The 142,058-nt window shown below is 46.5% G+C and overlaps 4 protein-coding genes and 1 non-coding gene across 8 annotated transcripts; 3 read left to right on the plus strand and 2 right to left on the minus strand.

Annotated features, from left to right (window-relative positions):
* Window positions 1–23,998: 23,998 nt before the first annotated feature.
* Window positions 23,999–54,893, plus strand: DCTN4 (dynactin subunit 4). Of its 2 annotated transcripts, none has more exons than XM_047875620.1 (13): window positions 23,999–24,144; window positions 26,574–26,644; window positions 29,103–29,281; window positions 34,565–34,608; window positions 36,889–36,996; window positions 38,675–38,748; window positions 38,977–39,089; window positions 39,808–39,917; window positions 45,210–45,283; window positions 47,396–47,450; window positions 48,433–48,540; window positions 51,004–51,101; window positions 53,830–54,893. In XM_047875620.1, the coding sequence occupies exons 1-13, from the start codon at window positions 24,010–24,012 to the stop codon at window positions 54,041–54,043; spliced, it is 1,383 nt and encodes a 460-aa protein (XP_047731576.1). In that variant the 5' UTR covers window positions 23,999–24,009; the 3' UTR covers window positions 54,044–54,893. The 2 variants fall into 2 exon arrangements, with proteins under 2 accessions (XP_047731576.1, XP_047731586.1); XM_047875630.1 differs by lacking the exon at window positions 23,999–24,144 and adding an exon at window positions 25,181–25,229.
* LOC125147154 (U6 spliceosomal RNA) lies at window positions 37,857–37,960 on the plus strand. Its single transcript, XR_007145033.1, has one exon. It is a non-coding gene; the product is annotated as a U6 spliceosomal RNA (small nuclear RNA).
* An 8,625-nt stretch (window positions 54,894–63,518) lies between the features above and the next one.
* On the plus strand, window positions 63,519–74,012 carry RBM22 (RNA binding motif protein 22). Its single transcript, XM_047875641.1, has 11 exons — window positions 63,519–63,653; window positions 64,097–64,150; window positions 65,113–65,142; window positions 65,980–66,112; window positions 67,353–67,453; window positions 67,555–67,727; window positions 69,011–69,211; window positions 70,666–70,830; window positions 71,608–71,696; window positions 71,907–72,038; window positions 72,889–74,012. The coding sequence occupies exons 1-11, from the start codon at window positions 63,600–63,602 to the stop codon at window positions 73,017–73,019; spliced, it is 1,263 nt and encodes a 420-aa protein (XP_047731597.1). The 5' UTR covers window positions 63,519–63,599; the 3' UTR covers window positions 73,020–74,012.
* An 11,698-nt stretch (window positions 74,013–85,710) lies between these two features.
* Window positions 85,711–97,411, minus strand: MYOZ3 (myozenin 3). Its single transcript, XM_047860946.1, has 6 exons — window positions 97,351–97,411; window positions 90,755–90,909; window positions 89,719–89,787; window positions 89,469–89,604; window positions 88,888–89,050; window positions 85,711–85,879 (listed from the first exon to the last, which is right to left on the minus strand). The coding sequence occupies exons 1-6, from the start codon at window positions 97,409–97,411 to the stop codon at window positions 85,711–85,713; spliced, it is 753 nt and encodes a 250-aa protein (XP_047716902.1).
* A 3,919-nt stretch (window positions 97,412–101,330) lies between these two features.
* SYNPO (synaptopodin) lies at window positions 101,331–138,921 on the minus strand. Of its 3 annotated transcripts, none has more exons than XM_047860944.1 (3): window positions 138,271–138,921; window positions 109,395–111,757; window positions 101,331–104,129 (listed from the first exon to the last, which is right to left on the minus strand). In XM_047860944.1, the coding sequence occupies exons 1-3, from the start codon at window positions 138,674–138,676 to the stop codon at window positions 103,431–103,433; spliced, it is 3,468 nt and encodes a 1,155-aa protein (XP_047716900.1). In that variant the 5' UTR covers window positions 138,677–138,921; the 3' UTR covers window positions 101,331–103,430. The 3 variants fall into 3 exon arrangements, 2 of the variants coding, with proteins under 2 accessions (XP_047716900.1, XP_047716901.1); XM_047860945.1 differs by lacking the exon at window positions 138,271–138,921 and adding an exon at window positions 117,199–117,363; XR_007152660.1 differs by lacking the exons at window positions 101,331–104,129; window positions 138,271–138,921 and adding an exon at window positions 132,073–132,289 and having other exon boundaries at window positions 111,624–111,757.
* Between the last annotated feature and the right edge of the window lie 3,137 nt (window positions 138,922–142,058).

Raw genomic sequence — 142,058 nt, forward strand, 5'->3', positions numbered from 1 at the left:
ATATAATTGTGGTTGTTTGTTTTAGAATGGTATTGGATTGTTTTTAATGCTTTGTATTTGATGTGCTTATAAGGAAGTCCTTTTTCCCTTTTTTTTTTCTTTTCTACTTTCTTCTAGACCTATCTCCAAGGCTCAATTTAGCAAGCTATGCTTATGCAAACTAAAAGAAAATATTTTTTTAGTGATATCTTGTTCCCATTGACCCCTCAGAATTCAAGAGTGAGCACATTTACTGAGTCCCCAGAAATTAATTTATTTGTAAAGATCAAAAGAAACTGCCCTCCTCTTTACCAGGATGTAATTGGACAAATCTATTACACAAACAAATCCATCTAAAAGGTTTTATATTTGAGAAAAAAAAATTTCATCTAATTGGCTATAAGGAACAAGAGTTATACCTCCTGTATGTATAATGACCTTCCAGGAGACTGGTCTGGTGAGCCTATTCTGTGGTTCACAGTGTCCCAACATTATACTGGTAAGGAAGTTCATTTGCTGTCAGGTCACCAACCCTAGGAAATGTTAGAGACCTTGAGAAAAAGATGAAGTCTCTTATTTTTAGGGACTGCAAGTAGAGCCTGATAGAGATTGATTTTTTGGCTTTGGTTTTAGCTTTGGTTTTTTAGTTTTGGATGATATTGGAATAGATGAGCAAAGACATCCAACATTGAATAATTAAAATATTAACACTAGACAATATCCACTCGATATAAAAGATAGCAGCAAAGGAGGAACAAAGATAAAAAAAATGTATGATATAAAAAAATGAAATGGCAGGTGTAAATTCAACTATATTAATGATAATATTAAGTGTAAATGAATCAAACAGTCCAATCAAAAAGGAGAGATTTTTCAGACTAGATAAAACAAAAACAAGCTCCAACTACATGCTATCTACAAGAGGCACACTTTAGATGCCATCACATGAATAGATTGAAAGTAAAAGGATAGAAAAGATGTATGATGCAAAGCAAACAGCAACCATAAGAAGGCTGGAGTGGCTATACTGATACAGGAAAAAATAGACTCGTAAACAAAATGTCATTAGAAATAAGGAGGCACATTTTCTAATGATAAAAGCATAAAGCCATGAGGAAATTATAAACATATATGCACCTAGCAACACACACACATACACCATGAAGGTTGATAGAATTGAGGGGAGAAGTAGACAGTGTAATAATAATTTTCAGGGACTCTCATACCTCACTTTCAATGTTGGATAGAACAACTGGACAGAAAATTAGCAAGGAAATGGAAGAATTGAACAGTATTGTACACAAGCTAGATTTAAAAGACAGATCTACCCAATGACAGAAGAATACACATTCTCCTTACATAGAATATTAGACCAGATTTCAGGCTGCAACATAAGTCTCAATACATTTAAATTGGCTGAAATCTTTCCAACCACATTCTCTAATCAGGATGGTGTGAGGTTGGAAATTAATAGCAAAAAGAAATTGGGGATATTAACAAATATGTGGAAATTAAGCATCATACTACTAAATAACCAGTGTATCAAAGAAGAAATCACGGGGGTACCGGGGTGGCTCAGTGAGTTGAGCGCCTGATTCTTGGTTTCGGCTCAGGTCATGATCCCAGGGTGGTGGGATCCAGCCCCACATTGGACTGAGGGATGAGCCTGGAGCCTGCTTGGGATTCTCTCTCTCCCTTTCCCTCTGTCCTTCCCCTACTCATGCTCTCTCTCTCTCTCTCTCTCTCTCTCTCTCTAAAATTAAAAAAAAAAAAAGAAAAAGAAAAAAAAGAAAATAAGATGCATGAAAATGAGGACACAACATAAAAAGTCTATGGGATGCAACAAAACAGCACACAGAGGAAACTGTATAGGTATAAGTGCCTACTTTAAAAAAAAAAAAGGTCTCATATCAACAACCTCATCAACACCAGAAAAAGAAGACCAAACTAAAACAAAAGCAATACAAGGAAGGAAACGATAAGAATTAGAATGGATATTAATGACATAGAGGACACAAAAACAATTAAGAAAATCAAGGAAACCAAAAGTTGCTTCTTTGAAAAAAGCAAGATTGACAGACTTCTAATTGAACTAAAGAAAAACAAAACTTCAAATGACTCAAGTCAGGAATAAAAGAGGGGTCGTTAGTACTGACCTTTCAGAAATAAAAAGAATTACAAGCAACTCTTTGCCAATGAACTAGACAGCTTAGATGAAATGGACAAATGCCCAGAAAAACGTATGCTACTCAAACTGACTTGAGGAGAAACAGAAAATCTGAGAAAATCTGAATAGATCCATGACAAGTAAAGAGATTGAATTGGTAATCCAAAATATATACATATATATCAAAAAATAAAACAAAAACAAAAACAAAATCTTATAAAAAGAAAAGCCCAGGACCAGATGGTTTCACTGGTGAATTCTACCAAATATTTAAAAAAGAATAGGGGCGCCTGGGTGGCGCAGTCGGTTAAGCGTCCGACTTCAGCCAGGTCACGATCTCGCGGTCGTGAGCTCGAGCCCCGCGTCAGGCTCTGGGCTGATGGCTCAGAGCCTGGAGGCTGTTTCCGATTCTGTGTCTCCCTTTCTGCCCCTCCCCCTCTCTCTGCCCCTCCCCCGTTCATGCTCTGTCTCTCTCTGTCCCAAAAAATAAATAAACGTTGAAAAAAAAATTTTTTTTAATAAATAAATAAATAAATAAATAAATAAGAATAAATACCAGTTCTTCACAAACTTTTCCAAAGAATATAAGAGGAATGTATACTTCCCAACTCATTCTATGAGGCCAATATTACCTCGATACCAAAACAAGACAAAGATACCACAAGAAAACTATAGACCGATGTTTCTTATAGTCACAAAAATCCTCAACAAAATACCAACAAATGGAATTCAGAAATAAATAACAAAATGTGTATACCATGACCAGGTGGGATTTACCCCAGGAATGCAAGTTTGGTTTAATATGCAAAAATCAATTAATGTAATATACCATATCAAGAGAATAAAGGAAAAATGACATAATCATCTCAATAGACACAAATTCAATGCAATTTCTACCAAAATCCCAATTGCTTTTTCTTGCAGAAATGGACAAGCTTATAAATTAAATTCATATGATGAAAATGCAAAGGATCACAAGTAGCCCAAACACTCCTAAACAAGAAGAACTCCAACAAAAAGAAAGTGGAAGGATTCCTACTTTCCAATTTCAAAACTTACAGAGCTGTAATGATCAACAGTGTAGTACTGGAATAGTGATAGGTACATAGATTGATGGTGAAATAATTGAGAGTCCAGAAATAAACCCTCCCATTTATGGTCAACTGATTTTTGAGAAGAGTGGCAAAACAATTAAGTGGGGGGAAAGAACCGTCTCTCCAAGAATTGGTGCTGGGACAATTAGATATCCAAAGGCAACAGAATAAAGAAATACAGTATACCATATACAAAAATAAACTAAAAATGGATCAAAGGCATAAATGAAAGAGTTAAAGTTGTAAAACTCTTAGAAGAAAACTTCAGGACTAAAACTTCATGAGCAAACAGTGGAATATTTACTCAGCAATCTGGGGTAATAAAAATCTTCTATAACTGTGATGATAGTTGCACCACCCTGTGAACATACTAAAAGCCAACGTATTGTGTACTTTAAATGAGTGAATTGGATGCTATGTGATTTATATCTCAATCAAGATAAGAATAGCTTTGGAAGGATAGTGGGTATTGAAAATTCAATCCTAGTTCTTTGTGAAATGTCCAAATAGAAGTCAATGTTCTGGCTGTAGTAGTTGTTCAATACCATATGCTCCACATTTATTGACCACGCAAAACGATGAGGCTTCTATGCAAATAGGACAGGTCAAAGAGCCCCCAAATATAATGCAATCAGCCATTTTTATGATCATGAATAATTTTTTGAGGTTTGTGATCATAGAGGTGGAGTTATAAAAATTATCCAGAACTGGGAAATAAACCAAAAGGAGGACTAGAGGTCTTCATGTAGATGTCTTGTTAACATCATGCAAGGGCACGGCTTCGCAAGTCTGCCTATAGATCATCTGACTCTCCGGGGGTGTGTACCTTTGTTTGATTTACCATTTACTGTTAATTTAAGGGTCTACATTTTGCAACTCTGTAAAGTTAGATCCTAACTTGTAGAAAGTTTAATAAGGTATAAATCTGTTGGTTTGGTTTAGTTTGGTTTGTCCAGTAGAGATGCAAATGACTTCTAAAAGGTAGCCCCAAAGTTGTGTTTTATTGCCCTCTAGGGCATTAACGACTTTGCATTTAACCCATCAATCGTATTCCAGCATTCTTTGGCATCCTGCTGGTTCCTTTGTTAAACACCTAAGGAAAACTTGGATGCATGCTCATTACATGCATGCATAAAAATTATATTTTTAATATTTTTAAAATTACACTTTGCCAAACTATTTGGAGAGAACGCTGTGCTGGAAACAGATCCCAGACTTCTTAAACTCTTCCCAAATGGCCCAAATCCCTAAGCAAAAGGATGCGTGATTGTGTAGTTTAGAGATTTTAAAAATTGAGTTTGAGGGGTACCTGGCTGACTTAGTCAGTGGAGTATGCAATTCTTGATCTCGGGCTTGTGAGTTCAAGCCCCATGTTGGCTATTGAGATTATACAAAAGTAAAATCTTTAAAAAATGTTGGGGGGCTCCTGGGTGGCTGGGTTGGTTAGGTGCCTGACTTCGGATCAGGTCATGATCTCATGGTTCATGAGTTCAAGCCCCGCGTCAGGGTCTGTGCTGACAGCTCAGAGCCTGGAGCCTGCTTCGGATTCTGTGACACTCTCTCTCTCTCTCTTTGTCCCTCCCCTGCTTGTGCTTTGTCTCTCTCTCTCTCAAAAATAAATAAATATTAAAAAATATTGTTTTGAATTGAGTTTAAATCCTGGCTCTGGCACTTACTGTGTGACCTTGGGCAGAGTATCTAATGTCTACGAGCCTCAGGCTTCCCTTCTACAAAATGTGAATGGCAATGCCTTCCTCAAGAGATTTTAGTGAGGAGGAAGTGGGATCAAGCAAAATCACAAATGTGGAAGAGCCTATGACTGGTAAGCACCACTTATTTGTATCCATAATATGTATGGAGCATATATTCATGTATGGGTTTTTTCTGGGCCCTGAAGTAGATGTTCTATTGCCCTATAGAGTATTAACTAATTCTGCATCTTATTTATCAGTCTTGTTTCAGTATTCTTTGTCATTTTACTGGTTGACTGTTACTATTTACGATTCTTCTCTTCCTGAATTTTCGCTTATAGTTTAAAAAAATTTTTTTTTAACATTTATTTATTATTGAGAGACAGAGAGACACTGAGCATGAGTAGGGAAGGGGCAGAGAGAGGGGAAGACACAGAATCCGAAGCAGGCTCCAGGCTCTGAGCTGTCTGCACAGAGCCCAATGCAGCACTCGAACTCACAAACTACGAGGTCATGACCCGAGCCGAAGTTGGCCACTTACCCGACTGAGACACTCAGGAGCCCCATCTTCCTGAATTTTCAATAAAGACACTGCACTTCCAGAATTAAAGGGAAAATTAAAGATCACTTACAGCAAACTCTTCCTTTTACATATGGGGAAACTAAGCCGAGGCTCGGGAAGGCTGGGCAGTTTTCCAAGGTCATGAGCTGGTCGTTGTCAAAGGCAGAATACGAGCCCAGAGCTGTCTGACTACAGAGTCTAAATTCTGTGTCATTGCACTAGCGATCTGGGGTAGGGTCTGATCAGTTCAGAGGTTGCAATATTGGTTGCCACATTTTCTTTTCTATCACCAGCACCTCGTGCAGAATAATGCTCTTTTGTGGAGTGAATAAATGACAGGATATGGAGAGGAAGACGAGGGATCAACAAAGACTTCTCTTTCTGGTTCTGAGGTTGTGCCGAAAGGCTTGAAAACTGAGTGTATTTGTGACAGTTCTCCAAAGAAACAGAACCAATCTGATGGTGTGTGTGTGTGTGTGTGTGTGTGTGTGTGTGTGTGTAAAAAGAGAGCTTGATTTATTTTATTTTTAAAATATTTATTTAGTTTTGAGAGAAAGACAGAGAGTGAGCAAGGGAGGGGCAGAGAGAGACGGAGACACAGAATCTGAAGCAGACTCCAGGCTCTGAGCTCTCAGCACAGAGCCTGACTCGGGGATCAAACCCACAAACTGTGAGATCATGACTTGAGCTGAAGTTGGATGCTCAACTGACTGAGCCACCCAGGTGCCCCTGGTCAGTCTTTTTCTTAAGGCCTTCAACTGACTGGGTGAGGTCTGCCCCCATTATGCAGGGTAATCTGCTTTACTCAAATTCTACTTATGAAAATGTCAATCTCATCTAAAAAAAAACAAAAACAAAAACAAAAAAGTCTTCAAAGCAACACCAAGAAGTGTTTGACCAAGTATCTGGAAACCATGGCCCAGCCAACTTGAAACATAAACATCACATTTGTGTACCCTTCTGGCTATGGGTGTCCGAACAAAATCTTAACTACGTAATTGATCAATCTAGGATATAAAAACTCTCCTGGATTCTAAAATAGGCCAAAATGTTTGGTCTAGAGACGGGGAAATCATGGAGGTCATGGAGACTCTGAGAAAACCTCGGAGGTATGTTGGGGCTTTGGGAGCCAACCAGAGGGCTGACGTAGAACTAAAGAGGGTCAGTTGAAGATAGGCAGATCTTAGTTTGCTCTAAGAAGGAATGTTTTGAGAGCTGTCTGAAAATAGAACAGAATGGGCTTTCTTGGGATGTCATGAGCTCCCTAACACTGGAGGTATGCAAGCAGAGTGATGTTGCAGAGGACTCTATTGGTGGAGGGCTCATGAGACAGGGGTGAGTGCACCCACAGGCATGATGGAAATGGCACTAAAATGGCACTAAACAGTTCTAAACTGTGGCTCCTTGTTCTGGCTCTATCACTAGCTTGCCACGTGACCTTCAATGAGTCCCCATCCCTTTCGAGGTCTTTTGGCCCCCAAAGTAGAAAGAAGGGAGGTGAATTAGATATTCTTTGAAGTCACTTGCAATACCAATATCTTTTCAAAGCTAAGAACTCAGGATCTGAAGACCGCTATAGTTTTGAGTTACATGCATACCCATGCAGGACAACCCATCTTGTTCCACATACCAAAATGTCTGCTCAGACATCAATTCCTCCTTACAGACTGACTCCTCAACAGCTCAGTTCTTCCCAAAGAGTCAGGCACTGGGCAGCAGGACTCCTGAGATGCCTGTTCTCTCCCTTCCCTTATTTCCCTGGAACAATTTCCAAGAGCATTTCTACTCTGTAGATCCTTAGGCAACATGCCATCTAACTCTTAGGGGAAGCCCCACTGGCTTGCTAACTTTCAAAAGAAATTCTGAATTCATTTCTTTTGAATTCCTGATGCAAGAATTTTTATTTTAATTCCGCGATTTAATTACAACCTATTTTATTGTAGCCAAAAGACTTCATTGAATTAGCGATTAGGCAAGAAGGTAAAATGATGAGACTTTCTAAACATGTGGAATTTGAGATAAAAAAAACAAGCTGCTGTGCAGACAGGAAGAAAGAAATGGAGACAGAAGGGTTCCACATTATAGCTTTCAAGTGGATAGTCACGTGGTCTCATGAGTGTGGTTGTAATTATATGCATTAATTCTCATGGCTTCATTCCAAAGTGTTCAATTATCACAATCATGTAGCTGAGAGGGAAGAGAGTGCCTATTACTGGCAGATATCACAGTCCAGCCAGTGTAATTTTTGAAGGAAGCAGTGGCCTTAAGGAAAAAAAATATATATATAATATATATATCATATATAAAAATATAAATTATCATATATATGATATATAACATATATATTATAAATATATAAAAATAATAATATATAAATATACATTATATATTATATAATGCATATTTATAAATTATATATATTATATAATGTATATTTATAAATTATATAAATTTATAAAATTATATAAATTTATAAATTATATAAATATATGATATACATAAAATCGTGCCCTTATTTTTTTTTCCAAAAAAGATTACTTAAAGAAAACTTCTTTAGCATTTGCCCTGTAGCAAGAATCTTACATGCATCAAACCACTTAATCCTGGCAGCAATTCTGTGATGCAGATGTTATTAACCCTCATTTTACACATGGGAGAACAGAGCCCCAAAGAGGACAAGCTGACTTGCCTAAGATTACTCAGCCAGGAAGTGACAGGACCGTTTCTAAATGTCCTCCAGCTGACTCACTGAGTGTGGTCCTCCCTGCGCTGGGCCCCTGTTCTCTGCTCCATGAGAAGGAGTAATCCCTGCCCTGACTAATGTGCGATGCACAGCGTACAAGCACAGACTATTAGATGTATGATTATGATGGGGGCAAAGGACAAGAATTGGGACAGTTGAAGGAAAAAGTGTTTTGAAACTAAAACACAGTGCTATTAAATTTTAGAGAGTATTGGTAAGTATTACTCATTTACTTTATTTTTTGTCTTTTTTTGAGAGCCAGAGAGAAAGGGAGAGAGTGCAACCAGGGAAGGGGCAGAGAGAGAGGAAGAGAGAGAAAATCCCAAGCACGCTCCAAGCCATCTGGACAGAACCCAGTGTGGGGCTCGATCCCACAAACTGTGAGATCATGACCTGAGCCAAAATCAAGAGTCAGACACTTAACCAACTGAGCTACCCAGGAACCCCCATCTTTTTGTCTTTATCCCTAAATTATTTTTTGTTTTTTTTTTTTACTTTTTTTTTTAATATTTAATTATTTTCAAGAGACAGAGCATGAGCATGAGCAGGGGAGGGGCAGAGAGAGGGAGACAGAATCTGAAGCAGGCTTCAGGCTCCCAGCTGTCAGCACAGAGCCTGATGTGGGGCTCAAACTCATGAATCGCAAGATCATGACCTGAATCGAAGCCGGACACTTAACCGACTGAGCCACCCAGGAGCTTCTACTTCTTTTTTTTTTTTTTTTTAAGTTTATTTATTTATTTTGAGAGAGTCGGAGTGAGAGAGAGCGAGCAGGGGAGGGGTTGAGAGAGAGGGAGGAGAGAGGATCTCAAGCTGGCTCTGTAACATCAGCACAGAGCCTGATTTTTTTCAATGTTTATTTATTTATTTTGAGAGAGAGAGAGAGAGAGAGAGAGAGAGAGCACAAGAGGGGGAGGGGCAGAGAGAAGGAGAGACAGAATCTCAAGTAAGCTCCATGCCATCTGTGCAGAGCCTGATGAGGGACTCAAACTCACAAACCGTTGAGATCATGACCTCAGCCGAACTCAAGAGTCAGTGGCTTAACCGTCTGAGCCACCCCGGTGCCGCCCTCCCGCCCCCCAAATTACTTCTTTTAAAAAAATTGTTTATTTATTCATTTAAGTAATCTCTACACCCAACATGGGGCTTGAACTCACTCTGAGATCAACAGTCACATGCTCTTCCTACTGAGCTAGCCAGGCGCCTCTACACATTTTAAATATGCATGTAAGTTTTATTTGTCCATCTGGATTCACCCTCCACACACTCATCCAGCCTGCAATGTGCATGGGAGGTGCGTCTGTACAAGCTGTAACCCCCATCAGCGTAGCCCACGTCGGCGGGACACTGTCAGTGCCGTGGCCGAGTCCCTTGGACCTCCCCCCACTTCAGCCCTCCACAGGCTCTCCACTGCCAGCATCTGCTCCTTGGTGGCTGAGGGCTTTTCCCACACAAGCTCTGTCTGCCAGGCTGGCAATCCAAAAGTACTTAGGAATTCACACCCGTCCCCAGGAGCAGCCTTTGGTCAGAGACGCTAGAGTCATAAACACCCCGACTCCTTGACCCTTTGGTGGAGACGTTTTGAGGCATGTGTTTCCATTGTTCCCCAGAGTTTCTCTGTGGGACCGAGCTCCAGTCACCCACCCTCCTCTACAAGCATTGCCTGAGCTTCTCCATAAATGATTGCACTGAAACCCTCATGGCATAGTGTGCCTCAGAGGGAAGCCGAACGAAGAGAAATTTCCTGGATGTCTGGCTTCCTGTTGCATTCAGCTAAGGGGAAAGAGGCAGCAGGAGCGGAGGCTTTTTACATTCTACCTTCCACCCTGGGGATGCCAAAGCCTGGCTCTGTTCTGGGCCCAAAGGTGCCAGCTCCTGTGAGGAGGCCCTCTTCACATTGCTCCCTCCGACTCCAAGTTCCAGTAAGTACTCCGTCCCCTTGCCCCTTCAGGCCTCAGGCCATAAATGGCACCTCATGTTTACTAGCCCCGGGGGTGTTCCAGTATTCCTTGCGATTATGCTCTGCTCCACTCACCCTTTTTGTAAGCAAAAACACTAACTCAAAAAGATACACGCACCACCATGTTCATTATATACGATGTTCATTATATACAATAGCCAAGGTATGGAAACAACCGAAGTGTCCATCCATGGATAAGCAGATGAAGAAATTGTGCAATAAATGCGATGGATATTATTCGACCATAAAAACAAATGAAATCTTGCCACTTGTGACAACATGGATGGACCTCACGAGCATGTGTGAAGTGAAACAAGTCAGACAGAGGAAGGCAATTATCATATGATCTCTTCACTTACGGATACGTCCTGGAATGTCCTACAGATGGAATCTAAAACCAAACAAAAAAACTTTCCTGGGAGGGCAGGAAAATTCTTAGATGAAACACTGATGGCTCAAAACCTAAAAGGGTCCCCAAGAAATGAGTTGTTAAGAGGCATCCAAGAGGCACACACAGATAGATGGTGGTGTGGGCAAGACTAGAAATCCCGGTCATCCAAACATAATAAAAGAAATAACTTGGTGCTCATTCAGTAAGCTGGAGATCCAGTTTAACTTCAGACAAACCACTTCCTCTGTCTGGACCTGTTTTTCCACTTGTAAATGAGGGAATCAGACTAAACTCTGTGGTCTAATGGCAAATACTTACATAGCAACCTAACATGGTCTATGTTCTACGCGCTTAAACTTTTATTCATTTGTTTTACCTTCACGGCAAAGGGTAAAGCTTGTTTGGAAGAGCCCTTGACACCCTTCCAAATGGCCTGCCCTCTCCCACACCAGCATCCCCTTCTCAGTCCGAGCAGGAGCTCTGAAGATCTGATGAATATGTTTAGCAGCAGACTGGCTCTTTCTCCGGGCCTATTGTGAAATATGCTTTCCTGGTAATTTCCTGTGGTAATCATCATGCTTTGCGATTTGGAACAAAGTAGAGACTGGACGAGTTAGTTTCATCCCCTTGTTTTGAACATAAAAGCGTCCGATCCTTTCCGTGATGTTTTTATTTTGACTTCAGAAAGAAGAAACAGATAGTCTTGATAAGGAAATAAACTCTCAGTAGCTGAATTGAGCTAAACCATGAAATGGATTATCCCCTGGCCCAACAAGGGCCTCCGTGATGTGTGACTCCAACCCACCAGTCATTTGGTAGTCTGAGTGCATGATGTCCCTGGGTTGGGCATCAGGAAATCCTGTAGGCTCTACCTTCAAAATATAGTCAGAATTTCTTGTCCATGGCACTGTCCTGTCCTGCCTGGATGATTGCAGTAATCACCACACTTTGTCTTTCTGTAGTCCATTCTCAAAATAGCATCCAGGTGACCCTTGTAAAATGTGACTTGGATCATGTCACTGCTCTGCCTGAAATCCTGCGATGGCTCCCCCTTCCTTCAGAGGAAAAATCCAATGTCCTTAAAATGGCCTTCAAGATCCTACATGAGCTACAACCCCCCTTACCTCTGGGACTTCATCTCCGAAACTTCTCCCCTTGCTCACTCCTTAACAGCCCCTCTGCTTCCTTGCTTATCCTTAGTCAGGCCTTAGAGACTTTGCTAGCCTCTGCTTGGAAGAGTCAGATAGCCACCAGCCTACTCCCCACCTCCTTCAAATATCTGCTCAAATCCTACCTTCTCACGAGGCCTACCCTGACCACTCTATCTAAAATTGCAACTTGCCTCCCTTCCCCCATTTCCTTCTGAAAGAAGGAATTGCTTAAAGATCAAAAGGGAAGTTTTTTTTTTTTTTTTATTTGTGGACTTCCGTCTGCCAGCAAATTCCAGATAGTTTAAGGTAGTATTCATCCATTCAGCACATGCTTATTGAGCGCCTGCTCTGTGTCAGGCACCAGTTAGGCAGGAACTCAATATTCAATTTCATTTTATTCAAATCCACAATCAATACACTGGTGGTCTTCTAGAAGCCAGGCTTGCAGGGCGGTGGTGAATTGTGTAGAGATGCAGGTCCAGCCAAGTGTAGTGAAGGCAATAACCTTGAAATGAGGACATGTGTTCAAACCCTGGCTTCACATCTAACTTCCTCTGTGGTCTTAACGAATCCCTTCCCTTTTCTGGGCTGGCTGTAGTTCATCTTTACAATAAGGAGAGTGGTCTAGTTACTCTTTAAGGTCACTTCTGGCCTACCGTTCCATGATTTTACCCTTATTTCCCTGAGGGCTGCGTCTCTTGAGCTAATTGTGAGTCCCCAAGGGTGAGTGGGCAAACAAGCCAGAGAAGGAGGATATGAGCGGAAGGCACGGCCATGAGCTGTCCCTTGCGAGCCAGCACTTGAGAGGCCAGAGGTCTGCCTTAAGCAGCGGCAGCAGTTGGGTAACAGCTGCAGTGGTTAACCCGAGGTCGCCCTGTGGATCCTCTGGCTGAAAGAGGACACCCTGCTCCCGTCTCCGCATCCTTAGGAGAGCACAGAGGAAGTGTTCCCTGGTGCCGCAGAACTGACATCAGCTTTCTGTTGGTCTACTAAGCCCAGAGAAGGGAGAGTGAGGGGGACAGGCTTTGCTTTGGCTTGAGGTGTGCTTGGGAAATTCTCCGGGGTGGGGGGCAGGGGGGGGCGAGGGGAGAGCACTCTAGAGGTGGGAAATGTACTGCCTCCGATGGGAAGGGTGCAATCCCAGCAAATTTCCAGGGCAAACTTGAACAGGCTATCCATTAGCATTCCACTGACGCCTGCATTTGCTTGCTTTCTTCTTCTTTTTTAAGTGTTGTTAGAGTGACTGGTTTCTTACTCAGCTGTAGATACGAATTAACTGATGAGGTATGAAGCAGGGAAGGGCATTCGTGGAATGAGAAAACAGAATATGGCAAAAGGAGTCAGAAATTCTGTGGCATATTTCTTTGACTCTCTGGACTTCATTTTCACCGCCTGAAAAATGCAGGGATTGAAGTAGGGTCTTTCTAGTATGTGATGATTCTGAATCGTCACCAGGGGCCAGCAAACTCCAACCCATGGCTACTGCCCATTGCTGGGAATGCAATGGTGCAGACACCGCTGAAGCAGGTTGGCATGGCAAGCCTTGGAAACCAAACCAGGTGTCCTCCTGTGCTCCTCATTTTCTCACTGCTCCAAGGGCTGCCTCCCAGGCCGGTGCCTGGGCCTTGCTGCTGTCCAGGGCCCATGCTGCTAACTATCTGCACCCTGGGGATTCTGTTCCCAGTGATTGCCAGTCACTGAGCACAGAATTCTCAGTCTGTCCTAGCTGAGGTGGGCAGGCTCTCTTGGGAGGTGAAGGCACCCAAACAAAGGTCACTAGGGAAGAAAGTTAAACTGACCGTGGTGGTGGCCTCTCTCTCCTGTCCCCCTTTACCGCACCCCCTTGTCACTGGCCTTTCTCCCTCTTCGCTGGGAGAAGGTCTTCAACTTGGGGCAACGTGTGCCCACCATCCTGCAGGGGGCAATACAGAGAGATGGAATAGAGGTTTTCTCTCTTGTTATTTAGCTATATAATATCCTTGATTTTGCCTCTTGGCCTGCAAGGCCTGGAGATATTTGCTATCTGGCCCTTTACAGAACAAGTTTGCCAACCCATGGGCTGTAGTGTCAACTGTAAGACGGTAAAGTATGGAGTCAGATGACCTGAGTTCATCCACTTCCTATTAGCAAGACCTCGGGCAAGGTCCTTAACTTCTCTGAACCTGTTTCCTTACCTGTAAGACTGAGTTAATAGCTAGAGCGTCTGCCTGATAGGCTTGCGGTATATATGTTAGGTGACTTGTGAACAACACCAATCAGGTAATGTGAGCAGATTTAGCAATCTGTGCACATAACACATAGTCCCAGATGTATGTCATCAAACAAAATTTTCTGAGTCCCTACTCTCGGCCAGGCCCTCTTCCAGGCCACGGTCTGGAAAGGAAGATAGACTTGTTAAAAGACAAAGGCAATGCAGTGTGTCAGTTGCTCTAACAGGACACAGCTGTGGGACGAAGGCAAGTGTGTCCAAGTCCCTCTTTGTAGTTTCAGACAAGGTTCCACTGAGGAAATTAACCTCGAGGTGGCAGGCAGATAAAGGGTATTCCGGGCTGATGGAACTGCATGTACACAGACATGAAGGCAAACAAGGACACTGCACATTCTTGTTGGTGGCCTTGAGAGCAAGTGGGAGATGTTTGGAAGGTGGGGCTGAAGAGGTAGGCAAGCCCCGGAGCCTGGGGGACCTTATCACTATCCCAAGAGTCTGGGGGAGTCTCCTGTTGCTAAGTGTTGGAGAGTCACTGGAGAAAGCGGGACCACCACAAAAAAAGGATCAAGATCAAAATACGGCTTTCAGAAACATCACTCTGGCTCAACACGAAGAGCCAACCAAGGAGCAGTCAAGAAGCTACGGTACATCCAACTTCAGCCAGGTCACGATCTCGCGGTCCGCGAGTTCGAGCCCCGCGTCGGGCTCTGGGCTGATGGCTCAGAGCCTGGAGCCTGTTTCCGACTCTGTGTCTCCCTCTCTCTCTGCCCCTCCCCCATTCATGCTCTGTCTCTCTCTGTCCCGAAAATAAATAAACGTTGAAAAAAAAAAATTAAAAAAAAAAAAAAAAGAAGCTACGGTACATCCAAGAGAAAGATTGTAAAACTGAATGAAGGTGGTGGCTATGAGGACGAAGAGAGACAGGTGGATGAGTTATTTGGGAGGTAGAATCCAAAGGGAAGAGCCACCCAGGAAGCACCGAGGTTTTGGGCTGGGGCACTTACATGAGAGTAAGGGCATAGCTACAGTAACAGAGGTCGGGATATGTGGAAAGGTAAGGAGCTCTGTAAAAACGTTCAAAGTCCAGTCTGTGGACAGTTTCCCAGAATGAAGCCATAGCTGCAGTCCTCTGCTATGTTTACACTTGGGAAATATGCAGAGGCCAGCACTACCATCACATTTCCTGGGCAGGGCCCCTCGGAAGGGCCAGGAGGGGTCTGATGAAACAGCGGCTTTTTTTCTTCTTCCCCTTCTGTTTACTTACTATGACTTTTAGATGAGTGTGCAGATTCAATGCAGGGAAAGCTGTGATTAATGCACTTTTCCAGCAAGAAACCAAAACGAGAAAGTTGGCCCAGGCAGATGGCCAGCACGGGTCAGAGTAGCCTGCCGGGATTGTTTTGTTTTGTTTTTTAATAATTTTGATATTCTAGCATAATACTTGTCACATCTTGGCATCTTTTTAAAGGTTTGGCTTATTTTTTAGAGAGCATGTGAGCAGGGGAGTTGGGGGCGGGGGGCAAAGAGAGACGGGGACAGAGGCTCCAAAGCGGGCTCTGTACTGAATGCAGTGAGCCTGATGCAGGGCTCGAACCCACAAACTGTGAGATAATGAGCTGAGACAAAGTCAGACACCCAACTGACTGAGCCTCCCAGGTGCCCAGCCAGCCAGGATTCTTAAACTGTAGAGGAGCCTGAGCCTTTGATGTGGGAGCTCAATTTCAGCCCTCTCCGCAAGACCTCATTTGACCAAAGTGTGACTGACTTCAGTTTTTTTTAGTTGTTATTGTGGATTTACTCTGAAGGATTCTTTAGAGAAATGAAAACCCCTTTGGGTTTTTCATTCATGGGATAATTAGGGGCCATTTCTTACATGTGCCTAGTACTTCATGGCTCACAAAGTGCTTTTATAGCTGTGGGGTTTTTTTCTATTTTCACCAAGACAGGAATTATTTTTCCCCATTCTATGTGTTATGAAATGAGACTCAGAGGTGGAAATGGCTTTTTCAAGATCACATAGCTAGAAAGTGCAAAACTATTCACCCATATTTGATAATATTCCATGTTAGCAGAACAATGGGGAATTGGGAGCCTTGGATACTTACTGTGAGAATATACATTGGTCTGGTCTCTTCACAAGAGCTCATTGCCAATAATTTTTTTTAAATTTCTTTTTTAAGGTTTATTCATTTCTCAGAGACAGAGACAGAGCATGAGTGAGGGAGGAGCAGAGAGAGAGGGAGGCACAGAATCTGAAGCAGGCTCCAGGCTCCAAGCTGTCAGCGCAGAGCCCGACGTGGGGCTAGAACTCATGAACTGTGAGATCATGACCTGAGCTGAAGTCAGAGGTTTAACGGACTGAGCCACCCAGGCACCCCACCAATAATTATTAAATATGGTTACCAGTTAGACAGCAGCTCAACTTTTGGGTCCCTATCTTAGCCTCAGCTTCCCTTAGCAGAGAGACCAAAATGAGAGCTTGCAGGCAGGGAGCCAGGAAAAGTCAACCAGTTGGAAGAAAGGTCAATACAAGGGCACATCATCAAGCTGGGCATTACTGCATGCAACTAGGGCTCGATCTTGCTGGTACCCCCTAACGTCACACTGAGAATGTCTGGGAGAAGGGAGAGGGGGACATATATTGATAGGTTCCCACCTAGGTTGGTGAACAATTGTCCCATAAAATGTTAACTCCTTCACACTTCCAGGTTTGCCAAGTGGATTCCCAGAGGGATTTCAAGAAGGTGTTCATGTAGTAATCACAGTTAAAAGTAAAAAGGCTTGGGGAGGACCTGAGCCTGGTGACTGGAGTTGGCACTGGAAGACAGATCTTCACAGTGAGGTCTAATTTTCAAAGTCTGACAGGTAGGGCTCTGTGGAACTGGAATCATGGAGAATAGAATCCATCCCCCTGAAGGTGGGGAGAGAGTCCTACCAAGAGATAGATAGAAACTGAGGGTTGCTGGGGGCGGGGCAGGGGAGGGGGGAGGGGGAGACAGGGGAGAGGGGAAAAGGGCGATGAGCATTGAGGAAGGCACTTGTTGAGATGAGCACTGGGTACTGTATGTAAGCAATGAATCATGGGAATCTGCCCCAAAACCAAGAGCACACTGTATATATACACTGTATGTTAGCCAACTGGACAATAAATTATATTAAAAAAATACAATACAATAAATAAAACGTAAAAAATAATAATAAAAAAAAGAGGCAGAATGCTTTCTGTTTCTGTCATTGGAGACTTTCCATATTCCATAGCACAGTGGGCAGAGACTATCTGATACCCTGCTAGGCAATGGTCACAAGGCAGCAGAGACAAGGCCCACCATGCTCAGTCTTGGGGCCAAAGATAGAAAATTAAACAAGTGATTATCAAACCACAGTGGTTCTCCAAATTTGTGGGCATGAGATTCAGCTGGAAGCTTAATAAAGATTTAGATTTCTGGGCCCTGCCCCCCAAATTCTAATTTGGGTCTTGATAAGGGCCTGGAATCCTCATTTATAGTGGTAATTCTCAGGTAATTCTAGTGTAGGTGACCCAGGTCCACACTTGAGAAACACTGCCCTGGGGCCTAGACTCTGAGCCCTTTGGGGGCAGTAATTGTCTCCTTTATCTCTGCTTCCCTCCCTAATTCCTGTCACAAAGGGACAAAATAATTGCCCATTGAACTGAATTGTTTGAAACCACTGCTCCAAAAAGTGTTTCACATGGAGTCAGCTTAGGTCTGTAGCCTCCCTCTACCTGTAGTCTCTGGGACTTGATTTTACCAGAGGAGTTTAGTCCAGCAAAAGCGATTAACACTCAGCAGAGACTAGGTTATAAGCCATAAAGCCAAGGAATTCATTAACAGGAAGAAATACATGTTCTTCCTTCATGGGCAGAGTCCACCCATGAAACTATTGCTTGGTGAATAAGAGGTCAGAGTAAATGGAATTTACTGACTTTTAGGCTTAAATTGTTAAAATGGGACACAACCTCTGAGATAACATATAGGAGAACACTGTATAAATCAAAAAGCACTATATTCCCTGTAAGATACTACTAACATCATCATAGTAAAAAATACGGTAGACAGAACACCTAAATGTGTAAAGCAAATACTGACAGATCTGAAAACAGAAATTGATGGTACAACAAGGGACTTCAATGCTCTACTTACCATAATGAATAGAATATCCAGACAGAAAACAATAAAGGAACAGTTGACTTGAACAACACGATAGGCCAAATGGACCTAACAGATGTTAACTGAACATCCCACCTAACAGCCATAGAAAATGTCTAATTCTCAAGCACACGGGGGTTTTCCTCCAGGACAGATCACATGTTAGGCCACAAAATTAGCCTTCAAAATTAAGAAGATCAGGGGCTCCTGGGTGGTTCAGTCAGTTAAGCGTCCAACTTTGGCTCAGGTCATGAGCTCGCAATCCATGAGTTTGAGCCCCACATCGGGCTCTGTGCTGACGGCCTGGGGCCTGCTTCAGGTTCTGTGTTTCCGTCTCTCTCTGCCCCTCCCCCACTGGCGCTCTGTCTCTCTCTGTCTCTGTCTCTCTCTGTCTCTCTCTCTCTCTTTTACAAATAAATAAATGTTAAAAAATTTTTTTAAATTAAGAAGATCAAAATCATTCCAAATATCTTCTCTGAACACAATGGAATGAACCTAGAAATTAGTAACGGCAAGAGAATGGGAAAATCAGAAATACGTGGGAAGTAAACAACACACTTGAACAACCACTGGGTCACAGAGGAAATCAAGAGGGGATTTTAAAAGTATCTTGAGACAAAGGAAAATGAAAATATAGCATACTAAAAGTTATGAGATGCAGAAAAAGCAGTACCAAAAGTTAAGTACATAGCAATAAATGCTTATATTAAACAAGAAGAAAGATCTCAAATAAAAAACCTAACTTTACACTTTCAAGGAGCTAAAAGAAGAAGCACAAACTAAGCCCAAAGTTAGCAGAAGAAAAGAAATAATAAATATCAGAGTAGAACTAAATCAAATAGAGAATAAAATAATAGGAAAAAAGTCAACAAAAGTAAGAGCTATTTTTTTTTTTTTACTGTCCTAAATTATTTGGTAAGAATTTTACAAACATTACGTGTATTAGTGGTAACAGTGGAGCTGGAGAGTGTTGGGTCTTCTCTGAGTCACACAGCCAGAACCACCAATAGTATGGGGGAACTTGTGACCCTTTTCAAGGCCATGGCTCTTGTGGCCTGCAGATGTCAGCCCTCACATCTCCCTGTGCTTGTGGTCTGGGTGTCAGGATTTTTTCCGACGGCTTTATGGAACAGATCAATAAGGATAATCTCAAAGAATTTGTATGTGGAATCTTCGCCAATCCAGTAAGAATTCAAGACTCTCAGAGCCCCACAGTGGCGTCCAGCTTGCTCCTCTGCAACAGACTGAAGGCTTCGGGCAAACTTTAGCTGGTGGACATCATGATGGACAGGATTGCCATAGGTAGCAGCACCCTTAGGAACTGGGTGTTTGCAGCCACCATGTTGCACATGAATCCAATATATAACATAACCTTGCTTGGCCTTGTACCCCAGTCTGTACGCTTTGTCGGGCCAGGTTGGGTGGGGGGCCCTGTGGAGCACAGGGAGCTGGAGATACAGACAGCAGTGCACCCTGAGAAGAAAGCACATTACACCAGACTGCTTCTTCCTCCAGCCCCTGGATGTACTTGTAAGTGCCCATCTTGGCTTACCTTTGAGCTCATGGCTGCTGCCAGACAGAAAGGCAGAGCTTTCTTTCTTTCTTTCTTTCTTTTTTAAAGATAAATACCACTAACAAACCCTTAGTAGATTAAGACGATAATTGAAAAGACTCAAGTAAAGTCATAAATGAAAGCAAACACATTACAATGGGTGCCTGAGAAATAAAAGGTCATATAGGGTTATTATGAACAATTTTATGCCAAAAAACTAGGTAACCTAGGTAAATGGGTAAATTCCTAGAAATATACAACCTACTAAAATGGAATCAAGAAGAAATAGAAAGCCTGAACAGACCCATAACAAATAAGGAGACTGAATCAGTAATCAAAACTTTCCAATAAGAAAAGCCCAGGACCAGACGGTTTCACTGGTGAATTCTACCAAATGTTCAAAGAAAAATTAATACCAATCCTTTTTAAATTCTTTTTTTTTAATGTTTTTAAATTTATTTTTGAAGGAGAGAGAGAGACAGGGCATGAGCAGGGGAGGAGCAGAGAGAGAAGGAGACACAGAATTCGAAGCAGGCTCCAGGCTCTATGCTGTCAGCACAGAGCCTGATGCAGGGCCCAAACCCACGAACTGCGAGATCATGACCTAAGTCAAAGTCAGACACTCAACGACTGAACCACCCAGGCACCCCTCCTCTTTAAAATCTTTTAAGAACAGGAGAGGAACCACTCCCAAATTCTTTTCACGAGGCCAGCATCACCCTGATTACAAAAACAGACAAAGACACCACAGGAAAAGAAAACTACAGGCCAATATCCCTGATGAATATAGATATAAAAATCTTCAAACAAACTAAATTCAATAACACATTAAAAGGATCATACACCATGACCAATTGGGATCTATCCCTGGGATGCAAGGATGGTTCAATGTATACAAATCAATCAATGCGATACAACACAATGAAAAAAATGAAAGAAACCACACGATCATAAATAGACACAGAAAAGGTATTTGACAAAGTTCAGATCCATTCATTATTAAAACTCTCAGCAAAATGAGTATAGAAGGAACTTACCTCAACATAATAAAGGCCATATATGAAAAGTCCACAAATAAGGGAAAAACTTAAAAGCTTTCCTTCTTAGATCTGGTACAAGGCAAGGATGCTCACTTTCATAACTTCTATCCCACATAGTACTTGAAGTCCTAGCTGGAGTAATTAGACAAGAAAAATAAACAAAAGGCATCTAAATTAGAAGGGAAGAAGTAAAATTATCTATGTTTGTAGATAACATCATTATATGTAGAAAACTCTGAAGACTCAAAAAAAAGCTGTTGGAACTAATAAATTCAGCAAAGTTGATGGATACAAAGTCAACATATAAAAATCAATAGTGTTTCTATACACTAATAATGAGCTATCTGACAAGGAAATTAAAAAGACAATCTCACAATTGCAAAAAAATAAATAAAATACTTAAACTTAACCAAAGAGATGAAAGATTTGTACACTGAAAATTATACAACATTGATGAAAGAAATTAAAGAAAATACTCATAAATGGAAACACATCCTGTGTTCATGTACTAGAAGAATTAATATTGTTGCAATGTCCATACCATTCAAAGTGATCTACTGATTCAATGCCATTCCTATCAAAATCCCAAATTCATTCTTTACAGAAATAGAAAAAACAACCCTAAAATTCATATGGAATCACAAAAGACTCCTTTTTGAGCAAAGAGAACAAAGGAAGAGGCATCACAGATCTTGATTTAAAATATGTTACAAGCTACAGTAATCAAAACAGGCATAAACACAAACATATAAACCAATGGAACAGAATAGAGAGCCCAAAAATGAATTCACACATCAACAGTTAACCAATCTTCGACGAGGGTGCCAAGGACACAATAAATGATGTTGGGAAAATTGGATATCCACATGCAAAAGAATGAAATCATATAAAAAATCAACTCAAAATAGATAGGAGACCTAAACAGAAAACCTGAAGCCATAAAACTATCAGAAGTAAACATAGGGGAAAACCTTCTTGATATTGGTCTGGACGATGATTTCTTGGATATGACCCCAAAAGCACAGGCAACAAGAGCAAAAATAGACAAAAGGGATTCCATCAAACTAAAAACCTTCTACATAGCAAAGGAAACAATCAACAGAATGAAAAGGCAACCTACAGAATGGAAGAAAATACTTGCAAATCATATAGTTGATAAGGGGTTAATATGCAAACTACATAGCAAAATAAATAAATACTCCAATTTAAAAATCTGCAAAGGACCTGAATAGATATGTCTATATGTCTATAGATAAGTCAGATATATCTAGAAAACATACAAATGACAACCAGATATATGAAAAGGTGCTTAACATCACTCATAATCAGGGAAATGCAAATCAAACCACAATGACATATCACTTCACACTTGTTAGAATGGCTGTTATCAGATACAAGATAACCAGGGTTGTCAGGATGTGGAGAAAAGAGAACTGTCATACATTGTGTGGGAATGTAAACTGGTACAGCCACTATGCAAAGCAGTATGGAGGTTCTTCAAAAATTAACAATAGATCTATCTTATGATCCAGCAATCCCACTTCCGGGCATATAGTCAAAAGAAATGAAATCAGAATCTTAAAGAGATAGCTGCATTCCCATGATCATTTCAGCATTATTCACAATAGCCAAGATATGGAAACAACATAAATGCCAACAGATGAATAAAGAAAATGTGATATATAAATATATGCACAATACAATATAATAACTGTAATATAAATATAATATAAATATAGGTATCCTGCCATTTGTAGCAACACAGATGAACCTGGAGGACATTATACTATGTGAAATAAGCCAGACCCAGGAAGACAAATATTGCATGATCTCACTTATGTATGGATTCTCAAAGCCAGACTTATAGAAGCAGAGAGAATGGTTGTTGTCAATGGCTGGGGAAAGGAGGAAATGAAGAAATGTTGGCCAAGGGGGTACAAAGTTGCAGTTATGCAAGGCGAATTAACTTCTGGACACCTAATGTATAACAATGTGACCATAGCTAATACTGTATATTATATCCTTGAAATTTGCCAAAAGGGTCGATCTTAAGTGTTCTCATCAGAAAAAAAGAAAAGAAAGAAAATGGTAATTATATGAGGTGATGGATATGTTAATTAGACTGTTTGAGTTTATTATTTCACAATGTGTATCAAATCATCAAGGTGTACACCTTAACTATATACCATTTTAAATTGTCAATTATACATCAGTAAAGCTGGAAAAAAAGAAAGAAAATATGCTGGAGGCAGTATGCACAGGAGTGATGCATGCAAGCTCTGGAGTCAGACAGAACAGAGTTCCGCTGCTATTTTTGAAATCTTAGACAAGTGGTTTCAATTTTCTGAGCCTCAGTTTCCCATCATTCCCAATACAAATGATGGTACCTGGCTTTTGGAATTTGGGGGAAAATTAAACGAGACAATGTACGTAATCTTTTCATAGCGTCTTGTACTCAATAAGTGTTCAATAGACGTTAGCTAATATTAATATTCAGTTCCATTTCTTCTCAGTCACCAACTCTAATGTCAGACAAATAATACAACAGCGCAACGAGAAAAGCACGCAACTGGTGGCAGGTAACCTGGGTTCCAGTCTCTGCTAGGCCAGTTCTAAGTGGTCATTTTACATAAAATAAACCTTAGTTTACGTATTAGAAAAAAAATGTAGCCGACACCTAGCAATAATGTTCATTCATTGATTTAATTCCTTCACTAGTAATACTTGTAGAACGCCCCCAATGTAGAATTAGTCCTAATTCTAAGTATTCGAAACCTGGAAATGAATGAGAAATGGTTTCTGTGTGGAGGAGCTCACAGTCTAGGAAATTTCCAACGAGATAATGTCTATGAAGATTTCCTACAGGTCAGTGGCAGGTGTGGTGTGACTCTTAACCTTCCGGTTCCGAAAGCGCTCTGTCCCTGAGATCTTCCATCTACCTTCTGGAAGTAGGTCTGGAAGGTGAGGGCAGGAGAGGCGGTTGTAAATTAAACAAAAGAGCATCCTTTCCTTCTGGAGAAACAAGGAAAAGGAGAGCACCGGGCCAGTGTGGATTTGACCTGTGATTGTGTACCTAATGACCGAAAGGTCAGACTTCGTCCGGGCAGCAAACGCCCACTGAAACGCTGGGGGAGAAACGGGGATTCCCAGCTGCGCACGCGCACTTTCGCCGAGCGCCAGGCCCCCTCTAGTTCGGAAACCTTACGCAGTCTCCTACGAAAGACGTAGGAAAAGCGGCGTGGAAAACGCAGGCTCTTGGGTCACGTGACGCGGCGAGAGCGTCGTTGGCTCCTCCCCCTCCAAGATGGCGTCCCTGCTGCAATCGGAGCGGGTTCTGTACCTAGTCCAGGGAGAAAAGAAGGTTCGGGCCCCGCTCTCGCAGCTTTATTTCTGCCGCTATTGTAGCGAGCTGAGGTCGCTGGAATGTGTGTCTCACGAGGTAACGCAGTCGTCCCATGAAGTGTGTGTGTGTGTTGGGGGAGGGGAGAAGGGTTCGTCCTAGTCACCGCGACTGGCGGGTAGTTATTTCCTAGCTTGGTGATTGGCTGTGTCTTCTGTCGCTCAAATTTGCTTGCGATTTAATTTGCTTGTAATTTGTCGTTTGGAAAGAAGGAGCGGCCTTGGGTGGGGCTGAGCTGATCTTTTGGTTCTAGAGCACCCTTTGATTGGATAGACTTGACTTTGGGGACCCTGGCCGTCTCCTGGGAGTGGGTTGGTAATTGGGTGGGTTGGGGAGGAAGGTGTAAAGGTGCTTATTCAGGCTACTTGAGGGGCAAGATACAGTCTTTCCTGATTGATACCGGGTGGAGCCCGCAGGCATTCTCATTCATGCTCCTCCCATCCTGGAAGTTCTGCTCCTACTCTGGCCAGAAACTGGGCCTTCCTCTGTCTGTCCGGGCTGTGTTCTGGCTCATGCCTAGGTCTGCAGCAAGGAAGAGGTTGGGTTGGGGCAAATTGAGTGAAAAGCGCTTAGAATAAGGTCTGTCGTGTAAGAAGCTCAAAGGGTTCTATTCATGGCGCTTCTCCAGAGGGAATGGTGCTGGCCTTCGCAGGCGCAAGTGGGGTTGGAAGTGGGATTCCTCAGAACGTAAAAGACCTACCCCATTTTTTAAAATTATCAAATAAAATTCCCAAACTTCTGCACCATTTGGCACATCTTGTTATTCGTTTAGTAACCTTCGGAAATTAAAAGACGAGTAAGACATAAATCCTGCTGTTGAGTGATTCATGGTCTGGTTAAGGAAAAGCTACTGGTAACAGTTACTGTTTATTCAGTGCTTTCTGTATGCTGTGTGGTTTACCTAAGGCCAATAGAATGAATACCTTTTTAAAAAACTATTTTGTAGTTAGAGCAAGAGGCACAATGTTTGCCCTACATCACACAGCCAAAAATTTGGGGGTGGCAGGGAAGATCAGGATTTGAAAGTCTGCAGGCTTTCAAATCAGGATTTGAAACCCGATTCAGAGAACTTCATTGAAGATCCCTGGACTGTTAAAAGTGCATTTGAAAACGTGTCCTATACTGTAAGCCATTTTACACATTATTATTAATAATAATTATCTTGTTGGGTGTATTTTTCATAGTATTAAGAATTGTCAGAGAAAGCAGTTAAATAATACGAGAGAAAAATCCATGCCATATTATATACGCAATAGTTCTTGTATTTTTTTTCTCCATTAGTATTTTATCTGTGTATATCTCTTCAGCGGGTCCTTTGTCTTTTAGATGTTTCCTATTCCAGCTTCACCTCCAGAATTTATTGGATTAGAGTCTTGTTTGGTGGTCATTAGAGAGATCAGTCTCCATGATTTCTAAGGATCTGTTAGAGAGTCTGTGACCACAACTTTTACAGACAGACTGGTGTGTACCTGGGCGTTTGGGGTTTGGAGAAGGATGAGGCTAGTGAGGGGTGGAGGAACCCAGAAAATTCTTGGCGAGAACCTGAGATTGGATCTGCATGTGAAGGGACGGGCGTAATTTGAAAAGAGCCACAGGAAGGAACAAATTATAGTTTGCCTTTTATGATGAATAAGTGTAAATATTAGTTAGCAATACTGTATGTTCTTGGAGATTATTTAAGCAGCACCTTTATTTTTTCAAAGGTAGTCCTGTGTATAGCAGATGATGAAAGAAGAAGCCAATTTCTATCATCATATTGATATTCAAATAAATCTGTGTTTACATCTGAAGGTGATTAGGGTTACTAGAATTGTCAAACAGGATCTACCTACATTAAAGAAAATTATTATTCAGACCTTAAAAAATACAATGAATTTAATTTTCTACTGTGTTTTTGAGTTAAACACAATAAGACTATCTTGCTAGCTTAGTAGTTTAATTTGCCATTTAAATATTTCCATAGTTGGCTCTAGCTGATTTTGTAAATGTTAATCTATACTTCTGCAAATGTGTAATACTTCAGTAAGGAGAAAACTTTTAAGTCTTCCTTAACAATTTAAGTGTGGTCAAGTTATTACAGTCCATTAAAGCTAAGAAAGATGGAAGGATATTTGATCACAGCTTCACAAATTGGGTTATTTTATTTCATTAATCTGTTCCTTAGATCATCATAGAGTTCTTCTTTTACAAAGACAACTTTTAACACATCTCATACATGATACCCTGATGAAAGGGAGCAGGAAAGAGCAGAAAGGAAAAATGGAAGGGTTTTAGGAAATCCAGAGGCTAAGAAAAAACTTGGTTGAAGAATAAACCCTAAGCTGAAAACAGTCTAGATTCTTTGGCAGATCAGTGGTTTCTCACTCGCCACTGCAGTATATTTTAGAATTCACTATTTGGCGTAGACATATATACAAGCTAGACCGAGTGCCTTTTTCTCTGATTTTTTATTTCTTGTTTCTTTCTAGGTGGACTCCCATTATTGTCCCAGTTGCTTAGAAAATATGCCATCGGCTGAAGCCAAACTAAAAAAGAATAGGTGAGACTGGGATCCTTTTTTTTTTTTCCTCAACTATTTTTTGAATAAAACACATGGAATTAACTCTCATTTTTAACTAGCTGATTTTCATTTTTTAGCATCACCTTTGCTAAAGATGAAATGTCCTTTGATTTTTTAAATTAATTTTCTATTTTAGGACAGTTTTAGACTTAAGAAGTATTGTGAAGATGGTACAGAGAATTCTATTACTTCATACACAGACTCCCCTATTGTTAATGTCTTGCATTATATGGTGTATTTCCTTCAAATTAATGAACAGCATTGGTACTTTATTATTAAATAAATGCTATATTTTATTCAGGTTGCCTCAGTTTTTCCCTAATCTCCTTTTTATGTTCCAGGATTCTATTTAGGATACCCACATTATATTTAATAGTGATGTCTCCTTAGGCTCCTCTTGCTGTGACACTTTCTTAAACTTTTCTTGGTTTTGATGACCTTAAAGGTTTTGAGGAGTACAGGTAAGATATTTTGTAGAATGTGCTTCAAACGGAATTTGAATTTGATGTTTTTCTCGTCAGCGGGGGAAATGTGTTATAGAGAGGAAGACAACAGAGGTAAAGTGCATTTTTTGTTACATCACATCAGGGGTACATACCATCAATAGGACTTATTACTGTTGATGTTAACCTTGATCACCTGGCTTGAGCTAGTATTTTTCAGGTTTCTCTGATGTAGAGTTACTCTTTCTCTCCTTTTTTATACTGCACTCTTTGGAAGAAAAGCCACTATTACAGTCAACACTCAAATCGTGGGGAGTTATGCTTCCCCTCTGTGAGGGTTATCTACACCAATTATTTGGAATTCTTTTGCATGGAAGATTTTTCTCTCCTCCCCTATTTATTTATCTAATCATTTACTTAAAGCATGAATATTGATTTCATATACCTTAGGATATAATGCAATACTCACTCCTTCCTTCCTTCCTTCCTTCCTTCCTTCCTTCCCTCCCTCCCTCCCTCCCTCCCTCCCTCCCTCCAGCTTTGGCCATTGGAGCTCCTTCTGTAGACTCCTATAACGCTTTTACCACCCCCACCATTGCATGGGCGGGGAGTTTGGGAGGTTGTTCATTTGTTTGAGCATTTTCTGACTTTCTGGTATTGCAAGATAATCCAGGCTCATCCCAGGACTCTGCCTCAGTCCTGAATTAGCCATTTCTCTAATTAGTCTAAAGAGTTTAAAGTCTCTTTCTCTAAAGAGTCCTGGTTCCTTTTATTGGAAAACTGGTGTTAAAAACCAAGATCTGGGTAGTAGGTATGTTTGTTGCTACTGGGTGCCATTTGGTTTTTAGCTTAGCATGTATACCTCCATGGATGCAAACCGCTATTACTTATCCTTCCTGAACCCAAGAAATAGCTCCTGATGATCCAGACACTGTTTTTTGTATGCTGTCCACACATTAATTTTTATTTAATCCTCAAAATATCAGTGAGCTGTAAACAGTGGGCAGGTACTATTATTATCCTTATATGAGGATGTTATCCACATGGCAAAATACCGCATAATTAGAGTTATGGAGCAGAGCTTCAGAACAAGTCCAGGAGTGGAAGTGAAATCTTAATAATCTCAGATGGTGAAAATTAAAAGCAGCAAGGCCCAGGGGCCCCTGGAGGGGAAACATTGGCTGAGCACTAGGAAGAGTAGTGCCTAAGGAGAGAACAGAAAGCCCTGAAAATGCACTGTTTCTGAACTAGTGCAGTTTGATGGCACTGTTTGGTTGCTGGGTCGGTTCTGGCACAGCACACAAGCAGTTATTTTCCAAACCCAGTTTCACAGCTTATTGTATTGTTGCCTCCCAGGTTTCCATTGTGCAACTGCTCTTCCTCTCTCAAGGCATGAGCTGTGACATTTGTCTTCGTCAGAAATCTTCGTGATCTGTACAAGCCTAAAAAGAGTCTGAAACAGTTAACCCCAGACTGTTTAACAGTGATACCCTCTGTGGAGTAGGATTGGGTTAGGCTCTAATTCTTCAGGAACTTTGGTGCTGATTGCATTTTTTACAAAAAATAATGAACATTATTATTATAAAAATATATTAAATTTTTTTTTAATTTTTAATGTTTTTTATTTGTTTATGAGAAAGAGAGAGAGCATGAGCCAGGGGAGGGGCAGAGAGTGAGGGAGACACAGAATCTGAAGCAGGCTCCAGGCTCAGAGCTGTCAGCACAGAGCCTGACGTGGGGTTCGAACTCGTGAACCACGAGATCATGACCTGAGCTAAAGTTGGACCCTTATCCGACTGAGCCACCCAGGTGCCCCTATTTTTAAAATTTCTAAACAAGGTCTTAATACTTTTTTTATTTCTTATTGTTTGAGGGTCACTCCTTCCTTATAGTTCTCTCTTGAATTCCTAACACCTAGAACAATGTGTGGCACATAGCAGGTGCTTGATAAATATTTGTCAAATGAATGGACAGTTGTGTTTGTTGTGTTATAGGTGTGCCAACTGCTTTGACTGTCCCGGCTGTATGCACACTCTCTCCACTCGGGCAACGAGCATTTCCACACAGCTTCCAGATGACCCAGCCAAGACCACCATGAAGAAAGCCTATTACCTGGCCTGTGGATTTTGTCGCTGGACATCTAGAGATGTAGGCATGGCAGACAAATCTGTGGGTGAGTCAGGTGGACTTCAGCATGAGATTTTGTGAAATTGGCAGTGCTATAATTGCCCACAGATTATTATTTCTGTTACCTGTGGAAGGTAGGAGCTAAATTCCGAGCTAAATCTTTTATGTTCCCAAATTCTCACATTTGTGGGCTACGATGTTTCATCTAAAACTGGGTAAGCTATTTAGTTTTCTTAGAGTTGGTAAAACAGTATTGATAAATCTGACACTTTCTTAGAATCAAAATATTAATGCTCTTCATAAAAAAGAAACACTCCTGATGATGAAAGACATCATGAACAGATCTAAAAGATAAAAGTAACAAGACTAAGAAAAATATTTGGATCATATATAACAGACTGAAGGTAAATAAACAAAAATAAAGAACCCCTGTAAATCAAGGAAGAGACCCCAAAGAAACACTGGGCTAAGGATAAGAATAGCAGCTCTCAGAAGTGGAAATAAAAATGATGAATAACCAAAGTGTATGCATGGAAGGACCCACAGTGGGGTTAAAATGATTCTCTATTTTCACAAGTCCCATCCCTCGTGTTTCCTTACCCTTGAAACATTTTAGGACTTTCTTTTTATTTCTACTCTTTCTTTGAATATCATGAAATGCCTTGTACTATTAATATTCTGTATATGTGAGTTTTTCAGGTGTTTTTAACACTATTAGGAATTTCTTGGGAACAAAGACTTTGTTTTGAATGTCTGAATTTTTCATTTAGTTTTCGTTGTTCAGGTGATTGGATTTTTGTTTTCACACGCAACTTGGTGAGGTAAATTTTTTAAGTCAATATGCACAAAGGTATGTTTAACTTTATCAGTAATCAGGGAAATGCAAATGAAAACTTCATTGATTTGACAAACTTTTTAAATCTGTTAATATCGGGGCGCCTGGGTGGTGCAGTCGGTTAAGCGTCCGACTTCAGCCAGGTCACGATCTCGCGGTCCGTGAGTTCGAGCCCTGCGTCGGGCTCTGGGCTGATGGCTCAGAGCTTGGAGCCTGTTTCCGATTCTGTGTCTCCCTCTCTCTCTGCCCCTCCCCCGTTCATGCTCTGTCTCTCTCTGTCCCAAAAATAAATAAACGTTGAAAAAAAATTTTTTTATAAAAAAAAAAAAAATAAATCTGTTAATATCAAGGGTTGGCAAGAATATGGGAGAATAGTCATTTTATGTACTACTGCCTTGGAGAGCAGTTTGATAACATTTATTAAATTTATTTCTTTTTATTTTTATTAAAAAAATGTATTTATTTAAGTGATCTCTGTACCCAACATGAGGCTTGAACTCACAACCCCGAGATAAAGAGTCACATGTTCCTCCAACTGAGCCAGCCAGGCACCTCTGTTTATATTTATTTTTATTTTAACAAAATAAATGACATTTTATTTACTTATTTAACTCCAGTACAGTTAACATACAGTATTACATTAGTTTCAGGTATATAATACAGTGATTCAACAATTCTATATATTATTCAGTGCTCATCATGATAGTGTATTCTTAAATCTCCTTCACCATTTATTTTAACTTAAAGATTTTTTGTTAATGTTTGTTTATCTTAGAGAGAGACTGAGTGTGAATGGAGAAGAGGAAGGGGCAGAGAGAGAGGGAGACACAGAATCTGAAGCAGGCTCCAGGCTCTGAGCTGTCAGCACAGAGCCTGACTCAGGGCTGGAACCCACAAACCATGAGATCATGACCTGAGCCAAAGTCAGACACTTAACTGACTGAGCCACCCAGGGGCTTCACCTTCACCATTTATTAAAATTAAATTGCTTTTATTCTTCTCCCCACCAATTCCATATCCAAATATCCCGGAGCATTCAAACACATCCTCAAATGTGCATATGTAAAATGTTTGTCAGTGAAACAGAAAAACTGTGTTGGTTTTAAAGACCTAAGGCCCTAATTACCTCTCCATCATTTGAGTATTTCAGAGCAGAGATTGCACTTATTTTCAGTAAAGGAAACTTCCTTTATTTTTACATTTCATCTGTACTCCATGGTTAACACCAGAAAGTAGAAACTGTGTACAGTCAGTTCAAAATCTTGAGTTGCTATTTAGTTTTTATAAAAACAGTAGTATTGCTAACTCCTCATTGTCTTTTTATTTCTGAAATTGAATGAAATTTCAATTCTGAAACTTGATTTAGACTTGTTAAAAATTTGTATTTTGGGATTTTCATTAAAATTTCAGCTTACTAGTCTATGAGGAAGCCCATAACAAACTCATTATGTCAGTTGACATAACAAAAGTGAAGATGGACTTTAAAAACTTTTTGTGTGTGAGAAAGCACGTGTGTGTGCATGTGGGGGGGAAGTGGGGCACAGAGGGTGAAGGAGAGAGAATCTTAAGCAGGCTCTAAGCAGGGCTTTGTCTCACAACTGTGAGATCATGGGACCTGAGCCAAAGTCAAGAGTTGGATGCTTAACCGACTGAGGCACCCGGGCACTAAAGACTTACAGATTTTCACACACTTTAGAAGTAAATATGGATGAAGTTTCTTTAGATTCAACTCTGTTCTTACAAATTTAAGATTTGACTCTGTGGTGTTTGCTCTTTTCGTTTAGAATGCTTGAGCTCTTGGTTATTTTCTGACTTTGTACATGAGGTTGGTAAAATACTCCTCAAAAGCAAAAGTTAACAAGTGTATCTTTAGTTCCTTAAGAATGTTCATTGGTGGATAGATATTTCCTGAAATGTGATTTGTGTTAGAAAGATCCTTCCTATAGCATCTTTTTAGATCATTAGTAAATATTTGCATGGGGTTTTTTGTTTTTGTTTTTTTTTTTTGAGTATTTTTTTTTTAAGTACATTTATTTATTTTGAGAGAGAAAGAGTATGAGTCTGGGAGGGGCAGAGAGAGAGACAGAGAGAGAATCAACCCAAGCAGGTTCTGCACTGTCAGCACAGAGCCCAATGTGGGGCTTGATCTCACGAACCATGAGATCATGACCTGAGCCGAAGTCAGATGCTTAACCAACTGAGCCACCTAGGCGCCCGTTTGTGTGTGTTTTAATGTCAGTGTGGCAAGTAAGTTGTTTGAATTTGCTTACAAATTTAAGTTAATTATGAAAAACAACCCACAGTGGCATAGTACATATGCCCCAGTGAGTTGAAGTGTATTTTTCTACATTTGTATTTTGTGTCTTGTTATCAAGTTATAGAAACAACGCCCAGAAGTCCAAATAGATTTCTCAGTGTTACTCTGTAGAGAATGTTTTATGCTTTTTAGATTATGAGCCATTAGGGTTGGAAAATTTATATTTCAGAACTTAAAACCTGTGTTTACTTCAGAAATCTATCTTCTCTAGGGTATCTTGACAATGATAATTGAATACTAAGGAGCTCTTAAAGAGTACCATTTTTTCTTTCATGATGTCATTGGCGTGTGAGAAGCTCTGAAACCACTTTAGAACTATTTGTTTATTTGTAAGTAAGCCATTGTGTCTGTAAAGTGCAGAGAAATGAGATTGTTATGTTTCCCAAATTGCTCTTCAGAATAAATTACCGGTTCTAAAGAAGCAATTAGGTAAAAACATCCAGAGTTTTCAAAATATTACAACTAAAACATTGCTTTCGCATAATTGTTTTTCATGTTTGTCTCAAGTAAGGCAGCGTTTAAAATACAAATATTGTACTAAAGGATGTTAATTGTTGCAGTTTCTTGCAAGAAGGTATGGTGTCACCTTCAACAAGCATCCTTTTTGTTTTGGAAAAAGGTTATTTTTAGTTACACAAATAATACACATTCGTGTATTTATCTTCCAGCTGCAGAAATTAAACAGAACCAAAACAGTTTAAGCCCTTGTGTAGGCCTTTCCATACCGCATCCCCCTTCCTCTGCCTCCTAAAGAGAGGCAATCATCCCAGTCCTGAATTTAGAGTTTATCAGTGCCCATGCCTGTCTTTATACTTCTCCATATATGTCTGTAGCCACTGCCAAATGTTTTTCAATTGGAAACAAATGGAAAAACACTGCATGCATTCTGCTACAACTTTTCCCTGTCAGCATTATGTTCGTGGTATGTAGTTGATTTATGCATGACTTAGCACAGTTTACCCACTCAGTCTCTTCTGATGGACACTTAGGCTGTTTTCATTTTTTGGATTTTGACAACAGTGCTGTTAGAAACATTGTACATACTTCCTGAGTCACAAGAGTAAAGTTTTCTCTACATAACTGAAAGTAAAATTGCTTAAGTTGTGTACATCTTTAGCGCTCCAAAATGGCTTCCCAACTTTGGTCCCACCAGTAACAAGGGTAGACTACCCATTGCTCCAGATTGTTGGCAGGTCTAGTATTGTTGGACTTCTTCCAGATTTTTCCAAACTGATGGTTGTAAAGTGGTATCTCATTATAGTTTGCTTTTCAGCTTTTTTTGGTTAGCTTTTTTGAGATACACAGTAACAGTTGACTCTTGAACAGTGCAGAGATTAGAGATATTGACCCGCCCCCCCCCCCCATGCCGTCGAAAATCTGCTATAATTTTTTACTCCAGCAAAACAACTACTAATAGCTTACTGTTGACTGGAAGTCTTACTGATAACATAAATAGTTGATTAACACATATTTTGCATGTTATATGTATTATATACATATATATTCTTATAATAAAATAAGCTAGAGAAAAAATGAGAAAAAAATACATTTACATTACTGTACTGTACTTATTGAAAAAAATCCACTTATAAGTAGACCCATGCAGTTCAAACCCATGTTGTTCAGGGGTCAGCTATATTCATTATGGTTTTACTTTTAACTTTCTGGAATAATCTTTTCCATTATGATTTGTGTGGTGTATTTCTTATGTAAGAAATTCTCTAAATCAAGGTCATAGAACATACAGATTGCACAGTGTTATAGGTAAGAGCAGGGTCTTAAGAATCAGACTACTTGAGTTTGAATCCTAGCTTCACCACTTACTATCTATGTGACTTTGAGCCTCAGTTTCCTCATTTGTAAAATGAGACTGATAATAAGAATGCCCATCTCAGAGGGCTATTATGAGTATAAAAGGGTATGTAATACATTTCAAATACCTGGCACAGAAACTAAGCATGTGTTAGTTGTGGTGGGAGCGGTTATCTTTATCACCGTCATTATTTTTAGTGAAAATTTTGTTCTGAGTGTCCTGGTTTATATAATTTATAGGACTGTTAGAAGTTCTGTGATTTTATGTGTTTAAGTTGCATTATTTGGCCTGCAGATGATCCGGTTTTTATGAAAATGTAAATATTAAATTATGAAAATTTGTTTAACGTTCCTTTGTCTTGCAGCTAGTGGTGGTTGGCAGGAACCCGAAAATCCTCACACGCAACGGGTGAGTGAAGTGTCGTCAGAGAGGATGAACTAAAAAGATGGAGGGAAAGCTGAAGATCTTCCATGTTACGGACTATGGATGTGGCATATGCTTAGAAATCTGTGATGTGTTTTTTGGTGTCTGTTACACATAGAAAGTGCTTCTCATAAGACATTAAGTCACAATGGCTGTGTTTTCCAGTGTGACTTAAGTTCATAGAAAAACCTAGCTGTAGCTGTAGTTCTGTGGTCAGGTTGTGAATCAGAATAAGGACATAGTATGCGTTTGTTTCTGTTTGTCATGTATCCGCCAACTAAGTTAAGGTTCTGTTTGTTCTCAAATGCTCTTGGAAATACCATGGACATATAGATGTCTGAACTCCTAGAAACACCACACGTATAAGATGCCCTTGGATGAAGCAGTGGTTGCTGATAGAAGCACGACTCGAGCATTCTTTAACAGTTTAAAGTGAATTGATCTGTTTGGGAGGTACCTGAGCTGATTTCGTTGCCGTGGAAACTCAAACATGAGAAAGAAGATGACGTGCTAGTGAAATGAAGGACTTACGGTCAGGCTGTACATTAAACAGTGACTTCTAATCACTCACCTGTGATATCAGCAAAAGTTAGAAATACCATGGATGAGAGTGTGAGGAATTGGACCTTTCACATACCCTATTGTTAGTGTAAATTAGTACAGATTTCTTGAGCTCTCAACAGCATCTACTTTATGAACTGTGACCTACGGAAATACTTGCATTTATGCACAAAGATATGTATATTCGTTGACCAGACATTTATTGAGCACTTATCATGTTCCAGGGACCATGCTGAACAAGTAGGGATACATGGTCCCTTTCTTTATAGAGCTGAAGTCCAATGGGGAAATAAAACTTGATCAAATTATCCCCAGATAGAGGAGAAAGGGTGATATGTGATGTGAAGGAGAAAGAAATTGTGCCATGTGAACACTTAAAGAAATTGTTTTCATCTTTATTTATCTTCGAGAGCGGGGGACAGGGGCAGAGGGAAAGAGAGAGAGAGAATCTAAAACAGGCTCCATGCTTAGTCAGGGCTTGATCCCACGACCCTGGGATCATGACCTGAGCTGAAACCAAGAGTCAGATGCTCAACTGACTGAGCCACCTGGGCCCCTTGTGAACCTTTATTAGGGAGATTTCAGCTAGTTGAGTCCATGTCTGAGGACTGTGCTGAGCTCTGAGGACAAACAGGCACAGAAGGGAAAGAATTCAAGGCAGAGAAACAGCACATACAGGGAGCTTATAAGTGGAAGAAGCAAAACAAGTTGTAGACAAGAAGGGGAGTGTGACCAGAGCACAGCACAGTATCAGACAAATGGACAGAAGAATGTGGGGTTGGACCATGTGGGACCACATGGACCAAGTCAGGGAGATTGAGAAGCTTTGAACTGTTTTTAAACTAAGTGCTGACAAGATCACGTTAGTGCTTCTAAGAAGTAATTGCTGGTGAACTGAAAGTGAATATCAGGAAGCCATTAAAGTCGCATCATAGGAAGTGCTTAAATACCTTAACAGATATCTGTGTTACACGATAAGATGCAGCCTTGAAAACAATGAGATCTGTTGACTGGATGAAAAGTTCCTAATACTTCTAGTCAAATAAAAAGTTATAATTTATTTCTCCTATATTAAAAGTGTTTTCAGACCTATGAAAGCTACGTATGTATACATGGGGTTTTTGTTTCAATGTATGCAGATCGTAATATTATTGTACCCATGTCTGTGTGTAAGAATGCTATCTAAGCTGATAATTGTGGATGCCTCTGGTGAGGGGAAGGGTGGACTTGGGCACAAGAGAAAAGAGAAGTATCGCTTTTTATTCTTTATGTTAAATATTGTTTGAACTTTTCACAACATATATTGCTCTTAGGATTAAAATATGTTTTAAAAATGAAAAGGTATGAGTGGTGGAGAAGACAGTACAAGCTGTCACAGTCTTAGATGTCCTGTGGCCATGCAGAGAAAATGGGAGCAATTGTGAGGGGAAATAAGTAAAGAAGGAAAAGAATAGTAAAAAGAGGGCTTGAAATTTCCAGGCCTTTTCATTGCCCGTTTCTTCCTATTGCCACAGTTTCCATTTTAATTCTGCAAATAATTGAGAGAAATGTGATAAAGAGAAATTCTCTTTGAAGGGCAAACTTGACTACTGTAGTAATTTGTCTCCTTCATTTGTTATGTGTCCGGTCAGTGGTGTTGATTAATTTTGCATATTTCCTGTTAGCTTTTTATGAAACAAATACTGCATCTTTGATTTCTTACAGATGAACAAACTGATTGAGTATTACCAGCAGCTTGCTCAGAAAGAGAAGGTTGAACGAGATCGCAAGAAACTAGCACGGCGTAGAAACTATATGCCTTTGGCTTTTTCGGTGAGGACTTGGTCCAAAAAAGGAGTGCGCATTTCATTGATCGAGGCCTGTGTGGCATGAGAACAGTGACCCTTTCGGAAATTGGCCACTGTCCTTAGATTCCTGAATGATGAGTAGCAGAGAATCCTGGTGTCTAAGTCTAGCAGTTAACGCTTTTGCCATATCACGAGTTCTATTTGAGTTCTTTCAGTTTTAAGGACATTTGTGTTCCTTTTTGCATCACTGTCCTCTCTCTCCTGATTATTCCCCACAGCTCATGTTTAATTTTGTAGGCATCACAGAACTCTTAAACAGAAAGTCAGAAGAAGGTGGGCAAGTGGTAGGTTTTATTCACGTTACCCAGTAGCCCACCTTTGACATCCTGTAGTAATGGTTTTCCAGCTCTCATGATTATTTCTGGCACCTTCCTGTGTTTCTCCAGTGTGAAGAACACTGACTTTTACGCAATGCATTTGGGTGGTTAAATAAATAGTAACATATGTATGTGTAATTGTTAGGAATTATTTATGGAAGTCACTGTTGACTAGTTTGTACTACCAATCCAGAAGCAAAAGGTTAGGATTTGGCGCTTTTGTTATTGTCCCCCAAGTTTCATTTGCTGTCACAGAACAATTTATTTTCTCCATACTTGCTGGGGGCCCAGCAGGTTGACATTGAATACGTAACATTTATTGAAGGACAGTGATGTCTCAGGCACCGTGCTAAGTGCTTTTCCCATTTTATTTAATTCTCACAAAAATCCTGTAGGGTAGTTTGACAATTGAGGAAATGTAACTTACCATCCTGCTTCTGTATGACAATTAGTTTAAATCACTGAAACTCTAAGGGTTGGTGAGGTCCATATAAAAACCTTTAGTTTTGTGCTCGCTTTGGCAGCACATATACTAAAATTGGAACGACAGAGAAGGTTAGCACAGCCCCTGCACAAGGATAAATGCAAATTTGTGAAGCGTTCTATAAAAAAAAAAACTTAGTATTTAATAAAACATTAAGACATGCAAGGCATCTACATTTGCCAGAGACTTTAATGAAGGCTAAATAAAACTTACGGAATAGTTCAGTGCTATAATCAGCATACGCACTAGTATGTTTAGGAGAGGAATTTGAATTAAAGGCATTATTCTTCCAGCTTCCCTTATAACCTGCCTGCTGTATGAGTTTGCTTCTATCTTATGCTGCATTTTTTTGTCTCTGTTGCAACCTGCTGCTATTTGGGGGCCTACAGCAACACACTATTCATGTAGTGGTAAGTTCTCTTTTATGATTCTTGCTAACCCTGAAGAAGTTAGCAGGTGATCACTGGTGTTCCATGAAGACATTCATCATGTAGCTTAGACACTCCACATAGTTCTGGTCTAAGCCATAGAGCCATTGCTTAGATACTTTTAGATTAATAGTAAAAAATAAAAATAAATAAAAATCACATTTAGTTCAATTTTGCTGTACTAATATAGTTTCAGTCTCCATGTGTGATGCTTTTATTATTCTTTTAAGAATAAAGTGATGTGGGGCTACAAATTTCTTTCTTTAAAAGGAACTTTAAATTAGCTTTTTTTTTTTTTTTTTTTTTTGCTTATTTCCCTGAGCTTCTCATGCTGCCCCACCCCAAAATCTTTCTTTTGGTAAATAGGATGTATAAATACGGGATTTGTAATCGGGATTTCTGAACTCTCTTTAGGACAAATATGGTCTTGGAACGAGGCTTCAGCGACCACGAGCTGGTGCAACCATCAGTACCCTTGCTGGACTGTCGTAAGTTTGGACATTAAATGGCTTGGAGGAGAAAAGCAGGTATCAAAATGAATATTAAAGGAATGTGACGTAAAACAGTGGCTACTGGGGAAGAAGAGTCTCATGCTTAGAAAAGACCTGAGCGGAGAAAGAATGTCCTACAATAGAAGAATGCTTCAGTTATTGCTATCATAGACTTTGAATATAATCAGGTGGACCTTTGAGAAATTAGTGCTTTTTATCTTTTAGCCTTAAAGAAGGAGAGGACCAAAAAGAGATAAAGATTGAGCCAGCTCAGGCCGTGGACGAAGTAGAACCTCTACCTGAAGATTACTATACAAGGCCAGTCAATTTAACAGAAGGTAATATTTTACATTATTCTACTTTGTTTCTATTTCACATCTAATCTGCTTTGGTTACTAAATGCTCTGGATTTTGAGTTTGTTTTTTTTTTTAATGGGTATTTATTTTTGAGATAGAGACAGAGTATGAGCCAGGGAGGGGTAGAGAGAGAGGGAGACACAGAATCCAAAGCAGGCTCTAGGCTCCAGGGTGTCAGGACAGAGCCTGACACAGGGCTTGAACCCATGAATTGTGAGACCATGACCTGAGCCAAAGTCGGACACTTGACCAACTGAGCCACCCAGGCACCCCTGGGTTTTGAGATTTTTAATGCCATAGCTGTTAGTAGTAAAATAAATCAAGTAGCAAGTGAGATGGATACAATCATTTGAAGAACTTTAAAAAAATTTTTTTTTGAGAGAGAGACAGAGTGTGAGCAGGGAAAGGTTAGAGAGAGAAAGAGACACAGAATCCAAAGCCAAGCTCCGAGCTGTCAACAGAGTCTGACAGGGGGCTCGAACTCACAAACTGTGAGACTATGACTTGAGCTGAAGTTTGATGCTTAACTGACTGAGTCACCTAGGCACCCCTGAGGAACTTTAAAATGTCAAATTTCAATATAGTAGTTTTTTGAAGAACTATTCACAAAGGAAGTGTTGTTTCGTGTGATAATTTCATATAAGCCTGATTTTGACCAAGTCATTACAAACTAAGCCTGGTTCCTGCCTTTCATACTAGTGACCACCCTTCAGCAGCGCCTCTTGCAGCCTGACTTCCAGCCAGTCTGTGCCTCACAGCTCTATCCTCGTCACAAACATCTTCTGATCAAGCGGTCCCTGCGCTGTCGGGTAATTATTCCATTTTGTAGAGTTGCCATTTGTATAAGAGAAAAGCAAAAATAAATTAAACATTGGTATCTGACTAACATCGAAACTTTTGGGGATGTAGTAAATATAAAGAATGCTTACAGAGAATGTACTAGGTGTCTAGGCATCATTTTAAATGCCTTCAAGATAAAAATCCTTACAACTATGAGATATGGGTACTATTGTTACCCCTGTTTTATAGATGTGGAAACTGAGGTACCTAAAGGTTAATAAGTTCATAGCACTAACCCCTAAGAAAATCATGAATATATAACTTTTAGGCTAATAAAGAGGAAACGAAAAGGAATAATAATAATTTAAAAGAAAGCAAGAAAGGAAAGACAACAGCAAAATCGAGCCTCTAGGAATTTATAACACAAACAACTGAATTTTTTCAATAAATAAATTATAAAAGAAAACAAAAAAAAAAAAAGGGAAAGAAACCTTTTAGATCAGTGCTATTCAGCAGAACTTCTTCTGATGATGGAAATGTTCTGTATTTGCACAGTCCCAACATGGTAGCCACTAGTCGCATGTTGCTATTTAGCACCTGAAATGTGGCTGAGGTGCTAAATCTTTCAAATGACCACTTGTGACCAGTGGCTACTGTTAACAATACAGCTCTAGAAGAGATCTACCAAACATAGTATGTAGACTTCATTTAGATCCCAATTCAAACAAAACATAAGAAAGGGGCTAGGGAGCGGGGATGAAAGGAAGAAACGTTTATGAAATCTTTGGGGAGATTTAAACACTAGCTGGATTTTTGATGCTATCAAAAGAACTTTCCATGTTTTTAACGGATAAAAATAGTTTTGTTATTTTTAAAAATATCTTTCAGAGATACATACCAAAACATTTATGGATGAAATGACATGATGTCTGATACTTGTTTCAAAACAATCAGGCATGGTGAATGGGTGAGAGTATAAATGAAAGCAGATTGGTCATTGTTGCTAACAGGTTGCTAATTTGTTGAAGCTGTGTGACATGTACTAGGAATTTCTACTACTAATTTGTATTTTGCATATATAAGAATATTTCTATAATGAAAAAGCTCTTCAAAAAAGAAGGAAAGGGGTGCCTGGGTGGCTCACCTGGTTGTGTCCAACCTCGGCTCAGGTCATGATCTATCAGTTTGTGAGTTTGAGCCCCACATCAGGCTTTCTGGTCTCAGCGCAGAGCCTGGTTCAGATCCTTTCTCTCCCTCTCTCTCTCTGCTCCTCCCCTGCTCATGCTCTCTCTCTCTTTCAAAAAATAAATAACATTTAAAAGATATAAAAAAAAAAAAAAAAAGGAAAAGATACTGGCTTCTAATTGTGGAATGAATAAGTCACTGGAATAAAAGGCACAGCATAAGGAATATAGTCGATGATGTTGTAGTAGTGCTGGATGGTGACAGACAGTGGCTACGCTTATGGTGAGCACAGCATAGCTTAAAGGGATGTTGAGTCACTACGTTGTACACTTGAAATTAATGTAGCATTGTATGTCAACTGTACTCAACAAATTTTAAAAAATAAGAAGGAAGGAAAAGCCCATTTTAAGTATAAAGACATGTATTGATTAAAAGTAAATAGATGTAGACAGATAAACATGCTAACACTAATCTTTCTAATCAAGAAAGCAAGTGTAGCTATCTTAGTTTCAGACAGAGCAGATTTCAAAGTAAAGAAAGTTAACAGGGATAAAGAAGGGCATCACATAATGATAAAGGGGCTAATTTTCCAGGAAGACATAACAATTCTTAACATGTATATGCCTAACACTAGTGTCAAACTATGTGAGGCAAAACCTGATAGAGCTGCAGGAAGAAATAGATGAATCCACCCTCATAGTTGACATTTCATCATCCCTTTCTCAGAAACGGACGGATGCAGGAGGCAGAAAATTAGTAAGGACATAGCTGAACTCAACAACGTCATCCATCACTGGATAAAATTGACATTTGGAGACCGCTTCACCTAGCAACAGCAGAATATACATTGTTCGCAAATTCATCTGGAACATTCACCAAGGCAGTCTACATTTTAGGCCAGAAAAAGAACAAAACAAAACAAAAAGCTCATCATAATGGATTTGAAAGAATAGAAATCATACAGTGTCTACTCTCAGGCCACTGTGGGATTAAACTAGGAAGTAAGAGAAAACTAGAAAGTTAGCAAATATGTGGAGATTAAACAACACATTTCTATTGTAAATAGCATGTGTCAAAGAAGAAGCCTCAAGAGAAATTTAAAAATACTTTAAGCTAAATAAAAATGAAAACTACTTATCAAAATTTGTGTGATGCTAGGGCGCCTGGGTGGCTCAGTCGGTTAAGCATCCAACTTCGGCTCAGGTTGTGATCTCACAGTCTGTGAGTTCGAGCCCCACGTCGGGCTCTGTGCTGACAGCTCAGAGCCTGGATCCTGTTTCAGATTCTGTGTCTCCCTCTTTCTCTCTCCTTCCCTGCTCATGCTCTGTCTCTCTCTTCTCAAAAATAAATAAACGTTAAAAAAAATTTTTTTTAAAGAAAAATTTGTGTGATGCTGTGGAAGCCATGCTTAGAGAGAAATTTATAGTATTACATTCATAGATTAGAAAAAGAGGAGAGATCTAAAATCAGTCATCTAAGTTTTCACCTTGGGAAACTGGAAAAAGAAGAGCAAATTAAATCCACAGTAAGCAGAAGAAAAGAAATAATAAGAATTCAAGCAGAAGTCAGTGAAATTGAAAATAGGAAATCAGTAGAGAAAATCAACAAAACCAAAAGTTGATTCTTTGAAAAGACCAATAAAATTGATAAGCCTCTCTCCAGGCTAAGTAGGGAAAAAAGAGAGAGGGCACGAATTACTAGTCAAATGAAAAAGGGGACATCACTAGAGATCCATGAAAATCAGAAGGATAATAAATACTATGAACTCTGTGCCCACAAATCTGATAAAAGAAGAAATGTGTGATCTGAATAGGCTTATGTCTATTAAATAATAAATTGAATCACTAATAACCTTCAAAACAGAAAGTCCTAGGCTCACACGTGTTTACTGGTGAATTCTACCACATATTTAGTTATACCAATTCTTTTTTTTTTTTTTTTTAATGTTTGTTTATTTTTGAAGGAGAGAGAGACAGAGTATGAGCGGAAAGAGGGAGACAGAATCTGAAGCAGGCTCCAAGCTCTGAGTTGTCAGCACAGAGCTGGATTTGAGACTTGAACTCACGAGCTGTGGGATCATGACTTGAGCCAAAGTCAGATGTTTAACCGACTGAGCCACCCAGGCGTCCCAATTATACCAATTCTTATAATGGCTTTTTAGAAGGTAGAAGCAAAGGGAATACATCCTAATTCATTCTATGAGGCCAGTATCACCCTAATACTAACCAGGCAGACATTACAAGAAAAGTACAGATCAGTGTCTCATGAACATACGTGCAAAAATCTTCAACAGAATATTAGCAAATCAAATCCAAAAAAGTATTAAAAGAATTATACACCATAACCAAGTGGGATATATTCTTGGGATGCAGGGCTGGTTCAACATTTAAAAATCAATGAAATCCGTCACATCAGCAGACTTAAAAAAAAAAAAAAAATCACATGATCATATTGATAGATGTAGAAAAGGCATTTGACAAAATCAAACACCCATTCATGATAAAAAGAAAAAAAACTCTCAAAAACAGGAATAGTGAACTTTCTCTACTTGATACAGACTGTCTACCAAAAAAAAAGAAAGGGAGGAGCGCCTGGGTGGCTCATTCGGTTCAGCATCTGACTCTTGATTTTGGCTCAGTTCGTGATCTCACAGTTCATGGGATCAAGTATCATGTCGGGCTTTCTGCTGGCAGTACAGAGCCTGCTTGGGATGCTCTCTTCCCCTCCCCCCACTTGTACTCTTTCTCTCTTCTCTCAAAATAAACATTAAAAAAAACTTTTTATTTATTTATTTAAAGAGAGTGCAGGAGGGGCAGAGAGAGAGGGGAAAGAGAGATAAAATCCCAAGCAGGCTCTGCGTTGCCAGTGCAGAGTCCAGTGTGGGGCTTGAACCCACAAACTGTGAGATCATGACCTGAGCTAAAACCCAGAGTTGGATAGTTGCCACCTGAGTGAGCCACCCAGGCGCTCCAATAAATAAACATTTAAAAAAATAATAAAGGATTAGTGTCCAGAATACATGAAGAACTTTAGCAAATTAGTAAGGAAAAGATAACAATGGGATAAAAATACCCAGTAAATAGTAACATGCAAGTCATGGCAGAGGAAATCCCAGTAGCCAGTAAACATGAAAAATATTCCTACAGTAATCCAGAAAGCGTCTGTTAAAACTATAGTGAGACACCATTTGATAGTTACCAGGTTAGCAAAACATAACGCGTGGGAAATGATTGTACAAGAATCCTCATTGCTGCATTATTTATAGTAGCAGAATCGTGGAAACATCCTAGATATCTGTCAATTTGGGCATAGAAATGACGACAGTAGGATACAGAGGTACCTCTGTGTGTGCGGACATGGAATACCAAGACAGGAAGTGAAGACAAAGGGTGGAGGAGTATATAAAGTGCTCCCTTTTGTGTTACTGCAAAAAAGATGATGTCTGTGTATACTTGTACGTGCATAGGCTATTTGTGAAAAAAACACGAGAAACTGGTTGGGCTCTGGGGAGCGGGACAAGGGGACAAGTGATGGGTACCTTTACGCTGTACTTTTTTGTACTATTAAGAAATTTTTTTAACCAGATGTATGTAGTACCCATTCAAGAAAGTAAGTAAATAATTGTTACTGTATTTTAAAGCATGGAATCTGGAAACACACTATGTGGATTTAAATCCCAGCTTCAGTTCTTATTGGATCCATGAAGTAGTACAGATTACTCATCCTTCCCATGCCCCATTGTCATCACCTGTAAAATGGGGACAATAATAGTTATGGTACATAACTTTCCTCATAAAGTGGATGTGATGTTTAAATCCACTTAAACTAAGGAGCACGTTGCTCAACACACATAGTACGTACCCAGTATGTGTTATTATTTCAGCAGTTGTTAGGCCCCACAAAGGTAGGATAGTATTTGATAGTGTGGTTGCTTATATCCACAAGTCCAAAACATCATCTTTTGTAACTTGTGGTAATCAGTAGCATACACACTGTTTCAAAGTATATGTGGTCTTAGAGCAGAATGAAACGACAAACCTTGAGTAAATGCTGTCCTTCTGAATTTAGCAGCTCTGTGGATCCAGCACGGGTGTTCTTGTTTTCCTCTGATACGTATTAGAATTTTTTCTTTTTAGAAATGTGAACATAATTTGAGCAAGCCAGAATTTAATCCAACATCTATCAAATTCAAAATCCAGCTGGTTGCTGTGTGAGTATTTTGGGATTGGTGTTTTTAGTTACTGTTTTTTGGCTTTTTCAATATGAAATGTATTTACTCTGGGTTTACAAGAAGAAAATGACATCAGAACAGTTTTGCTATTTCTTCTGTTTAGATTTTGAACTACGTATCATGAAGTTAAATACAAATTATAGACCTAGAATCAAGGGTGTTTGTACTAGGGACACAGGGACAGTGTGGTCCGGGGCAGAGATTGTTTTGTTTGTTATTGGACAGAGAGTCACTGGTCACTCATTACAAATTACAAAGTGCCTAATTTTGGTATTGATCCAAAATATCAAAGTAAAAAATAATAATGTATGGCAAATCGAAGAGTATCCCTTTCATTGTTCATCTTAATTATGTTCTGAGTGGGATAAAAGTGATTATTAGTGTTAATTCACTGGGACTTGTCGAGAAGGGAATTTTATGTACGAAAATCACCTTTCAAACAAGAAAAGTAGTTTGAGAAATTAGGAAAATAATTGTCTTGATTTTAGGGCAAGAGAGCCCTTCCTAAGTAAGGCAGGAAACCCAGAAACCACTAAAGAAAATAGACAGCTTTGCTCTTAGCAAAAAAAAAAAAAAAAAAAAAAAAAAGACAACAAAGTCCTGGGACAGACAGTAGAGTAGGAAAGAGTATTTGGTATTCCATGATAGATAAAAATTTGACGTCCCTGGAAGACAGAATTCCCACAAATTGGAAAGGTAAAAATGGGAGTAGGACAAAGGATTTGAACTGGCAGCTTATAGAAGAGGAATTTCAAATGGTTAATGAATACATGGAAAGATACTGAGACTTGTTAGGAGAAGTTTAATAAAGATCATTTAGTGCTCATGAGAATGTGAGGAAACGTATTTGCATACACTGTTGGTAGGCTTGTGGATTGCTTTATGGAGTCTTTTTGGAGAGTGGTCTGGAATATCCAGACAAAATTACATAGACTAAACCCAGGAGTACTGTCTCAGGAATCTATTCTTTGAAGCAAAAGCACCAATATCTAAAGATGCATATGTAAGGATGTGTATTATAACGTTTTAATGACAAAAAGCTAGAAACGCTTTCTGTGTCAAGCCAATTAACCATAAAAACTAGTTGATTAAATTGAGGTACACTCAGCGTATAGAATATTATGCAGCACTTCTACATAAGTCGTCTCAGCAGTCAAAAACATTGAGAATAGGTGTATAAACACCGAGCTGGGATTTGACTCTGGGCAGTTTTGAGTTCAGACTAAGCACATGTGAGTCTAATACTCTATTTTCTTACTTAAAGAGGCAGCAAAGGGGTACCTGGGTGGCTCAGTCGGTTAAGCATTCAACTTTGGCTCATGTCATGATCTCATGGTTCATGAGTTCAAGCCCCATGTTGGGTTCTCTGCTGTCATCACAGAGCCTGCTTTAGATCCTCTGTCTCCCTCTGTGTCTGCCCCACCCCTGCTCACACACACACTCTCTGAAAAATAAACATTTACGTTAAAAAAAAAAAAAGGCAACAAAACATACAGTAGTTAAGGGCAAGGACCCTGGAACTACACTGTCTGAGTTTGAATCCTGGCCACTCACCAGTAAGTTACTTCTCCCAAGCCTAGTTTCTTCATCTCTGTAATGGGGATGATGATGATAATACTTGTGTCATGCAGTTACAGTGAAGATTATGTAAGTTAATTTTTTTAAGTGTTTAAAACATTGCCTGGGATCTTTGTAAAAGTATTTGGTAAGTAATGTGGTGGTGTTTTTACACCCCTGGATGGTGTTACTAAGTCTTGGGTCCCATAACCAGTTGCCTGTTAGATTTACAGAAATGAATTAATAAAATCTCAAAAAATATGTCTAGCAAATGTATAAGGAAGATGTCTACCATGATACACACAGATATATGGGCCCTAAACTAGAAATGTGCTTAAGATTTAAGAAAGAACTCCTTAGCAGTTGGTTTCATTTCTTAAGTTCTTATTATGATGATATCATATGATTCTTTAAAATTCTATTTCTGTGCCATGTTCTAATCAAAGAAATCTTTGCTGTACTCACTTAAAAAAAAGTAACAATAATTTTAAGAGACTTCAATGAACATTAATGTATTTTTTTATTCATGCATAGCAATTATATTCCAGAAGTGAGAATCATGTCAATTCCCAACCTTCGCTACATGAAGGTTAGTACTTTGCTTGTTAACAGGGAGACAAAGGATTGATCAGAGATGTGTGCATGTATGTATGTGGGTGGCTGTGCGAGATTCAAGAGCAAGGGATAGAAAAGAAAGGAATCATAAAGGAATTGCGATTTTTAATTTCTTTAAGCAGGGATTCTTGACAACAGCATCTTTGGCATACATTTAGAAGGAGTAGTGTGTACATTATACAAAGATGGGATCATGGGTGGGGACAGAAAGAAGATATTTTACCCCACAAGCATCTTTAGCCACGTGATTCCACCATCTCATGCCTGTGAGTGTATCAGATAATCAGGAATCAACTGGATTTCTTTACCATGGCCTTTCTCTTCTTTGAGGTCCTTATCTGTGCCCCCTCCTCCTACCCCCCACCATGAGTTGTAGAATATTCTGCAGCAGCCTCTTTAGTTCTTTCCTTCCATGCTGCTTATGAAGATGTTTATGTAGTCCATGTTCATTTAAAAGATTTTTCTAATCTCAACAAAGTACCAAATAAGGGCAAATTATGGTTCAAGAAATCATAAAAATCTTTCAAGTCTTGATGAATGATTTTTTCTATGTCTGCTTACCCTGTGGCTTTCATATTTATGAGGACTTCTTTTTCAGTCCCTAAGTGGAGGGCTGGGTGGAACAAGAGTTACAAGCTTTTATTGCTTAGATAATGTATAGTCCCCAGATTTTCTGGATCTAGTAACTGGCCCTTTCTGTGGGATCTGTCCTATTTCCTCATGTGATAGCAACTCCAGAGCATACATAGCCTGACATATAAATAATAGAATAGGAATCAGTGAGCACTTGGAGGACCCAGTGATGTAGAGGTGTAGGTAGGTGTTAACTACTCAGAAATAATGGGGGATTGCGGGGAAGGTGACAGTTTTGTGAAATGCTTGGTATAGCAACTAAGAAAGTGGCCCTAGGTGGCAGTAGTAGAACATGTCTAAGAGAGGCTTTTCGTGTTCCCCAGGAGAGCCAGGTCCTCCTGACGCTTACGAATCCAGTGGAGAACCTCACCCATGTGACACTGGTGGAGTGTGAGGAGGGAGACCCGGATAATATCAATAGCACTGCTAAGGTAGGTGCATTTTGCCTTATCCTGATGGACTCTTACTTTTCCTGGAGGGGCCTTTTGACCTGGCTTAAAGGACTCCATGCTGTCTTCCGTTTCCATACCCAAGTCGTCATCAAGTTCTTTTGATTTTACCTCTTGAGTTTTTTTTTTACTTTATGCACAATCACCCTACCATTGCTCTGTTGGAAGGTCTCTTCCGTTCTTACATGCACTGTGACAGTAACTTCCTGGCTGCCTTGTTTTGAGTCCACCCCCACTTCCATTCCAGCCCATCTTCTGTCTTACCACCGAAATGATCTTTCTAAAATCTAACTTTGATCACGACATGCTGATCATTGGCAATCCCTCTGACTTGGGAAAGAAACCCAGATTCCTCGGCATAGCAGAAGAGCTTAATGGCCTTCCCTCTATCTTTTCTTCCAGGATGACCTTCTGTTTTTTTTAAAAAAAAAATTTATGGTTTTTGTTGTTGTTGTTGTTTTGCTTTTTAATTTTTGAGAGAGACAGAGCTTGAGTGGGGGAGGGGCAGAGAGAGAGGGATACACAGAATCCGAAGTAGGGTCCGGGCTCTGAGCTGTCAGCACAGAGCCCGACACAGGGCTCGAACTCACGAGCTGGGAGATCATGACCTGAGCTGAAGTCAGACACTTAACTGACTGAGCCACCCAGGCACCCCTTTAATTTAAAAAAAATAAAAATTTTTTTTAATGCTTTATTTTATTTTTGAGAGAGAAATTGAGAGCAGGGGAGGAGCAGACAGAATCTGAAACAGGCTTCAGGCTTCAAACTGTCAGCACAGAGCCTGATGCAGGGCTTGAACCCACAAACCATGAGATCATGACCTGAGCCGAAGTCAGATGCTTAACCAACTGAGCCACCAGGCACTCCTCCATTAAATTTTTTCTTTTAATATTTATTTATTTATTTTTTTTTTTAATTTTTTTTTTTTTTTCAACGTTTATTTATTTTTGGGACAGAGAGAGACAGAGCATGAACGGGGGAGGGGCAGAGAGAGAGGGAGACACAGAATCGGAAACAGGCTCCAGGCTCTGAGCTGCCAGCACAGAGCCCGACGCGGGGCTCGAACTCACGGACCGCGAGATCGTGACCTGGCTGAAGTCGGACGCTTAACCGACTGCGCCACCCAGGCGCCCCATTATTTATTTATTTTTTGAGAGAGAGAGAGAGCATGCGAGCAAGGAGAGGCAGAGAGAGAGGGAAACACAGAATCCTAAGCAGGCTCCTGGCTCGAACCCATGAGTCATGAGGTCATGACCTGAGCCGAAGTCGGAAGCTTAACCAACTGAGCCATCCAGGTGCACCTTTCATTCTGCTTTTTAATGATTTCACTTACTAGCATCATTTTCAAAGAGAGATGACACTCATCTGTCCTTACTCTTTTTAAAAGTTTGTGGTTTTTAAAACTGTGTTTATTTAATTTTAAGTAAGTTAACATACAGTGTAATACTGGTTTCAGGGGTGAAACCCAATGATTCATCACTTACATATAACACCCAGTGCTCATCCCAACAAATGCCCTCCTATCATCCACTTATTTATTTTTTTAATTTTTTTTTTTTTAACGTTTATTTATTTTTGAGACAGAGAGAGACAGAGCATGAATGGGGGAGGGTCAGAGAGAGAGGGAGACACAGAATCCGAAACAAGCTCCAGGCTCTGAGCGGTCAGCACAGAGCCCGACGCAGGGCTCGAACTCACGGACCGCGAGATCGTGACCTGAGCCGAAGTCGGACGCTTAACCGACTGAGCCACCCAGGCGCCCCCCTCCTATCATCCATTTAGCCCATCCCCCTTTCTACCTCCCCTCCAGCAACCTTCAGTTTTTTCTCTGTATTTAGGAGTCTCTTATGGTTTGCCTCCTTCTCTGTTTTTACCTTATTTTTCCTTCCCTTCCCCTATGTTAATCTGTTGTGTTTCTTAAATTCCACATATGAGTGAAATCATATATTTGTCTTTCTCTGACTGATTTATTTCACTTAGCAGAACACACTCTAGTTCCATCCACACGGTTGCAACTTGCTTTTTTAGTAATACTAATAACCTGTGAGACAGAAAGAAGTGCCTGATATGTACACCCAGCTTGTAGATTTGCTCTCTTTCTCTTCATACCTCCCCAGGCTCATTTGTATCCATAATTACAAATATGGTTGGCGTTGTTACCTGCTAACCTCTGACATAGCAAAGTTGAGGCCTGCTTACAACATAAGGCTGAGTCTGAAGAATGCTTAACTGTTCTTTGTTTTTGTACTTTTGCTGGAAATGTCTGTGTTCCTAAACAGTATGTTTTCAAACACTGTATAAATAGTGAAGTAGTATTGTGTATTTCTTGAAACTTGAATCTTCTGTGTGTTTAGGTCAGTGTAACGCTGTGCTGTATTTTGTCGAATGAATATCCTGCAACTCACTGGCCCATTCGGAGGCAAACTTCTCTGTTTCACTCTGCAGGTTGTGGTGCCTCCCAAAGAGCTCATCTTGGCCGGCAAGGATGCAGCAGCCGAGTACGATGAGTTGGCAGAACCGCAGGACTTCCAGGACGATCCTGAGTGAGTGAGCGCTCAGTGACCGCCCTCCCCTGCCCCCCCCCACATACACACACCACAGCTGGCTCATATGGGAGCCCCACGTGCAGATCCCAGTTTTCTCATCCTGGTTTTCTGAGATACTTTTTTCCTATGATAAAAATAATTACTATAGCAATTTGCTGAATACATCTACCATGATGAAGAAGAAAATAAAATAAAATCCCACTACCAGAGAAAAGCACCATTAACATTTTGGTCTTTGGCCTTCCATGTATTTCTTCCATCATTGGGATCATTCTGTAAGCCGTTTTTTAACCTTTTTTTCCTTTTAAATATATTTGTCCCTCTTTTAAAAAAATTTTTTTTTTCAACGTTTATTTATTTTTGGGACAGAGAGAGACAGAGCATGAACGGGGGAGGGGCAGAGAGAGAGGGAGACACAGAATCGGAAACAGGCTCCAGGCTCTGAGCCATCAGCCCAGAGCCCGACGCAGGGCTCGAACTCATGGACTGCGAGATCGTGACCTGGCTGAAGTCGGACGCTTAACCGACTGCGCCACCCAGGCACCCCTATTTGTCCCTCTTAATAAAAAATTTCAAGTACATGATTTTTAATAGTGTGGACAGGATCCAGTGTTCTCTCCCTATAGTTTTATCATTAGATTTGTCCATGTACCGCTCATCCCCTGCCCTTTGACTAAAAGATTTTACTTTCTCATACCTAATAACTGAGAAGTAACAACCAAACCTTTCCCTGGGTGAGGGTACATCAGTACACCAGTCTAAAACTGCAGCTGGAAACTGCTCCTTCCTGAGGGAAGCATTGCTGGAATGATGCCCACAGGAACCACGCACAAATAGGAAGCTCATAGGCAGGAGCAAGCCCCTACCCCTTCAGATTTCTAGTCTCCTTTAGACCCCTCCTAAGCTCCCTGTCGGGAGCCAGCCTACAAAGCAGAAACATGGACAGCAGAATCCCGTGTCACAAAGCAAGATGTAGAAGGTGGGTTTGGAGCTGAAAGAATAGCTTCGCGTACAGGCACAAGGAACACATAAGCTTTTTAAACAGAATGATCCAAAGTTTCCTCAGTAAGAAAGGAAGAAAGAAGAAATAACATGGGATGGGGTTGGCGGGGCGGTGTGGATAAAGGGCAAAGATGAGATTAGTACAATGATTAGCAAACTTGAGTGAACTTCAGAAAGCATCAGGGCAGGTGTTGTGTTTTGTTTTTAGTCTGTAGAGTCCCAGGCCCCGACCCAGATACTCTCTTTAGCAGGTCTAGTGGAGCACCAGAAATCTGAATTTTTTTTTTAAAAGCTTCCCAGGGGCGCCTGGGTGGCGCAGTCGGTTAAGCGTCCGACTTCAGCCAGGTCACGATCTCGCGGTCCGGGAGTTCGAGCCCCGCGTCGGGCTCTGGGCTGATGGCTCAGAGCCTGGAGCCTGTTTCCGATTCTGTGTCTCCCTCTCTCTCTGCCCCTCCCCCGTTCATGCTCTGTCTCTCTCTGTCCCAAAAATAAATAAATGTTGAAAAAAAAAAAAAAATTTAAAAGCTTCCCAGATATTAGTGGTTACCTGAGAAGTCAGGCTAGAAAGACACTTAATTTTTTCCGAGTTTTTTTTTTAATGAATCTGATACAAATCAAGGGTTCAGTTATTTACTGTAGTACAAAATGCATTGAGTTAGTCCAATACAGAATTCGTTCTCTGTAATCCTTGCTTTATGTGGGTCCTTAAATGACATTAATTAGGTAATAGAAATTTGTTAAACCAAGGTTGGTTTCTGAAAAGATCATCTGCGATAACAAATTCTAGTCAGGTTACATGACAGATTTAATAAAAAATTGAATGAACTATATTTCACATTGTACTTTTAGGACTTTCAGGTATTTGGAAATTAATACTATATAATACTATATAAGTAGGTAACTGTTTAAATCCAGTAAGTTTTCTTAGAGTGAGTATCATTTGATAGTAGATCAAATTCTGTTTCATTGCGCTTTAGCTTTTTGTTTGAAACTAAGTTACTAAGGCACAAAGTTCAAGTGCATGTCACAGAAGATGAAAATTGAAACTTCAACTAAAGAGATTATTTTTCTGTTCTAAAAATTTCTAACTTACAGAGCTTATTTACAAAAACACATTAATCTGTGGTGTTCCAGAAATTCCGTTACAGCTCTGAGTTAATATCAGTCTGTATCCTATAGAAATATTACCACATGCACACAAAGATAAATGTAAAGGGGTAGTCGTAGCATCATTGTCTATAACAGAGGAAAACTGGCAATAACGTCAGTATATACCAACTATAGTAACTCTATGAGAAAATACTATGCAGTCGTTAAGTAGAATGGAGAAGATTTCTATATACCAGTATGGAAAGGTGTTTGTGATAAACTGAGAGGAAAAAACCAAGTTAACAGAATAGTGTGCCCCTTTTGTGTTGGTTTGAAAAGCAGAAAAGTATAAGTTTGTAGAAAAATATCTGGTAGGTTAAGAACCAAAGTGTTTGTAGTTTTTCCCTGTGTGCTGAGGGGGAAAATGAGGGAGAACTTACATTTTCCCATTTGAATTTTCCACAACTGTATTTTACTTTTACAATATTAAAAAGATAGATTGACATTTTGCTGAAAGAATGCTTCATCCCTGATAAACGGAATGGTGGTCATAACTTGTCATCAGATAAAATGTAAGTCTTAGTGGCTTGGCTGACTTGTGACCTGCCTAATACTGTGCTTCTTTTTTTCATAGCATTATAGCCTTCAGAAAGGCCAACAAAGTGGGTATCTTCATCAAAGTGACCCCACAACGTGAGGAGGGTGAAGTGACCGTGTGCTTTAAGATGAAGCATGATTTTAAAAACCTGGCAGCCCCCATCCGCCCCATCGAAGAAAGTGACCAGGGCACAGAAGTCATCTGGCTCACCCAGCATGTGGAACTCAGCTTGGGCCCACTTCTCCCTTAAAAGGTGCCACCAGTGGGGCGGATCCCAAAGGACAGTACCACCACGAGCCCACGTTAAAATGTGGAAGCCGCTGCTTCGTTAAGCCTTGTTTGTAACGATGTACCCAGGCACTACTGAATCCTATTCCTAGGAAGGTGGGGGCACAGGCAAGGCATTGGGAACACAGGGTAACTCCTGTTCTCTTGCTCTCACTTCTGCTAATACCAGTGAATTACTGTCTCCCTTACTGAACCCCGCACGTCGAATAACAGCAGCATAGTTCCCTCCCCAAAAAAGGGGGTGGTGGCTCTTCTTTGGTGTGGCATTAGATTTACCACCTGAGAAATTCTGACCATACTGTCTCCCAGTCTGATCTCACAAGGGATCACGGTCTCACAGATGAAACCTAAAATGGTAACTGAAAGGTGGACCTGCTGTTAATGATCCAGCACTGGTCTGCTCTCTGCATCCCATTTAGCTATAATCTAGCACTCTAAACATACCCTTCACTGGTTGCCATGGCTCCCATCTTGCTTAGGTTTCCACTGGACAGAAAAGTAGAAATTGTCACATCGTCTTTAGTTTTGCGGTGTTTGAAAAAACCCGTGAGATTCTCAAGGCGCTCCCATTTGCCTTTTTCTAAGTGAATACAGGATACTTACTTATCAGTTCCTCTTAAAATTTCTTTGTTGTTAGAACATGGAACTCTCTTTTGAGAAGAATTGAAGAAGCAAGCAATCACATGTCATGTCAAGGGGGTGGCGAATCCCATTCATTTTAAATGTTGCCACAATATCCAGGGGTTACCGCTGTCACTGGGAGGCAGCCCTTCTGTGTCTCACTCCCTTCCCCTCCTCTCTGCCCTGCCTCTTTTTTTTTTTTTTTAATTTTATTTTTGGGACAGAGAGAGACAGAGCATGAATGGGGGAGGGGCAGAGAGAGAGGGAGACACAGAATCGGAAACAGGCTCCAGGCTCTGAGCCATCAGCCCAGAGCCCGACGCGGGGCTCGAACTCCCGGACTGTGAGATCGTGACCTGGCTGAAGTCAGGCCACCCAGGCACCTGACTGCGCCACCCAGGCGCCCCTGCCCTGCCCTGCCTCTTTAACTCAATAAGTTGTTCTGGACATTTGGCACCTGGAAAGAGCCCAAAGAAAACTTGGTGGACAAGTTCACTTCTGGAATGCAGATTTTTAGCATGATCCAAAACTAATGTTCTTTCCACTGATTTGAAGGGTTACATAATGATTAAAATCTCTTGAATCCCAAACTAGATATTAAGATAAGGAAGCTTTCCTCTTCCTGAGTTTAAGACTTTTATCATATGGTGTGTCAAATAAGACCATTTTGATTGTAAACCATAAAACAGTTCAGCATACTTGCCTAACAGCACACGTGCTGTTTTCTCTTGGTATCCTGGAGCTGGGTTGCTGACCTTAATTTCTGTGTTTTCTAAAGTGAGATTTGACCAAGTAGACCAGCTGCACCACATTGTCTGTAAATGTATTGTTAGCAAGTGGCCAACACATTTTTGGGGAGAAGAGAAATTTCCTGTTTGTCCTCGTTTTGTTTTTAAGTTCAAGCCTTTAGTTAAAAAACAATTAAGATATGTAGTAGTCTAGAACATAGACAGGGCATAGTAACTTATTAGCTCCCTCTGGAAGATAAAAATACTTAGGAAGCCTTTGAAAGACACTAAATTGTACTCTAAAGCTTAAGCCGACTTTATGAAACAATATTCCACAGAGTAATATATATGCTGCAGTATGAGAAAAAACACATATCTCTAACATTATGAGAGTAATCAGTAAGGTTTAGCCTCTTAGGAGTTGTGGCAGGGGGTTGTATAATGACAATTTGCAGACTGTAGATACAGTTTAATTTTTTGTGACCCCACAGTGTCAAGTTAGTTTTTATTTCACTACCTGCTAGAGCCTGCTCTGATGCCACTGCTCCATATTTGCTGGTGGAGAAGCTGGACCTCAGAGCAGAGAATGGCTTCCTGTGTTTACACATCTGCAGACTGTACACAGTTGTATATTGTGTGTTTACGGCATGTAGCTAGTGTTTGTTCCCAAAAGTGATAATGTTGAAGCCATGGGTCTCATCACCCCCAGGTGACACAGAAACACAAAAATACTTTTGATCACAGATTTTTTTTTTTTTGCCTTTAGAAGTCAAATTAACGTGAAGAATAACAGAGTCATTGTATGAATGTTTCCTCAAGATAATTTTCAGTGCAAGCCAGTATTCTGTGTATTAGTAGAAACGGCTCAACACCTGCAGCTGGTGAATTCGGAATTTTGTTACTTGTTTATATTAGATCAGGTGCAAGACTGCCAGTGCACAGGCAGTGTGCACCTCTGCAGGCGAATAAGATGGCATTAGCACCAGAAACTACAGTTTTGGAAACTTAAGGTTAGGTTACTTTGGATTTGTGGTTTGATTAGCCCACCAAAGGTTTCTTTTGTTCACAGTGCTTATAGGTGTAATGAGCTAAGTAAATGTCATGCATATTTGTGAAGAAACATCCTTTTTGGTCCCTTTTGGGAATGAGAGGCACTCCTTGATCCTTATGAATCACAGGTTCCTGTTTTGCCTTATAGCTTAACTTAATGTAGTGAAATAAAGCAGACAAAGCTTGAGCGTGTCTTTTGTTTGCTTTCCTGAGGGCTGATTGGAATAGCACGGCTCAGAGTCCAAAGACTGGCTTGAAGAGAGTTAGTCTGAGAGGTGGTGGGGCCTGCTCCCTCTTCCATTTCTTTCAGTGAACGAAGCTAAAACCTCATGTCAAGTCAGTTCCCTGTAACATACAGGTAGATGTTGCCTGAGCTCCTTATCGACGTCTTCTCAGAACCATGATATAAATGTTATGTTCAGCTTTTATCCTGCGTTGTTGCTCCCAAAGCTTACTTGCAGCTGCCCAGAATGGCCCACCCCTAACAAGTGGCCGCCACTCCACCTTCACCTGGACTTCTGTGACCCTGCCTTCCCCCTGCCCCAGGACTGTGGGTGACCCATTCGCGCCCCTGTCTAAAGCTGGCCCCACCACCTGGCACAGTCAGTCTCCTCCTCTCACCCGTCCCCAGACGTCCCTTCAGCAGTGCCCCCTCTGCTCTCCTGCATCGTTGCCATATACGTGCTAGGATCTCTCTTATCTTAGGAGCTGACCTCACGCCCCTCTTCAGCTGCCACCTCATTTCTCTCCTCCCTTTTCAGCAGAACTCCTTCAAAAACTTTTAGTTCCATCTCCTGTACTCACCTGAGCCCATTCCACCTAGGCTGCCACCCCAGCATGTCACCAAAATTGCTCTTGTCAAGTTCTCTAACAATCCAGATGGCTAATTCTCCGTCCTTATCTACTTAATCTTTCACTAGCATCTGGCAGCTGATCTCTCCCTTCTTGAAAACCTGTTTTCTCTTGGTTTCCAGAACACAGCTGATTTTGCTTCCATCTTACTGGCAACTTTTCTTGCATATCCTTTGCTGGCCCTTTCCCGTCGTCCCAAGCTTGGAGTGTGCCAGGTCTCATGCCTTATGCTTTTGTCTCTGCTCACTCTTAGTGATGTCACCATTTTCACACTACCTATTAAATTTACATACCAACTCTAGAATAGTCTCTGAAAGTTCAAAATCACAGTGGATTTCCTCTCACCACGTCTGCCCCTCCTGCATTCATCTCTAAATGGCACCTGTATCCTTTCAGTTGCTCACAACAAAAACCTTAGCATCAACCTTGACTCTACATGCCACATGCAGTAAGTCAGCAAATCCTACCAGCTGTGTCTTCAAACTGTGACGTCACATGCTCTCCAACATTACTCTCCTGGGCCAAATCACCATAGGCTCTATAAAACCCTAGGATATTGCAGTAGGATCTAAACTGGTCTGGAAACCACCCTGGCCCCTGGCCCCACCTGTTAGTCCGTGTTCAACACAGCAGCCAGAGTGAATAAGGCATTCTTCCACTTCAAACTCAAGCTTTTGAGCTTGGTAGAACAAAAAAATACAAACTCCTTACAGTGGCTTGTGAGGTCCTACATGACATGAACCTACATGGTGTGAAACCCCACTACTGCCTCCTTGAATTCATCTATTACTTCCCCATGCTCCCTCCACCCCAACCACACCAGTTTCTGCTGTTGCTGAGTCACCCAGTCAGGGGTCTTCTCAGGGCCTTTGCATGGGCTGTTCCATCTGCTTGGAAAACTCCTCCCAGATATCTGTTTAACTTACACCGTCATCACAATCAGGCCTTTGCTCAAATATTTCCTTCTTAGTGAGGCTTTCCCTGACCACCCTACTCAATGGTGGAAAACTGCCGTCCCTAAGCACATTTCCTATCCCCTTGGCTACTTGTTTGCTTTTTTTTTGCATAGCACTAAACACCAGCATAATGATATACTTTATTTTCTGACACATGACACTAGAACATAAGCTCTGTAGTGCAGGGATTCTGTCTTTCATTTTTTAATTGCTGTATCTGCAGAGCCTACAATACCTGATAGTAGGCACCTTAATTTGTTGTATTAATGTTATCCTTTTCCTTATGTATGTACCTGTTGATCTTCTAGCTTTTTTTTTAAATATACCTATGCCTCTTTTTTGTCATAAGCCAAATATTGTGCTTGCCTTGAGCATTCTTGTTCTGTTGTTTTCTCTACCTAGAATACTCTTCCTTCTCTGTGTGCCTTCTCTAGAATTACTTCCCTGCTCTCTCCTCCCATCTCTCCCTTCCTCTCATCTAGATGTGACCTTGATCCATAGCACTGTATCTCTTAAGAACATTTACCTCTTCCTTCTTTATGGGGTTTTGTATGTGTGTAGTTCAGTTACTGGATTGTAGACTCCTTCAGAGCCAAATTCAGGACCCCTTCTCATCTGCTTTTCCTTTATTTCATCTAACTAAAAACAATTAGAGCTGAGTCGCTTGTTCAGTTGCTGTACTTAACTTTGTTTATCCTCATTTTCTGGTGGTCAGGGACATCTACAGCAAAATATATTTCACAGTGTGAGACACCCACACAAGATAATGACTTTAAGTATTAAATGAAAGTAACATTAGGGGTGCCTGGGTGGGTCAGTTAAGCATCTGACTCTTGTTCTCGCCTCAGGTCATGATCTCATTCTCATAGTTCATGGGATCAAGCCTGTGTTGAGCTCTGCACTGACAGTGTGGAGCCTGCTTATGATTCTCTCTCAATATAAATAAACGCTAAAAAAAAAAAAAAAAAAAAAAAAAAAAAAAAAAAACCAAAAAAAAAACAAAAAAAAAAAAAAACATCAGGGGCACCTGGGTGGTTCAGTCGGTTAAGCGTACAACTCTTGGTTTTGGCTCAGGTCATGCTCTCACAGTTTGTGAGTTTGAGCCCTACATCGGGCTCTGCACTGACAGTGAGGAGCCTGCTTGGGATTCTGTCTCCCCCTCTTTCTCTGCCCATCCCCCACTTGCATGCACTCTCTCTCTCTCTCAAAATAAGCGAACATTTTTTAAAAAGTAACATTAGGGGCGCCTGGGTGGCTCAGTTGGGCGTCTGACTTCGGCTCAGGTCATGATCTCGCAGTTTGTGAGTTCAAGCCCCATGTCAGGCTTTGTGCTGACAGCTTGCTCAGAGCCTGGAGGCTGCTCCAGATTTTGTCTCCCTTTCTCTCTGCCCCTTCCCTGCTCACATTCTGTCTCTGTCTCTCTCATAAATAAACATTAAAAAATAATAAAAAGTAACATTAAATAATAGAGAATCAACCAGTGAAAAAATATTTTCCTCATGTTTTTATCCCTATCCTTCTGGTTAAATCAAGGAAAAAGTATCAATACTCATGTTTGTAACATCTAAACACTTCCTCTTCTTTTTTAAACCTAGGCTTCTAGTTCAGAGTCTTTGGCAGACAACAGTAGCTACTTACTAAAAAAAAGGCTGTTTCATTTTCATTATATTTGTTTTTAAGGCTGCATCTAAATATGTGATACTATTTTCCATTTACAGAAGTGATAGAAAGTTTCCTCTTAAACTATATTTTGAAATGAAATCACGCAGCAGTGAAATCACTTCTGCCCATGATACGGATATCTGGAAAGAGTGTCACCCCCCGCCCCCACTCAAAAAAGAAAAGGTGGATAGATGAGAAAGTCATAAATTTTACTGGGTCTATCAGAGAGCTGATGTGGCAGAGCAGCCAAATAGCTTGAATTTCAAGGGCGGGGGGGGGGGGGGGGGGGGCGGCGCGGGGAGCGGGGAGGGACAGACCCCTCCAAGGAGAGATCAGACATGCACAGCATGGGAGGAAGAAGTGTTGACCATTATAAGCAGGTAAGAGGAAATCAACAAAAATCTTAAAGAATTGTTTGAACGGTCATACTTGGGCTAACAAAACAGTACAAAATCCCTGGGAGCCTAAGACACTCAGGGAGCTTGCATGCATTCACAAGCTCTTTCCAGAATCTCCACCAGGTATTCATGAGAAAGACCTGCAGGGAGCGGAGAGTGCTGGAGCTATACAGGGCCTCCTTGGTTTGGAGGCCGCAATAGAGATCTGCTGCTTCTGTAGGAAAGGCCTGAGAGCCTGCCTCCTCCTGCCCAGGCCCCTCCCTCATAAGGAGAAAAAGGCCGCTGGGGGAGGAACAGAAAATCATGTCTCCCCAGGGCACAGGTAAAGACCCACTGCTGCTGGGGCACGGTAAGAAAAAGCTTCTACTCTTGGGGGCAGAGGACAAGATTCAGTCCTGAGCCCCCAAAATCTATAGCAACCAATACCATTAAAGTTCTACTACTGCAGGAAGGGCAGGAAACTCTCCCTGACAAGGCCGGCTACAGGCACAAGTCACAGTTTGGCTGTCATAGACAGCAGGGGCAGGAATGTTAAGAAAAAAAACCACTCGTGAGGCCTGGCCACAAAGGACCCACTAAAGACGGAAGTTGAACTGGAACAAAGAACCTCCAACAAATTCCCAACTACCGACCTAGCAAGGAACTAATAACAACAGCTGCTGGGGGAAAAGCAAGGCCACAGAGACTCACCAGTAAGGTTCGGGTGTGCAGGACAGTTGAACACTAAGGATAAAATATGAACACTTGAGAAAAGTTCTTCAACCCCATCCTAAAGCACAAAATAATGCTAGAGGATACGAAATCTGTAATGCATGGAAGGCAACCATAGCAACAACAAAACCCAACCCCAGTTCAATTTCTGACTAGATTGACCAAACCCCACACACGTGGCCTGACAGATCTGCCCACTTCCCAGCATCTACCTCAGTCTACTGCTACATAAGCAATGACTGGCATTCAATAAAAAAAAAATTGAGTTACACAAAGAAGCAAGGAAGAAACAACTCATTTTTCACAGACAAAACAATAAGACCGTATACAGATATGACCCAGATGTTGGAACTATCAAGGATTCAAACTCTGATTGATATGTTGAAAAAAGTAGTTGAAAATATGGATAATATGTATGAACATGTTTCATCAGAGAGGTGGAAACTGTAAGAGACAAATTGAAATAAAAAACAGGATCAGAGAGGAAGAATATCTTTTACAGGCTCATCAGTAGAATTGTCATAGCTAAGGAAATAATCAGGAAACTTGGAGATCGGTCAACAGAAATTATCCATAATTGAACCGCCTCCTCCTAAAAAGGGAGGAAATAACACCACAGTTTTCAAGAGCTATCGGACAGTATCGCGTGGTCTGATATGTGTAATTGGAGTTCCGGATAGAGAAGAAACTAGGCAGAAGAGTAAAGAAATGATGTCTAAGAATTTGCCAAACAGCAAACGATAACAAACCCTAGGGGCACCTGGCTGGTTCAGTCGTTACAGCACGCGACTCTTGATCTCTGGGTTGCGGTTTTGAGCCCCATGCTGGGCATAGAGTTTTCTATACAAAAAAAATTGTTTTTAAATCTTAAAAAAAAAAAAGATAACAAACCATAAAGAAGCTCAGCTAAATCCAAGCACTTTGCCTTACAGGAAAATATACACTTACCATATGATCAAGTAATCCCACTCCTTGGTATTTACAAGTGAAAACCTATGTCCATGCAATAACATGTATGTGAATGTTTATAATGGCTTTATTTATATTCACTGAAATCTGGAACAACTCAAATGACCATCAACTGGCATATGGATTTTTTTTTAACCCACCCGGTACATCCAAGAATCTCAGCAATGAAAAGAACAAATATGGAAGACTCTCAAATACTATATTGGAAGAAAAAGAAATCAGACCCAAAAGGCTATAATAGGACTCCACTTATGATTTTCTGGAAACAACAAAACTATAGGGACAGAACAGATCAGTGCTTGTCAGGACTGTGTGTGGGGAGAGGGGAATTTACTTGGTCACGAGGAAACTTTTTGGAGTGATGAAACTATTCTATATTTGTAGTGAATATATGTAAAAATTCATAACTATACAACTAAAAGGTAAACTTTTACTGTACATAAGTTCAACCTGATTTTTTAAAAACTGTGGTGACTTAGGGGCGCCTGGGTGGCTCAGTCGATTAAACATCTGACTTCAGCTCAGGTCATGATCTCACAGCTTGTGGGTTCGAGCCCCGCGTCGGGCTCTGGGCTGACAGCTTGGAGCCTGGAGCCTGCTTTGGATTCTGTGTCTCCTCTCCCTCTCTGCCCCTCCCCTGCTCGTGCTCTGTGTGTGTCTCTCTCAAAAATGAATAAACATTAAAAAAAACCCAAACTGTGGTGACTTGAACATAATAGGTATTTTAATGATACACTGTAAGTGTACAGAATGCTTGAATTCCTAAAATATTGGCAGTGCAGTAGTGAGTTGTTCAAAAAACGATGTAACGATGCATGTGTTGATGCATAAGACCCTTTAAATTTCAAGAGGGAAAACACTACTATTGTCTTTGTATTTGTGGCTTCACCATTTATTAGCTACACTACCAGAAGAAGCAAGTTAATTACTGGCTCTAAGCCTCACTCTCCTTTTCTATAAAACAGGGACAATCACACTTGCCTAGAGGGTAGTGGTTTGCCAGATACAATAAGGATATCCAGCTAAATTTGACTTTCAGATAAACGAGTCATTATTTTAGTATAAATCTATTTGGGACATATTTATACTAAAATATGGTTTGTTGTTGATCTGAAATTCAACTTTAGACGTTCTGTGTTTTTGCTTGTTAAAACCGGCAACTTTACAGAGTTTATTGTGAGAAATTAAGACACTGGCACGTCAAGACGTTCGCCCAACGTTTGGCATAATAAACGCTCCACGGGAGCTAACGCTGTTTGAATCCCATCCCCTCATTCCTTGCTTGTTCCTCTATCCTTTCGCTCAATTTTAAAATAAACCTATTGTACTTCGGCTCTTCTTCCTAAGCACCGACCAACTCAAAGAAAGGACCAGGGAAACCCACCAGGCCGCCCAATTGTTCAGCGAAGAAATTCCGGGCGACGTCATGACGCACGAGGCCCGCCCCCAAGGGCGCCCAAGACGCATAAATAAGACGTCAACGGGCCGGAAACCAGCCTCGGGGCCTGACGGGATTGTGGCGGTCCTCTCTCCCAACTCGGAAGCCGCCACTGCCTCCAGACGCTCTCAAGATGGCGACTTCTCTGGGTTCCAACACCTACAACAGGCAGAACTGGGAGGATGCGGTGAGTATGCCTGCCGGAGGAGGACGGAGAGAGGCAGCGAAGCCGGGCCTCTTTGGGGCGGGCAGGGCCGTGGCTGTGGATCGGCCGAAAGAATTCCGGGAAGGAGCCAGCGCTGCGGCCTAGCTCGGCCAAAGCGGGAGGCTGGAGGGCGGCCCTCCTTCGGGCTTGGAGGGAGAGTGGTTAGCCAGGGTCCGGGACCTGCCCCCTTCCCACCCCTGCCCTCTCCTCTCATTTCGAGCTGGTCTTTTTTTCCCGCCGCTTGCCGGAAGTGCAGACAGCGCCCCCTCCCGCGACCGGGCCCGTGCAGAACCTCGGGTTCCTGCCCTACCCTGTCCCCCACCCTCGCTCCTCGCCTCCCCTCCCTCCCCCCGTCCCCACGAGTGTGGCTGAGATGGCAGGGTCTTCCGAGCCTGGCTTTCAACCAGATTTCCCACTTTCACCAGGACTTCCCCATTCTGTGCCAGACATGTCTTGGAGAAAACCCATATATTCGAATGGTGAGTAATCGCGTGTGAAACGGGAGTTCTTCAGGTTCTGTCATTGTTGTGTTACCTACACGCTGTCCGTGAAATGCTTCTCCTAGCCAAGCCAAAGCAATGATGCTCCTTTACTAACCCAAAGCACAGGACGATTTGCAAAGGACTGTCATGCTTATTCTGTCTTTGGAACTCAGCGGCATTCCTGAGATCCAGGAGTCAAAACAACAGCTAGTATTTGTTGAGCATTTATCTAAGAGTGAGGTGTATTAACCAGGCAAATACGGTTTATGTTTTTTCGGTATGGCAAGCAAGGAGCGGAGCTTGGATATAAATTCAGATAGGCTGACTCCAGGGACCTTAGCAAGGAAGGAGGAGAAACTCGGTGTCCTGATTCCTAATCCAATGCCTTTTGGCCACTGCACCTTGTAATCTGTTTAGTGTAAGGTAACCCCATCCTTATAAATAAGGGTAAAATCACCAGCAGTTAACATTTAATAATTAGAATAGGGCTGTGTTGTGATCCGTCTCAGAGATCTTGATTGACTGTATACAGACTGTCTGCACAGGAGGGTATAGTAGGTACCTCTGACTAAACTTTGTAAAATGGGCTAGCCATAGCTATGTCCTCCATGATTTGGGGACTGTGGACACTATTAGGAATTTTAGTTCTTAAGTGAGAACTTGGGAGCCAGAAGTGAGCGGAAGAGTTGTGGCAGTGGAAACATACATATTTACCCAGTATTAGATCCATAAGATTCTTAAGAGAGTATAATTCATAGCAGGTAGTTAGAATATATCTCTGTCATCCCCTGCCCACCCCCCCCCCACCCCCCAAAAGAGGTGGTCCCCACACACAGATACACACCTCATTAGGATGCCAGGGATCTCCAGACACATTCTTAGATTGTATTTAGGGAAGGAGCAGACATCTAGTTTTTTTCTTTCTGTAACCTGCTGTTTTCTATTTTTTTCTGTTTCAGACCAAAGAAAAGTATGGGAAGGAATGCAAAGTAAGCATGTCTCTTAAAGAGTAATGATTTGATTTGATTTTCCTTTTCTTTTCAATTTGCTGGGCTTTGAGCTTCTCCAGTAAAAGTCAATGCTTCACAGACTTTCATTTATCATTTATGTACTCACTGACTGTTAACTGTTTAGTGTGAGAGGTAAGAAAGTGAGGCCTTTAATGTAAAGGTTCTTAACCTGGCATCTGTGAATGGGCTTTGAACCCTCAGAGATGGTGTACTGAGTGTTGTTGTCTGACCGTGCACATGAGGATTTAAATTTTTTTTTGACATTAATTTATATTTGAGAGACAGAGCACGAGCTGGGGAGGAGCAGAGAGAGAGAGGAAGACACAGAATCCGAAGTGGGCTCCAGGCTCTGAGCTGTCAGCACAGAGCTTGAGACAGGGCTCAAACTCATGAACTGTGAGATCATGACCTGAGCCGAGGTCAGATGCTTAACCGACTGAGCCACCCAGGAGCTTCCAAGTGAGGATTTTAGCAGAGGAGGAAGGTCATAGCTGTCATAAGATTCTTAAAGGAGTATATGGCATTCCCCACTGTCCCCCCAAAAGATTAAGGGTCATATGTTAATGGTGGTTACCTCTAGTGTGGGGAGGACTTTGACTTTTGAGTATTTCATTTCTGTACTGTGTTAATTTTTTAACTCCTGGGGATGGGTGTTCTAAATGGAATCGAAATGTCAGATGGTGTTTAGACTACATGATTGCTAAGATCTCTTCTAAACCCTAGAGTCAAGGATCCTTTCTTTAAATCCCCTGTTGTTATTAAATCCCCTAGCTTGATTGGCCAGACCACCATCAGGGCTCTTATTTTGTTTTCCAGATCTGTGCCAGGCCATTCACAGTATTTCGCTGGTGCCCCGGTGTCCGCATGCGTTTCAAGAAGACTGAAGTGTGCCAAACCTGCAGTAAATTGAAGAATGTCTGTCAGACGTGCCTCTTGGACCTAGAATATGGTATGTTTGCCCTGTCTAACAGATCTAAAACCATGCAGATGCAGGTGCCCTAGATGACGTATTAGTCTTTGTTTCCCACTTCTCACCCCATCTCCAGTTCTGATCCCCCTTTGGAGTGCCTTTTGTGCTCTGCTTTTCCTAGGAAGAGGAGAATCGTGCCAGGCCATCCTAGAGCCCTTCCGGACAAGGGGAGGAACTTAACTTAAGGAAAAGTTGGGAATTAATCAGGACTGGCCCAAACCTCTCTGTACATCCGTGTAGCCAAAGTGAGGCAAAGGCATTGTTCCTATGGTAGATAATCTCTTTGCCTTGGGCTTCTTTCAAAATCCAAAGCTCTTTCCCACAATCCCTACCAGAAGCATAGGCTAATTGTGCTTTAGATTTCTATGTTTTGGGGACTGATGTGCTATAACTGCTCCTATTTTAAAAGTAATTTGGGAGTGATTTTTTTTTTTTTTAACTACAAGTGACTTTTTGTTTATGAGAAAAATACTTTTTCAATAAGAGTTTCTACTATACAATAAAATACAAGGGAAAATATAAGTTTATGTATGTTAAGAAAGTTAGCTGCTAATCAGAGTCCTGGTTATATATTGTTTAATATTATTTACTTACATGTTTGTTAAAAGAAGTGTTCTGGTTCTGGAATATAGTGACTCTTACTGACTATGACTATCCAAAGGATCTAGAACACCAGCCTAAAAATAACCCACTTTTTATGTTTATTTAAATAAATCCTGTTCCAGTAAAAGCTAGGTACTTCATTAATTACAGGTCAAATCTGACCATAACCAAAGTTTGTTCATCTAAAAGATTTTCTAAAACCTTCATTTCAAATTTCATGACAGCTTAGGAATTTCGACAGTTGCATAGAATGCTCTTTGGTAGTTTTGGCCTGATGGTAATAAAGATTTTGAATAAAAATAAAGCCTCTGGGGGCGTGTGGGTGGCTCAGTCGGTTGAGCATTGGACTCTTAATTTCAGCACAGGTCATGGTCTCATGGTTCATGGGATTGAGCCCTGCATCAGGTTGGGATTTTCCCTCTCCCCTCTCTCTACTCCTCCTCCCCACTCACTCTCTCTCTCTCTCAAAATAAATAAACATTAAAAAAATAATAAAGCCTCTGATACCTAGAAAGCTGGAGGAGGGAACAACGATGTTGTATTCCATGTGCATGTTCAATATGGATTTGTTTTAAAATGTATCTTGAGGTTTTTTTCCTCCTTTCCTTTGTACCAGGCCTGCCCATCCAGGTTCGGGATGCAGGATTGTCTTTTAAGGATGATATGCCAAAGTCAGATGTCAACAAAGAATACTACACACAGAATATGGAGAGAGAGGTGTGCTGCTACTTTCTTGATGTAATTTTATATTTGGTAGAATCCTAGTGGATTGATACAGTCTGTGTAATTTATCTTTTGAACTTGTCATCCCTCTGTAGATTTCTAACTCTGACGGAACACGGCCAGTTGGCATGTTGGGGAAAGCCACATCCACCAGTGACATGCTACTCAAACTAGCCCGGACCACACCCTACTACAAAAGGAATCGACCCCACATTTGCTCCTTCTGGGTAAAAGGAGAATGTAAGAGAGGAGAGGAGTGTCCATACAGGCAAGAGCTGAATTCCATTTTCATTATTTGCTTTTAGATAATTAGTCATCTAAGAAATGGGAGATGCTAGCTTAAACTATTTCTGCTTTAAAATCTACAAGTTTAGGGGCACCTGGGTGGTTCAGTCGGTTAAGCCTCTGACTTTGGCTCATGATCTCACAATTCGTGGGTTTGAGTCCCATGTCGAGCTCTGTGCTGACAGCTCAGAAGCTGGAGCCTGCTTTGGATTCTGTGTCTCTCTCTCTCTCGTTGCCCCTCCCCTGCTTGAACACACTCTGTCTCTCTCTCTCAAAAATAAATATTAAAAAAATTTGGGGCGCCTGGGTGGCTCGGTCAGTTGGGCAACTGACTTCACTCGGGTCATGATCTCACAGATTGTGAGTTCGAGCCCCATATCAGGCTCTGTGCTGATATCTCAGAGCCTGGAGTCTGCTTTGGATTCTGTGTCTCCCTGTCTCTGCCCCTCTCCCACTCACGTTCTGTCTCTCTCTTTCAAAAATAAACATTAAAAAAAAATTTTTTTTAATAAATATTTTAAAAATGTGATAAACAAGTTTATGCAATTAGTGTCGTATATCTCATGTCTTAGGACTATTAAATTTAGAAGAGCTTGATTAAATTGTTTTTACTTGTAATGGGACTTTTACTCGTAACCAAGCCTTGGGAAACTAAGTTATTTTGCCATGTAATACGATGTTGACTCTAAAAGTTTCTGCCTGAGAAGTATGTCATGGTTTAAATCTCAGTGTGTAGTTGAAATCAAAGGAAGGCCAGACCTCTCGCGGGTATGTGAATATGTTTCAGTCAAGACCGCCAAGCGTCTGGATCAGAAGTTCTTGATTGGGTATTGGTTAACCCCACACCCACCAAAAAAAAAAAAAAAATTATCTATACTTTTTTCTGGGGCTGGTCCACAGCCTTAATGAGACTCTCCATGGAATGCAGGACTTCAGGTTCGTTAAGAACCATTGCCCTAGAGAAGGGTAACCATGTTTTGATTACTTTTTGTTTTGAAGCAGAGTGTGCCCAAAGCATTTCTTTATAAGGAAACTCTGTTACTGTAGATGGTCATTTAAATGGCTTTTAGGAGGCTGGCAAGTGTTTGTGTGATACAGTAAATCCTTTTGGTGTTAGCTTTGTTGTGTTACTTATGTTTTGGTATGGCCATGGTTTCTAGTTCAGAAGGCATTTCAGGGTATATGTACGTAGCTACTATTGGGTGATAACCTGTAAATTCTTTTCCTTTGTTTTACCTTCATGTGTTGTTCTGTCTTGAACCATAGGCATGAGAAGCCAACAGATCCGGATGACCCCCTTGCTGATCAGAACATTAAAGACCGATATTATGGGATCAATGACCCTGTGGCAGATAAGCTTCTCAAGCGGGCTTCAACAATGCCTCGTCTGGACCCACCAGAGGACAAGACTATCACCACGCTGTATGTTGGTGGTCTAGGAGATACTATTACTGAGACTGATCTAAGGTTTGTAGATAAAATTTTATGAGCTCTCTGCTTTTAACTGCCCTGAAATACTTTTTTGGGCAAAAACACAGGCAACAGGATAATTCTGTACAAAGTACATTTTTCTTTAGCCTCTCTATAGTTAATCAGTCATGCTAACAAGAATTTTTATAAACGTGTCCTTTCTCTTGCCAGAATAGTAATGTTCATCAGCAGTGCTTATAGTGCTTACCTGATCCTTCCACGTGATAATAATCACATGAGATTCTATTTGACCTAATAGCCAAATAGGGTCTTTTAAATATGGCACATATCCAAGAATGATTAATTATGTCAAGGAGGGAGAACTTGGCAGTTATAAAACTCTCATGGTTTAAATTGTTGGCTTTTTAAAGAGATTTCTGTTTCCTATGTTTATATTATTCTTGGCTTGTATTTTGCTTGGCCAATGGGACATCTAGACAGATAGTGATGGAAATTACCCCTTCCAATTACCCACTTATCTCCTATAAGTGTATAACCGGCCCTTGGTAGCCTGTCTCCATTAAACCCGGTCTAAGTGAGCTAGACAGTCCCTACTGCTGGCCGACGCTTTCCCTGCCCCTCCCTTTTGTTTCATTGTTGTTGTTGTTGTTACATAGCCTTAAAAAACTTTTTTAGAGGTGCCTGGGTGGCTCAGTCAGTTAAAGGTCTGACTTTAGCTCAGGTCATGATCTCGCGGTTCATGAGTTGGAGCCTCGCATTGGGCTCTGTGCTGACAGCTTGGAGCCTGGATCCTGCTTCAGATTCTGTGTCTCCCTCTCTCTCTGCCCCTCCCCCACTCACACTCTGTCTCTCTATCTCTCAAAAATAAATGTTTAAAAAGATAAAACAGGGCGCCTGGGTAGCTCAGTCGGTTAAGCGTCTGACTTCAGCTCAGGTCATGATCTCATGGTTTGTGGGTTCGAGCCCCGCGTCGGGTTCTGTGCTGACAGCTCAGAGCCTGGAGCCTGCTTAGGATTCTGTGTCTCCCTCTCTCTCTCTCTGTCCCCCCCCTGCTCATGCTCTGTCTCTCTCTGTCTTTCAATAATAAATAAACGTTTAAAAAAAAATTTTTTTTTTTTTTTTTTTTTTTTTTTTTAATTAAAAAACTTTTTACAATGTTCTTGGCTCATGAGCCGCGGGGCTGAGTTTGCCAGCCCCTTATGGAGGGTTTAGGGTCCCTACGAAACCTGGATACTGGAGCCTCTTTTCCTCCATGGAACAATCCCTGAGATGTTTGTAAACCTTTATTTACTCACTATTTTTCTTCTACTCTCTCTCAGTAGGTAGTACCCACAGTAGGGCAGGGTACTGGGGGAATTACCTGCTGGTAGTTAGGCAGATGGCCAGGGGGCCACCTGCCTTGTGTGTGAGTGAGTGCAAGAGTGAATAATCCACTGCAACCTCCTGGGAGTGTCATTAACTCTCCTGTTTCTCTGCCTATATCCCTTCAGAAATCACTTCTACCAGTTTGGGGAGATCCGGACGATCACCGTCGTACAGAGACAGCAGTGTGCATTCATCCAGTTTGCCACGAGGCAGGCTGCAGAGGTGGCTGCAGAGAAGTCCTTTAATAAGTTGATTGTCAATGGCCGTAGACTCAATGTGAAATGGGGAAGGTGAGAATTGGGCTATTTTACGATGTCTTTATTGAGATTTTCAAGGAAGTGTTTCATTATCTGGGGGCTAGTATGCTTTTGGTGAATGGGTTTAAGTCAATAGGACTGTTAAAAACAATGTTTCATTCTCTGACACTTCTCTAACACTGTGGACATTGGGAGGATCCTGCTTTGGAAATTTATTCAGGGCTTTGCCGTTGTAATCTACTCCTTTGAAGGTTCTTACCTTTTGTGACCAGCTATTATAGGCCAAATATAACATCAGGGCAAGAAAGATTGGATTTGAGAGTTTACAAATGCATTAGACCTAGTTTCTGCCCTCTAGGGGCTGGTTGTCCAATGGAGAATAGCTAATTGAAGTTTGAAAGTGATGATTGCATAAGAGAGACTCAAGTGAAATACCCTGAAGGTTCAAAGGGAGAACATGTTTCCAGCTTGGAACTAGGAAGGAGCGCCCCTTGTGGGTGCTTCCTGTGTATTGATTAAGCACTGCGCCAAACACACATAGGTCGCTGCCTCTTGTCCTTAAACAGCATTTCCAGCAGAGTTTGAATCCAGGTCTTTCTGGCTTTAAAACATTTGCTTCTGTCTACTCTGCACTGTGGCATTTAGGGGAAAAGAGTGTTCTCTGAAAAGGAGGCAAGGCGCAAAGGAACTCTATTTGACTGGGAAACATGAGAAGCAGAGGTGTGAGAGAAGGTGGGACAGAGTGCTGACATTGTGTGTGTGTGTGTGTGTGTGTGTGTGTGTGTGTGTGTGTGTGTGTCTGTCGCCCAGGTCCCAAGCAGCCAGAGGAAAAGAAAAAGAGAAGGATGGAACCACAGACTCTGGGATCAAGCTAGAGCCTGTTCCAGGACTGCCAGGAGGTGAGTGCAAACTTCCTGCCTACTGGGTAGCTTGCTGACTTCAAATGCTCACACCGCCCTGCTGTTCCTCAGTGTCAGGAGAGACCCAGGCAGGTCTCTGGCTACTGTAGCAACTCTTTTCCCCCAGCAGGAGCGCCGGGCTTAAAGGAGGTAGAAACATTGTTGCATAGTCGTCTTCCCTTTGACCTTTGGCTGTTTTCTCTTCTCCAGCTCTTCCGCCTCCTCCTGCAGCGGAAGAAGAAGCCTCTGCCAACTACTTCAACCTACCCCCAAGTGGTCCTCCAGCCGTGGTGAACATAGCCCTGCCGCCACCCCCTGGTATTGCCCCGCCCCCACCCCCAGGTAACATCCATCTTCTTTCTGAGTAAATAGGTCTCATTTAGCCCAGAAAAATCTTTGTGAGAGTCCTGTCTCCACACCTCATTATCGTGGCTAAATCCTCTGAGTTTGCCCCGTAGAGGTCTGCAAGTAAGCCTGATTTGTTAGGATCCCTGATCTTTCATTTTTTTCCCTGGCCTGCCAAGGAGGAGAAGGTTGCCAGTTTTCTAAAGATCTGAGTGTGTATTATCAGAATGGGAGTTACTGGATTATAGTGATCGCTCATCAGTTTGTCCCCTGTTTGGCTCAAGTTACATTTGACTCTATCTTGGGGTGGCGGGGGCAGTAATAAGCAGTTCCAGGACCAGCACTTTGTGTAGCGCTGCTCTAGAAAATGTCAGTGGCCATCTGAACAGTGTAGGTAAGTCACAAATAGCCGGTTCTCCTGTGGCAGAGTTCCCATACTCTGTAACAAAGTCCTGGTTTCTGAACACCTTCCATTCTAGTATAAAGCATTGAGGTTGGTGGTGACAGAGTCTGGCATCAGCCTGGTTCCTTCCTCACTTCCCAGATCCTGATTGCATCCTGTCTGGTAGGCTTGACGTGTTAGGCACCAAAGGCTCAGATGACATACTACCAGATCCCTTTGAGTCCTGTAGAGTTTTCTTTTAACCTGGTCTGAGGGGAAAGCTTTCTAAAGCCAAGGAAGTACTACAGGTAGACATGCCTAAGCAAGTCTGTGAACTGACATTTTCTGAAGCCCCTTGTCAATTTGACTTATGGCTAGGTGGTTTTGACCTTAGAAAGATTCACAGGTTTGAAAGGTTGTCCAGGAAACGGCAAGCCTAACAAATTTGTCCTCTCCCATCTGCAGGTTTTGGGCCACACATGTTCCACCCAATGGGACCACCCCCTCCTTTCATGAGGGCTCCAGGACCAATCCACTATCCTTCTCAGGACCCTCAGAGGATGGGAGCTCATGCTGGGAAACACAGCAGTCCCTAGCACACTATCAGCACGCCAGGGCTTTACGGAAGAAAGGGCGCTCAAAAATCCCAGTAAATGAATCTTGGAATAAATATATTTTTTCCTTCCTTTGTAGTTTCCGTGGTAGCTGAATGTGTTCAGATGTGGGCAGTCGGAGAACGACAGCCATGCTTTCCTACACGTGTTCCAAGGATTGATGGACCTCAAATAAGCTGCCATTAACACATCTGGTTACTGCTATAACATTGCTAATAAAACTCAATGCCTGTTCTCCTTACTTGTATGGCGAACAAGCGACTGGGTGAATTGGAATGTCTAACGGAGTTACCATCCCAATTATATGTTCATTTTGTATCTTTTTTGGGGGGGAAAAATTGACCTGCGCTAAGATCTTTTTGACCATTTTTATGTCCATTGGGTACTTTTCCTTTTTATCATCTGAGAAAAGATTACTAGTACTAATCATTGTAGTGGCATGAGTGTGATTTAACACTTCGGAAGTCACGTTCTCAAGGAGACAAGTAGAAGCCAGCACCCAGCACGGCCCAGATCCTTCCTTACCTCTCCTCTCCTCATTTATTACTAAAGGCATCTGGCGGCTAGTTTCACTTCTCTGCCCTGCTAAAGCAAGATGAAAACAAAAACCGCTTTTTAGTCCTATCAGTTGGATGGAAACACCGATGTCGTGGAGCTCTGTGTTGTTGAAGAAATCTGGCGTCTGGGATGAAATGATTTTAAAGAGCTTCCCGTAAACCATGTGAACAAACTGTGAAGTGGAAGTGGCGGCGTGCGTCGGGCTGGAAGGCTGTGGCCCGCGGCTGGGACTGTCCTCTAGCATTCACCCTCGTGTGTCTTCAGCGTCTCTCTCCTCTTAGTCCCCTGCTGCTGGGCAGAGGACTCTGTTTGGTCTTAGAATGTTTGGATATAACTGAATTGTAGACGGCAAGAATAATTTGATGTTGTGTTGTGTGTTTTTGTTTTTAAAAAATTAAAACGGGTCAATTTTCCAAACGTTGTCATAGGCTTATTTCTAGATTTTTGTGCTTTGTCCTTTGGTAGCTCACCTTGAGGTCAGTAGCAGTTAGAATCAAATTATGTATAAATGTAAGTTTTTGGCTTTAGACTGTTCTGATTTTTATCTCTGTATCCATTCTAGGATGGGAAAACGGCCCAGGCCTTTTTTGTAAGTGCTTGTGGTTAGTTGTGAGGTTGGAATAAGAGAATGCACAGAAGGCACTTGGCACGGAGCTGCTAGGAGGTGGTTGAAAAATGGGGGCTTTAAAAAGTCACTGCCATATTATCCAAGTCACTTTAAAGAGAAACAAGCAAAAATTATCCGAAAGTCTATTTTTCCTGAAGCCAATTCCATGTCACTTGGGTAAACTATGTATTTCTGGGATGGACATAACCCACAGGACCCTTTTTTAACTTCTCTGGAGAAAATTGTTTTTTCCTCTAGAGAGCTTCCTCTGGGTTGCTTGCTTTTTTTTAATTTTTATTTTTGTTTTTTAAAGATTTCAAAATTAATCTAGAAGGCCTTAGAAAATTTGATTTAATTTCTAATAATGCCAAATGTGAATCGGTGAGGGTACTTCCAAGTATTTTGACACCGTTTGGGGTAGGGTTTGTTTCTGTTTTGGGCCTACTTTTGAACCTGTAAAAGATTTTTAGCCAATTTGTAAATAAGATGTGGGTTACGTGTAGTGTTTTAATAATGCCAAGTTTGATTATTTATATCTGTACATATATATGTATGTAAATATATGACTCCAATTGTATATTCTTTTCGAGAAGGAGGGGATTCTAAATTTTCTGCACTCTCTGGCTGTGGATATATATTTTTTTTGAAAAGCATAATATGCCAGCATAAGTTGAAGTGTAGAAGCGATGCTGTCTTTCTTGAGTAAATCAGAATGAAGAGCAATTGGATTTTGACAAAAACTCTTAGGTACTTAACCAACTCCGTTTCCTTTTCCTCTAGGGCACACAGCTGGGGGTGCACTTGGTGAAAAGTAACCTTTGCCATTCCCAGACCAGGTCTGTAAAAACATCTCACCCAATCCCATGAATTCTTTTCCCATCTGGCTAAAGACACAGGAGGATGATCCCTCCTCTGGAGGGAGGAAGATGGCAGAGTCACAATGGAAGGAGCCTGGGTTCCTTATCATTGCTTTGAGGAGGAGAGCATTATGATGGGAATTTTTGTTACAGTAAAGTGTTGAGACCTGGGGATTTATCTGTTACAGCAGCTAGTGTTACTCGAGTAACAGAGATGTAGTTGAATCTCATCACAAAAAAAAAAAAAAACCATTTTTGTTGATAACGAGTAATGGTTTAAACAGACTCGAGCCAGATGATCTGCATTCAGATCCTCACTTCAGCACTTCCCAGCTGTGTGCCCTTGGGCACATTACTTAACCTCTGTCTCCTGGTCATAATGCCTCCCCTCCCAACCCTTCTCTTTGCCTGTGGTATTTTGGGCTGCTCCCCTCATGGAGGAGGCTCAGAAGGCACTGCATCATGACAACTAAATTAAGGCAGTGACTGCCCATGGGGCAAAGAGTGATGCGACAGATGTTTTAGACAAGTCAGCGAGCCACCACTGTAACCTGAAATAAATGGAAATAGAAGAGTCAAGGATGACAAGATGACACCCCCCTCCCCCCAGGTCCCTGGGTTGGTCAGATGGGTGGAAGGGTGCCTTTTCCTGACTGAGAATGATGGTTAGGGGAGGACAGTGAGGTTGGGATGTAGGGGTAGGAAAATGAGTCCAATGTGGGGGTTGGTAAGTTTAACTGGAAGACCTATGGAACTTCCCAGCCCAAAGGGAATTGGAGCTAAAGAAAGACCCCAAGATTTGGGAGTTGGCAATGAAGTAGCATCTGAAGCTCTGTGTGTGGAGTGAGATCCTGCAGGATAGGGATATAGAACACTAGTTTTTAAACTTAAGTATTTAAGTTCCTTCAGTGGGTCTACACAAGTTGGTGAGGCAAAGACCACCCTCCAAGAAACACTAATATGAGATGAAATGGTTTTCTAAGATTAGAAGAAGCTACCCTCCTCAGAGATCCTGAAGTCTTTGTATTCTCCCTAACATTTTATTATAAAAATTTTCTAACATACAGAAAGGTTGAATTTTACAGTGACCAGTCACATATCTACTAACCAGATCTACAATTAACATTTGGCCATATTTGCTTCAACACATACCTGTCTATTCCTCCATCAATCTGTTTTTTATGCATTTCAGAGTAGACTGAAAACAGCAGCATACTTCACCTTGAAGCACTTAAGCATTTATATAATGAACTTGAGTTCAATATTTGTAGATTTTCTAGGTAAAATTTATACAGATCGAAATGCACATATCTTGAATATGCTACTCAAGAATTTTGACATTGTATCCATCTATGTGACCCAAATCCCTGTCAAGATGTAGAACATTACCATCATTCCAGAAAAATGTCCCCTGTTCTCCCTAGTCAATACCCTGCCCCCATCAATCTCCAGAGGCAACTACTGTTCTGATTTTTTTCACCATAAATTAGTTTTACTTATTTTAGAACTTTACATAAATGGAATCATGCATTGTGAACTCCTTTTATTTGGCTTCTTAACAACATGATGTTTTGGAGGGTCATCCAGGATGTGTATAATTCCTTGTTATTGTTGAGTAGCATTCCACTGTATGATTATACCATCACCTTCCATTGTATGATTATACCATCACTTACCTATCAACTTTTTGCTATCATAAATTAAAGCTGCTTTGGATATCCTTGTACACTTTTTTTTTTCTTGGTGAATATATGTTTTTATTTCTCTTGAAATAAATAGAGTGGACTTCCTGGATCACAATGCTGATGCCCATTTAGTTTTAAAGGAAACCGTTGGAACTTTTCCCAAGATGGTAGTACCATTTTACATTCCCACCAACAAGAGTTCCAGTTGCTCCAAAACATCACCAAAGTTTCATATAAAAAGTCTTTTGACTTTTAGCCATTCTGATGGGCATATTGTAGTATTTCATTGTGGTTTCAGTTTGCATTTCCTTTTTAAGTAGTTGTTGGTTGTTTATATATCTTCTTTTGTGAAGTGTCTGTCCAAATATTTTGGCCATTCTTACTGGGTGTCTTTTTATTAACTAGTTATAGGAGTTTTTAAAATATATGTATGTTCTAGATGTTAGTCCTCTGTCAGATATATGTTTGCAAATACTTTCTTCACATCTGTGGCTTGCCTATTAACTTTCCTATTGGAAAGATGATAAGCAATTTTCTTGATGAGCAGAGATTTTTTATTTAGTGAAGTCTCATTTATTGTCTAGCATACAAAAATATGTATTAGTTTGCCAAAGCTGCTGTAACAAAGTATTATCAAGTAGGTGGCTGAGCCAACAGAAATTTATTGTCTCACCTTTCTGGAGGTTAGACATCCAAGATCAAGGTGTTGGTAGAGTTGATTCTTTTTGAGGCTGTGAGAATGTGTTCCAGGCCCCTCTTCTAGCTTCTGGTGTTTGTTGGCAAGCTTTGGCATTTGTTGGCTTATGGAACTATCACCCCCTGTATCTGCCTCCGTTTTCACATGGTTTTCTCCCTGTGTATACATCTACTGTTTCTAAATTTCCCCCTTTACATAAGGACACTGGTCAGATTGGATTCAAACCCACCCCACTGACTTCATTTCTTCTTTGTTGAAAAGCTTTTCCTTTGTTAGGTCTTTTACATTTCCGTATACATTCTAAGATCAGTTTGTTAATTTCTACAAAAACATAGGGCTATGATTGGGATTGTGTTGAATTTGTAGATCAATTTGAGAAGAATCGACATCTTAACAGTACCGAGTCTTCCAGTGCAGAGCACGGCACGTGTCCCCATCGTGTGAAGTCTGCTGTAAGTTCTCTCAGCAGTATTTTGCACCATCAGCACACAGGTCTGATGTAATATTTGTTACATTTATCACTAAGAATTTTGCGATTTGTTCCTATTGCAACTGGAATTTTAAAAAACGTACTTTCTAATGATTTCAGCTAATATATAAAACTGAATGGGTTTTTGTATATCAACCCTGTATCCCATGACCTTGCTTAACTTCACTCAGTAGTTCTAGTACTTGCTTTATAGATTCCTGTGATGATCTATGTAAGAATAATATCTGCAAATATAGACCAGTTTACTTATTTATTCCCAATCTTCATGCCTTTTATTTCTTTTTCTTTTTTTTTTTTACTGAACTGGCTAGCACCTTGAGTAATATATTAAATAGAACGGTGAGAGTGGACATCTTTATCTTGTTCCCAATACTGAAATATTTCAGCATGTTACCATTAAGTATGATATTAGATGTAGATTTTCTTTTGTAGCTGCCTTTTATCAGACTGAAGAAGTTACCCTCCAAATTCTCTGAGAATTTTCACCGTAAACAGCTGTTGAATTTTGTCAGTTCTTTTTTTATGCCTCGTATGGTTTTCTCTTTCACTATGCTAGTGTGGTGAATTACACTGATTTTTAAATCTTTTAGATTAAGTTTGTTTATTTATTTATTTTGAGAGAACAAGCAAGCTAGGGAGGGGCAGAGAGAGAGGGAGAGAATCCTAAGCAGGTTCCATGCTGCCAGAGTGGAGCCCAACACGGGGCTCGAACCCATGAACCATGAGATCATGACCCAAGCCAAAACCAATTAAGTCACTCAGGCGCCCTGACATTGATCAATTTTTAAATGTTAAAGCAACCTTGCATTTCTGGGATAGACCTAACTTCGTCATAATTTATTTCTTTTAAAAATTTATTTTATTTTTTCTACTCTTACTGAGATACAGTTGGCATTGTATTAGCTTAAGGTGAACAATGTGATTTGATACTTGTATTTATAGCAAAATAATTATCAAAGTCAGTCCAGTTTATATCCATCACCTCACATAGTTACATTTTTTCTTGTGATGAGAACTTTTAAGATCTATTCTCTTAACAACTTTCAAATATGCTATATAGTACCATTGACTATAATTGCCATGCTGTACATTACATCCTTAGAACTTACTTAACTTGTAACAAGAAATTTGTACCTTTTGAGAAAGAATGAAAACTTGCCATTTGCAACAATGTGGATGGAACTGGAGGGTATTATGCTAAGTGAAGTAAGTCAGTCAGAGAAAGAGATATCCTATGTTTTTACTCATACGTGGAATTTGAGAAACTTAACTGAAGACCATGGGGGAAGGGAAGGGGGAAAAATAGTTTCAGAGAGGGAGGCAAGGCATGAGACTCTTAAGTACAGAGAACAAACTGAGGGCTGATGGGGGGAGGCGGGGTAGGGGTGCAGGGGAGGGGAAAATAGGGTGATGGGCATTGAGGAGGGCACTTGTTGGAATGAGCACTGGGTGTTATATATAAGCTATGAATCATGGGAATCTACTCTTGAAGCCAAGAGCACACTGTATACACTGTATGTTAGCTAACTTGACAATAAATTATATTTAAAAAAAAGAAAAAGAAATTTGTACCTTTTGACCACCATCACCATTTGAAGCCCTATGACCCAACATAGACATAATGTATCATAACATATATCTATATATGATATCTATCTATCTGTATCTATATATCTATATATAGATAGATATCTATATCTATCTATATACTGTTTTTTGTGTTTATGTTCATGAGAAGTATTGGTCTTGAATTTTTTGTAATGTCTTTGCCAAGTTTCTTCTGGCCTTGTAAAATATGTTTGGAAATGTTACCTCTTCCTCTATATTTTGAAAAAGTTTATGTAACATTGCTATTAGTTTTGTCTTAAAGATTTGATACAATTCACCAGTGAAACCATCTGGGTCTGGAGTTTTCTTTTGGGGATTTTTTTTTCTTTAGTTTTAAAACTTTATTTTGGAATAACTTGAGATTTACCAAAAAGGTGCAAAGATGTACAGAGAGTTGTTATTCTTCACCTAGCTTCCCCTAATGTTAATGTCTTACATAGCCATGGTATCTTTGTCAAAACCAAGAAATAAACATTCATATAGTATTATTAACTAGACTAAGTCTTTATCTGAATTTCACCATTTTTCCCTCTAATATCCTTTTTTCTGTTCCAGAATCCAACCCAGTCTACCACATTACAGAAAAGTACTGGTGAGCTATTTTGCAGCCTGTCTCTTGACTTGAATTTGTCTGATGTTTTTTTGTGATTAGCCTGGGGTTATAGATCTGGGGGGAAATATCTCAAGGAGAAGTGCCCTTATCATGTTATATCATTGATGATGTTAACCTTGATTACTCGGTTAAGGTGATGTCTTCCAGGTTTCTCCTTTGTAAATTTACTGTTTTTCCCTTCCTATGCTCTATTTTTTGGAAGCAAGTCAATAAGTCCAATCTATAATCAATAGGATGGGATTTACATTCCACCTCCTGAAGGACAGGTTTCTTTTTTTTTTTTTTTTTTTTTTTTTTTAAATTTTTTTTTCAACGTTTATTTATTTTTGGGACAGAGAGAGACAGAGCATGAATGGGGGAGGGGCAGAGAGAGAGGGAGACACAGAATTGGAAACAGGCTCCAGGCTCTGAGCCATCAGCCCAGAGCCCGACGCGGGGCTCGAACTCACGGACCGCGAGATCGTGACCTGGCTGAAGTCGGACGCCCAACCGACTGCGCCACCCAGGCGCCCCAGGACAGGTTTCTACATACATTATTTGGAAGTCTTTTGTGGGGAAGAAAGAAGACTTGTCTTTTCTCTCCCCATTTATTTATTTATTCAATAATTTATTGTGGATGCATGGATATTTATTTTTTCTTTGAGTTTATAACTGTTTATTCTGTAGATTGTCTTTTCACCATCTTGATAGTGTCCTTTGATGTATGGAAGTTTTGAATTTTGTGTATTCATTTTATAAAGTGTTTCATAGTAGTTAAAAATAGTGAGTATTCTCTAATTTGGCAGTGCAGTATTCTACATTTTTTTTTATTGTACAAATTTCCTATATTCCCTACTCTGTCTGATAACCAATCAATAATTAAAAGAACTGTGTTAAATCTTCCACTATGACTTTGGTTATATCCTTATGTAAGGATCCTCTTTATCACAATAATGCTCTTTGAAAGTCTCCTTGTCTGATGTCAATATGGCTGGAACACATTTCTTTGAGGTAGTATTTAACTGGTTTATCCTTTTCCATTTCTTTACTACTGTGTCGTAGTTTTAGGAGTGCTGTTTGTGAAAAGCATAGAGCTGGAATTACTTTTGACTTAAACTGTTATCTTTAAATTGGTGAATTTTACACATTTACATTTATTGTGATAACTGATATATTTGAATGTATTTATACTACCTTATTTCATGTCCCTTTAATTGTTTGTTTGTTTGTTTGTTTGTTTGTTTTTCATCCTTCCTGCTCTCTATTGAATTGATTTCTCTGCTCACCATTGCTTCTTAGACTCTATACTTTTATTCTGGATCCTTCCTAAAGCATGTTCTTTTGCTCTTTCAGAGGTTAGTGGGAAATTCTCTCACTACTTATTTGTCTAAAAATGAATTTGTTTTGCTCTCACCTCTTGAAGATGTTTTTCTATTATGGTTGTCATTTTAAATACTCTTTTGTAGGTAACCTAGCTTTTGTGTTGGGTAATTTGTAGGCAATATCAACTTTTTTGAAATTTCTCTGTGACTTTGGAGTTCTGCAGTTTCACTACAATGTTCTTTAAAATTTTTTTTTAAGATTTTATTTTTAAGTAATCTCTACACCCAACATGGGGCTCAAATTCATGACCCTGAGATCAAGAGTCATATACTCCACCAACTGAGCCAGCCATGTGCCCCTCACTGCAATGGTTCTTTTTTTTTTTTTTTTTTTTTTTGAGAGAGAGAGAGAGAGTGGGGAGGGATAAAGGGAAAGTGAGAGAGAATCTTAAGCAGGCTCCATGCCCAGTGCAAAGCCCAACATAGGTCTCGATCCCACGATCATGAGATCATGACGTGAGCCAAAATTAAGAGTTGGATGCTTAATCGACTGGGCCACCCAGGTGCCCCATAATGGTTCTTAAGTGTGGATTTAATATCCTTTCTCATGATAGGGTGAGAATTGTGTGAATTTATGTCCTTTTATCAAATCTGAGAAAACCCCAATCATTTTAAAACATTCTGGAATTCCTGTCAGTATTGTTGGACATTTTCATTTTATTCTCCATGTCTTTTAATTTCTCTCTCATACTTTCTAACTCTTTACCTCTCTAGGAAGCATTATGGGCACATCTGGTTCACTAATTCTTCCTTCAGTACATCTGATCTACCATTGATTTGTCCATTAACTATTTTTTTCTTTTTCTTTTAGAGAGAGAGAGACAGAATGAGTGAGGGAGAGGGGCAGAGAGAGAGAATCTCAAGCAGGCTCCCTGCTCAGCACAGAGCCTGATATGGGGCTTGATCTCAACTGTGAAATGATGACCTGAACGGAAATCAAGCGTCAGATGCTCAACCAACTGAGCTACCCACGCACCCTTGCCCATTACCTTTCTAAAAGGAGGGGCTGTTTTGGTAAAACCTAACACATGTACGGAAAAAGTACATAAAACACAGACGTACAACTAAATATTCTAAAGTGAACACCTATGTAACAATTACCAAATTGTAGCAGAAATTGCCCAACTGTCCCCAGAAGAATTTTATGTGTCCCTTTCTGATCACCACCCTCTCTTTCATCCCGAAGTTAACACCATCCTGACTTTTACATTAACACCTCCTTGCATCAGCAAACATCTATGTTTGTATCTTCCTGCCTTTGCTTTTGCCATTTTGTTTCCAAGGTGCGTCAGTCTCTGGATGTTACCTGTGGCTGCAGCTCACCTACCTTCACAGCTGCAGGATCTAATGGCTGCTTTCCCGACGTCGTGGCTATGCTCCGTCTGTGCCATTTCTATATCACTGTGGGATTTTATTTATGTAAGGAACAAAACAGCCAAAAGCACAGAATTTTATGTGAATGAGCAAAGAATAGGATTTTATATGAAGGGCTTCCTAGGCCCACAAACTACATGAAAGGCTAAATGGCCTGCTTTTTCAGGATCCAAATTTTACTTACTGTTGAATAAAGGTGCAAAATACAGAATAATGCACATAGTATGATCCCATTAAAGACATATTTTTGTACCTATGCATCTATGTACACATCCATGTTTACCGGTTCAAGTAATTCTAGAGTTCTACAAGGTCCACACTGTTACCAGTGGTTACCTCCAGTATGTGGGAATCAGGCAGAATGCAGGAGGCTGGGAAAGTCTATCTGTGTGCGTGGGAGGAGCTATGTGGGCAAATCTTTTCACCTTTTTTTAATTAATTAATTAATTAACTTATTTATTTAAAAAGCTTTCTTTCTTTCTTTCTTTCTTCTTTCTTTCTCTTCCTTTCTTTCTTTCCTTCTTTCTTTCTCTTTCTTCCTTCCTTCTTCTTTCTTTCTTTCTTCCTTTCTTTTTTAAACAACATCAGTGAAAGTCATATTATCAGAAGAAGAAAGAGTGAGGATTTGCTTTTGGGAGCAGCCGGCTCTGCTAGGCTCTCCTCTCCTGGAGTTGGTGGTGGCCATCACCCTCCAGGACACAGCAGAGGCAGACACTTTAATGGTTGGTTTTCAGCTCGTGCAAACATGGCTTTAAACAGCAGCCCCCAAACTCAAGACAACACGTTAATTGCAAGCAAGTCTAATGGGCTGCTGGCCCCTTGAGAATGTGTGGGGTGAAGTAGAAGTCCAGAAAAAAATGCAACCACTATCCCCATGCACCCTGGGAATTAGCTGGATTTCTCACCTTCTCATCTCCCCAAGAGAGGGGGTCAGGGAAGAGGCAGAAGGAGGCGGGGTGCGGGGAGTTGGGGGGGTGGTGAGGAGGTAATTCATGTCCAGAGGGAGCCCTGCAGTGATCAGAGGCTTTCCTTCAGGCTTAAGCTTTACCGATCCCAATGGTCTCTCGCAGACAACTTCTCAAGCTGCATCTGCTACAAGAACATCTCTTCCAGTCAAGAGTAGGGGCTGCACGGAATCTAAGAATGACTGAGAGCTTCTTAGGTATGTGGCCATCACTGTGCTCGCAACAACCCTACACAGGGCTTCTGGTCTTGCCCTCATGTTACAGGGGGGAGAGACAGGCCCACCAATGAGAAATGGCTTATTCAAGTTCACACAGCTAACAGTAGCAGTTCATCTGGTCTGACTACCCAGCGTGCACTTTTTACCTCTAAACCCTAAGGCGGGACACCATGCTTAGATGATTCCAGAGTGAATGGGCCTTGGCCTGGCCACCCAGTGGAGTGAAAAGGGAGAGCCACTAGAATTAGACAGATTCCCATTTTAGCTCTGTCCCTGAACAAGCCGCTTCTTTTGAGCCTGGATATCCACATCTGTAAAATGGGACCATACCTTTTCCTCAGGGTTGTACTGAAAATAAGAAATAGGACATGTGAAGAGTCTACTACCAGCCCAAGCACTGAGGCACCCAATAAAAAGCAGCCACCAGCACCATCGTCATCATTGTCCTCCCCATCATCACTTGAACTGAGAGGCACTCCTTTCTTTCCTTTTCTGAATGAGCTAGAGCACAGCCCTTGAACTACCCCTGCTGGAAACTAGGACATGATTTACCCTGAGGCTTGCTCAGGATGGTGAGCAGAAGGAGAAAAGAAAGAAGGCATCCTTATAGGTGCCCCACATTGCACCTGTCTTAGAAGGTGGCCAGAGGCGTGCCCCTTCTTTCCATCCCCGTGGCCACCTGCCTAGTCCAGACCTTGTTCTCTGTAGGCTTCCTGGCTCCCGGCCTCAGTCCTCTCCAGTCTTTGCCCGACTTAGCAAGACCCATCACTCCCCAGCTTAAAAACTGCCCCCATCTCCTTAGCAGAGTATGCCCCACGGTGGCCCTCACCCCTCCAACACAGCCCTCTCCTGTCTCCAGAACACCTCCACCTGTGCACAATTCCGCACTTCGCACGTGCTGGTTTACTCGACAGGAATGCCCTCCCCATCACTCCCTCTTCCCATGATGGCTCTCACTCCTCCTCTGGGGTCCCACTCAAAGTCTCTGAGAAGCGGCCCAGAACCCCAACCCACATCCAGGGGTAGGGACCCCCTCCTCTGCCTCACGACACTTTATTCCCCAATTAGTGTGCTGTAGGGAAAATTAACACGATTTACTGCTTTCCAAAGCTGTCTTCCCTACTGTCCTCTCTTCCTCTAGGCCACCGCCTGGGCTTATTCGCCACACACTCTCCCTGGGGCTGGCAGGGTGTCCAGTGCATAGTAGGTAAGTAGCAAATGTTTAGCACATGAATGAGGGCCAACTGCATCTCAATAAAAGGAAAAGCTTTCTAGTTATCAGAGTTATCCACAGGTAAACAGGTGCTAGTGAGCTCCCTGTCGCCGGAGGAGTGTAAGCTGGAGTACATGAGCAGGGAGGGGTGGTGGCATGGATGTGAATTCATTGGTGGCTTGGATTCCTAAAGACACAAACCATGGACGAGTTTCACTGGAGTCTCCTGGGAGTGTTGGTTACTAATAGAGATTCCCCGACTCAGGAGATTCTGATGCTGTAAGTCTGGGGCAGGCCAGAAATCTGTGTTCAAAACATCGTCCCCGGGAAATTTGGAAACACACCCCACTTAGGGACTGTCCCCAAGTCTTGGCTCCAAGATGTCACCCGGACACCAAGATAAGGGAATTGAATATTCAGGCTGGGGCTACAGGTCCTCAGATTCGGGGAGGTTGCGGACCCAGCCCTGGGCCACTCTGTTGAAGCTGGGTCTGAGACGGAGGAGTTCTAAGCCACTGATGAGCTCCGGGACGAAGGGGGTGCCTGCCCTGGGAACAGTCTCCCCAACCAGGGGTCCTCCAAAGGGCACCGGGGTCCTGAGGAGAGAAGAGCAGCAGAAGAGGTGGGCTGTGTGGGAGAGGGATGGCAGAGCACTGACATGCGATGTGGGGCCCCCTCCGTGCCTCCCTCTGGGCCTCCGTTTCCCCACCTATTCCAGGCTTTGTACTGTCTTTAACAGGTTTCTCTGGCTCTGCCCATTCCCCAGTCTCCTTCTAGTGCAGATGGCTTGTTGCTTGGGAATGGGAATGAAATTTTCAAAGCTAGAATTGGCTGGTCCCAGACAAAACTCTAGGTACCCCTTAAGTATTAAGCTCCAGAAGCCAAAAGAGCTGGAATGGGGTTTTTCCTTGCTCTGCTCATCTCCCCTTAGAACAGGGGAGAATTAGAGAGGGAAGAGAGGATTAGAAAGAGCACTGAGAAGGGCCCCTGGTTGGCTCAGTTGGTTAAGCAACTGGCTCTTGATTTCAGCTCAGGTCATGATCTCATGGTTTGTGAGTTCAAGTCCCAACTGCCGGTGCAGAGCCTGCTTGGAGTTTATAAAGGAGACGCACCATTTGTCACCCATAAGACTGGTAAGAAGAAATATTTTGATAAGGGGGCAAAGTTGATGAGGTGGTGGGGGCAAAGTTTCACTTAGATACTGCTGGTTGGAGGGTAAATTGGTGCTTCTCCCTTGGAGGACAATTTGGCAGGATCTTTTTCACCTAAACATGTGCAAACTCTGTCAACCAGCAATCGCACCTGCGAGCATACGGCTTAGGAAAGCGCGCGCACAGACAAACGGATACAAGCAGTGATTGGTGACAAACCAGAAACAGCCCCTATGTCCACGGCAGAGAAATGGACAAGACAAATGTATATTCACATGGTGGAATACCATACAGCAGCTTAAAAGGCATGAAAAGATCTGTTTGTATTATGTAGGATAGATTTCAAAAGCATACTGTTGAGTCAAAAAGGCAAGCAAGTTACATGATGAAATACAAAGTATGAAAATGCCCACTATCCATAAAACAATCCCATCCCCTATCAGAATGTAGCTGCTGGTAGAAAATGATCTGAAAACACACACCAACCTGACAACGGTATTCCATTTGGGAAGGGAACTGGGATTGGAGGATGGTGAACAAAGGGCCCTCTCTTTATTTGTAGTGTGTGTGTGTGTGTGTGTGTGTGTCTTTATTTAAGAGAATATAAGTATGTTATTTTTAAAATTTTTTCATTTTAAGACAAGTTAAAAAGCATTGCTTGTGTAGTGTTTTCCTCGAAGCCCAGGACCAATGGGAATGGGGGAGTGTTTGCCCCCCGGGGGTAGAAAGGCAGACCGCAGGCCCCGGCCTGGGTTCCAGCCAGTATAGCATTTCTGCCCGGACCACCCCGGCTGTGGCGGCAACAGCCAGGCCCTGTGGGAACAGGCTGGGCAGTTTCCAAGCTGCACAGGCCTCACGATTCGGCCCTTGACTAGAAGCCCAGAGCCCTGGATCCTGAGCACAGCTTGGCCACCAACACTGCTGTTCCCCCCCCTTCTTAGCCTCAGTTGGCCCTTCTGTCTCAGATGGGGCCTGGGCTCAGGGCCCCCGAAGGTCCTCCTTCTGCTGATGGGAAGGTGCTTCAGCCTGTCATAGCTGCAGTGTGAGATAGATGGGGCTATGACTCGACTTGGCCAGCCTGGAAGCCGGCGCCCGGGACTGAATGTCTGCTGAGGGTTTTAAATAGCTGGACAGGCAGGAGCTGAGGGCCCCCGGAGGAGGGAGAACGCAGTCTCGCCTGGCAGAAACCCCAGAACGTCTGCCAATGGCTCGTGGCTCACACGGTGCCTGTTGGGCACAATTCTTCCTGTAGGGGCCCTCCTGGCTATCAGCTGTTTGAGGGCAAGCACCTCCCTTCTGAGCAGTCTCTTTTCAGTGCTGGTCACCCCCAGTTGTCAGACGGTCTCCGCATGTGGTCTGAGCCAGAAGAGCTGGACCTTGGCCTCCTCCGGTGGACCCTCCCCTTTCTCACTTTAATGCAGCCAAAGCCAGAGGAGCATTTTTCAGAAATAGCATCAGACTGAAGAAGCCGACTACAGTTGAAATGCATCCCCCAGCCCAAGGCCTTCCTCCAGTGCCAGACTCCTGTCTTGACTCCTGTGATTTGTCTTTGGGCCCCTAGGTCAGCACACTAAATTTATCCCTTTCAGTTCTCCCTAGTAGCTTTTCCAACCATCATTTCAGCCTGTAACTACTACTCCTAATACCAATAGCTACTGTTTATCGACAGCTTATTCCTTGCCAGAAACTTTGCCTATGACTTCTCATGCCAGCCTCACAACAAACTTATGAAGAGATTCTGTAATGATGCAGACGGGGAAATGGAGGCTCAGAGAAGTTAAGTCACTTGCCCAAGGTCACACAGCTAAGCAAGGAGTCTGCATTTAAGCCCACGTTGAGGCCCCATGCTCTGAATAGTACAAGCCACTCTTCTGTGGCTCTCACCTCTGCTGTCCAATGTTTCACTGCTGTCCCCCACTCTGATAGAATCTCAAGCCATTTCTAGACCTCTTCCAGACCATTGATGAACATGAGGAAAAGGCTGAGCTGATCTAGGAGTAATGAGATCCAGGGCCCCCACCTAGGGAGGATATCCATCAAAGGGGTGGCACCAGGAGTGCGGGAGAATAAGACCCTGGGCTCTGGAGTCAGACTAACCCAGACTTGGATCCCAGCCCTGCTCCTTGCCTCGTGACTGTGGGCAGGTTGTCGGTGTTCCTGAGTGGGTCTCTTCACTGGCGAAATAGAAAACATTGAGGCACGTCCCCACCCTGTTGTGTGCAGAAACCGAGATGTGTGGCACATTCACCCATTCACTCCCTGTACATTTACTGCGGACCTACTATGTGCTGAGGCAAGAGTTCTACCGAGTTCTACCAAGAGCTCAATGAACGTGTAAGTGTTCAGATAGAGCTTGGCATGTCCAAGGGCTTGGGAAATGCAGCCACTACTGTGTTGTGCCAGGCACCTGCACCCCCTAGGGACCTCTCCCCAAGCTGCCCACCCATCCTTACTTGTTGAAATTTCGAAACTCGGCAGGGCTGGGGGTGTGACTTCTGCCATCGCTCTGGTAGTCCCGGTAGCTGATGAACTCCTGCCAAGGACAGCGGTAGCCCTTGGGGATGGCCGTGTGATTGAACTTCTCCGGAGGGACGCCCTTCAGCGGCTGGGCATAGCCTGGAGGTGGAGCAGGGCGTGTGGGAGGCAGGCAGGCTGGGGCACCCGGGGGGCTTTTCTCCCTCTGCCCCCACGCCCGCCCACCTGGTGGATATGGTTGGGGGAGGGAAGTCTGGAGCTGGGATAGAGGAGTGGGAGGGATGTAAAGCCAAAGTTGCGCCAGCAAAGGGGACTGAGGCTTCCCCACCCCTGGAAGCAAGAAGGACCGGCATCTCGAGTCAGGGCGTAGACTCTGGCTGGCTTTGTGACCTTGGGGACGTTGCTGTGCCTCTCTGGGCTTGTGTTAGATCTGTGGAGGGGTGTGGGGGGTCAGGGAGGTGGACTAGACAGCCCTCTGGGTGTTGTCCCTGCCCCACCCTGGAGCACTGCCACGCTTGGGTCCCCCGGCCCTGGTCCCAGGATCCGGAGCTGAACTCACCTGGTGCCAGGGCGCTGGGGCTGCGGGGGCGCTCCGCAGGGAAGGCTGAGGGCTGGGCCACCTCGGGGCCCCCGGGCGTGGCCCGAAAGATGTGGAGCTCGGAACTGCAGCTCTGCCCCTCGGGGCCATTGGCAACCTGGGCACAGGAGCGGGCGCTCAGAGGCCGCAGACTGGCCCGAGCTGCCTGGCTCCTTCCCCCCGAACTCCCCCATTTTCCCGGGGCTCCCTCCACGCTCACCTTCCCCTGGGCGTGAAGGGGGCCGGCCTCCGCTGTTCCCGCTATTCCCGTCACCTTCCCCTTGGCGCTTCGGTCCACCAGCTGTGGGCACAAATAGACCACAGGGAGGCTCAGTGGGGCAAGGATCCAGGGTTGTCCCAACACTGAAAAAGGGAGGGGCGCATAATCTTGGTGCCCACATCCCGGGGATGAGGGGTAGGGGGATGAGTTAATAGCGTAGAACGCTAAACTCGGTGCCAGGGACAGGGAGATGGGCTCTATATGTTAGTTGCTATTCTAATATTGACCCTGGCCAGATAACCTTCCTGAATCTGTTTCCTTGTCTGTGAGATGGAAGTACTGATGATGATAATATCAGCTCACAGGGCCCTATGAGCATGAAACGAGATGATACATGTGAAGTGCGTGGCTAGCGCTGTCTCAGGCACCTCGCAAAGGTAGGTGTTTTGTCGTCTTTACTCCTGTGCATCCTGCCACATCGTCCCCTCTCAGTCACCCCCTGTCTAGTCCAGAAATGGAGTGGGGTATGAGTGGAATGCCCCTGAGTGACTGAAACTACCTGTGGACTCTTTGAAGCCTGAGGATAAGCCGTTCTTGTCTCTACCAGCAGACCGTTTTCTGGTCTTTTCCTTCTTCTAGAGGCAGGAAGAGAAGGCGTTCTCTCTCTTAGGTTCTCTCTCCGTTCTCTCTCTCTGTGTTCTCTCTCTGAGGTCAAGCCCAAGTCTCATCTAAATCCTGCTCGCTGCCAATTCAGCCCAGAGCACTTTTTGTAGGAGCCAGAGTGCCCTCCTTACCCCACAGCTCTCCCTGCCCGGTCTGCTCTCTGTTTTGCGTCTACGGAGAGGCGCCCTAAAGAGGTAACACTTTTCTAGGATCACACGGCAAGTCAGGGGCTCAAGCCGATGGGAACGTCACAGCCTTTCCAGCTGGAGCTGGAGGGGCTCCCCGGGGGCCAGAGGTCTTCATCTGACTCGCTGCTTGGCTCTAGGCTTGGCTCTAGGCTAACCGAGCCTCAGTTCCCCGGTAAGCACGGTGGGGGCTAACTCACCGCCCTCTGGCTGGCTGGAAATTCAAAGGTGAACCTCTGTACCCGGCGCTGTCTCTTCTGGAAGAGGAGGGATCCTCTGTTGTTGCGTAGCGAGAGCTCCTCCATCATCAAGTCCTGGGGCACGCTCAGCTTCTTGCCCAGGTCCAGCAAAGGGACTGCTCAGAGAGGCCAGAGGGAGCTCTTACCACCAAACCCTCAGGGCACTCGGGGCTGCCAGCCTCCAAGTGACCTCCTCTGAGCAGCTCCAGTACCATGCCGCGGAATCTTAGCCCGCCTGGGGGGCAGAAATGAGCTCGCAGAGTTTAATGTGCATGTGTTTGACACTCAGTGAAACTGAGTTCTTCCAGATGTTCTCTGGCCATTTGTATTTTTTCCACGAACGTCCTCGGCAGCTCTTTGCCCACAGTGGTGGAAGCCGTGAGACATGGTCAGATTGTAGATATCTCCTAACGGTAAGCCATGGGTGTGAGCCATGCGAGGGGAGGAGGGGGACTTTCTGGCCTGAGCCACTGGCAGGAAGGCACAGCTGCTCACTGAGGTGGGGAGGGCAGGAGGAGGGTGAGAGGGGGCAAGATCAGGAGTTCAGTGTTAGACGTCTGTTCTTTCAGTTTTAAAATAGCCGTTTATTATTATAAAAATAGCACATATGTGCATTGAAGAAAGTTAGGAAATACAGATATAAAGGGGAAAGAGAAAAATGCCATTTCTATCACCTGGAGATGTCCACTTTTAACACCTTAGTGTGTGTCCGTTCATATCTTTTTTAAAAGACTACCTATTCATGTGTGAGTTTTCAGCCAAAATGAAGTCATAGTTATACAAGCTTTGTGACTTGGTTTTATCAGTTGAAGATCTCCACCTGTACACACATGAAAAGATACTCAGCCTCACTCATGATCAGGGGAACACAAATCAAAACCGTAATGAGATATCACCTCACACCTGTCAGAATGGCTCACATGAACAATCCAGGCAACAACAGATGTTGGCGAGGATGCGGAGAGAGAAGATCTCTTTTGCATTGTTAGTGGGAATGCAAACTGGTGCACCCACTCTGGAAAACAGTATGGAGGTTCCTCAAAAAACTAAAAATAGAACTACCCTACGACCCAGCAATTGTGCTACTAGGCATTTATCCAAAGGATACAAAAATGCTAATTCGAAGGGACACATGCACCCCCATGTTTATAGCAGCACTCTCAACAATAGCCAAAGTATGGAAAGAGTCCTAATGTCCATCAACTAATGAATGGACAAAGAAGATGTGGTATATTGGAATACAATGAAATATTACTCAGAGATCAAAAAGAAAGAAATCTTGCCATTTGCAACGGTGTGGATGGAACTAGAATGTATTATGCTAAACGAAACAGGTCAGAGGGAGATAAATATCATGATTTCACTCATATGTGGAATTTAAGAAACACAACAGATGAACATAGGGGAAGGGAAACAAACAAGATAAAAACAGAGAGGGAGGCAGACCATAAGAGACCCTTAAATACAGAGAACAAACTGAAGTTGCAGGAGGGGAGGGGGGAGGGGATGGCTTAAATGGGTGATGGGCATTAAGGAGGGCACTTTTTGGGGTTAGCATTGGGTGTCACATGTTAGAGATGAGTCACTGGGTTCTACTCCCGAAACCAAGACTGTATGTTAACTAACTTGAATTTAAATAATAGTAAGAGATCGCCACCTGTGCGAGTGAACACATTGTTATTTCATACAATCCCTAATCCATATTTAAATCCCCTTAATTGCCTGCAGAATTGGGCATATAAGGTTTGAAGAACCTCGACGACACCCAAACGGAGAAGCCGAGGAGGGCACCAGATATGTGAGCCTAGTGCTCACAGGACAAACTGACCTGAGATACACATTGGGGCATCGTGGGCCTACAAACGGTGTTTGTCATTGTCTTTGTTGTTTGATGAAGACTATTACATTTACTTCTTTTCTCAAAGTTAGGACGAGTCGTCGTAGCCATGGAGAGGGTTTCCAGGCTATCCTTAATGGTTTCAGAGCCCAACACATACTGTTACACACTTCCCAACAAGGGAAGGCTTTTGGAGGCAAGGAGTGATGGAGTGGTGAGGGCACTGACAGGAAAGGGATACGGGGGGGACAGCGTGGCCAGAGTTGTCCATCTCTAAAATCCGATACACGGAGGTTTGTGTTCCAGCTCTATAAACGGTATGTAGAGCCGGAAGGCTGGATGAGATCACTGGGGATGTGAGAATGGGTAAAAAGATCCCAAGCCTGAGTTCCAGGCCTGCCGCATTCAGACGGAGGAGGTGAGGAACCAGCCACGGAGCCTGGGAAGGGGAGCCCGGTGAAGCAGGAGGAAATCCAGAGTGTGGGGCCCTGGAAACCAAGTGATGAAAGTGTTTCGGGGAAGATGGGTTGATCACGAAGCCACATGCTTCTGCTCAGTGAGGAGGAGGAAGGCCGAATACTGGCCGTCCTCTTTACTGTCATGGGGTTATTATTGGTCACCCTCACAAGAGTAGTTTCCATGGAGTATTTGGGCGTGAAAACCTTATTGGAAAGTGTTACGAGAAAATGGACAGGGGAACATTTTAGCCACACCACGAGCAAACAATGAACCAAATCTAGGATGTGGGACATTTTATAGGGCAGCTGGCCTGGGTTCTTCAAAGGAGTGAATGACATGGAAAAAAAAAAAAGAAGAAGAAGAAGACAGGACCGGGAGGGCGGGGGGTAGGATATAGATTAAAAGAGATTTAAGAGACGCGGCCACCAAATAAACAGTGGTCCTTCTTTGGATGCTCATTAAAACAAACTAGAAAACTGAAGAAAGTTGATGGTGGCACTGGTTATCAAGCCAAAGTTGCTAACAACTTGAGAGAGAGAGACAGAGAGAGAGAGGGAGAATCTCAAGCAGGCTCTACACTCAGCACAAAGCCCAATGTGGGGCTCAATCCCACCACCCTGGGATCATGACCTGAGCTGAAATCAAGAGTCAGACGCTCAACTAAGACACCCAGACCCCCCTCTTTTCATTATTTTGGATGCCTCCTGAGCCTGATGAAATGACAGGCTCTTTGGGTTTTGCTTTGGACTCCAGGAATGAAAGGAGGGCCACGGGGATTTGCACTCTCTATTTTTGTGTGTTTGGAAATGAGCTTAATAAAATGTTGAAGACAGCGAGCGAGGAGGGGAGAAAGTATAGACAACATTGAGGAGTTATGCTCTACAGGACCCGAGGCATCTGTAGAGTCAAGGGGTGTTTGTTTGTTTTTAAGAGGGAGAAGTAAAAGCATGCTTTTTGGCTGATGGGAAATTTTGACAATGCAATAGAGAGAGGGCAGAATGGAAGAATGTCCTTGGGCAGGAGAGAGGGGCAGGGAGGGTATCTGGTGCCCAACTGGAAGGGGTAGCTTCAGACACGTGCACGGAGAGGTCAGCCACCACATGGGCAAGAAAAACAGGGAACGCCAAACAGAGGTTCCCTTTTGGTTCCGTAGTTCTCAGTGCAATAGGAAGCAAGGTCATCAGCTGGGAACGAGGATAGGGGAGGAGGCATTGGGAGTTTGGGGAGAGAGGTTGCCAACGTTGTGGAAGAGAATAGTACAGGATGGGGAGACAGGCCTGATGTGGCCACCAGGCGGCATCGAGGCCCAGGCAGGTGCTGTGATTCATTCCACTCGATAGGATCCAAACAGCCTTTTTAAAAAAGGAGGCTGATGATTTTTTTCATTCTTTCAGCAAATGAAGAGAGCGCACCTTTTACATGTTAGGAACAGAAAGATCCATTGTAGGGTAAGAGGGGGAAAAAAGCAAGTTTCAGAAGAATCTGTATTCTAGGACTGCACTCATATTTTAAAAAATAAGTATTATCTGTTTATGCACACATTGAAAAATCTGCATGGAGACGTGCCAAATAGTAGTAGTGACTACATACAGGACATAGGAAGAGGAGGGCTGGAAATCACACTAATTTTTAACGAGAAAAGGTACTGCATAGTTAAAAGCATGAAAGACTATTTATACCGAAATATATAATAAAAAGTCCCCTGGCATCGTACTGTCAAATATTATCCAGATGAATTGACCTTGACAGTAAAAAAAAAAAAAAAAAAAAAAGTTACAGATAAAATCTATTTAAGGAAACAATTCTATTTCTAGGCTTTCATTCTTAGGGAGAAAAGTTGAATAAGCATGCCTGAAGTCATGTATACAAGGATGTTTACGGCAGTGAGGGTTCAGATTGTGAAAACCGGGCATCAGTGTTGTGGGGGTGCTGCCCAGATGTCCTTTATCAGTGGCTCCGTGTCACAATTGGCCTCTTCTGCAGAGAGCTGCCTGGCTGAGCAGAAGTGCTCACGGCCCCCTCGCTGACGGCAGGGTGAATTCTGTGGACTCTGGGGGCCTGGAGCCCCCACAAGGTCAGACTGAACCTGGGCTACAGATGAGCCCATATCCTGGCTTAGCAATTTCCCCCACCCTCTCCCGCTCCCGTCATTTCCCTCCTCCTGAGAGTCCAACCTCAGTAAGTCACTTGCTTGAGAATCTTCAACTCTGTTCCTAAGGGTCCAACCTGAGATGAGCCTTCACGACTGCCAGTAAGGTGTGTGTGTACCAATATGCTGACTATATTACGTGCTGAGGGAGCAGGGGGAGGGGGTGGAGAGAGAAATCATAGCAGGAGGGAAAGAAGTCTCTGGTACGCTGCTAGTGGGAAAAAAAAAGCAAGCTAAAGAACCCAGCATATAGTACTTAGCCCACATGTATTTGCGTTTATATAAATACGTTTGTATATGAACGGAAAATGGATTTACACAATTATGCTAACAGTGGTTATCTCCAGATGGTCCCATTACGAGGAACTTTCACTTTCAAAGTCATTCATGTCTGTTTTGTCTGAATATCTTATAAAATGGATGTATTATTTGTACAACCGTGTAGTAAGGAAGGGGCTCTGGAGACGGAGATCTGGAGTCAAATCTCAGCTCTACTGACTACTACATCCATGATCACCTAGCTCCTCTGAACCTCGGTTTTCTCATCTACAAAACAGAGACAATAATATCTAACTTACAGAGTTGTTGTTTATGTGTATAACATAGAGCATAAAAGCCCTTAGCACTGGATCTGATGCAGAGTAAGTACATAATAATGGTAAGTGTTTTCATTATCATCACTTTACAGTGCTGTCTTCTGATGGTGAGACTATGAGATTTTTTTTTTTCTTTCTACTTTTCTTTAGTTTCAGAATTCTCTTGCGTTAATACCCTAGCGATAGTCAACGACATATACATTTCCAGTCTGGCATAAATGATATGTGTCCACATTTGGGGGGGCCGCAACTAATTACTTAGACAAAGGGAAAGATAAAGCATTGCCTGGTTCTTCTAGTTAGAGCATCAACACCTCACCAAGGCATATTTTAGCACTTGAAATCATGAAGTTAAAAAAAAGAAAAACTTGATGCCAACAAAAGGAGGCAAGAACACACAAAACAGGTTAGGACCACTCACATATAAAGTCATATGACATGGTTAGGGGAGCCTGGGTGGCTCAGTTGGTTAAGTGTTTGACTTCAGCTCAGGTCATGATCTCACAGTTTGTGAGTTCGAGCCCCATGGCGGGCTCTGTGCTGACAGCTCCGAGCCTGGAACCTACTTCGGATGCTGTGTCTCCCTCCGTCTGCCCCTCCCCTGCTCGCGCTCTGTCTCTCTGTGTCTCTCAAAAATAAGTAGAACGTTAAAAAAAAAAGTCATTCAACATGATTAAATACTTCTTAGAACCCTGCACGGGGCAAAATCGCAGTGGTGTCCATTGATGAGGGTTTACCGGAGCTCAGTTCACTGTCCACGTGCACCAGGACACTTGCCTGAAAGGTGAATGTGTGGCCCCCCTCCAGGTCCACTGAATCAGAATCCCTGGGGGTAGGGGCTGGGACTCTGCATCTTGAACCCGCAACACCACTTCAGTATCATTCACGCTAAAGCCTGAGAGCTAGGACTTGCCTGAATTCTTTTTTTTAAGTACTTGAAATGCCCTGACGTAGGCCAAATGAACAGACTCCAGAATTACGCGGAGAGTTCCAGAAGGGTCTTCTATGGTGATACACATGTGTTTTAGATGATTTCTTCATTGGGTGAGCTGGCTTTTAAGTGAAATGGTCTGAGTCACCCTGGGGAGTCTGCTCTTGCCAGCCTGCCTTACTCTCCCCGCCACCTTGTCTCTTGCCACAGGGGCTCGGTGAAACCCACAGTTACAGGAAGCAAGGACAAGTGTACGGGGAGCTTGGGGCCACGGTTAGGCTGGATCTGGGACCAGAACCCGCAGTGTTCAACTTGGGGCTGAGGTAAGGACTTAGTTGGGCCCAGGGCCCAGTCTAGGGCATTCAGTCTCAGCTCCTGGGTGTGTGGGTGTCAGGGCAAGGCCCCTCCCAATGCTTCGGGAAACTTCCCAGCCCAAGTGGCAGATTCCACAGGCACTCCCTCAGGGCTGGCCTGGAACTCACACCTGTTTGCCCGGGCCTCAGGCCAATAGGCCTGCGCTGGCTGCACTTTGGGACCAGGAAAGGATGGGGTCAGAGGAACCCACAAGGGCTGAGTCCACCTTACCTGGTCCAGTGAGGTCCCCCATGGCAGCCATCACGGACCCCTTCTGCTCCTTAGGGATCATCCTGTGGAAGAGAGATGCCTGCAAATGGGCCAGCCCTCCTCCATCCACCCCCAGACCTCCTCTTAGTCCCTGCCAGACCTCCTCTCAGTCCCTGGTCCACCCAGCCTCAGCCCTGAACCGCCTTGGTCCACCCTAGTCTCAAGGAAGGGCTGTCTGAGCTGGAAAGGGCTTTGGGGCCTCTGTGTACAGAGGAGGAGACTGAGGTCCAGGGAAGGCAAGGGAGGTGTGAGAGGCCACACAATGTGCTTCACAGGTTGTCAGGGAGGCACTCTTTCTTTAGGGGCTGATCTCTGGGACATGAGGGGTAGGGGAGGTGGGGGTCTCAGACGACTGTCATCCACTCAGATGAGCTTCTAATCAGAGGCTGAAAGAAGATGGAAGTTTAAGTCAGGGAGAGGGGGGTATGGATGGGTTGTCAGTCTGGGGTCTACAAGTCTGGTCCTGTCCTTTTATCCCCAATACTTGGCTTGGAGGCTTGAGGGCACAGGCTGGTCCAAGGAAGCTGAGAGACCCATCGCCCCCCTTCCCTATGCCCCCTCCCTCAGCTGACTTATAGGGGGCTCTCTTCTGCCTCACCCCTTCTCTCTTTCCTCCTCCATCCCCCCCCCCCCCCAATTTGCATCTCATGGCACTTTCCAGGGATCTTGGAGGAGATTTACAAACAAAAAGAGATCTAGAGCCCCAGAGGATCCCTGCAGGCTCCAAGTCCAGATTCCCTGATTTGCCCCCAGGAGAGAAGGCAGAGCTCTTGAGGCTCCTGACAGACTACCCACCCTTGTGCTTTGTTTCCAGGTTTTTCTACACTCCTTCCTTTGGAAAAAAGTCTGCCTCTATCTATACCCCACACCCACACATGGCCCCTGGTCGGTGGGCACTGAACTGGGCAACCTGGAGTCCAATCCGTGCCCCTGACTTCCTCTGTAACTGTGTGCAGGTAGCTCTCCAACTCTGTGCCTCAGTTCCTCTTATGTGCCCTTATTACATAAGGAGGGTGAGCTAGATCATGGGATCCACAGATAGACTTTGGGGCATCCACAACCCCCTGCCCGCCCCACAAACTGTATCAGACATGAGCATGTCTACAGGCTTTTGGGGGGAGGGCCATGAGTTAGGGGAGAGTGCTCTGACCGTGACCACTCAGGAGTCTACAGTGCACGGGTCTGTTTCTTGATAAACACCCCCCTTACAGACAGGCACGGACATTGGGAAGGGCTCTCATCTTACAGACACGGACGCTGCTCCCTTCCACAGCCTAAAGATCTTGAAATGCTGTGCAGAGCCATCACCAATGCCCAACTCGAATCCCAGCCACCCCTCCTCATTCAACCTAAAGTGGCCTAGAGCTTAGAATCTCTCCGCTCCCAACTCAGGCACTGAGCTTCCTTGAGGCCCCCGGTTCCCCAGCCCCTCCGCAGGGCCCTTCCTCTGCTTGGGGGCCGGGGCTCATGCTCTCTGCCCATGCCCCGAAGCTCCTCGAGCTCCCCTAAGATCCTGGTACCTGAGAGATGGAACCGAAGTGTGCAGGAGGGAGGGTCAGACCCTCAAGATTAGCACCTCTGTCGGGAAGCTGAGAGCTGAGTAGTCATGTAGGTGTTAGTGGTCCTCGGTCCAGTCCGAGCCGGGTGTGCCCTTGCAGCCGGCTCTGGCCTCAGCTGAGAAGAATCAAGAATCGTTACTGCCTTGTCGTGGCTCACAGCCTTATTTCGGGCTGCAACAGGATCCAGGGACAGATGCTAAAAGCACCAGGCCCCAGGGAAGACAGGTGCCCCGGCAGCAGGCCCTTGCAGACAGAAGGGCTTGTATACACACACACACACACACACACACACACACACACATATGCACACACCAAAGTCACCTGGAAATGCTGAGAGTCAGTTGCCAGTCACTTGAGCTTGCTAATTGTATCCTTAGTGCCTAGAACGGAGCCTGATAGGAATTCAATAGATATTCGTTGAATGAATGAATGGATGGATGGATGCTTGAATGAATGAATTCTCCCCTGGTATCTTTGCTTGACTTGTTCATTTCTTCTTTCCTTTTTTCTTTCCTCCTTCTGCTCCCTCCTTCCCTTCTCTCCCTCCCTCCACCTTCTCACATTCTCTAAGTCTCTCTCTATGGAGTGCAGATAAATATGGCAGGGCTCTGTCCTCAAGGAGCTCAGCCAGGCCCAAGTCAGACCCGTAAACAAGCCTTTGCGCTGCATGATGGGAAGTGCTCTGGGAGTACCCAGGGGAGGGTGCCACCAGCTTGGCCTGGGGGTGGAGGGGTGGGGAAGGCGCTTCCCAGAGGAGACATTTGATCTGGGCCTGGAAGGCCAGTGGGAGTTCAGTGGGCCGAGGGGCAAGGGCATTGCAGGCGGAGGCCACATTGTGTATAACAGTGTCAGGGGTCCTCAAGCAGAGTCAGAACTTGGCCCCAGCGTTGAGAGATGGGTAGGGTGGGGCTGAGAGATGAGGCGGACAGGTGGGCCAGATCACAGCAGGTTTTTCAAAAGGAAGATGTGCTTTATAAAGGGCTGTTGAAGAATTTGAAGCAGTGGAATGCCGAGGTCAGATTGGCATTTTCCAAATATATCTCTGGCTGCCAGGTGGGCAGAGGGCCAGACTGATTTTGCTGTGCTCAGGTGGGAGATGGGGAGGCTGCACAGGGGTAGGAATAGAGCCCACGGAGAGAAGGACCTGAGGGGTATCTGGGGAATCATCAGGTCCTGCTAAGAGGCTGGATGTGGGGAGCGAGGAAAACACCACTCTGGCTTGAGTGACTCGGAAAGGTAAAAGGGGAACAGATTGGGGTGGGGTCAGATGCTCAGCTCAGTTTGGGATAAACTTGATTTGAGGTGTCAGGAATGGGAATCACCAGTAGGAGACTGCGCCCAGGAGGGGCTCCAGCTGAAGATAAAGATTGGGTCACTTGCAGGGAAGGGTGGGACCGGCAAGGACGTGCTGGGCCCCGGGGTGGCCAGCACCTGTACCCATATGCTGGGACAGACTGTCCAAGGGTGCATTTTTTTTTTTTACATTTGTTTATTTCTGATAGAGAGAGACAGGGCACAAGTCGGGGAGGGGCAGAGAGAGAAGGAGACACAGAATCTGAAGCAGACTCCAGGCTCCGAGCTGTCAGCACAGAGCCCGACGTGGGGCTCGAACTCACGGACCGTGAGATCATGACCTGAGCCGAAGTCGGACGCTTAACCGACTGAGCCACCCAGAGGGTGTATTTCTGACACACTCATAGGAAGAAGCCTGGGCTCTGCTGTGGCCCGCAGGAGGTCCACGTTCTGCCCCTTAGGATCCTGCGTCCAGCCCCTGCTGGGAGCTCCTAGAGAGGAAGGAGAGGGATGTTCCCAGGGCAGGCTCAGCCTCACCTGGGAGTGGGGCCACAATCCCCTTCTCTAGACAAAGGACACCCCCCTCAGGTGAGAAGCACTCCAGATAATCTGGGTCTTGAGCTCACTAGGGTTATCTGGACTCACATGGGATCTCTTGTAGGGGCTTCTCCTCCTGCATGGAGCCCCAACCTGCCATGAAGAAACAGCCCCGGAGCACTGGCCCCTGACCCGGCTTGGCCCTGCCTGCTTCAGTGACAGTGTCTTGTGGTGAGGGCCTGGGAAATACCACCCTGAAATATCACCTAGCCCAGCTCATTCTGCACACACAGGGAAGCTGAGGCTGGATAAGGAGTGGCCTTATTCAGGGTCACCCAGCTAGTAGATGACAGGATCAAGATTTCAACCCTGGGACTTCATCTATGGCCTGGAGTTTTTCCATTGTTCCCCATCTCTCTTCACGGCCGCTACTCCCCGAGCTCCCGTCCCACCTGTATCAAACATTCTCATCCACCCAGAGCCCCTTGGACTGTTCCATGGGGAGAAGGGAGGGGCTTTAGACACAGCCGAAAATGACACAGGAGGCAGAAGCATACAGGAAGCATTTATTGAGGGCCAGAGATGAATTCTACAGGAGGCAAGAGGCAGAACACAGGCAGTCTCTAGTGGGTTAGAGAGGATAGGGGCGGGGAGAAGGCAGTGACAGGGAGAGAACAGCCAGGAGAACTGCAGCTTCTCAAGGCTGCCTCCTGCTGGTTCTTTGGGGGAAATGCAGGCATTGCCAAAGTGCTTTGGCATCAGCCAGGGGCCCAATAGTGTCTTTTCTCTGAAAGAGGCCCTTAGCCCCAGTCTCCCATGCTATAAGGAACCCTGAAACAGATGGGGACTTTGGTAAATGTGGTCACTCATCATTGACCAAGCAGGAGCACCCTTTTACCTTCCCACTGTCAGGGCCTATGTTCCCAATCCTTAGGCCCTAGGCACCCTCTGGGATCACTCCTTTATTCCAAAGCCCCCCTCCCAACTCTCTCCCACTGTGGCCCAGCTTTCCCTAGCCTCACTTAGGGGTTCCAGGTCTAACATCATCTGATGCGTGGGTAAGTCTACCTCTAACCCCAAATCACACTCGCTCCCCCACCTTTAGCCACATCCTGGTGTCCTTTCACCTGCATCTCTTTGATCCTCAGCCCATTCCAAGCCCCACCCCCCCATGCTCCCCTGCTCTTAGTATCCTGAGGCTGAAACTATAGAATTCAACCACATTTCTCCCATGCCCTGTCCCTCCTGGGGATTGGAATGAGAACCACCAAGGTTTGAGGGTCAGGCCAGGGCCTGCAGCCAGGCTTCTCGAGGTCACCGGGCATCGGGCACTAGCTAGGCCAGAGTGTAGTGGGAAAGAGATGGGGCAAAGTGGTGCCCATCATCTGGGCAGGATATGCATACTGGGGCCTAAAACTGAAGCATGCGGTATTTCCTAAGGAGCCAGAAACACAAGCAGACTCTAGTCTAACCCTTCACTCACCCACCAGTTCTCATCTGCCCCCAAATTCTGCCTAGCCAATCTCCTCCCCTTCCTCCTCTGCCGCCAATCTCCTCCCCTTCCTAACACCACGGAATGCATTTCAGGACTGGGAGAGCCCTCAGAGGTCATCTGAGCCAATCCCCTTCCTACTAGAATCTCCTCTATGCATCCTGGCTCCTGCTTGAATACCTCCTATAACAAGGAACTCTTGCCTCCCTCTTTCCAAGTGGGCAACCTCAAACTCAGGGCCATCAGGTAAAACCACAGGGTAGCGGATAGCTCTGTATCAACTCTTCTCTCCCCAGCTCAGATTTTAGCCCAGAACTTGCCATGGAAGGGCCCAGAAAAGACAGATGGGCTGGAGGCACCTGTAGCATGCCTGGACTCCCAAGTCCTGGGCTGGGGATAGAAGTCATCCCCTTACAGCTCTCCTCTCTGGCAGCAGGTTAGATGCCCAGGCAGTCTGAGCTGAGGTGGGGAAAGCATGAGAGGGATCTGGGAGGAGGGATCTTCCCATCTCTTGTCTCCAGAGGAGCCCGGCCGGGCACCTTGAGCTGGCCTGGGAGACCTCTCTAAAGGTCACCATGGTAAAAATAGAGCTTGTCTGGGAAGGGATGGAAAACAGCTGCTCCTGCCTGGGACTTGGTGCCAGGGAGGCGGATGGTCAAGCCAGGGCCTGGACAGGGAACTTAGGTCTAGGATCTTCTGAACACACCCCTCGTTTGCCAGACTCCAGAGAGCAGAGGCAGGAAGGGAGGGAGGAATAGGGAGTCCCGGACTGCATGCAGCAAGCCCAGGGGTCCACGTGCACAACACCCTACCTCTTCCAAGGCACGTGTGTGTCTGTGTGTGTGTGCTGATGGGAGGGGAGGGGGAATCTAGACCTGTGAAGATTGCCTTGGCCAAAGGCCCACTAAACAGATGGGAAAGCCCAGGATCGGACAGAGCAAAGGTCTTGCCCAGGGTCACACAATGACTGATTCGAATAAGGGCCAGAACCCAAACTTGGATCACTACCCCATCCCCAGGCCCAGAGCTCTACTCCCCTGACCCCTTGTCCAAAGAGGCCAGGCCTCCTGGGGATGTGGTGCCAGGAGCTACCAAGCCCCACAACTCTTCTTCTGGCTCAGCCCTCCCGGGGTGGGGATGGAGCGGGAGCTGGGGAGGCTTTAGGTGGTGCAGGAGGCCTCGGAGGGGAGGCTGCCACGCTTGAGCCTCAGGCTGCCGGTCCACCCGCGGGGACAGATGTTGTAGCCGAGAATGCCGGGCGACTTAGCACCGGAGTCCTCGGAGTCGAGGGACACATCGGAGTCTGTGGGCGAGCGGCGGGAGGGGAAGGGCCTGGGCGGCGCCGGCAACGGGCTCCGGGGGCTGGCGCACGGCGAGGGCCCGGCAGACAGCGGGCTCCGCGGGATCGGGGAGAACGTGGCCCCGGGGGCGGCGACGGGGCCGGGCCGGGCGGGCTTCGGCGAGCGCAGGCGTGGCGGCGGCGGCGGTGGCGGCGGCGGTGGCGGCGGCGGCGGCGGCGGCTGCGCCCCGGGCGGGGAAAAGGGCCGCAGGCTCTCGGTTCCCGCCGGCCGCGGGGAGGCGCTCTTGCGCCGGGCCGCGTTGATGATGTTTCGCGCCAGGAGGGCCTGCAGCTGGCGGCTGGGAGGCCGCGCCTCTGTCTCAGGTCGCAGCGGGGACACCGAGCGCTCACTCCACGAGGGAGACATGGGCGGCGGCGGCGGGAGCGGCGGGGGGCTGCTCATGCTGCTCCCGCGGCCCGGCTCCCACGGCCCCGGGCTCACCCAGCCGTCCAGGCTGCTGGGGGGCCGGGAGGCGCCCGGCGTCCAGGGCGGGGAGGTGGGCAGGCTCTCCCGGCGGTCCTGGGGAGAGAGCAGAGAGGGCGGGGGCAGGCGTTAGTGCTGGGGTCCTCTAGACCGGGGTTTCGGGAGGGACCGAGTCTGGGTTGTCCACTGCACAGAGTCGGGAAGCCAGGCCCCCAAGTCAGGGGAATAGGGCCTGCAGTAAAACGCAGGGGTCCCGGCTCTCAGCCCATGCTGCCTGTCCCTGCGCTCAACGGGGAGGCAGGTGAGCGGTGGTGAAGAACGCTCGCTCTGGAGACAGACCCCTTTACTTACTACTGAATGAACTTGGGCAAGTTATTTCAGCCGCGGAAGCAACTGGAAGCCTTCGGGCTTCGGTTTCCTCCTCTGTAAAATGGGGGTATAATACCAGCACTAGACTTAGGGGGTTGTTGTGAGGGTGACATGAGATAACTCGTGTAAAAGAATGTTTCATGTATTGGAAGATGCCCTGGAGGAGAGGAAGGGCTCAGGAGGTGTTAGTTACCGGAAAGAAATACTGGAAGGATACACCGGAAACTCACCAAAGTGGGTCTCTGTTAGGAAATGGGGCCACCGGGGTGGGGTACACAGCCACGGGGGTGGGAGTAAAGCTCTAGCGTATTACTTTCTATGTAAGATTAGGTTTCTGAAACATATGGTTGTAGTATCTATCTTAAAATGGTAAGACAAAAATACTGATCATTATTATTAAGGGCTTAGGGAAAGACCCTCTTAGTCCCAACCCCCTTGCCAGGTTGCCATGGTCACCTCCGAAGTTTTCCCTGGATGCCCCGAGCAGGGAGGAAGTTCCCAGTGACAGATGGGGACACCAAAGGGAGTTGGCTCATTCTGCCCTAGACGGCACAATCCCCCGACTGGACTTCTTGTCAGCATGGGGCAGGGAGTGTGGATTTGGTGGGGCTGAGTTGGTGAACATCTCTGAGGTGATAAAGCACGGCTCTGCTATATACTACTGTACCTGTTTCCCACCTATTTAAGGACCTTCCAGCCTACAAGTTTCAGTCTCATCCTGTATCTCTCCTTGGATCCTCACAACATACTGATGAGGTGGCTGGCATTATCACACCCATTGTACAAGGATGAAGATGAAAGTCAGAGGTGTAAAAAACTGCCTGCTGTGTTCTGTCCCACCAGGAAATGTGTGGGGGTGACCACCTCCTATCCAAAGGCTACACCATGCTTAGGCGGTGGGAAGCACTGGTTTGGGCTTCGGAATCCATGCCCAGCTTGTATCTGCTAAATCATCCAACTCTTCGATCAGATTGCAGCAGTAAACCAGTCCACTCAGCCTTCAATCCAACCCAGATTCACCAGCAGTCATTCCTCAGAGTCCAGACTTAGCCAGTCCATTCAGTGTCTTCTACTCAATCAAAATCCAGACTCATTCAAAAGATCCAGTCTTTCACCCATTCAGTAACCAGCCACAGCCAAGCCAGTCAGCCTCTCATCCAATCAGAATCCGATTTCTCCCAATCAAAAGGAAGTAATAAACTATGTTTTCTCCATCCAATGCAGCAGCTACTAGATGGGCTGACTCAGAAGGGGGTCCCTTAAACCTAAAGAAAAATGTTGTACAGCCGTCCCAATAGGAGATTTTTCATGGGATAGTAATGCTGGAGGGGCCCTTAGGGACCTCCTGGGGACATCCAAGACCCCAATCATCAACTTGGAAAGTTAAAGCTCAGCGTGGGATCCACCCCTTTCACTCCCAGGGTCAGAGTTGTGTATATGTGAGCCAGAGATGCTGGGAGCTGTTCTGGCTGTGACATATCCCAGGAAGCTTTCAGTCAGCCCAGCTGTGGGAAGTGGGGCCAGGAGTTCATGATCCCAGCCCATCAACAAGCATCCAGGGCTCTGCAGCCAGGAGAAAGGTGGGCTAGGGCAGGTAGACTTATCACACCTGTCTGAAATCTCTAAGGGTTATGTCTGCCTTTGGTGGCCACAAGGGGAAGGCTTGGGCCAGCAAGTGGCCCTAGCCTGACTTACCGAGCCTGGGTTGGAATGTGGGGCAGTGGTAAGCAGCTCCTCACCATTTGGAAGAAGGCCAGAGCCTGACCTCATCGGAACTGCCATGTCTGGGTACTGACTCTCTGTGCGGGGGGCGGAGGGGGGAGGTGGGGTGCACAATACAAAAAAGCTGTGAGAAATCAGGACTGTTCACTTTCTGACAAAGCTCTCAATGCATTACATAAGCCAGAACTCCCTGGAAATGCACATGGGTGAAGATTCAGAAAGAAGCGCCCACTTAACCCAGCCCCAGCCCCATCGCAGGGCATGTGTGTGGGGTGAAGGCTTGAACAGAGTCGTCAGACAGGAACCATCAGAGACCAAGCAGAGCTAGCTCCCCAATTGCCTTCTGCAATCCTTTCATTGGACGCAAGGCAGACTAAGGCCCAGCCAGAGGTGGGAGGGGTCGTCTAAGGTCACACAAGGAGTCAGGTATAGATCTGGGACTACAACCCACTTCTCTTGATGGCAGTTTGCTCCTCTCCACCAGGGGCAGAAACTCTGTTTTCAGGAGCTAGGAGGTGACAAATATGGGACATTGCCAGATTAGATAACAGGGAGAGGAGGAGGGACCCTGAGGGAACCAGAAAGTATATGCTCTGGCTCAAGGCATTTAAATCCCACTTTTAGGGGCTCCTGGGTGGCTCAGTTGGTTAAGTGTCTGACTTCACCTCAGGTCATGATCTTGCAGTTCATGAATTCGAGCCCCGCATCGGGCCCTGTGCTGACAGCTCAGAGCCTGGAGCCTGCTTTGGATTCTGTCTCCCTTGCTCTCTGCCCCTCCCCCCCTCAGGCTGTCTCTCTCTCTCTCTCTCTCTCAAAAATCAATAAACATTAAAAAAAATTTTTTTTTAATTCCACTTTTAAAGAACTCAAACAAACATGGACTGTAAGGGGCCGTGGGTCTTCCCTATGCTCCACAGCCTTTTTGGCCAAACTCTGAAGGAAGGAGAAAACAGAAGAATGTGATTTCCACAGGACTATGGTTCCCTAAGTGCTGACCCAGGGACGAGAGAGAGGCAGCCCTTGCCTCCAAGCCGGCACACATCTATACACACGGCAGATCCAGACACGCAGCGGATTCAAACAGTACTCGGAGACACGCCACACGGTAACTGGGTCGTCCCACCCCACCTCCCAAGCCAGAATTGGGAAGGAGAGAGTCCTGACCACCAGCCAGGGAGTGCGGAAGAAAGAAAGAAGCAAGACAGATTTGAGGCCGAGTGTATTGAGAACAGGAGAGGAAACAAAGTTGGGGGAAGAGCTCAGCCAGCCTGGCCGCAGGAGCTGCAGGATGGAGGGTGGCCTCTTCCACTGCTGGCCCTGGGGGGGGGGGGGGGGGGGAGGGGGGAGAAGGGAGCAGGGGTCCAGGGTAGGGGCTTCGCTCTGTCCTGGGAGGGGCCCGGCACGAAGAAGCTTAGCTCACTTACGACTCCCCCACGCATGCCCCCAAAGTTCTGGGCAGAATGAACTCACTAGGAAGGCACCCCCTGTTCCCATGGAGACGAGCCCAGAGCTCACGAAAACTGCAGGCTCAGCCCAGCATGGGCACCGCCTCCACCACCCCTCACCCCGCTGGGGAGCCCAGAAATAGGGCTGGGGAAGAGAAAGTGGGTGGTGCTCGGCCCCCAGCCTTGGGAAGCTTCCACCCGAATTCTGCCTCTTGCGTCTGTATTCTCTCCCTGCCCACAAAGCCTGGTTTGGGGGCTGCATCACATCAAAGGTGTCAGAGGTGGTGAGCATCTCACACTACCTGACTCAGCACCCTCACGATACGGGGAAACTGAGACCCAAAGATACACACGGAATTAATCTGGTAGAATCCAGATCTCTTAAGTGCCGGCCCTGTCCTCAAAGCCTTAAGGTCTCCTCCTCTGTCCCACTGAGCTGCTAGGCCCCTGCCCAAGCCCCTGCCATGCTTCTACTGTCTCTAGGCCACCCTGAGCCTGTGCCGTCCCAGCCAAGGCTTCTGATCCCCTGGCTTCCTGAAGCAGCTCGTTCCAGCCACGCCCTCCCCAGGACGCCCTTACAGACCTCTCATCTCCAACGGTTCTATGGCAACAGCCCATTCCCTCCCCTTCTCTTTCCAGGGGACTGTCTTATCACTTACAAGGCCTTTCTCTCGAAGCACCAGCCTATATCCTCAATCCTCGAAGACTGTCACAGCTGGAAGGGCCCTGACTATATAAATAAGAAAACTGAGGCCCAGAAAGGGAAAGTGACTGGGCTAGACTCACATAGTGAAGGGGAGGCTGAGATGGGACCAGACCCTCCTCTCCAGCCTCTCTCCCTGGGGCCCCTTCCACTGCGCGGAGATAGCTGCTTTTAACTGGGCAGCTCTCGGCTGAGGTTGAAGCCAAACTAGCCAATGGATACATTGCCCGGGCGGGGAGCGGGGTGGGGTGGGGGGCTCTCTCACTGCACACTCACATCTGCACATCCTTCTACAGGGTTCCCCTTCTCTCAGGGATCCCCCGGGACTTCGCACGCCCTAGCACACTGAGGGCCAGCCAGATGGGGTCTGGGATGAACTGCTCTAGCTATCCCCAAAGTGGAGCCAGGTGTTTGGAGAGGGCACGGAGGCGGGTTGAGCAGAGGGGCAGGAAGAAAAGCATCAGACAGCAGTGGCAGGCTAAGTCCTCGTCCAGCAGAAGAACCCACGAGAGGAGAAAACGTGGCAGCCGAGGCAAAGCTCTCTGAAGCGGCGGAGAGGAATCGGTGTCCAGAAGGCAGAGATGGAAGAGAGACCTGTGCAGGTAAGAAGCCAGCGACAGGCAGAAAGACGCCGGGAGCTGGGGCAGCTGAGGAGGCAGACCCTTGGCTGGCTGGTTGCACAGAGGCACTGGCAGGCTGTTTGCTCCAGAAGCCCGTGGTAGGGTCCCCTTCTAGGCCATTCCCCAGCAAGACGCTGGCATCCCTAAGGCTCACAAAGGCCAGAGGAAGCCCCCCAGCCTCATTTCGGCCTGCCAAGGGAGTTCTCTCTCCGTGACCCTCCCTGCTATCCGGTATCGGACTGCAGATCCTTCAGACTTGGAGTCTCATGACCCTTGTGGCAGGGAAGGAGCAGCTGCAGCCCAGAGAGGGCTTGCCCAAAGTCACAAAGCTAGCTGGTGGCAGCATCAGCCTTTGAGCCCTGGGTCCCCATACTCCTGACCCTCAGCTCTGTGCCACTTCCAGCCACATCTGCTCTCCATCCAGCCCTCGGAGAGGGGACCCTGCCAGGCAGTGGGATCCCTGCAGGGTCCGTTACTTGAAGCAGAAGGAAGGCTTCCACACCTGAGCCTCGATCCCAGCATTCCGGGTAGAGAAGGAGGGCCTGGGGGCCTGCTTGGCTCGGGGAGACCACGCCCTGGAGGGCGACACAGGGGAGATATCACTGCTGTAGGTAGGGCTCACGGCCGTGGGCTGGAGGCCATCCTGGCTGGGGGAGGTGTAGAGGCCCGGTGAGGAGCGGGAGGGCCGAGGCAGGGCCGGGGATGCCGGGAGAGCGGCCTTGGGCAGGCTGGGCACCAGGTCCAGGGAGCTCGGCTTGGCGGGCGAGGCGGCTCTCGGAGAGACCTTGACGGGCTCCTTGATGGGTGAGAGGACGAAGAGAGACTGCCGCATCTGGTAGGCCGGCTGCTTGGTGGGCTCGGGGCGCAGGACCCCATTCTCGGGCAGGTAGCCGTGGTAGAGGGAGGCAGGCGGGGTGCGAGCTGGGCTCCGGGATGCCACCCGGAAGCCACCAGGAGCATTGGTGGAATATTTCCAGGACGAAGGCAGGGACATGGTGGGTGAAGGGCAGCGGGCCAGTTCGGTGTGGCCGGAGGACTCGATGACATACTTCTCCATCCGGGACTGGCGGCGGGCGTAGAGCTCAGCCCCTTTCCCAGAGGCCTCGGACAGGTTCTGGTTGGGTTTGGGCTTCGGCTTGGCCTGGACGCGTGGGGACTTGAGGCACGAGGCCCACTCCGGGAGGACTTCCTCGGCTGCCCCGGGGCTGACCCTGTCCCGGGGTGCGGGCTCCTGCTGGAAGTTGGAGGCCTCGGCCCCCAGGGCAAAGGGCTCCTCCTCCACACCCGCCTCCCCCTGGTCCCTCTGCCTCCGCTTCTCATCGGCCGTCTGTACCAGATCCAGCAGGTCTGGGTTCGGGGTCACCTTGGGCTTCTCTACGAAGGTGAACATGGATTTCCGGCTGCCCCTGCGGGCCATGGACTCCTCCAAAATGCCCGTCTTGCTGGCTGGAGCTGCCTGGCCCTTCAGGTGAGAAGGCTTGGGGTCAGAGCTGGGGTAGAGGGCAGAGTAGGATGGGGGAGACCTGCCCCGGGAAGCCAGGGGAGCCGTGGACAAGGTTTCAGCGTAGGTGGGGGGTGGGGTGAAGTTCCCCAAGGGGCGTCTCTCCAAGGCAGGGCTGCGCTGTGCCACGGGCCTCCTCTCCACCATGGGGCTGTGGGACATCACATGTCTCTGTGGCCGAGGGCTCCTGTCTACCACGCTTGGGGGCTGGGGAGCCCTGGCCTTCTCCCCGAGATGTCGTCTCTCTACCATGGGGCTCCGTTCCACCTGGCCGGTGCTCCCTGGAGCCTGGATCCCGAAGGGCCTGGCGGTCCTGTTGACCACTGATGGGGGCTTGGCCAGTGTGAAGTGGACCTCACTGTATAGCTTGGTGGGCGTGGGCGTGGCTGCCCACCCAGACGGCTCAGGTTCCGCTGACACCGCTGGGACGCCCGGCTGCACATCGATGAGCAGGCAGCTGGACGCGAAATCTGGGGCTGGGATCCCAGAGCTGGAGACGGGAGTAGTTTCTCTGGAGAAGGTGTTGGTGCTGGTAGGTGGAGCTGACACCTTATCGATGAGGAGGGTGCTGGATTTGACCTCTGCAGCCGGCTCGGGGGGCTGCCCGCTGGCACACGGGGTGCTGGGTTTGGAATCTGACACCGTGCCATTGGGAGGGGGCTGGCTTTCTGAGGGCTGCTGGCTCTGCGGGGCGACAGTGGCAGGGGGGTTCTGGTTGACGTCTGCGTGGTCTGCGTCTGGCAGGCTATGGTTGCTGTTAGAGGCTGGCGTGATAAGGGTGGTGCTGAGTGAGGAAACGTTTTGGTTGACGTCTACAGCTGGGCCGTGGGCCTCAGCCGCGGGCGGGCTTGGCGGGGTCTGCTGGGTTTCTCGGTTCTGGGACAGGTGCAGTCCATTGGCTGTCAGCAGGGCCGCGTTCTCCTTCAAGTAAACCACCAGCGGCACCTCCTCCTCCTCGCTGGCCACCTTCTCCAGGTGCCGCAGCAAGCTGGCTTTCTCTGAGCACCCTTCCATGCTGTGAGCGGGGACCCCTGTGTCAGGGCTCTGGCGGTCGCTGTTCCTTGGAGGGCCTGGCTCAGGGGGTGAGGTGGGACTCAGGCCGAGCCTGGAGGCGTAGCCCGCAGGGCTGGCAGGGGGCACTCTGAGGGACTCCTGGCTGGGCTTCCGTTCCCGTTCCCGTTCCCGTTCCCTCGGGCCAGGGTTCTCCAAGGTGAACTGGTTCACCCTCTGCCGACGCCTGTTGAAGAGCTGGACGCCTCGGGAGTTGGAGCTGGGCGGGGTGGTCAGCTGTGCCGCGATCTGCTGGCTCCGGGCCTTGGCCTCTTTCAGATCTTTCTCAGTGAGGCTGGTGCTGTGGGCCAATGCTGTTGAGAGGGACAGAGGTCCAGTTAGCAAATGGGAATGCAGAACCACGGGAGCAGAGACAGACAGACAGATGGCCACCATGCCCCTCCTACAGATGCTCTTTTCCTCTGGGATTTGCTCTTTACTCACTAGTCCCTGGAATCCCCTCTCCTCAGAAAGATCCCTGACCCAACAACCATCATGGCCCAACTCAAAGGCCACCTACCTGTGGGAAAACCTCCCCTGACTACCCTTTCAGGGTGCACCGGCCCCTTATTTGGCTTCTCCCTGAAGGTTATTGATACTGTACTTTATTAAATTCTGCAAGAACACCTCACCCTAGCAGGAGAGGCCACACTACATCCCTGACCCATTCCCTACCACCCTCTCCGCTCACTGGGCTCGGCCCTGCTGGCATTCTTTCAATTCCTTGGAAATGCCAAGGTTGTTCCTGCCCCGGGACCTTTGCACTTGCTCTTTTCTCTGCTTGGAATGATCTTATCCCAGATGGAATACCATGTCGGTTCCTTCTTGCCATGCAGGACTCACCTGAATGTTCCCTCTCTGGAGGGGTTTTCCTCTCTAATCAACTCTCCTCTCCCCTATCCTATCCCTTTGTCTCATTTCCTTCATGGCATTCACCATCATTTGCGATTATCTTCTTTACACATTTCCTGCTTTATCATCAGTCTCCCCATCTAGAACATCGGCTCTCAGGGGACTATGTATGACCTTGCTTGACCTGGTCATCATTCTATCCCTGGCCCCTACAATAGTGCCTGGCATAAAGTGGGCACTCGGTAGGTATTACTGAATGCATGAATGAACCCCCAGGACATTTTCTATGTGCCTGTCTTAGGGGCCTTTACACTTTCACGGCATAGTCATTTGCTAACACTAACACTTCCTCTTTTTAGAATAGGTAATACACTCACATGGGCTGAAAACTGAGAAAAACAAAAAAGCGTGCGGTAAAAAAATGTCCCTCCACCCCCGAGCATCCACACCACAAATCAGGTAACCACGGTTACTAGTTTCTTCTTATAGAGTTTCCTCCCATGTTTATTCCCATAATCATTTTAAAGTTCTCAAATTTTAATATCGTAAAAGTAATACATTGGGCTAATCTCAGCAGCAACCGTACTGGAACGTTGCATTAGTCTATTCTGTCCTCATAAGAACACTAGGAGACCAACATTCCTTGCCCCAAGTGGAAAATGAGGTCCAGAGGCTGTGTACGTAACTCACGCACAGTCACACAGCAGAGTGGCCAAGCGAAAGTCAGCACCGGTTCCCTCTGGGCTCACAACCCATGCTCAAGATGCCTGCTCGTCCCCAAAGTTCCCTTTGGCACCTTGTAGGGTGCCACTACAGGAGACAGAGTCAGTGGGGGACAGGTTCAGTCTAGGATTGGAGTCTGGGGCCCGAGGTCGGTGATCAGGCTGGGGGTCAAACCCTGTTAATCTGTAAGTTCACTGTAGGCAACCATTTCTCTTCCAATCCCCAGAGCCCAGGTGGCACACCGTTGGTGCTCAATTTATGCTTATTGAACAAAGAATGAACAGATGGACCAATGGGAAGATGGATGAGATAGCCTGTGGCCAAGGTTACCAGCTCAGTCAGTGGCTGGGAAAATTCCTCCCTCCGTCATCCTCCCCCAGCCCTCCCTACTGTGGGAAGCTAATTAGTTCTTGAGGAATCTGACCCTGCCCTCCCTCCTACCATGCCCTCATTAGCACTGGCCATGACATGCTGAATGGGTCTCCAGGGACAGTCTTTCTAGGCATCCTGCCAGCGAGGCTCAGAATTCACGGACTCCCAGAGCTGCAGGGGCCCTTCCAGAGGAGCTATTTGACCACCACCCCCATTGTAGAGGTGAGGAAACTGAGGTCCAGAGAGTGACGGCACAGAGTAGAGCTCACACTAGGGTCAACAAAGACGTCCACGTGGAGCAGCATAGCTGAAGAGGTTCTCTGGCCCCAACCTCCTCCTTCCCACCTCCCATCAGGATCTGGCTCCCACCCACACACACCTGTGCCCACCGGTCCAGAACAACCTGCCCCATGTGTCCCTGACGCTTGCCCCCTTCTGGTAGGGCTCCTCTCCTGCCTGGATCACCCCATCCATGAAAGATGAGGGATTTGCAGGTTGGGCCAGGCCGCTGCCGTGGGTGCGGGGGGTCGTAGGTAGGGGCGAGTCAGCCACGCAGCAGGGCCTTGAGAGGTTTCGTGGCTCACACAATGTTCGTCTCCTCTGCCCTGCTTAGCAACCAGGACTCCTGGCCCAAGTCCGGGCTCTGCCATTTGTTACTTGTGAGACCTTGGCAAGTTACCACACCTCTCGGAGCCCGCTTCCTTGACTGAGAAGAAGTGATAAGAGCACTGACGTTAGGGCCGGGAGGCTGCGATGAGGTCACGAATGCCAGCACTGCTCGCTGCCATCAGGCCCAGTGGACAGGGCAAGAGGGCTCATGCTCCCTGGGAGAAACTGCTCGTTGGTGACCCTTCTCTACTCCCTGGAGGGGTCAGAGCTTTTTCTAGCAAAGGAGACTCACTCCACAGATCGGGATCCTGAGAGGGAATGTGACTCTCTCAAGGTCACACAGCAGGGCATTCCAGAGTTATGGAGAAGGAGGGGTTATTGTCCCAAATCACGGGACCCTGGAATCTCAAAGATGGCGGTCACTAGGTCCAACTGCCCACATAATTCCTGTGTCCCCAAAACCATGCCCCTGAGTTACAAGTCTCTGTTTACATACTCAACCGACAAGGAGCTCACTACCCTAAAGAGGTGCCTTCTACTCATTAGTGCTCCTTACATTAGCTCCCGACCTCTGGACACGGTTCTGTCCCCTACTGCCACAGATTTTTCTTTCCAACCTGACTGTCCTGCAGAGTCACAGATACAAATCATATCCCCCTGGGGTATGGTCAGGATAAACACCTGTGTAGCTCCAACAATGTTTCTTCCACGACAATTGCTAATGTTGATTCTACATATTATTTAATTTCCACAACAAAGCTATGGAAGCGCGAACTATTATTATCCGCCTTTTAGTGATGAGAAAACCAGGGCTCAGAGAGGGAAAGTGAGTTGCCCAAGGTCACAAAGCCAGAAAGTAGTGGAGCTGGTTCACCCCCCCCCACCCCCCCCCCCCCCACCCCCGCAAGACTCCAGACAGCACCAGGCTTTCTGGCTAACGGGTTCCCACAGTGTGAGGCTCACGGAAAGTGCTTCATTGTTTGAATAATCCAGACCTCCCAATGTCCCTGCACTTTCCTGTTTTTCTTTTTACTTCTCTGCTTCCATCCTATCCCCAGACTGGTTCTAAAGGCCGCCATGGGTTTAGAAAATGCTCAAATGTGAGAGCACGAAGGGCCCTTGGGGATAAGCTGGCCTGGGAGGCTTCTCGAGAGGCTTCGAGAAGAGTGGGCCTCGGGCCAGGACCTGGTCTGCTGACCCCCGGGCTGGGCTTGGAACCTCCCCCGCCCCGCGCTGCTGTTCTGGGACAAGAGGAGGGCAGCAGAAAAGGCCAAGGGGTGAGAGAGTCCAGCCTCCAAGGAAGCTCCCATACCCCCACCCCCAGCCCGCAGTGACTCCGCGGAAAAGGAATCCGGCAGGAGGCTTGGGCAAGACCCTGCCAGCAATCCAGATGATTTCTGCCACCCTGCGCAAACCACGCTGAGAGAAGGGGGCTGGGCCAACCCCAGAGTCCCCCACTTGCAGGGCGCCAGGGAAGGCAGGTCCATGCAACATTCCCCAGACGCAGGAATTGTTGCCCCCGGCCAAGTCCCGGCCAGCCAGGTGCAAGACGGTGCTCCCTGATGCTAGAGAAGCAGGAGGCAGCCAAGGGCCATAGGGGGCAGGTATCGCGCTGAGCCCCCCATCTGCCTGGCTGCAGCCTGTTCCTGTGCCAGCCATACACCCCCTCTTCTCAGGTTGGGGTGCTGGCCCTTGAAAGACCTACCCTGGACGTTGGATCGGGAGCTCTGAAGACAGGCCTTCAGGAGAGGAAGGAGTGAGGGTAGATACAAGGAAGAGCTGCCTGGGGTCAGGAGAACTGGCTCCAACAGGGGTAACTCCCTAAGTGGGTTGGGGGACAAGAAGCCCCAAGTACAGCCGTCAGAATAAGGGCTACAGTGGCTGCTGCGATCAGGCAGCCCTCACTATAGCCCGGGGGGTCGTGCCGCACACTTTACACACATTACCCTATTCGGTTCTCCCCCCAAACTCCGAGAGGTAAGCACTAACACGCTCCCCAATTTGCTGATGAAACTGGAGCTCAGAGAGACCTGTCGAAAGCCATACAACTTGCAAGTAGCAGGGCTCGGATCTTTCCAACCAAAACTCAAAGTCTGGTTGCAGAGTCTCATTTCTTAACCGTTCCGCCTTTCAGCCCCAGACTTTGGGTCCAGTGCTCTTGGATAATGGTCTGCAGAACCGCCTGTTTCCTCATCTCATGATCGATGTCCCCAGCAGTGCCCTCTCCCCTCTCAGCTGCCTAGAACAACCCATGCATCCTCTCCCTTCTGCCTGTCAGGAGAAGAGCTGAGAAAACTCATTCTTACTAAGGTAGAAATGACTGCTAGGAGATGAAAGTCCAGGGGAGTGGAAACAGCATGGTATTGGGAGTCAGGAGACCCAAGTTCCAGTTGTGCTCAGGCAGGGATAAGCCCTTTCTCCCACCCCTGTCACTTCTATAGGTAGTTGCCTGGTCTGCTGACCACCAGGCCTGTCTGGACCCAGGATCTGAAGGAAGGAGGTGGGGCAAGGGAAGGGAGGCCAGAGCAGAAGGTCAGGACAGGGAGAGAATTCAAGGAAATGCTTCTTCACACGGCTGCCGTCAATGGGAGTATCCAGGCCCCAAGCAGGGTGGAGTGGGACAGGGAGCCAGAGGTGGGAATAGAGACTGGCTGGAGGCAGCCCATTGTGGACGCCCGGGAGTCTTGGCACAGGGACAGGTAAACAGGCTGGGTAAACTGCCCCCCTGCTGGGGTTAGGAAGGAACCAATGGCTGGCTGCACAACCTCTGGCTCAGCTGGGGGCAGGAAGATGAACTGGGCCTGAGTAATGGCCTGACCGCCTTGCCAGCCCCTGCCCCATATCCTCCGGGCTGAAAGGAGGAAATGACACAGCCTCCATTCCCTAGGGAGTTCTCCATCCACGCCGAAGTCCCAGTGAGTGCAACCTGACTGAATTGTGGCAGACTGCCAGCCCTCCTCTTGGGAGGAGAATAATTCATACTAAGGTGAGGAGGACTGCCAGGACATGGGAGATGCATAAGAACAGAGATGGGAGTCCCAGACCTAGCTCCAGCCTTGCCACTGACAGGCTGGCAGAAGTCTTCACATGCCTCTTCTCTCGATGCCCAGAGGGGAACTGAGACCAGAGAGGGATGCCATATGCCCTAAGTCACACACCCCAAACCACAAAGGCACCTCCAAGTGCTCATCTTACTCACTCCAGCTGGGTCCTCTCTGCAGCCCAGCTTCCCCCTGGATGCTGAGCCGGCCTCGGTTCTCAAAGCCTCCGGGAAAGGCAGCCAATTGCCTCGCTGACAAAGAGAGGAAAATCCCACATCGAAGGCAACGGAGAAGCTGGATGTGACTTCTCTCCTCCACAGATGACTCAGCCCAGCTCTTTATCAGGAAAACCGATTTTGCAACAGCTTTTTAAATGGCCTCTCCGCCCCCAATCTCTCCTCCGCCAATCTACCCGCCCCATGCTGCCAGATTCATCTTCCTCTGCCTGGCTTCACTCACTTCTCTCTCCTGCCCCCCCAGGATGTGGAGGGTCAAACAGCAAGTCTTCATCCTGGCATTCAGGGCCCCCGACACCAGAGCCTGCCTGAAAGCTTGCTAACCTGCTATCTGTGCCCTCAGCAACGGCCAGAGAAAATCCAATGGCCCGTGCTTCTCATGCCCACCCTGTGAGTTCCTGCCTCCCCTCTGTGGTTTGTGCTGACCCCTCTACAGGAACCCTTCTCTGTCTCACATCCTTTGTACACGCCCCAGCCTTCCCACCCAACTGGAATGCCACCCCTTCCTCCAAAAAGCCTCCCCTGACCCACCAATGTATTATATGCACCACTTAATAACCTCATCACTTTGCATATTATTCATAGGAGTGAGAATTACCTTTCAGGGCGTGCTCACCACACGCCAGGTCCTTGCTTCATTTACAGCAACCCTCATCCCATGTTAGAGAAGAAACCGGCTCAGAGGGGTGAAGTGACCTGTTCAAGGAGGCGCAGCTAGGCAGTGGCACAATCAGAATTCAGACAGGGTGGCCCAGCGCCCAGTCCAGGGCCTACCACGTGGGTCACATTGCCTCCTCCCTCCCAAGGTCTTGCTTTGCAGCAATCACAGTCTAGGTTTATTCCACCCCCCATCTCCCCCCCCCCCCCTCACCCCCTCACCTCCTGAGACTGCAAGAGTCTCCGGGGCAGGGCAGGGCCTCAACTGCCTCACTTCTGTATTCCCCCCTTGTTCCCCGTACTTTCCATGAGTGCTGGCAGAATAATGACAAAGTCAATGGGGATGACAATAGCCAACGTGTGAGGAGCACCAGATGCTGCTGAGCTAAGGGTTTAGCATATATTTTCTCATTGAACCTTCACAGCAACTCAGAGGGGAGGCTCCCTAACCTCTGTTGAGGAAAATGAGAGCCACAAAATCAGAGAACTCACCCCCGGTCTCCCAGCCAGCAAGGGGCAGGCAGAGCTGAGTCGGAGCTGGGAGTCTGATTCCAAGCCCGGGCCCCTCCTTGTGAAGAGCTCTGCCTACAAAGCACACTCATTTCCCCCACCCACGGTTCCAGGCCCAGCCCTGCTGCCACTTCCTCCAGGAAGCCCTCACCAATCCATCCAGACTCCTAGATCAGTGCTCCACCTCTGCTCAAGCTCGCCCAGGGGCCTCAGAGCAGAAGGGGGTCAGAAGAAGCAATAGGTTGAGAAAGCTCAGGAACCCAGGCCCAGAGGAAGCAGGCCCGGCCCAACTCCTGGTATCTCCCTGTTGGAAATGGGCTGGGATCAGGCAGGGCTGGTGGCTGGGTTGGGGGGGAACCTAAGAAGAGGGCTCTCAAGTGGGCATGGGCCTCAGCTGGCAGCTATCCCCTTAGGCGACGGGCACTGCTCATTGCTGGACTTCTGCTGTGGGGTCCTCTGCCGAGGACTGGGAGCCGCCACCTCTCTCCTGCCTGCTCCACTGGACTAAACACTCATCTACAATTCGAGTTTTAGGGACTCAGAAATGGTGACCCAGAGAGAGTCAGGTTCAGCCCCAGGTGCACAGCAAACTGGAAGGGACTGGTTCACAGAGAACCAAGCTCAGACTCAGGCTCCCACCTCCCAGTCCAGCCCTGGTAAGCCAGGCCTGCCCGGCCTCCATCATCCTGGCCCTGGGAGCCTTAGGAGTACGGAAAGGACTGCCACACCCTGTCCTTCCAGAGAAAATGTTTACTCCAGGAAACAAAAGGTAGTGAGCTGGGGGCGGGGGTGGATGGAGATGGTTTCCCCTAAATTGCCTCTGCCAGGGGTGTGGTGGGCCTAGGCCATCTCTGGGTCTCCAGCACCCAGCCCAGGGCCTAGCACGCTGGGTCTTGCATCGAGATGCAGCCTTTTCTCTTGGCCCTGTAGCAAGCTGGGGCTGGCGAGGCCTCCATCCTGTCTGGAGGCCCCAGGCTCAGCAGAGGCCGCCGCTTGGGAGGGGTTCAGTAAGTGTTGAGGAAATAAGTGACTGAAGGATGATCCTTCCCACAGCCCAAATCACCTTCCCAGTTCGCCCCACCATTCATCCTGGGAGACAGCCTCTAGATCTCAGATTCATCTAGACTCTAGATCATAGATCTAGAAGATCCTGGAAGACCTTCTTGGATCCTGGAAGAAGAGAGGAGAGAAGGAAGGAGGGAGGGAGCCACACCTCTGGGGGCAAAGAGGGAGATGAAACCTCAAATCACAGCGTTAGACCTAAGAGCACAATATTCCATTAAGTGCAGAGAACACAGAACCTAGAAGAGAGATTAATTAGGATGAAGGAATCCAGGAAGGCTTCCCGGAGGAGGTGGCATATGCCCTCCATCTTGAAAGATGGAGCTGTGGGGGCATTCCAAGCAAGGGGCCAGCCCAGCAGAGGCTGGAAGGCTCAATGCCACCCCCACCCCACGCCCCTCCACCACCCCTACCCCAAGTCAAGACCAGATGGAAAGGAAGAGGGATGGTCCCAGGAGAGTTCCTCGGAACTGTGTACATTACAGGGCGCATGCCCGGGACGGGAGGCACCGCGCCACTTGCCCGGGGGGGGGGGGGGGGGGGGGCCTCCGGGTGGGTTACATAACCGCCCTCCGCCGGGGCCTCGGAATCGGCTGGGGACCCTTCTCGGCCTCTGAGTCCTCAGCCATCTGTCTGGGCCGCTTCCCTCTTACAGAAGAGGCCGCTGCAGCGAAAGTGAAGGCCAGCGCCCTGTGGTAAATTCCCCACATTCCTTCCTCACAGAAAAATAAATAGCCCGGGAGAAGGAACGCAGGAGGAATGATAATGACGGCAGGGCTCGGTGGTGGAGACACAGAGCGGGGTAAACAGAGAAAGGAGCCGGAGCGCCCGCAGAGCTCCCCAGCCTCGGGGGACCGCTGCCTGTCCCCTGGAGGCCGCCTGTCGGTCTCCTGTCTACCTGTCCCCCGGAGGCTGCCGGTCCCCAGAGGCGTGCTCATCCGCCTCCCCTGGCGGCTCACTGGGCTGTGCCAACGCTCTCGGGTCCCAGGCTCGCTCACACCTGCCAAAGAAGGCTCTGGGAATCCCTGGGTCAGGGCAGGTGACAGCTGAGGACAAGCTTGTCAGGACAGGGCTCCCCTGGCTTTTATCACTCAGGCTGCTGTCTACTGGGCACTTCTTACGTTCCAGGTATTCAGTTTTAGTATCATCCTTACGTTGGTATGTTGTTTTATTTTCTCTTTGCAAGCTGTGGCCTGGGGGTGCGGTTGAACCCATTTGACAGATGAGGAAACAGGCTCAGAAAGGTTTTGGGGAATCGCCAAGGTTATTTGGCCAGCGAGTGCTGTGAGGCCTCGGCTCCTGCCTCTCACTCCCACATCCGTTCAGCCTGCCTGCCCTTCCCAGAAAGCCCTCCTCTACCAAGTCCAGCCAGAGGTGCGGCCTGTGCGCCTCCCACGCCCTGTGCGGCAAGGCGTCCCGTGCCACTGGCAGGCTACTTTTAGTAAGTCACCTCACCTCTCTGGGTCGCAGCTTCCTCATCAGGAAAACAGGGATGATGAGATCTGCTTTGCAGAGTCGCTGCTGAGTACGTGAGCTACAGCAGTGTGATTCCTACAGTAGAAACTACTGTGCACACCTGAGGGGGATTTAACGTCAGCCTTTTGCACAATCCACCTGTGCATGACTCTGCTGGGCTCAGGCTCTGTCTGTCTGTCTCTCTCTTGTCCTCCCTTCTCCAGCCCTCTCTGGGTCTGGTCTTGCTATTCTGCTCGCATCAGACAGACACAGCCCAACTTGCCCTCACCGTCACACCCCCTCCTCCCCCAGCATCCTGTCTGCAAGGGCACCCCAGCGTCAATCTCTAGCTAATGTGCTGTGGCAGAGAGAACCAGGTTTGAAGCCCACGTTTGCCTCTTGCTAGATGTAAGTGTCCAGGCCGCCCTGGAGTGGCCCCAGATCCAAGAGTCCTACAAGGGAAGGTGCAGCCAAGGCTGCTCCCACCTCTCCGTGCACAGCCCCACAGCCTGGAGGGCACTGTGGCCCTGGGTGTGCTGGAGGCTGCTGACCCTGCCATGCCCCCTATGCCATTCACCAATTACCAGGCCGGTCTGGCTCCCCTCCAGCAGGAGGATTCTGCTGCCAGAGGAGAGGCTAGATCACCCAGCGCTGCCCTCCCCTCGTCCCTCAAACTACAAAGGCAGTTTAGAGGCAAGTCTAGTCCAGAAGACTGGAGGCCAGGAGGTTTGGTATCTGTCCTGTCGCAATTTGGGTGAGATGCTGGACTAGTTCCTGACCTTCTTTGGGCTTCAGTTTGTCTGTGTGTTCCAAGAAGGGACTGGACTGGAACAGTGATTCCTAGAGAACGGTGCCCCTATACCTCCAGTGGCAGCAAAAGGATCTAAACGGTACCCTGATAATCTGAAATCTTAAGAGTTATGTAAATTTCACATGTGTATTGGCAGAGGGGTATAATGAACACGTCAGCCCTGTGAAAGGTGTATTACTGCTTAGGGAGAGGTAAAAGTAGATATTTCAGTAATGAAAGCTAGACAATTTAAAGGAAATAAGTATAGGTGGTGCATGGACTCATTCATTCAACAGATATTTACTGCACGCTAACTAAGGGCCAGGCACTGTTCACAGCCAGGAAGAGTAACAGAGATCCCTGTTTGCATTCTGGTAGGGGAGCAAGATAATAAATACATGAGTAACTATACGAGTAAGTCAGAAGGTAAATGTTATGGAAAGAAATAAAGCAGGGATAAGACATCAGCCAACTGCATGGGGTGGGGAGTGGTCTGCAAAGGTAAATAGAGTGATGGAAGTCACTGAGAAGTCACGCCTGAGTAAAGAAGAGAAGAAGGTGAGGGAGTGAGGCACGTGCCTGTCTAGGAAGAGAGAGCAGGCAGAGGCAACAGCTGGTGTTAAGGTCCCGAGGCAGGCTCGCACCTGGCAGGCTTGACGACGACGGTGCACCTAATGGGGAGGTGGGGCACGGATGGAGAAACCAAGCTCTCTAATGGCCCTTCTACCGCCGCCCTTCAGGGTCTTAGGGATCCCCCTGCATTGCAGCCATTTGTGCACACACGTGCACGCACACCCTGCAACGCACGCATTCTCAATAGCTTCTTCATGCTGGCCAGAGCCTAGACTGCAGCCGTACCTCCTTCTGCTTGCTTCACACCTGCACTACAGGGGGCAAAGTGTGCGCAGGCTCGCCTGCACACCCACACACAGGGCGGGCAGAACCTGCCCGTGACCTGCAAGCACTTGCAGTCATGCGGGTGAGAGGCACAGGTCCTCAGGTGGCAGGCTGGCACGGATCCACACGCAGCAGGCATACGCCTCGTGGGAGGGCCCATGCGTCTCTCTCCCACCAGCCCGCCCGGTCTCCAGGTGACTGAGCTCTCAGACAACCCCTGCCCAGAGGGCACATGCGGCTGTAGAATGTGAAGTGCACTGCTGGTGGGTCACATTCTCTTCTCCAGGCTCTCTGCAACTCGGCCATGGTTTCCTCTTTCTAGGGGTACATTAAAATCTACCACCTGTTACTCAAATGTGCCAGTGGATTTTGTCACTCCGAAGAATGTCCCCCTTTCTCCCCATACTGCAATTAAATGGACAAGCCACGTAAAATGCCTCGGGGAGCACTGTAAATGCCACCAGCTGCTTCCAGCACCATCGCCTGTCACAATCCTGGTCCCTGGCTTCATCCTTTGAGGTTGCTTGAGGTGGCGGGGAGGGGCAGCTGAAGAGTAGCAAGAAAGGGCCAGACTGGGAGCCGGAGGTCTGGCTTTCAGTTTCAGTCTGGTCTCCAACCCATCGTGAGGCCTCGAGCACATCTCCTCTCTGGCCCAGATCAGAATCCTGTAAGTGGTATAGGATCCCTCGGGAGGTGTCTCCCAAATGCACATTCCTGGGCTCCACCCCAGACCCAGACCACAGATTATCCACATTAACAGTCCCCCTGAGGGGTTCTGAAGCAAGCCACATTGGGGACCCACTGGGCCTGTGATTTTATAAACACGTTTGTGGAAGTGAATTGACATATGGGGAAATGCTTGGAGCACAGTTGGGTACCTAGCAAGACCCCATAATGTCAACAAAAAATGCACTTAAGAAAATATATTTATTTACGGAATTATATGCCATCCCTTGGACACGCACCCTTTTAAAGTTCTACCAGCACCTTCGCATCCATCAGAGACAGAGGCAGAGCAGGAATTGTTACACTATTTTATAGATTAGACACCTGAGGCAGAGAGAGACCAAGGGGCCTGGCCAGGATCTCCCAGAATGCAGGTCTTCAGTTCCCATTCACAGACCTTGGCTCAGTCTCACGAGATGTGCCACCCTGGGGCCTTATCCCTCATCCCCGATGGTTCTGATGTCCGGCCCACAATGCACCTGTCCTTCCACTGCAGGTTTACGAAAACTCTGGACACACATGACTTCTCAGGGTTCACTGAGAACAGGACAGCCTCAGATAGTTGAGTTCCTTAAGTAGCCATAGTGTTCCTCTCACTGGTCAGGGCAGTGGCTTTCCAAAGCCGTAACGTTACATGCTACCATTTGACCTGGTGTGGTCCTTCTCTTCCCATCAGCCTGAGTTCAAACCCCAGTTGCGCAGATCACTACTTTGAGCAAGTCTTATAAATGCTGTGCCCAGTCTCCTCCTTTGTAAAGGGGTCTCCTAATTCCTACCCTGCAGGGTGACTGTGAGGGCTAGGTCTCCTATGTGCTAAGCACCCGGTTTCAGGCCTGGCACAGAGGCTCCTGTGATGACACAGCACCATTAACTCATAGGCTAAAGTGTGAGTTGCTGGAGGCAGAGACTCTGCCTCATTCGCCAGGGTGCCCGCGGCTACTGCGTGTAATACGTGCTCAGTAAATACGTGCTGAATGAATGTAGAGATGATATCTCCAAAGCAACTCAGTCCTCGTCCCAGCTTACCATTCTATTTCCTGACCCATCTCCCAGCCTGGAGGCTGAAGGCACTGAGCAGGAATGGTCAGAGACAGAAGGGATGGGTTATGGGTCGTGGGAAGTGCCCCCCCTTCTGCCAAGGCAGTGACAACAAGCAGCATCCGGGGAGGGCGGTGTTCTTGGAGCCCTGAGTGTAATCCTGTTGACTCAGAGGCATAAATAATGCACTAGCATGTTCTCTCCTCACTACCCTGTCATGCTAAGAATAGCAGCAGCTACCCTTTCAGGAATTCCACAGGGAAGAGAACAGGACACCAAGATGGGGACGAGAAGGGAAAGACGTCACTAGGCTGTGGATGGTCAAGTGCCCTCCTTCCAAGCCCACCTTCCCAAATTCATAAGACAAAGGACCCTGGAGGTAAGAGTGGAAAAGGCTCTTAGAGGCACCTGGTCAGGGGCTCTCCAGGGACAAGGAACAAGCACCACCCCCACCCTCTTCCTGGTCTCTTTTCCTCCTCCCTTCTGATGCCCATCCTAATACGCCCAGGCCTCAACCACCCCTCCACACTCTTCCCCTCCCTATTCATGTGAATAAATATAGAGTGGGTGGTTCCTCTCTTATGGGTGGTTTCCTATGTAAAACTTCAGAGAGAAAAGAAGATTCTATAACTTTTAATTTAAAAAAAATGTTTAAAAATTTTTAACTTTTATCTATTTTTGAGACAGAGAGAGAGAGAGACAGAGCACGAGCAGGGGAGGGTCAGAAGGAGAGGGAGACACAGAATCTGAAGCAGGCTCCAGGCCCTGAGCTGTCAGCACCGAGCCCAACACGGGGCTTGAACTCATGGACCATGCATGAGATCACGACCTGAGCCAAAGTCGGACACTTAACTGACTGAGCCACCCGAGCGCCCCTAATTAAAAAAAATTTTTTAAGTTTAAAAGTGACTGACCTAGAACAGTGCCTCTCAAACTTTAATATACATTTAATATAATTGCTCAGGGATGTGGTTCAAATGCAGATTCAGATTCAGGAGGTCTAGAGTGAGGCCTGAGAATCTGCATTTCTAAGAAGCTTCCGAGTGGTGCTGATATTGCATCCATGGGCTGTACCTCGAGCACAGAAAACTAGAGTATTTCCCTATGATACAGACGGAGAAGCTGAGGCCCAGAGAGCAGCAGGGATGTGCCCAAGAGCATACAGCAGAGCTGGGCTCAGAACACAGGCCACCTGACTCCTAGGGTTTGGCCCTGAGGGGCTTTGGGGTTGGAAGGTGATGCTTGGTGTGGGGCAGGGGACAGACAGCAGTGACAGGCAGTCCAGGGGCAGGCCTCCATTCAGCCACGAGCCAGACCTCCTTGGGTCCGTGGGCTTCCACAGGAGTAAAAGAAAACAAGAATTATCCTAAACAGAGGCACTCAGCTAGAGCGAGTAGCTAAGACCCTGCCCTCAGCAACCTGCATCTGGGCCCTGATGGGCCACCAGAACCTCGTGGAAGGCACGATGCATCAGGCAGCCATTAAACTGAGAGGATGAGCTGGCCTGATGAGCACTGTGCGTTCAGTTGTTGGGTAAAGCAGCTGGCGGAGTGCTGAAGGCCCCCAGGGCGGCTCTGCCAGGGTGCAGACCCACGGGAAAGGAGCCAGAAGGCAAGACCAGCCTCCCAGACCAGCACTGGGAACCGCTCCTCCTTCCCAGGATGGGCCTCGGACCCCTTGGCAGGCTCCAGGCCCTGCATGACCAGCCCCGCTGCCCCTGCACCCACACGCCTCAGCAGCGCTCCTCCTCTCCCCCCCATTGCCTCCCCGCCATGCACTCTGGGCGGCGAGCTGGCCCTCCTTCAAGTGCTCAGACAGGGCCCACGCACTTCCTCACCCCAGGGCTTTGGCAGTGGCTGCTGCTTCTGCCTAGAGCCCTTTCGTCCTTACCCTCTCTGTTGTCCCTTTCTGGCCACACTTATCCTTCAGGTCTGTTTACGGGTCTCAGGGAGAGGGCTGCCCGCCCTGGGAGGCTGCATTCCTCTGCCTGTCCTCCAAACTCTCATTACATCTGTAATTCCATTGTATCTTTGAAGCGTCAGTCTGCCCTGACTGATGGTGGTTAGCAGCCCTGAGGGCAGGGACCTTGGCTGTCATTGCTCTGCTCAGTCCCTGCCTCTGTGTGTAGGCCACGGCTGGGGCTCAATAAACATTTGTTGACGGGATGAGGGAATAAATGGATGAAAACACTGCTCACGTCACTACTGCAAAGCCTCCCACCTCCGTGGTTTCTGGCCCTGCTCACCCTGAAGAAGTTGTACAGGACTGGGGTTGGCAAGATCATCTGCCTCTAGTCCTGTGCTCTGCCACTCTCCAGCTGAGGGGGCCTCACAGGTCATATCACTCTCCGAGGCCGGTGGGTCTCTCTCTAGCGCTCTTTTTGGGTCTAAATGGGCGATGGCATCTGGCAAAGGCTTTGGAAGCTATAAAGAGCTTTAATTGGTAGCATTACTCTGTCTGTGTTTGAGGCCCAGAGAGGGAAAGAGCCCCACTCAAGGCCACACAGCCAGTGTGTGGTGACACCAGACCCCACAGGCACAGCTTAAAGCCAACAGCTAAGCTTCAAGCCCACCCAGGCTCAGTGAGAGCACCATCTGCCTGGAGGCTGGGCAGGGGTGGAGGAGGGAGAGCATTCAGCCTCAGGCCCAGAGCCAGGGTGGGGTGGGCGGAGCCCCCAGTGGGAGCCCTGAGTGGGGCCTGGCAGCTGGGCATGGGGGAGCCAACTGGCACAGGCTGGGTGGTGGCATGCTTGTTCCCCATGCGCGTGACAGTCTATTTTTTAATCGGCACCCTCCCCAGCCCCCAACTCCATGTGCCCTCCCAAAGGGCCCCATATCAGGAATCGTGTCCTGGCTGAGCCACCTTGGGGATCAGTGGGAAGGTCCCCAAGTCCCATCTCCTCTTGGAGCCCACAAGTACTAAGCATCCCAGAAGGCAGGACAGGAGGGCTCGGGAGGAAGAGTACCTCCTACTCGTGTGACCTCTGGCTGGTCCTTGGATTGTCTGACCTCAGTTTCCCCCATCTGTATAGTGATGGGACGCATGCCAGACTCCGCAGGAGTTCACTACAACGCAAGCTCTTGGGATTCACTCGAGCTCCATGACACTGATGATGCCCATTCGTCAGGTTCTGGCAGAGCCTCCGTGCCCACAGCCCTCCCAGGGTACACTTGATCCTCCCTGACCTACTCCCAGGGGAGGAGGGCAGGTGGGGAGAACAGAGGCTCAGCTGGCTTAAGGGCCAACCTCAGAACCCCAGACCCTAGACCTCAGGTTCCTCCTTCCAGAACCTGAGGGACAGAGATGAGGAAGATCAAAGAGGAATGCTGTGTGTTCTTAAGCAGGTGGCCTGGCCTCTCTGAGCCTCTGGCGCTCCATCTAAAACAGGAAAGATTGTGTTGTGCAGAAGTTGAGTTCCCAGGATTTGGAGCCAAACTGCCTGGGTTTGAATCTGGCCACTCACCAGCTGTGTGACCTTGGGAAGCCCACTTAACCTCTCTGTGCCTTAGTTTCCCATCTGTAAAATGTTGATAATAATAGTATTTACTTCATGGAGTTGTTGACATGTAAGGAACTTAGAATGTCCTTGGCACATAGTAAGTAACCATAAATAGCAACCAGTTTTCAAGAACTTTGGTTTTTATCTGTCGAACATTCTTAGTCTCCAAGAGATTTTATTCCAGAAGATTAGGCATAAGAGTCTCAAGTCAGCTTACTCTCCTGTCTGTGAGGCTCATCCAGCCTGCCCCTTCCTAGTCCCTCCTGTTGGCCCCATGTTTTCGGTGTCTGCTGAGCTCTTTCACCCCCATGATCCCCTCGCATCCTTCCTACCCCATTTCATAGCAGCTCAGAACCCAAGCCTGAGCCCCAGAGGAAACAAGTGATTTGTCCAAGACCACCAGCCAGTCAGCTAAGACTGGAGGTTCAAGTATTTGTTCCTGAAGTGCGGTCCAGGCCCTTTTCCACTGTGCTGTGCCCGTCCTCCCGCCATCAAAACCTGTTCCTGGCCAAACATCAAAAATTTATACTGAGATGTGAGTCTTGAGCTAGAGTCTGTCTCCTCAAAGGCTTGCTAGTTTAACAGAGATCAAAACATGATCATACTATTTAATAAGTAATACTTATCTTTTTTTTAAAGCATTTACCATCATTTAATTTCAAAACAATAAAGACAGGGCTTATTATTTTTTCTATTTACCGATGTGGAAACAAAAGCCCAGAGAGGTTATATAATAGGGTTAAGACCTCCCAGCCAGTCGGGAGGAGAACCCAGGGGTCTAGCCACCGTATCCGTGTATCAGCCATGCAGGAAGCAGGTCACATAGGAGTAGACTGAACTTTGTTTCACCTGCCGCAACCCTGGGAAGCTGAACAGGGGAGGGCAGGGGAGGGGAGTCACAGTCCTATAAGACACTGCCTCACCAAGTGGAAAAGATGAAGCTAGGAGGCAGGAATTTCAGGCAGTGGCCAGTTGGTAAAGATTTCATTCTGGAGAGAGAGGGCTTTTGTAAGCCTCTGGAATTACAGGGCCTGGAGGCCGTCCCCACATTGATTCCCCCCTCTGGCCACACTGGGTAGCGATTGAGCCCCAGTATCTAGGGACAGTTCACAAAGGACTATGAGCTCACACATACACAGGCCTAACTCAGCAGAGCCCAGCCACTCCTCTGACCAGAGCACAGGCCTGTGGCTCCTTTGGGTCTGCAGCCTGAAGCCGTGAGGGATGAAGGCATTTTCATAACTTAGAGCCAATGGCTACCCCACCTCCACCCCAGCTCCTCATGTAAACCATTTACTGTCCTTTGAAATACCCTTCCTTCCAACCAAATCCCTCCCGTATCTCTAGACCCAAGTTTTGGAGGTACCTCCTCCATGAAGCCAGCCATGACCACTCCTTCAAATAATACTCAGGTCTCTACTCCAATGGAGTGAGGGAGGCCTTCCCTAGCCACCAACACAAAGTAGCCCCTCCAACTGTTCTCTATCTTAGCAGGATGGGTTAAAATAAATAAATAAAAATTATATATATATATGTATACACACACCTCTTTTATCTACCTGAAAATACCTTATTTATTTCTTTGCTGTTCTTTTTCTTGTCTATCTCCCCAGTTAAAATGCAAGCTCCTTGAGGGCAGGGACCTGCCTTGTTCACTATTGTAACCCTGGTGCCTAAGAACCCACCCCATCTCGTTGCTATCCAGGGACACTGAGGTCTCCATAAAGAGCAAGGGATTCACGCAAGGTCACACAGCCAGCAAGCGAGCAGCAGAGATCAGCGAACACCCAGGTCCCTGCACTGCGGCCCAGGGCACTTGGCCATCCCCACCCCCACCCCAGTTGACCCTCTGCTGGCCTATCTTGTCACTGCCTCCACATGACAATGGGGGCCAGAGCCTGCAAATCCTCCACCCGTCCACTTCCCTGGGGGCCTGCAGTTCCCCCAGCTAGGCAGCCCTGCCTGCTTCCCCCCTTGGTCCCTCCCTTCCTGGCATCAACAGCTCTGATGAGCTCATGTCTGGAAGCCTGGGAGCTGCCCTGAAGGAAAAGGTGCCTCCCAGGCCAGGCCCCTGGGCCTGCAGGTGTATACAGCTCCCTGGGATGGCAGCGCTGGCAGGTGGAGGGAGTGTGCTGACCCAGGCCCAGTCCACCTCCCAGAGCTGAAAGTAGGCTCAGGGTAACAAGTGTCAACCACGGACACAAGGCACGGGGTGACAGGACATATAGCAAAGTTTCCTCCTGCACTCCTCCCATTTTTCCAGATGCTCCTCTGCCCCTCGCCCCTCCCCTATCAAGGAGCTGCTCTGTCCCAAGAAAAGGGGGCTCTGCTGCCTTCTACTCACAGAACTAGCCTGGGCAGATCTCGTCCCCTCCGCAGCCTCAGTCCCTCCAACTCTAGACTGGGGAGATTAGATCAAGTGCTGACCCAAGAGGCTAGGGCTCAGTTGAGCCGCAGGCACCTGAATGCCACAGGATTTTTTTCTTTTGTTCACCTTAGGGGAAGGGCCATAGCTAACAAGAGAGGGAAGGGGTTAAAGGCCTTATTTTAACCATTAAAGCTGATTCCAATCACAGCTTAATTTAGGTGCCAGCTTAATTTGGGGAGGCAGAGGGGGGCGGCTAGCCACTGCAGGCCACCCTGAAAACAGTGGGAGCCAGGGTAGCACAGCAGCAAAACACTTGCCTTTTGGAAGTTCTCTGAATATCAAAATAGAGTGATTCTAGTCCGTTCCCCTTGTACAGATGGGGAAACTGAGGACCAGAGAGGAGGAAGAACCAAACCAAGATTTCATATAGAGACAGAGGCAGGGGACCCCACTCCAAAAGGCATTTTCGAACTCCCTTGAGAAGTCCCATCCCACTGCTTGAGGTAATATGGTGGTTGGTTTGTGGCTCCGTCCCGCAGCACAGGATGGGGGCAGACCTGGGGTTGGTGACAGGCTGGTGGGCACCAGCACGACTTCCAGTCCCTGACCCCAGCATACCCTAGTCCCTCTGATCAGTGTCTAGCCTCACCCTACACCCTGCAACATGACAGGGGTGAGGCACCCTCCGACTGCCCCTCCACCCAGCAGGGTCACCGCTGTCTCTAATGCAGCTGTCCCCTCAGGGGTCACTCTGCCCACCCTCTCACCGCAGAGAGGACAGGGACTCGCCTCCAGATCACACAGCAAGTTGGTTTATTCCAGTGCCACTTGTCAGTCAGGGTAGGGTGGGGGGTGGGGTGGTCTGGTGCTCTCCTGCTCACTCTTGTCCCTTGAAGACAACCCACACATGGAACACAGGGGGCCCTTGTCCCAATCTAGGGTAAGCCCGTAAACTGGGGTGGGGGTAGGGAGCAAGGGAGACCCTTCCCTCCCTCCCAGAGTCCTCAAAGAGGTCTTGTCAGGGCCCGGTTGGAGCCCCTGATCCACAGTGCAGTGGTTAGGAAGGAACCCCGCCCTCCACTCACTTCACCTCCATGGTCTCTCACCTTGGCAAACTGGGGAATGGTCGGGGTGTTGTGAGAATCTGCTGTAGAGCCCTTAGGACAGTTCCTCCTCTGCCCCCAGGCGCTCAGGAAGGGCCTCGATTTCCCCAGGGGGTCCTGCCGGTGGTCCCCGCGGCGGGAAGGTCCCGCGTCCCCGCAAGCCTCGCCCTCTCGGCCAGAGCACTGCGCCGCCGCCCCGCCCGCGGGAAGTGGGACGCGAAGCCAGCACACGCCGTTCTGCTACCCCACGGGCGCCCATGTTGGTCAACCCGGCCCAAACCCAGCCCGCCTCTCCCAGAGCCGGCTAGGGGGCGCAGACCCGTCGGTCTGGTGCCCACCCGTCGGCCCGCGCTGCCCCGGCCCCCGATGTGTTTGCGGGTTGGGGCTCGAGGGCCGGAGCCCCAGCGCAGCCCCGGTAAGTAGCTTCACCGCGTCGGGGCGTCCTCCCGCTCCGGGGCTGCTCGAGAGCTTCGGGATTTCTCCAGCGCCCCCTCCCACCCCGCCCCACGGTACAGATGGGGAAACTGAGGTCCGGAGTGTAGCAGCGACTCAGCCAAGGTCACCCTGTGCGCGGGGGACCGGAGCCCAAATGTGCCACCTCCACCTGGGCGGCACAGGGAACAGCACAGGTGGGAAGGGGCGAGGCCCGCTTGGCACCTGCACCCCCGCCCCGCCAGCGCCCCTCACTCACCTCCAGCCGCCGCTCGCGGTCCCCGAGCTCACCGGCGCCGTCGCCTCCGCGCACCTGGCTGCGTCCGTCAGTGCGCCCCGCCCCGAGCCCCCCGCCGCCCCCGCCCCCGCCCCGCGCCGGGCGCCCCTTCCGCGTCGCCGCCGCCGCCGCCGCCGCCACCTCCCAGCGGGCTTCTCGGGGACCCAGAGCTGGGAGCCCGGAGCCGGGAGGGCTGGGCGGGCGGGCGAGCCGCGCTCCTGCCGCCCGCTCCCCGGGGCCCTAGCGCCGCCCCGACCGCCGCCCCGCCCCGCCCCGCCCCCGGAGGTGCGACTCCCTCCCCCGCGGGCTCGGCCCCGGGATCCTGGCGGTCTCCCTTTTCGCCCGCTTTCCTTCCCTGTGCTACACTCTGCTGCCTTGTTGTGTCTCTGTTTCCTCCTCCTTTTTTTGTATCTCCAGGTCGGTCCCTAAATCCCTCTGCTTTCATTTCACCCAGTTCTTTCTGTCTCTCCATCCATTTCAGCTCCCCCTCTTTTCCCCCCACCCCATCCCTCCAACCACCCCTCTTTTAAATCTTGGTGATTCCGGCCCCATAACTGACACCACTCCCACCTCTCCAGCCCCTTTCCATTCAGATACAGATGCGGTGCCCCTCAGGCCCATCTTCGCTCCCCCTTCTTAGCCCTGGTGATTAGAATAACTGTCTACCTTAGTAGGACTTAGGCAAACGGGGACTGAGGAAGGTCGTCACCTCCCCGCTGGCCTGGGGCCATGCCCTGACTTCACTGGTAGGTCAGCAATAGGGATGCTGTGTGGCTCCTGAACTTCGCTTCCCCATCTTTTTATTGAACTAAATGCCATTCAGACTGAGCTCAGCAGAGCCCCATGACAGTGGTCGGTGTGCATCAGAATGGGGGGGGGGGGGAGGGGAGGAGGGGGAGATGCTGTTAAAAGCGGAGATTCCCACATTCTAGCACATCCTCCCAGTGGTGAAGAGGCAGTGGGCTTGGAAACAGTACTGATAACAAGCACCCTTCACACTCCCACCAATTTTGAAACAAAAGTAACTGCACTTGGAAAAATGTTGGCCTGGGTTTTCACCAAAGTTTCCTGGAGTTCCAAGTACCCCACCCCTTCAACCAGGGTGGTTCCACTTTCATTTGTCTTTCATATCAAGGTTCTGTGTTTAGACTCCTGCTAGAGGAAGTTAGCCATGGGCTCATGTAAGCCCACCCCACCCCACCCCACCCCACCAGAGGTTCTGTGAAACACTAAGCTGCAGGTGGCCTGGCTTTGGGACATCCCCTGTCCCCAGTGGGCGGGCTCAGAGTGCAGGAGGTCAGGTGACAGAGAGGCAAACCCTGTCTGGCTGCTCCCATCTCTCTTCACTGGTTGGCCTCATGGTCTGCAGAGAATTCCTCTGCCCCCACGGCTGCTCTTGTGCTGGGGCCACCACAAGTGGAGGTGGGAAACATGGAGAGAGAGGGTCCTGGGGACTGGCACCAGGCAAGGTATTGCCTGTCTTGTAAGCCCATGTGCTAGAAAAGTGGCTATAGTCCAGCCTGTGGAAAACCAGGAAACAAACTGTGTGGGTGAGAGAGAGAGAGAGAGAGAGAGAGAGAGAGAGAAAGGGAGAGAGGGAGGGAGGAGAGAAGCTAGAATTACTGTGTGGGTGGGTATGAAAGAGAAAGAGATGGGGAAGAGGAAGGAGGACAGAAAGTGGTTCAGTCTGTACGTAGGTGTTTGACGGTGGGTGTGCAAGAGTGGATATGCCTACAGGAGAGAATGTGTGCATGCAGGAGAGATTTTAAAGTGTGGGTATGTGAGCAAAAGAAAATGGAGAGAAGAACATGCTTTTGACCTGTATCTGAGGAAAGGAATATGTGTACTGGTATGTTTTCAGGTGGGACTGTAGCTGTGTATGCAAATCTGATACATGTCATGTGTCACAGGTGAAAGGTAGGCATGCCTGAGTGAGGGGTGTGCGTGTGTGTGCTCATGTGTACCCCACGTGTGGATAGGTAGGTGTCTGAGGGCACGTACATGCATGCGTGTGCAGATATGTGATTATATACACATGCGTATCTGCATAAGAACATGGTATGCATATGTCTGTGTATGCACCCATGGGGGTGTGAACATGTGTGTGGGTGCACGGGTGAGGTATATGTGACCCTGTGAGCCTTGCTTCTGCACCATTGCCCTCCTATTATGGTCACTATGGAGTGTGGGATTGAGAGGGGGTGTGGATGGCATCCTGCCCAGCCTCCTGCTCTTTCTACCTTCTCTCGCACAGGCCTAAAGAGCAGGGATCCTGTCTTTGGCCCAGTAGCCACTGTCAGCTCTTACCATGACCGGGGGTTCCTCTGCCTCAACCATAGAAACATGGTCGGGGCAAGGTGCATCTGACAAGCCAGATCCACACCTTCATCCCCACCTTAGAGGCTCGGAGCAGTGTCCATTCGAGTGGGAAAGGCCCCCGAGCCCTCTAGATGGCCTGGGCCCCCAATGACAAATGGCCTGGAGAGGGGGGAAGGCAGCTCTCCCAAAGCCACAGACGAAGGAGGGGCTGGATCAACAGTGGGTCCCAGGTCTCCCTAAGTGTATCCAAGGGGGAGGGAACGTGGCTTGGCAGAATCCCCCACCATCCTCCAGAGCCTGAACAACCTTTTTCCAGCCCTAGGTGGGTGGAAGAACACAGCCTGCTGCCTTGTTTCCATGGAGACAAGGCAGCACAGAAGGTGGTTGAAAGCATGGGCCTAGACCTCCTGGGGTTCAAATCTCTGCTCCTCCACCCACAGGCCTGAGACTCTGACAAGTCACTTAAAGTCATTGTGCCTTAGTTTCCTCATCTGTGAGGCCGAGATAAGAAAGGCGTGAACTTCCTAGGGGTGTTTAGAGGGTGAAATGAAGTGACCCATACAAAGCAATTAGCACAGCGTGTGGCAGCTGAACTGGGGGGGAGGGGGGCGGCAAGAGCCCTGGGTTCCAGCTCTAGCTTCGCACCAACTTACTGCGTGACCTGGGGCAAGTCTGTTACCATCTCTGGGCTTCAGAGTCTCCTCAGGATTATCTACACAATCATCTCCATGAGCCCTGCCAGTGCTGACCAGCTGAGACTTTGCGGTGAGGACGAGGACTGCGGCCGTAGCTCAGGGCTGTCTTGGTGAGCCGTGGACCAACTACCACTGGCGGAAGCCCAGCCGTGAGCCTTACACACTTGCCTTCTCATATCTATTCTCTCACGTTGGCAGCAGCTGACGGCAGGAGACTTGAGCCACAGGCTGCTACCCCCATCGTCTCCCTGCACCCCCTGCTCCCCTAGCCTGCCAAGGACCCCGTTCTGCCCTGCCCAGCTGGTACTCAGGCTTTAGAGCAATGGCACCACGTACCCACCCACCCCAAGTGGTGGGTGCCCAAGGCCGAAGATGCCATGACCCATACTTAAAGCTGCCAGGGAGCACTCAAGGGAGGCAGGTATAATTGCGGAAGGACGGGTGTAATTGTCTGAAGATGCTTATATTATAATCCTTTGGCGGTACCGGGAGGAAGCTTTAAAAGGAAGCCCTAATCCACTAATAACCTGGCAGCCCCACAGGCCTCTTCCCTCCGGATCTCCAGGCAGAGAAAAGGGACTCTAGCCACTCCCTTTCCCGAGGGAGCAGAAAGGCCAGTGTGGGCTCTGACGCACGACCACCCGGATTTCTCCTCTCCTGCGAGACCCAGATTCCTTCCTGCTCGCACCCGTGAGAAGACTTCCCTGAGACATCCTCCTGAGGTCCCTCCTGCGCCCTCTGTCCCCAGAAACGGTCAGGACAGAACTGGAGACCATCTGGCTGGACGTCAGAGAAAGAAATGAACGGGACTGTGAGGAAGAAGACCGTGATCACAGTCTCAGCTCCAACACTGACTGTGTGACTTTGGGCAAGGGACTTGGGTCTCTGAGCTTCAGCTGTGTCACCTGTAAAAGGGGCAGAGTGATACCTGCCTTGAAAGACTATACCTATACGGTAAGATCGACGAGAATGAGATAGTAAGAAATGACCTAGCTCTGTGTGAAAGGCCAACAGGATTCATTAAATGTGGCCCCTCTCCTCCCTTCACCCATGGTCTTTTCCACTCCAGGATGTCAGCAGACAGTACACTCCCCTTGTAAATCCAGAATACAGTGATGGCTAAGAACAAAGACCCATGTTCAAAAAACTCCGTGGTTAAATCATGGCATAGCGGCTTACTAGCCAGGAGTCTTAGATAAGTCACAAGGCACCTACGTTCTTTGAACCTCGACCTTCTCATCTGTGTAATGGAGATAATCATAGTATGTCCCTCATGGGGATTACTGTGAGGTTGCGTGAAATGATGTATATAAAGCTCTTAGCACAGTGGGCTTAGCACATAAGGGCTTAACAAATAGTAGCTGTTATACTGTGGAGTTGAGGATTATTTTAATTATTATTAACATCTGTCACGGGATCACCTAACATTTCCAAAACACTACCCCAGTCTAAGATCACTGAAACCTCATAATGGCTCTGTGAGGTAGAGAGGCCCCTGTTTTTGTTTTATTTTCACAAATGAAGAAATTGCAACTCTCTAAGGGGGAGCGATTTGCTGGGGTTTGGCTGGTTCGTATCAGGTCCAGAACCAGCACCCATGTCTCCTGACCCTCAGCCGTGGTCTGTAAGAGGAAAAGGAGGAGGTCCCGGGGCTTTCAGGCTCTAGGGGACCTGAGTTGGGGCTACTCTGGTGTGAGGGCCCACCTCCAAGTTTAGGGCTGCTGGGCGCTCCTGGGGTCCTCCTTCTTCTTGCCCTAGATGCATCGAAGACACCTCCTGGATCCCGCCCAGCTTTCTGTGTGACCCAAGCATGGTGGAGTTGGTGGGGTGTGGGGTGGGGATGGCCATGGGGGGTGATCAGAGCCTGGAGAAAATTATTTCAGAAAAGAGAGTGGGCGGGACGGCTGGTGCGATGCCAACCAGGGCGGTAGCAATGCCTGCAGAGAAATGAGGTGTTCCTTCAGCTTCCTGACGCGTTAGCCCTCCCAGGCCTGTGTCCCCCACACGCCCTGTGCCCCCAGGATCTGCTGGCAGCAGCTGCCTTCTGAGCAAGCATGGCCTGGCTCACGTCCTCTCCATCTGGACCCACTTCAGTGTTTCCATGGGCCCAGGCAATGGAGGTGATTCAGTGCGGGTTTCCCTGTCCCGCCCTGCTCTGCTGGCTCCTGACTCCTGCAGCCTATAGGAAAATTATCTCCCTCCCTCCCTTCCTTCATCCCCCTCTTCCTTCCTTCCTTTCCTTCCTTTCCTTCCTTCCTTCCTTCCTTCCTTCCTTCCTTCCTTCCCTCTTCACTCCTTCCTTCTCTTCCTTCCTTCCCTCCCTCCTTCCCTTCCCTCCTTCCTTCCTTTCCTCCCTCCTTCCCTTCCTTTCTTCCTCCTTCCTTCCTTCCCTCCTTCCTTCCTTCCTTCCTTCCTTCCTTCCTTCCTTCCCCTCTTCCTTCCCTACCCCTCTCCTGTCTTTCTTCCCTCCTTCTACGTTCCTTTTTTCCTTTGTTCCTTCTCTTTCTCCATTTGTTCATTCACTCCTTCCTTCCATCCAGTGAATACTGAGCTCTTCCCTATACACTGTCCTTGGGTCCTCACTTCAGCCCAGGTGACACGGGTCCTGCTTTTGTCATCTCTAACAGATGGGAAACTGGAGCCTGGGTGAGGAATGTGGGCCCAGCTCATTCACCAATATGCCGAGAGACCTGGAGCAGTCTCTTCCTCACTCCGGGCCTCAGTTTTTCCATCTGTAAAATTAGGAGGTCAGCTTGGATCAAAGGCTTCAGTCTGTACCTCAGAAACCCCATGAGGGCAGCAACCATGTCTGCTTTGCCCGGTGCTGTGTCCCCAGCACCCTCAAGTAGCCGGCACACTCAATATGTTCAATGAGAGGCAGTCCTGCCCCTTCATTGCCTGGAATCCAAGGCCATTTGTTGCCACGAATGATTAAGGGCAGACAGAGTGAGGGATGGACTTTCGTGTAACCAAGCATGATATCAGGGCCCCCCTTGGCAGAGAAAAGAGTGGGCATAGATGTGGCACGGAATCCCAGTCTCCCCTGTCTCCCCACAGTCTGTGGGACTGTGGCAGACTGTTATGGATCATGGGAAGATATGGTCGGGAGACCTGTGGGGTCCCCAGTGGGCTCTGGCAGTCCAGGGGAAAAGGGACGTGAGCTTACCTGGTTTCTGGGCAACCCTGGGCCCCGCGCTGGGGCTGGGGCCGGGGCTGGTTGTCATCACCAGCTGAGCCTTCACCGCGTTCCCGTCCTGGCCGGCCTTGTTATCATGCTGGGACCCCCCTTGTGCTTCTCTGGAGTGGCTGGGTGCCTGGATGCCCAGGGCCTTGGGCAGCTCTGGTGCCCCCTGGGTGGCTCTGCAGGCAGGGCTGTCCCCATTCCTGCTGGCCACCCTGTCCTCATCCAAGTTCGTGAGCCCTGCCTCTCCCTGAAGGCCCTCCTCACCGCTGCTCTCCTCAGCCTCCAAGGCCAGACACCTGTAGCTCCCATCAGGGATCCGGAAGGTGCAGGGAGTGGGCCTGTCTTCGCTGGGTCCCAGGGGGGCAGGTGGGAGGTGGGGACCCAGCATGGTGCTGCCTCTCCTTAGAGACGCACAGAAGTGGGGGCCAGGCCGGCCACCTGTGCGGGCACGCGTCTTTGCTCCTCTCCAGGGGTCTCTTCTGGCTCTCTGCAGCTTTCTTTTCTTCAGCCAACTCACAGAGCTGCGGCAAGGTCCAACTGTGGGGCCCTCCTGGGCTGGGTCGGGTGGTGGACCCCCAAGCCCTCCTCTCAACCTGTGTCTGGTCTGTGAGGCTCTCCTTCAAGATGATCTATCTGCACGGGGAGAAAAGAAACAGCAGATGAGACCGTATGCTGGGTGTTCTGGGCTGAATTTCTGAGACTTGTCCACCTTAAGGTGGCCCTGAGAACTGGCTGGGGTTTGGAGGTACAGGTCTCACACACCCACAGTCAAGTCCCAAGCTTCAGTCATCCGACATCCCAGATGTTCACCATATCCTTATGCCACCGGACACTTTATTTGCTTACTATTTTCCACAAATCAACTTTAAATAACTTAACTTCTATCACTTTAGACTTATCTTAAGCCATAATCGCAGGAAAACCACAAGTATGTCACGCTAAGTCATTTCCCCCCCCAAGACCCATTAAATAAATATCTAGTTATTTAAAAATACTTAACTGGGCACCGCCTAGAAAACATTCTCTCACATGCCAGAAAAGGTACAGACAGCACAGGAATCACAGGAACCGTGGGGCAGAGGACCCAAGACTGGGGCCAGGGGGCCACGGAAGAGGCTGTGTGCACCAAGGGGGACGGGGCAGCAATGTGCTTGTGTGCCCAGGCTTGGAGCTAGAACCCCAGCTCGGCCACCTGCCTAGCTGCCCTCTCTGAACCTCAGCTTCCCTGTCTGCAAAATAGGAACTGTACCATCCCCATGGAGGACCAAGTGAGAAAATACGTGCAGAGGACTCAGTATGGTTTTCGAGACGTGTTGGCTGTTCTTTGACTTCGCAAAAACGTCTTGAGCTTTTATTGCCAGACACCATACAATGGGGGATAAAGAAGATATGGTACTCTGATTCCTGAAGCCTTAAAATCTGGTGGGGGGAGTAGTGAATGATAACAAGAACCATAATAATAACAGTAGGATTATTTATAAATGTTAACAGTGATGATGGCTTCGGAGCGAGGGCATGTGGGATGCGGAGAGGGGTGCGTGGGAGAGGAACCTGGGCGGGGAGAACTGGCTGGGCTGGGAGGCAGATGGAGAGTGGGTGTGGAGGAAGAGGGAGGAGCCTAGGCGCAACCAGGTTTGTTGCTCTGGTGATGGGTGGGGGGTGATTTCGTTAATAGAGATCGGGAGTCCATGTCCCAGGAAGGGCAGGTAGAGCTTAAGATGGCCAGTGGCCACGTACACTGGGAAGAAACCCTGGGATTTATAGATCTTGGTTAACAGATTCCACCTCCGCTTAGCGGTGTGAACTCGGGCAAGTGCGCACACTCCGAATCCCACTCGTCCTATTGCAAAATGGGGAGAGAAGAACCCCCCGCCTAACACACACATACACACACACTCACAAACACACACACCCTGGCTGGCCCATGGATAGTGAGAACCCTGAGTTGTGAAAGTCTGGACACTGGTGACCTCGGGGCTTACACTGACCTTACCTGCTGTGGTACTTGACCTGGAGGTCATGCCTCCACCCCCAGGCACCCCTACCCCCCCCACCCCCGCCACCCCCGCCACCACTGAGACCAGCAGGCTGGGTTAAGGCCTTGGCTTCTTGGTTGGAGCTGTGCCAGGAGAGTGTGGTAGGTAAGAGGCAAGATAAGCACATTACCGGGCCCTGGGGCAAACCAGTGCCAACTAGGGAAAGGCCAACAAGCATCAGGATCGGAAAGATAACAGGCACCTGTTATAGCAGCCGCAGCGGAAGGGAAATCAACACAAAGAAGCTAGCCTTCTGCCCAGAGAAGAACGGGCACTCACGGTATTTGAACACCTACGCCATACTGGGCCATTTGCTCAGGTTGTAGAGATAAATCATCACCACCACCCCTTGAGAGGGGTACTGCTATCTCCTTTCAGAAGTAAGGAAACTGAGGCTCAGATAGCAAAGTGACTTCTGCCTAAGTCACACAGCTAGTAAGTGACAGGGCTCCATCTGTCCCCAGCTCTAACACCTTGACCGTGATAGTGGACACAAAGAGAAGAGATGGGTCCAGGGCCCTTCCCTCTCCATGCTTTTTTCGAACTCACCAGCTCCTGCCAGATTTCCGCCACTAGAGAGTCACAGAATCCTAGAATCTCACGAAGAGCCAGTAGAATTCTGAAAAGACCTAACTGGCCACGCGACCTTGGGCAGATGCCTTTTGTACTCTGGAGTCCGTTTGCCCAAAGGCACAATGGCAGGGTTGAGCCACATGATGCTGGAGGGTCCATCCAACGTTGGCATTGCAGGGTGCCATGATTCTAGGCCCTTGGAGCCCCCCTCCCCCGTCACCACCACCACCCACACCATCACAGAGCCAGATGGCAACAGGCAGGAGTGGGTGTGGGGGGCAGGGCTCTCCCTGACACGCCACAGGGGCCTCGCCTCGCTCTATCTCTGCTTCTGTTTTGCTGTATTTGACGGTGGCCACGGTTTCCAGGAAAGAAGAGAGAGGCGGAAGAGTTAACTTTCCGCCACCCACACAAATATTTTTGGCCAGCGTTGTCTTCACGCTGCCAAGCCAGGAGGGAGGGGTTGGCAGGAGCACTCCAATTCAAGGCTCCCTCCTGAGGAGGGAGGACTCCCAACCCAGCTGGGGGGCCTGGGCAGGCCCCTTGCGGCCTGAGCCCTGGAACACCCACTGAGCTCAGGAGGCCAGGGCAGGGGCAGGGTGGTCAGGACCCACAGCAGTAAGGGCAGCTGCTGCTTACTGAGCATCTGCTAGTGTGTGGCCAAGCCTTTTACCTAACACTCCTGGGGGGCGGGTGTGTGAGTGCTGTCTACAGATGAGGAAACTGAGGCAAGAAGAGGTAAATTCCAAATCCAGAGGCACACCAGTGGTGAGTGGTAGAACAGGATGTGAATTCAGCTGCTGGGCCCTGTGCTCTCACCCTCTGCTCTCAGTGGCTGCCGACTTAACTCCGGAACCCCTGCAGGGGGCCTGTCTGTGTGGGCACATCTCCAAATGTGGGCAGGAGAGAGCCAGTTCCAACCTTGGCAGAAATATGGGGTGGGGGGGGTCCTCTAATGCCAGCTCCCTCAAATCCACATCCCTCATCTGGCCACAGGCTCTAAGGGCACGGAGGCTCGGCAGGCAGGGCCGACGCAGAAGGCAGCAAACCTATTGTCCTCTTCTCCGAAAGGGCAACTCTGAGCCCAGGGCTGGGAAGGACTCACCCAAGTCCTACGGCAGGTCAGATGCAAGTCTTGTACTAGGACCCAGGCATCCAGGC

This window comes from Prionailurus viverrinus, chromosome A1 (genome assembly GCF_022837055.1).
Source record: "Prionailurus viverrinus isolate Anna chromosome A1, UM_Priviv_1.0, whole genome shotgun sequence".
Lineage (NCBI taxonomy): Eukaryota > Metazoa > Chordata > Mammalia > Carnivora > Felidae > Prionailurus > Prionailurus viverrinus.

Coding starts and splice junctions, on each gene's coding strand:
- DCTN4 (XM_047875620.1), top strand. CDS start 24,010: ATGGCGTCCCTGCTGCAATCGGAGCGGGTTCTGTACCTAGTCCAGGGA. Junction 39,090..39,807: donor GCCAGTCAATTTAACAGAAG/GTAATATTTTAC, acceptor CTTTCATACTAG/TGACCACCCTTCAGCAGCGC. Junction 48,541..51,003: donor ATATCAATAGCACTGCTAAG/GTAGGTGCATTT, acceptor TTCACTCTGCAG/GTTGTGGTGCCTCCCAAAGA.
- RBM22 (XM_047875641.1), top strand. CDS start 63,600: ATGGCGACTTCTCTGGGTTCCAACACCTACAACAGGCAGAACTGGGAG. Junction 67,454..67,554: donor CACAGAATATGGAGAGAGAG/GTGTGCTGCTAC, acceptor ATCCCTCTGTAG/ATTTCTAACTCTGACGGAAC. Junction 67,728..69,010: donor GGAGAGGAGTGTCCATACAG/GCAAGAGCTGAA, acceptor CTTGAACCATAG/GCATGAGAAGCCAACAGATC.
- MYOZ3 (XM_047860946.1), bottom strand. CDS start 97,411: ATGATCCCTAAGGAGCAGAAGGGGTCCGTGATGGCTGCCATGGGGGAC. Junction 90,910..97,350: donor GGGGGACCTCACTGGACCAG/GTAAGGTGGACT, acceptor CTCTCTGAGCAG/TCCCTTTGCTGGACCTGGGC. Junction 89,605..89,718: donor CGGAGGCCGGCCCCCTTCAC/GCCCAGGGGAAG, acceptor TCCTGTGCCCAG/GTTGCCAATGGCCCCGAGGG.
- SYNPO (XM_047860944.1), bottom strand. CDS start 138,676: ATGCTGGGTCCCCACCTCCCACCTGCCCCCCTGGGACCCAGCGAAGAC. Junction 111,758..138,270: donor CAGGGTTGCCCAGAAACCAG/GTAAGCTCACGT, acceptor CCCTCTCAACAG/CATTGGCCCACAGCACCAGC. Junction 104,130..109,394: donor ATGCTGGGATCGAGGCTCAG/GTGTGGAAGCCT, acceptor CTCTCTCCCCAG/GACCGCCGGGAGAGCCTGCC.